The sequence below is a fragment of the Xyrauchen texanus genome, chromosome 35 (assembly GCF_025860055.1).
Source record: "Xyrauchen texanus isolate HMW12.3.18 chromosome 35, RBS_HiC_50CHRs, whole genome shotgun sequence".
Taxonomy (NCBI): domain Eukaryota; kingdom Metazoa; phylum Chordata; class Actinopteri; order Cypriniformes; family Catostomidae; genus Xyrauchen; species Xyrauchen texanus.
The window spans coordinates 33934878-34072566 of NC_068310.1; the positions used below are offsets into that span (position 1 = coordinate 33934878).

Here is a 137689-nt window from a genome sequence, read left to right on the forward strand (position 1 = left end):
GACACAGAACATCACTGTGGCAATATGTTGAAAATCACTCAGAACACCATAGCAACCACATAGCAATGGCTGGGCAACCACCCAGAGCACCTTAGTTACACAAGGCAATGTGCAGAAAACCACTCAGAACACCATTGCAACTGCATAGCAATGCCTGGGCAACCACTCATAACACTATAGCAACGCCTGGGCAACCACTCATAACACTATAGCAACGCCTAGGCAACCACCCAGAACACCTTAGCAACCACATAGCGATGTGCTGAAAACTGCCTAGAATACCATAGCAACTACATAGCAATGCCCAGGGAATCGCCAATAATACTTTAGCAACCACAAAGCAATTCAGAACACCATAGCTATAACTGCAAAGCAATGTCTGGGTAACCACCCAGAACACCAGAACAATGCTCAATCAACCACCCAGAACACCTTAGCAACTGCATAGCAATGGGCTGAAAACCACTCAGAACTCCATAGCAATGACGGGAAACCACCCAGTGTAACCGCAAGACAATGTGCTGAAAATCAGTCAGAACACTATAACAACTGTATTGCAAGGCCTGAGCAACCACCTACAACATCATAACAACTGCATAGCAACTTGTTAAAACCACTCAGAACACTAAAATAGCTGCATAGCCATGCCCGAGGAACCCCTATAACACCTTAGCAATCGCTTGGCAACTTGATGAAAACCACTCAGAACACCTTAGTAACTGCATACCAACATGCTGAAAACCCAGTTGTGTTACTGTTATTAATACACAATTAACATTGTGGGTATCTTGCATGTGTAACGGGAGCCAGCTGGTGCGTGATAGCTGTGCAGTGTGTAAACTTCAGTCCCCTGGCCTCAAGAGGCGCACTATCGAATGATGCAAGGGGCTATAGCCTTTAGCCTCCTTGTTAGCGCTCCTGCCTCCCATGCCGGCTGACGCTGATTCGAATCCCACTTGGAACAGGTTGAGCAGGACCAGTTACAGTGGTGCGGTGACCCTAGTGGGAGTGAAGTTTAGGGGGATGAGTGTGACGGGCACCTGTTGGTACATGATAGCTGTGTGGTATGTGTAAACCTCACTCCCCTGGCCTCAAGAGGTGCACTAGCGACTGATGCTAGGGGCTGTAGCCTTTAGCCTCCTCGTTAGGACGCCCGGCTTCCATGCCAGCTAACGCCGGTTTGAATCCTACTCTGAGCGGGTCGAGCAGGACCGGTTACACATGCTCCAAATAAAGCCAGTACTGGTCAACTGTTTATATTATTTCTATTTTTATTATGAACTTCAACATTCTTAGTTTGGATTATATCACAAGCAACATGCCCACTGTGGAGCCACATTGCCAGTGGTCCTTTGTGTAAAGTATTAAAATGCTTGACTTTTACGATGCTCTCAAAATGTTTCATTGCATTTTCTTTCTCAGACATTGTTCAAGGGGGATTGTAGAAACTATCACTCATAGGTGACAGATATCAATGTCCAATTAAAACACTTAGTCACCACTCCTCTCGGTTACCATGGAAACAAATCCCAAACCTGACAGATGAGTTGTTCGTTAATCCAAAATGGCTGATGGAGACAGGTTTAAGTTTCAGTGCTCCAACTGGAAAATGTAGGAATTCTATACAGTTAGAGGACGATATGCTTTCGGTGTGTCTGAAAATTTGCTCTGACACATGCATGTAGAGTAAAAAAAATCCATCAGCTTTTTTCATTTTTTTTCCAAGTGAAACAATATTTCTTAACAAACCATAAAATTATCCATAGTCACAATCTTTACAAAACACATGTAGCCTGTTTTGTCCTGTAAATACAATTACCATATCAGTGCAACAATCATCATAATAATAATATTTGTCTTTGTAATCTTTCATCAAAATGTATTAATTTGCTCTGTAGTAATTTAATACAGGTTATTATTAATATATTAAAGGTTATGGCACTAATAACAAATAATTTTTTCACATTATGGAAGTAAAATGATCAAGCTCATAGCCCAGAGGTTTCCCTTTTCCGAAACATGCCGACAGTTCTGCGTTGGACTCGATATAAAGTATAATTTCCATATCAAAGTCCCATCCAGTGTCCGAGGCCCAAACATAAATGTTGCAATTGGAAAACTAAAATGCATTAGTGCTCTAACCCAGACAGCGCAAACTGTGTGCTGCTTAACGGTGATGGAAACTGCGGCATGAACTTGGAAAAAGTGTGTTCTTTATGCAAAAAATGGAACTGCATATTCTATCATCTGGAAGGATTTGTTTCCTTTTTCTCCCACTTGTGGTGTATTCATTTACTCATTCATAATTTGGGTTGCATAAGAGTGCTGTAACAGTAAAGGAATGTACATCTGCTAGAAGACACTCTTTCTGGAAGATGATCTCCCCTATAAAACACATGCTTGTTCCTAGTAGCTGTCTCTCTGCTGTAGTCTTCTTTAACACCCTCTTGATTAGCAAAAGTCAAAAAAGTATCTGATGCTCACTGTTTCCTGTGCATCAGGCTGGGTCTGACAATACTAATGGCAGTATTGATCACTTTAGCCCTACAATTTGAAATAAATGCTTTAATGGACTGTAGATATGGAAGATCTATTAAAACAAAAAGGAGGTTCTCAAGGTGCAAGCTACTTCTAATTTAATTGAGTAAAACTACATCAAGCTGTTGTTTTGAAGAAGAAAAAGTTAACGATGTTGAAGCTGCATTAAAGCTATTTAAGTTGTCAGTATCTTTTAAATGTATCACAACCAAATGAAAATATTTACTTTTACCATAAGATATTTTACCATCAATATTTAAGAAAAAATGCTTAATTTTATTGTTTGGCTTTTCCATTGTATTGTGGCTTTTCCATTGTGTTTTGGCTTTTCCATTGTGTTGTGGCTTCATTTTATAGGGTTGTGGCTTCATTTTATTGTGTTGTGGTTTATTTCCATTGTGTTGTGGCTTCATTTCATTGTGTTGTGGTTTATTTCCATTGTGTTGTGGCTTCATTTCATTGTGTTGTGGCTTTTCCATTGGGTTGTGGCTTTTCAATTGTGTTGTGGCTTTTCCATTGTGTTGTGGATATTCCATTGTGTTGTGGCTTCATTTCATTGTGTTGTGGTTTATTTCCATTGGGTTGTGGCTTTTCAATTGGGTTGTGGCTTTTCCATTGGGTTGTGGTTTATCCATTGGGTTGTGGCTTTTCCATTGGGTTGTGGCTTTTCAATTGTGTTGTGGCTTTTCCATTGTGTTGTGGATATTCCACTGTGTTGTGGCTTCATTTCATTGTGTTGTGGTTTATTTCCATTGGGTTGTGGCTCTTCCATTGGGTTGTGGCTTTTCCATTGGGTTGAGGCTTAACCATTGTGTTGTGGCTTATCCATTGTGTTGTGGCTTTTCTATTGTGTTGTGGCTTTTCCATTGGGTTGTGGCATTTCCATTGTGTTGTGGCTTATCCATTGGGTTGTGGCTTTTCCACTGGGTTGTGGCTTTTCCATTGGGTTGTGGCATTTCCATTGTGTAGTGGCGTTTCCATTGGGTTGTGGATTTTCCATTGTGTTGTGGCTTTTCCATTGGGTTGTGGCTTTTCCATTGTGTTGTGGCATTTCCATTGGGTTGTGGCGTTTCCATTGTGTTGTGGCTTTTCCATTGGGTTGTGGCTTTTCCATTGTGTTGTGACTTTTCCATTGGGTTGTGGCTTATCCATTGTGTTGTGGCTTTTCCATTGGGTTGTGGCATTTCCATTGTGTTGTGGCTTTTCCATTGTGTTGTGGCTTATCCATTGGGTTGTGGATTTTCCATTGGGTTGTGGCTTATCCATTGGGTTGTGGCATTTCCATTGTGTTGTGGCTTTTCCATTGTGTTGTGGTGTTTCCATTGGTTTGTGGATTTTCCATTGTGTTGTGGCTTTTCCATTGTGTTGTGGCTTATCCATTGGGTTGTGGTGTTTCCATTGGGTTGTGGCTTTTCCACTGTGTTGTGGCTTTTCCATTGTGTTGTGGCTTTTCCATTGGGTTGTGGCTTATCCATTATGTTGTGGCTTTTCCATTGGGTTATGGCTTTTCTATTGTGTTGTGGCTTTTCCATTGTGTTGTGGCTTTTGCATTGGGTTGTGGCTTTTCCACTGTGTTGTGGCTTTTCCATTGGGTTGTGGCTTTTCCATTTTGTTGTGGCTTTTCCATTGGGTTATGGCTTTTCTATTGTGTTGTGGCTTTTCCATTTTGTTGTGGCTTTTCCATTGGGTTGTGGCTTTTCTATTGTGTTGTGGCTTTTCCATTGTGTTATGGCTTCATTTCATTGTGTTGTGGTTTATTTCCATTGTGTTGTGGCTTCATTTCATTGTGTTGTGGCTTTTCCATTGGGTTGTGGCTTTTCAATTGTGTTGTGGCTTTTCCATTGTGTTGTGGATATTCCATTGTGTTGTGGATTCATTTCATTGTGTTGTGGTTTATTTCCATTGGGTTGTGGCTTTTCAATTGGGTTGTGGCTTTTCCATTGGGTTGTGGTTTATCCATTGGGTTGTGGCTTTTCCATTGGGTTGTGCCTTTTCAATTGTGTTGTGGCTTTTCCATTGTGTTGTGGATATTCCACTGTGTTGTGGCTTCATTTCATTGTGTTGTGGTTTATTTCCATTGTGTTGTGGCTTCATTTCATTGTGTTGTGGTTTATTTCCATTGTGTTGTGGCTTCATTTCATTGTGTTGTGGTTTATTTCCATTGTGTTGTGGCTTCATTTCATTGTGTTGTGGCTTTTCCATTGGGTTGTGGCTTTTCAATTGTGTTGTGGCTTTTCCATTGTGTTGTGGATATTCCATTGTGTTGTGGCTTCATTTCATTGTGTTGTGGTTTATTTCCATTGGGTTGTGGCTTTTCAATTGGGTTGTGGCTTTTCCATTGGGTTGTGGTTTATCCATTGGGTTGTGGCTTTTCCATTGGGTTGTGGCGTTTCCATTGTGTTGTGGCTTTTCCATTGGGTTGTGGCTTTTCCATTGTGTTGTGACTTTTCCATTGGGTTGTGGCTTATCCATTGTGTTGTGGCTTTTCCATTGGGTTGTGGCATTTCCATTGTGTTGTGGCTTTTCCATTGTGTTGTGGCTTATCCATTGGGTTGTGGATTTTCCATTGGGTTGTGGCTTATCCATTGGGTTGTGGCATTTCCATTGTGTTGTGGCTTTTCCATTGTGTTGTGGTGTTTCCATTGGTTTGTGGATTTTCCATTGTGTTGTGGCTTTTCCATTGTGTTGTGGCTTATCCATTGGGTTGTGGTGTTTCCATTGGGTTGTGGCTTTTCCACTGTGTTGTGGCTTTTCCATTGTGTTGTGGCTTTTCCATTGGGTTGTGGCTTATCCATTATGTTGTGGCTTTTCCATTGGGTTATGGCTTTTCTATTGTGTTGTGGCTTTTCCATTGTGTTGTGGCTTTTGCATTGGGTTGTGGCTTTTCCACTGTGTTGTGGCTTTTCCATTGGGTTGTGGCTTTTCCATTTTGTTGTGGCTTTTCCATTGGGTTATGGCTTTTCTATTGTGTTGTGGCTTTTCCATTTTGTTGTGGCTTTTCCATTGGGTTGTGGCTTTTCTATTGTGTTGTGGCTTTTCCATTGTGTTATGGCTTCATTTCATTGTGTTGTGGTTTATTTCCATTGTGTTGTGGCTTCATTTCATTGTGTTGTGGTTTATTTCCATTGTGTTGTGGCTTCATTTCATTGTGTTGTGGCTTTTCCATTGGGTTGTGGCTTTTCAATTGTGTTGTGGCTTTTCCATTGTGTTGTGGATATTCCATTGTGTTGTGGATTCATTTCATTGTGTTGTGGTTTATTTCCATTGGGTTGTGGCTTTTCAATTGGGTTGTGGCTTTTCCATTGGGTTGTGGTTTATCCATTGGGTTGTGGCTTTTCCATTGGGTTGTGCCTTTTCAATTGTGTTGTGGCTTTTCCATTGTGTTGTGGATATTCCACTGTGTTGTGGCTTCATTTCATTGTGTTGTGGTTTATTTCCATTGTGTTGTGGCTTCATTTCATTGTGTTGTGGTTTATTTCCATTGTGTTGTGGCTTCATTTCATTGTGTTGTGGTTTATTTCCATTGTGTTGTGGCTTCATTTCATTGTGTTGTGGCTTTTCCATTGGGTTGTGGCTTTTCAATTGTGTTGTGGCTTTTCCATTGTGTTGTGGATATTCCATTGTGTTGTGGCTTCATTTCATTGTGTTGTGGTTTATTTCCATTGGGTTGTGGCTTTTCAATTGGGTTGTGGCTTTTCCATTGGGTTGTGGTTTATCCATTGGGTTGTGGCTTTTCCATTGGGTTGTGGCTTTTCAATTGTGTTGTGGCTTTTCCATTGTGTTGTGGATATTCCACTGTGTTGTGGCTTCATTTCATTGTGTTGTGGTTTATTTCCATTGGGTTGTGGCTCTTCCATTGGGTTGAGGCTTATCCATTGTGTTGTGGCTTATCCATTGTGTTGTGGCTTTTCTATTGTGTTGTGGCTTTTCCATTGGGTTGTGGCATTTCCATTGTGTTGTGGCTTATCCATTGGGTTGTGGCTTTTCCACTGGGTTGTGGCTTTTCCATTGGGTTGTGGCATTTCCATTGTGTAGTGGCATTTCCATTGGGTTGTGGATTTTCCATTGTGTTGTGGCTTTTCCATTGGGTTGTGGCTTTTCCATTGTGTTGTGGCATTTCCATTGGGTTGTGGCGTTTCCATTGTGTTGTGGCTTTTCCATTGGGTTGTGGCTTTTCCATTGTGTTGTGACTTTTCCATTGGGTTGTGGCTTATCCATTGTGTTGTGGCTTTTCCATTGGGTTGTGGCATTTCCATTGTGTTGTGGCTTTTCCATTGTGTTGTGGCTTATCCATTGGGTTGTGGATTTTCCATTGGGTTGTGGCTTATCCATTGGGTTGTGGCATTTCCATTGTGTTGTGGCTTTTCCATTGTGTTGTGGTGTTTCCATTGGTTTGTGGATTTTCCATTGTGTTGTGGCTTTTCCATTGTGTTGTGGCTTATCCATTGGGTTGTGGTGTTTCCATTGGGTTGTGGCTTTTCCACTGTGTTGTGGCTTTTCCATTGTGTTGTGGCTTTTCCATTGGGTTGTGGCTTATCCATTATGTTGTGGCTTTTCCATTGGGTTATGGCTTTTCTATTGTGTTGTGGCTTTTCCATTGTGTTGTGGCTTTTGCATTGGGTTGTGGCTTTTCCATTGTGTTGTGGCTTTTCCATTGGGTTGTGGCTTTTCCATTTTGTTGTGGCTTTTCCATTGGGTTATGGCTTTTCTATTGTGTTGTGGCTTTTCCATTTTGTTGTGGCTTTTCCATTGGGTTGTGGCTTTTCTATTGTGTTGTGGCTTTTCCATTGTGTTGTGGCTTTTGCATTGGGTTGTGGCTTTTCTATTGTGTTGTGGCTTTTCCATTGTGTTGTGGCTTTTCCATTGGATTGTGGCTTTTCCATTGTGTTGTGGCTTTTCCATTGTGTTGTGGCTTTTGCATTGGGTTGTGGCTTTTCCATTGTGTTGTGGCTTTTCCATTGGGTTGTGGCTTTTCCATTTTGTTGTGGCTTTTCCATTGGGTTATGGCTTTTCTATTGTGTTGTGGCTTTTCCATTTTGTTGTGGCTTTTCTATTGTGTTGTGGCTTATCCATTGTGTTGTGGCTTTTCCATTGGGTTGTGGCGTTTCAATTGTGTTGTGGCTTTTCCATTGTATTTTGGCTTAATTTTCTATTGTTGTGACTTGTTTTTGCTGTGGCTTATTTAAATTGTATGTTTTTTTTATTTTTGTTGTATTTTGGTTTTGTTCCATTGATTTTTCAGCTTTTATGTTCATTGCTTATTTTGTTATGCTGTGCACCCCTGGGCCACCGTATTAATAAACTAATAAAACTCTAAAACATCCTAATATCTAAATTTAGGTTGAAAATATTATGATAAAACACAACACACTATAAAAAAGACCTAAATGACAAGCAGTGTCTTTGAATACATATTCAAAGGAATATATTCATTTTTTTAGGAACGATTCATTTAAATGAATCGTTCAAACAAACCACTTCACTGAAAAAAAGCTGAATTCTCAAAGCTTATTTTGTATGAGCGAGAGAGGACATAGGCTTTAAGCGTGTGTGAAATTATTGCTTCGGTTCACTTGGTTGTTAATGTGACAAAAAGCGATGGATCGTTTTGTCATGCTAAACTGATACTTGCTGGAAAAAATTACACAGCGCTACTGTCTCTCGACTGAAAAAATATTGCATTTGTTACGTCAGTTCTTACTTTAGTTATTTATTGCCAATAGTGTCCACTTCTGATCTTTTCACAAAAGGTTAGTGTAGGATTCAGTGAGACTGGGAGTTCCACTTCATTCATTTGAATGTTTAAACATGTCAGTGTATCATATCACAGAATTTTCCGGCATAAACTTTACAACAGAGTTTAGCCAAACAGGCCTCAATCGACAGCCCTGTGTAGTTTATTTTGGCATTATTTGCCATCCTAGATTCAGCAGCTTTCTCATCTGGGCACTGGAAGAAGTTGTTAATGTGCTATACTAGGTTTTGTGAAACATTTCCTACTTAGGTTTACCGAATTGCACATACTGTATTTGATGTGACTTGGAAGTTCTCAGCATTCCGTGTTTCCTTAACTCATGATCATAAGTGATTAAAGAGCAAATTTGTTGGTTATTCACATTCAAACCATTAGATATTTAAATCTGGCATTATCAGTTTATGATCACATTTAAACACTGACAGACATATTAATCTCTAATAAATAAACCTTACTTTACTATTAAAGGTGTTGGCATTGTAAAGTGAACATGATAGCGTTTACAACTATTTGACTTCATAAATATGACTTATATCTGGGTGGAACCGGATAGGCTATTCTAATTTGCAAGAAAAAAATGAGGACTGGACTTGATTTTATTCATCAGGAATTGATTCGATTGTAAAAATGCAATTAGAATGGAGCCAGTTAGTTGGAGGAAAGAGGATGATTTTGAGAAACTCAATTACAAAGATGTTTTATTTTGTTTGTTTGTTTTATTAAATATATGTTGCACTGATAAATTGTGCACAATAAGACCAGGTACATGCATTAGGAAAGTGAATTGTGTACATTTTGATTTGTTGACTTTAAAAAAAGAAAAAAAAGAATGAATAACATTACCTTTTCAGTAACGCTTGACTGTCAAACATTAAAGGGATAGTTCACCCAAAAATGAACATTTTCTCATGTACGACTTTCTTTTTGCTGCACAACACAAAGATGAAGATTTTTAGAAGAATATTTCAGCTCTGTAGGTCCATACAATGCGAGTGAATGGTGACCAGAATTTTGATTCACCAGCATAAAGGTAATCCATATAACTCTGGTGATATAATCCATGTCTTCGGAAGATATCTGATTTTTTTGGAGAGAATCTACCAAAATGTAACACATTTTTCACTGTGCATCTTGCTGTGCATTTCAGTCTCTAGTTCAAGCTTGATTACACTTCCTTGTGCTTGATGCATGCGCAGAGCGCTATATGGCACTAGAAAGTGTAGTTGAGCATAAAATCGTGATCGCCAAGGAGACTACTGATGTCAAGATTTATAGTGAAAAGCGAGTTATAGTTTGATCTGCTCTCACTCAATACGGATTTGATCACTTCAGAAGACATGGATTAAATTTGAGTCTTATCTATTACTTTTATGCTGCCTTAATGTGCTTTCTGGTCACATTCACTTTCATTTATTGGACCTACAGTACAAAGCTGAGATATTCTTCTAAAAATATTTATTTGTACTGAGCAGAAAAAGAAAGTCATACACGTCTGGGATGGCATTGATTGAGTAAATGATGAGAGAAGTTTCATTTTCATTTTTGGGTGAAATATTTCTTTAAGCATATCAAATAAACTTTGAAACCTTTGGAAGAATTTCAATAGTAGTCCAATATTTGGGATTCAAAGGGGGGGACTTAATAAATAAAACATTCAATATTTTCCATGGTACGTTTTCAAGGTATCTGAGTGTTGTCATTTCAACCAAAACCCTAATACTTGTCCAGTTTTTCTGTATATGACCTTTCTTGGATGTCAGTTGAGTCTTTTGATGAATTTCCATTGGAAAATGGAACCTTAAATCAACTTAATTAGAACCTTAAATCAACTCGTACTGAAAGAGCTACCGTATATTTCGCTGAGCTTGTTCACCTCTGTACTTTATGATTATGATGTACTTAATTCTTTATTATATTACTAATATATACACTCAGTGGCAACTTTATTAGGTTCACATGTACACCTACGTATTCATGCGATTATCTAATCATCTTGTGGCAGCAGTGCAAAGCATGAAATCATTCAGATTCGGGTCAGGAGCTTCAGTTAATGTTCACATCAACCATCAGAATGGAGAAAAATGTGATCTCAGTGATTTCGTCTGTGGCATGATTGTTGGAGCCAGACGGGCTGGTTTGAGTATTTCTGTAACTGCTGATTTCCTGGGATTTTCGTGCACAACAGTCTCTAGAAATTACTCTGAATGGTGTCATAAACAAAAAACATCCATTTGAGCGGCAGTTCTGTGGACGGAATCACCTTGTTGGTGAGAGAGGTCAATGGAAAATGGCCAGACTGGTTCCAGCTAACAGAAAAGCTGCTGTAACTCAGATAACCACCAGGCTGCAGTGGGCCTACCATTTGTGTACTTCAGCAGAACTCAAGATTCATCAGACCAAGCTATGTGTTTCCAGTCTTTAAGTGTCCAATTTTGGTGAGCCTGTGCCCTCTGCAGCTTCAGCTTTCTGTTTTTGGCTGACAGAAGTGGAACCTGGCATAGTCTTCTGCTGTTGTAGCCCATCTGCCTCAAGGTTTGATGTGTTGTGCATTCTGAGATGCTATTCTGCTCACCACAATTGCACAGCATGGTTATCTGAGTTACCATAACCTTTCTGTCAGCTCGAACCAGATGGCCATTCTCCGCTTACCTCAACTGCCACTAAAAGGATGTTTTTAGTTTTTGGCACCATTCGGAGTAAACTCTAAAGACTGTTGTGCATGACAATCCCAGGAGATCAGCAGTAACAGAAATACAAGGGGGACCTATACACAATATTAGGCAGGTGGTTTTAATGTTGTGGTTGATCGGTTTATATATATATGTGCTATAATATACAATGAACACTAAAGACAAACTTAATGTTTGACCAGCATAACCAAGTGGCATCTAAAACAAACCAACTAGTCCATAGATCATTTCAGTGGTTGTAACTAATTTTAAACATTGTTTAAACGAAACTTTTTGTTAAAAGTTTGCTTGACTGTTTTGCTTTCTTTCTATAAAATACTGTATATGCTACTTGGTTTGATATATTGTTATCTAATGCAAAGACATCCATTTATACATTTTCAAATGTTGCTTAAGTGTCCAAATACTTTTAGGACCACTGCATATTACTATATATGTTCTTTAAGGGGCCAAACAAGATTGCAAGCTTTAGTATACTATTTCATAAAGCTGTAGGCTATTTAAACTTAATGAGCCCTGTGCCTTCAAACCCCTGCTGTCACTGTGTGTACCTTGTTTCTTTCATGCATATGCTTAAACATCGCTCCTGTATTCATTTTTCTACCCCCTCCTCCCCTTAAACAGATTTTTTTTTCATGCCCACAATGAAGTTCTTGTGCACCACTGTCTGAGAGAAGCCACAGAAATGCCTTGGCGCAGAGGCTGGAGACGTCATAGATTCCTCAGAGCAAGCTCTGCAGGAAAGCCCTGAGTCTCTGAAATGGAAGCGCTCCAGGTTTCCATGGCAGAGCGCACAAACAGGAGGAAACACTGAGGGAATCCCGTTATTTTACAGCACTGGACCATTATAAACACCCAGAGCCAGGGAAGGAAACCGCTCTTGATACTCAAGTCAGTCCTCAGAGCAGGCAAAGGAGTTCATGCCACACAGAGCTCTACTTAGTCTTTTTTGCACTTATAAAAGGAGTATTTTTTTTTATTTTTTATTCTTATTAATCACCTCTCCATCCAGTTTTTTTCTTCTTTCTTCAATGCACTTTTAAGGAAAAACAATTTTTGATTTTCCAAATGTTTAGAGAGACTTGGAGACTGATGCGCTACCACAACATGAGGTCCATGGATCAAGGTATGGATGGCGCGTGCTGAAGTGTTGTGATTCACTGGTAAACAATTATTTGATTTTCAAAATCTTATCATGCCGAAACAGTTTTGTTAATTTTAGAGCTAAAGCAAAATATTGAATAATGTGTAATGCAATAACTCAATGCGTGAGGGAATAATAGACAGTCAAATTGACAGTATAGTATATTACAGTACAGAAAAGGACACTTACGTCATCAGGGAACTCTCCGTTACAACCTTTATGACATCAGAAGTTGTAATATCAAGTCTTGAAACATTTTTGCTTTTTTGTTAGATGTTTTTAATAAAAGGCTGTCTCATAAAGAAATCTGATAAATGGCAATATATGTTAAATACACTTGTAATTATATGTTCTTATATGGTTTTCACTGATCACATACTTGTACATATATGGAACATATATTTCAAAATACTACACAAAAGGTCTGTTTTCACATATGTGACATATTTTCACAAATACTAGTAGAATATGAAGATACTGTAAACATATGCTCAAACATATGAACTATAATGTAATATCTATATACATATATGGTCATAAATCAGATTTCTATATGAGTTGCTCTGCAAACTGACATTCTCATGCATTTTACAGACTATACCTTTTTCAGAACTTGTGCATATTTATTTGAAGATGCTTTTTAAGTGTGGTTCTTATTTTAATTCTAACAGAGCAAGTATGATTTATTATAAAGGCATTTGGCAAAGGATGTGCCTGCAACTGTATTGGTCAATAGTTGACGTCTTATCAACAACAGAGTTTATTTGTGTTTTATTTGTGTGGGTTATCTTGAATTTCTTCAGAAAGATAATATTAGATTTGTAGGTCCACTTATAGGTGTTCAAAAGCTGCTTAACATGCCTGGAATTTCATTGTCTTTATATTTTATTATTATTAATGTATGTATTTAGTTTGCCATGACTGAGTATTGTGCATCATTAGTTACATAACATTGAAACTCAGTTCCTTTTTCTAGTTCATGCTGCATTGGAAAATTCAGGTAATGTTTAATAACCCTAGATACGGCCACAATATGCAAAAAAAAAAAAAAAAAAAAAAAAAAGGTGAAGCCTGAAATGGGATTTGAAATAAAAAGGAATCACATTTCAAAACTCAAACACAACTGACCATAAGACAAAGTGCCTTTTTATTTGATATATTATACTATAATATTATATAGTATCTGACTGTAGTAGAACAGGAGTATCTTTGATTCATTGTGTATTTATGAACGCCTGGGGGCAGCAGCAATTCTTATAGGATGCACAACTTAATTCTTTAAACTCCCGCCCAGATCATGCAGAATTGTCACACAACTCTCCATTTCTCTTTGTTGTTGCAGTCATAACTGCCAGCTATCAACAGGAGGCGCGTGTCAACAATTTTTAACACCTCTGTCTGAATGACAGGATTGGTTACGTACTACCTGTTGTGCGAAACAAGACAAATCTATTCAAAATGACACAATGCAAGCGAATGACGCTACAAGTGCTACGCGTTCTTGCATTTCGTCTGTGCTATTTTTCAATTGCTGTTCAATGCATGTAGCCTATACTTGCGTCACGCTGACGCATTGACCTTTGCGTCGCATCTCGCGCCATTGAATTTGCGCTTCGCACTTAAAGTTAGGGGACGTTCCGAAGCAAGACGCAGCCTCACGAACGCAGGTGTCTCGATATGCGTTTTAACAGTTGAAGTTCTTTTTAACATGACACGGCGTCAGAAAAACGCAGCACTCCTGCGTTAGACGCTGGGGAAAAAATAGCAAAACGCGACGCAACGGCCAAAGACGTCCGTCTGGCGCTTGTTTACATTGGAAAAGTATTGAAATAAAAATTATAATTAAATAATAAAATTCGGTGTAAACGGCGCCTTAAAAACTCAGCGTGTCTTGAAACAAGTTCTGCTCCTTTCCGTTGCTCTCCGCTGCTTTAACGTGTCCTGTGTGAACGCCCCCCATGTCACCTGATTTGATTATAATGGGAGCGTTCTGATGTTGGCGCGTGTACATGGTGGGGGTGTGAGTGAGTAAAGTTATAGGCGGAAGCTGAAGTTGCGCTCGACTAGTACAATCATCGTTCGCTCGATGTCATTCATGCGTTTGGGTGCGCTCGGACCCCTGCGCGCAAAGACCCCCGCGTACTCTCGACGCGTTTATGAAGTTGCTCCGGTGTGCATTCTAAATCAAATATACCGATGAGCTCTTTTTACGGCGATAAGGCTGCGCTAGGGCTGACTGAGGAGCTGAGTCAAGTGAACTGTCAGGATGAGCTTGAGTTTGACTACCTATTTGAGTATGGATTCCCCACGGGACCTCAAGGTTTGTGTCAGGAAACTTATGTGTGAAAGGTCTTCTGAAAAATATAATACTATAATTTTGAGCCTTTGCAGGGCTTGGGGAGTGGAGAGAAAACGGCATGATATTATTTTACAAATGAAACAAATGATTGCTGCATGTTATAACTATAAATGAAAGGATAGAAGAATATAAATTAATGTTAATTAATTTATGTATCATATGAATAGGCATATTTATTATATAAGTTTTCAATTTCCAAGAACTGCACGCATTTCCCTAAAATCATTATTAGAGTAAATTGCTTTGACCCCAAGGAACACATGTTTCTCTTTATTTGTTGTTTGTCTGTCTGTCTATCAAATGTAGTATTAATATCGTAAATGTAAATGTTTTTGATCTTCCTATATCTGTCCATTTCTGCTTTTAATTAAAAACATAAATATCAGCCTCAATAGTGAAAGTTTCCTTTTCCAGATTAACTAGCATGTAAATCACATTGATCAAGCATAGAAATTTGAAAGTTGTAAAAAACAAATTGTAAGTTTAAAATGGTTGAGACCTTGGCTATGTCTGGAATAATATAATAACATACTACTCCATACTATTCATACAGTGTATATTGTGTATACTGTGCACAGTATGGATTTTTGTTTGCATGGAATACATACCTACTACATTTGTCAAAATGTGCCATATAACATGTGTTAGAATGTTAGACTTGAATTAAGAGTCATGTGACGACAATCTAGCATACTACTGTTTGAAATGTTTAGCGTTGCATACAGCATACTGTTTCACATACTAAAAAACAGTAGGCAGCATATACAGTATACTGTGCAGGATGCAATATGCAGTACTGTACACTAGAATTCCATTCCAAATATAGTTCAATTACCAAACAAAGCCTTTCGGGACTTTTTGGAGTGCTTAACCAGTTTGTTTCTGTATCTGTCGTTTGTCTGCATAGATGAGCCAAGTATCTCCACGCACAAAGACCTCAGCTCTCCTCCCAGCCTCTCCTATCCTCTGGAGGATACTCAACCTTACGGCATCAAGCCTTGTACGTCCTCCTACACAGACGTCAGCACTGAAGGCCTTACGGGGTATGAGCAACTGGAAGCAAAGAACTACCTGGAACACACCAGGCCCAGCAGCCAAGCCCTGAGCCCCAGAATCGAGATCACCCCTTCCCGTGAGCACTATAATCATGGTCGAGACTCCCTCCAGAACCATCTCGTAAACAACAGTCCCAGTCCTGGGCTCACTGTGCCTGGTCACGACCCTTTGGCCTACCGTGAGCCACAGTGCCTGAGTCCCGCCAGCAGTAACTCCTCCACATCTTGGCACTCAGAAAACCTCTCGCCCTGGGCGTCGCCTTGTGTATCGCCAAGCAATAGCCAGGCAGCTGGGGAACTCTGCCCCAGACTCCAGGGGGTCCACACGGGTTCACCCCGTAACAGTCCGGGCACCTCCCCGCATACCAGCCTGGCTGAAGACGGCTGCGTTGGCCCACGCTCTCCTTCCCCGAGGCCCGGTTCACGCTCCACCTCTCCTCTATGCAAACGTACCTACGACATGTACAGGAACCCCAACCTGGTGCCAGGGCCTCGTTCACGCAGCCCATCGCCCCACAGTGGCCACGAAGAGCATCATGATGGCCATTACGGCTCGAACAACATGCCTGCGGTCCAGAATGGGTTTGGTGTCGGGCAAGCTAGTTCCATTCCCACCAAGATTGTGAAGCCCAATCAGCAGGTGTACCCCATCTACGCTGAGAACCACACTGAGAGCTATTTTGTGTCCTGCGACCAGGATATAAAAGCCAAATCTGCCCCTGAACCTTTCTTCGTAATTCCCCCAATCTGGCCTAAACAGTTGGTGCCTGGTATATGCAGGTAATCATTTTTGTTGATATGCACTTTATTCTTAAAGAACCCATGTTAAAGACACCATGAATTTGAGGCAGGATGTAAATAATTTTTTTAAAATAGCCAGTAGCCTTTAGTTTACATTACAGCCAAGGAAAATCATGGTTTTGGTCTTGCTATAGAGAGCATTACTGTAGTTAAAATCTTGGTTAAGGAAGTAAATATCCCAGTCATCTTTTCCATTGGGGAATTGATTTTTAACAATAAATTATAAACCTTCAAAGACAGAACTATCGCAAGCTCTGAGGTTGTTAATTGATGGTATGTGCCTATGTTTTATTTTATTACTTCATACGCAATGCTTCATGGGATTGTAGTTCATTCCCCCATTAAAAACGTCAAGTACACAGTCTTACACCTTTGTCTTTTTGTCCAATTTTCAAATAGTTCTTTGCTTCAAATCAAAGTTTGCCATGTAGTGATTCACCTCGGAGCTGGTTGGTTTGGTTAATGGCTAAGAACTCTTTCATGAAGGATTTTATGTAATCCCTATATAACAAAAATGAATGGGAAAAATACTTTCAGAACCAAGACGAATGAAAATGATAATTCTGATACGAAAATGAAAGGCTTTTAAAATACATATCTAGATAGATATAAATGCAAATACACTTGCATATAAATAACTTAAAAGGAAACAGACATGGACAAAAACATTTACTTCAGATCTGAAAACCTTATATTGGCAATATAAGAATTGCATAATGGCTTTTAAAACATAATGGCCATTTGACTAACAAATGACTATATGGTAAGTTATATCCATATTCACACTTAGAATTTAGCTTAGTAGCAGTCATGCTCTACTGGTCGCACATGTGTCTTAATAGGTACAGGCCTAAGGTGAACCATTACATTTTTGAAGTTGTATTTGACAAAAATCATCGTGTCTTGTGCACGGCATGCTCTTTTTCAATTTACAAATGGCATGTGTGAAGCAAATGAGCTTGACTATCATCTTCCCTCTCTCCCAGCATCCCGGTGACTTCCCTGCCCCTTCTGGAATGGCCCTTACCAAGTCGCACTGATCAATATGAGCTGCATATTGAGGCTCAGCCCAAACCTCACCACAGAGCTCACTATGAGACAGAGGGCAGTCGAGGGGCGGTCAAAGCCCCAACCGGAGGCCACCCGGTGGTTCAGGTGGGAGTTTGTTTTGTCTTGTCTGGCTAGACTTGCGTGTTAAGTTATTTCCTAGTCATTATGCAGCACGAGGTGATTTTGCCTCAGGCCAGGGCTATGAAAATGGTCACCTTTGCTTCTCTGTATATTCTCTGAGCAACACCCTCACACAAAGGAACTGTCTCATTTGTTAGTGGTTCTTGTTAAGGCAAGTATCACTATTGCTATTGCTCATACTTTGTGTTAGGGGTCTATTAAAACTCTGGCACACAACTTGCACTGCCACTTTTTGTGCTATGGACATGAATAACACCTCAAATTGTGTGGCATGTTGAGCAGAGGTGTGCTAGTACTGTTCTAAACAATGCAACTTATGTTTTTTCCTGCCAGACGATAAAATTGGTAAAAATATCTCATAGATTTACACTGAAGGAGGTACCCAAGCCATATGTAAGCACTAGAATATCATAGAGCCTAGACTGTGGATTTGTTTGACTTGGGCTAGTAAGCAACCTCCTAGCAACTACACAGAACAAATAGTAACTGCATAGCAACATATTAAATAACACCCTGAAAACCTTAGCAACCAAATAGCAATGGCCTGTCAACCACCTGCTGTATTAACGCCCTAGTAACCACCCAGAACAACCTTGTAACTGCATAGCAATACACTAAAAACACTCTGAACATCTCAGCATCCATATAGCAATGGCCGGTTATCCCCCTATCACTGCCCTAGCAACCAACCTGAACAATCTTGTAAATGCATTGCAACACCCTTACAACAAAGCAGAACAACTAAGTAACTGCATAGCAACACAGTAAAAACCACACAGAACACCTTAGCAACCACACAGCAATACCCTTGCAACCTCCAATCAATGTCCTAGCAACTAGCCAGAACAACCTAGTAACTGTATAGAAACACCCTAACAACAACCCAGAACACCTTAGCAACCACCTACCAACGCCCTAGCAACCACCTTACAATGTCCTAGCAACCAGTTAGAACAACTTTCTAACTGCATAGCAATGCACTATAAATCACTCAAAACACATTAGCAACCATCTAACAACACACTTGCAACCACCCAGAGAAACCTAGTAACTACTTAGTAACACACTTAAAACAACTCAGAACACCTTTGCAATCACATAGCAATACCCTAGCAACTTCCAATCAATGCCCTAGCAACCAGCTAGAACAACCTAGTAACTGTATAGAAGCACTCTAACAACAACCAAGAACATCTTAGCATGTGCTAACACTTAGCATGTAGAATTAATCTAACAACCACCTAGCAACTCTCTAGCAACCAGTCAGAACAGCCTAATAACTGCATAGCAACACACCACTCGGAACACCTTAGCAAGCACATATAAATACCCTAGTAACCACATAGCAATAACCTGCAAACACCATTCAGAACACCTCTGCAACCACCTAGCAACGCCCTGACAACCACCCAGAACACCCTTGTAACCACATAACACATGTTAAATCCACTCAGAATGCTTTAGCAACTGAACAGCACAAACACCCATTTCATTTTCTTCAGAAAATGTAAAATCAGGTTAAAAACTGTTGTAGTTGTTTGTGAATTTTACTGCCATTTGATTTGCTTTGAGGCTGCTTAAAACTCTTCAGGATGTTGTGTTTACAAAGAGATTTTATGTAATGGCAGCTGTATTCCACAGTCAAATCATATTGCTCTGTTTGTTTACCACTTGAAGTTTGATGTTTCCCGGGTAACAGTTTATGTGAAAGCCATCTTGTTGCTTTTTGCTCTCTCAGAGTAAACTTTCTGTAATGGTCTTGCTAGCAGAACGGCCAGTGTCCTTCCGATGTCAATGTCTCTGCTATAGAATGCAGGCTGCCTTGGCAAAGCCAACATGTTTAATGCTTTCCATTCCCTGTCGCTCGCTGTGGTCAGTGAAGGCCCGTCGCTGGCCAATCACGTGGCGGGAAGTTGCTCAGGACTGTCCCGATCCTTCCTCTACTTTACTTTTCCGAGCTCACGACTGACTCACCATTCGCCAGTTTCCATGGCAACCAGGTTCTCAGATGGCCCATGGAAACAGCCGTGTTTGCTCAGTTCATGAGGCCCCGCTCTCATACCCGACTCACTCTCCTGTATCTTAAAGAGACACTTTTATGTTTAGTTGTTTCATGCAGAAAGACGATATTTATAGCATTTTGCTGTCCGAATCAATTAAACATTGTGATTTTTAAAAAATGTTGTAGTTAATATATTGGCGCTTTAATAGAAAATGTATTTAATTGGTTTGAGATTGTTCTTTCATAGCTCAGTGACCCAAATGAAATACAGAAAGATTATAAAGCATATCAATTCAGGTGGACAGCATATAGATTTTCATGAGAAATGTTTTCGGTTTTTTAGTTCTTTAACAATTCTTTAATTGATTTTAATTAAGAAATATTTGGAATTAAGAATAATTTACTGCCCTTTAGCAGCCTGTTACCAAATAATAATATGATTTCGTACCAACAGATGGTGTGTTAACGCAGACATTTTATTTATTCATTTATGTGTACAAAATGCCACTAATTACAACAAAACTAATTATGTTTATCTTAAATTACAAATTGTCATATCAACGACCTTCCTTCCCGTCTCTTGGTTCTTGATTCGTTAATTTCGAGTTGGACATGACGAAATGAATAACTTGCGGTTCAGTACGTTTTTGATTCACTAAAAACCAACTGATAAGAGTCACTCTTTGGAAGGTAGCGGTGTCAATTTTGGGGTGTAGATTAAAAAACAACAACAACAAAAATTCAAGTCAAGTCAAGTGGTTTTTATTGTCGTTCAACCATATACAGTTATTACAGTACACAGCGAAACGAGACAACGTTCCTCCAGGACCATGGAGCTACATAAAACAACATAGGACAAACACTGAACCCCATGAGACTACACAGACTAAATAACATACCTATATAAAGTGCACATGCAAATGTGTGCAAAAAGTACGGGACAGTACAATAAATTACTAAAAATGAACAGGACAATGGGCACAGAGTGAGACAGTGCAGCATCGACCAGTACACAGTAGTGCAAAAAGATGACAGTTTCTAAAAGTGCCAAATGTAAACATAACATACTATGAGATAGTGTTCTATGCACATAGTATGTTATTGAGGTAGCAGCCTGGTATAAAGTGACAATAATTGAAGTGCAACTCAGGACATGTGTGTGTGTGTGTGTGTGTGTGTGTGTGTGTGTGTAGTCCAGTCTCTGAGTATTGAGGAGTCTGATGGCTTGGGGGAAGAAGCTGTTACACAGTCTGGCCGTGAGGGCCGGAATGCTTCGGTATCTCTTGCCAGATGGCAGGAGTGTGAAGAGTTTGTGTGAGGGGTGTGTGGGGTCATCCACAATGCTGGTTGCTTTGTAGATGCAGTGTTTTTTGTAAATGTCTTTGATGGAGGGAAGAGAGACCCCTATGATCCTCTCAGCTGTCCTCACTATCCTCTACAGGGCTTTGCGGTCCGAAACGGTGCAAGTCCCAAACCAGGCAGTGATGCAGCTGCTCAGGATGCTCTCAATTCTCATTCCTTTGAGAATCAGGCTCCACTGGGCATGCTGTATATTTCACGCTTTATATTCAAAAGAACCGAAGCATAAGAGTCATTTGTTAGGGAATTGGTCTAGACCAGTCGAGCTGTATGTTTCAAGCTGTATATTGAAAAGAACCGATTCGTAAGAGTCATTTGTTTCGGAAAAATCAAACTACACTGGTCATGCTTAAGATTCAAAAGAACCAGCTCATAAGAGTATTCCGTTCCGGAATTGGACCTCACTGTTCACGCTGTATGTTTCGCGCTGCTGATTTATTCAAAAGCGGTCATGCAGTGCCACTGAATAGTAGCACAGGGCAGTTTTTGAGCATGCTCTTCCATGTGCATTGGCGGAAGAATGCACGTTCTAGAACCGTTAATGGACCCGAAAGTTTTTTACTGTTGTTTTAGCATTCTTAGATGCCTATTAAAGATCAATATCAAGACCAATGCTCTGTGCTTACGTATTCAGCTGATATTTCTGATTCAACATTGTGTATTTTTGTTAACACTTGGCCTGATCACTCTGCCTTTGAACTCAAGTGTAAATTTAGCTGCATCTTCATGCTCTGTGGTTTTTGCACACTTCCTTCCGATGTAGAATCTACTTTTTTTTCTTCCTTGAGCACACATGCAATTTGCTAACTTCATTTTGTGTGTCATCGAATACAGGTTGCTGTCAGTTTTCACATGACTCTTGTCTGTGCACTCATGTAATTGTAATTATAAACACTATTTTCTGTGTAGCATCCGCATTTTTTAAAACTTCTCCTTTTGTGTTTTACAGAAGAACAAACTTTTATTTTTACGTTTGGGTGAACTATTGCTTTAAGGATGTAAGCTTTTTCAAAAGTTGCACACTAAGTAAAAATAGTCTGGAGACATTAGAAACGCACAGATTGAAATCCTGTGAGCCCTTAAGCAAGGTACTCAAATTTAGGTAGAGGGACTATCCCTGCAATTAGTTTCTGTTCATTTTTTGAATGAAGTAAAGCTAAATCACTGTGTTACATTCCCTCACATCATATTAAAACTTTAGTCTTCTAACTGAACATAAGTCCCTTATCATTAAATTCACACTTAAATTTCTCTCTCCAAATTCCCTGAACATCTCTTTCATGAATTAAATGAAGATGCGATGGACTAGTCTTATAAACCCTGCATTGTTTTACAGCATCTACCCAATCTACAAAAAAACAAGGCCATAGTCATTTTTCTCATTGGGCATGCCATGCTTTGCATATGAAAATGTGGCCTATTTGCCTCTGTGTCAAACAGGATTTGAAAAAGCTTCTTCATTATTCAGCTTTAGCACAGGAATGCAGACAACAAACTAAGAGGCAATTGTGCAACTTCATATTAAAGTACATATGCACAAACTGTGCAAATCTCGCACTCTTGCAATAAACCACACTTTGTTGATGTGGATGTCCCTATGATTTCCACATGCCACACCAGATTCATCCAGTTTTTAGCTTTCATGATCAATCAGCTTGTTTTGGAAGGTCCCATAGGCCATAAACTCAATGTTTGCAGACTCTTAAGATTGCTGGTCACACCCTTCTGGCTCCCTTTCAAGGTTTCTGGAGATGCTAATTTTTCCAGCAGTGTCTGTGCTTCAAATGCTCAACCAGGAGAGCTAAAAGTGTTGCTCTGGCAGCACACCCTGCAGTCTACAATGACAAAGCTTGTTCTCTATTCAGGGAAGAGGAAAGTCTGACAGACCATCTGTGCATCTGAGATCCTGATGATTTTCAGTTGGTATCGTAGCGAGTCTCCTCTGTTAGCATTCGACGTGAGCTAACTTTTGTTCCAAACTTTCCAAGTTTTGCTCTTTTTATTAAAAATCTACCAGACAAAAAGCTCACACAATAAAGCAGCAATAACAAACTTTGACATTTTCTATAGAAAATATGAGTGGTGCTTGGCCATGCAAAACAATTAACCACAATGCTAGGTTTTTTAGCATGTTGCTATCTTTGATTGCTAGGGGGTTCTGTGTGTTTACTAGTTGCTGTACAATAAATTTGTAATCTAACTTAAAAGTCAATGTTTTGTTTTAAGTGAAATGGACGATATATTGCTCAATGGATTATAAAATATAAATATAAATGTGTGTTTCACAGACTTCAGACACTTTTGGCACAGTGAACATCTAGAAAAGTATCATTAAAACACTTTTTAAAATGGATAATTCACTATTAATAATGTCCAACAATGTATGTACATGCATCACAGGAGCTGTATGTCTTTTTTTCTGAAAGTCATGAACATTCCCACCACAGTGTTATTTACAGCACATTTCAAATTCTGTATTGTGTTTAATAGAATTCTGTAGTAGAAATCACATTGTTTACGTTTTTGTCATAAAATGGCATTGTAACGCAGTTCAATGGAAAGGAGGAGGCAAGAACCGGCTTGATAATATAAATAACAGTTTAATATACAACTTAAACAAAAGACAAACACACACATGACGGACATGTCCGTAAATGATCTCTCTCTCCCGCACCATCCTCCTCAGTCGGCCTTTATCCCTCTCGGAGGCTTGATTAGCCTGATAAGGGATCGGGTGTGTAGAATCACGACCCGGCCCCACCCTCCGCCCTGTCACATTCCTCCCTCGTTCTCTCAGGCTGGGTAGCCCCCGGCATGACGTACACCCCCCCTCTTTCCCTGGGGGAGGGCGTGCCCTAAGCCCCATCCTCCGACAAGTGATCCTCGTCTACCTGGATGAGGGAGGGGACAAGGGGAGGGAAACAGAAATATACAAATTGGGGGGGTACTTCCTGTAACAGTGTAGTACCCCCCAAAAAAAACACTGTAAAATTTAAACGAGAGGGAAAAGGCCAATGCGGAGCGGCAGTGAGAGAGAGCGGAGAGAGAGAGATAAAAAAAAAAAAAAACACTTACCAGTTCTCCGGTACGCCGTAGCTTGTTCCTCGGCCACTCCTCCACCCTCTAACAGACGACAGCCTCGCCTCTCCGGGCAGATCGGAGGCAGTCCTCCAGCCCCTGGCAGACGGAATGCCCCGCCACGTTCTCTGGGAACAGAAGGGGTCTCCCCTGCTCCTGGCAGCAGTTCTCCTGCTCCAGGCGGTTGGCAGCGAGCCCCTCCCCGCTCGCGGTCGGTAGTCTCAGACCCCGCCGTGTTTCAGCGGCTGGTAGAGAACTCCTCCACACCTGGCAGCAGCCCTGACCACTCCAGGTGGTCGGTTAGGAGCCCCTTCTCCCTTCGCGATCGGTGGACGTTCCTCCGCTTCCAGGCGGCCGGGCTCCTCGTCCCCCAGCAGATGGCCGTGGCTGCTCCATTGGGGTGGACGGTAGTGGCGAGAACTCTACTACGGCGTATCCCTCCTCCTTTCCGGATTTCGGCACCAGTGTAAAGCAGTCAATTGAAAGGAGGAGGCGAGAACCGGCTTGATAATATAAATAATAGTTTAATATACAACTTAAACAAAAGACAAACACACACACACATGACGGACATGTCCGTAAATGATCTCTCTCTCCCACACCATCCTCCGCAGTCGGCCTTTATCCCTCTCGGAGGCTCGATTAGCCTGATAAGGGACCGGGTGTGTAGAATCATGACCCGGCCCCGCCCTCCACCCTGTCACAGGCATATCTTGCTAAAGCTAATATCATCACTTACATTTTATGCATCCTAAATACACACAGTTAAATAATATTTTTACAGTTTTTGCATCTCATAATTCATCTCAAGCATGCTCTTCACTGACACTGATGTTTATCATCATAGTTTTAAACATGTAATGATTAGTATTTTTATAATTGATTTTCATAGTTTAATATCAAAAGTCTAGATCTGAGACAAGGCGCTAAAACAAAAAGTACCATTTCAAAAGTACCAAAAATAATGGTTAAAAAGTTTCGAAGTAAGTTTTAATGAGACTTTCATATAACAAAAATAAAAATTTTGAAATCTGTTTGTTTTAACAAAATTCTACCCCTTGTACATGAAATTGCCCGAAGTTGAAGAAACACCCAAATATGAATCTATCAGTTCGATCAAGGTAATCTGTACTAATTACTGTGCAAATGTTGTGCTTTCCTGTGTGCAGTTACGTGGATACAGGGGCAAGGAGCCACTACCTCTGCAGATATTCATTGGTACAGCAGACGAGCGAATCCTGAAGCCTCACGCATTCTACCAGGTCCATCGCATCACTGGCAAAACTGTCACCACCACCAGCTATGAGAAGATCATTAACGGCACCAAAGTCCTGGAAATTCCTCTGGAGCCAAAGAATAACATGAAAGCCATGTGAGTAAACCTTATCGGATGACAGACCTCATTCATGAAATGCAAAAAGAACAAATTTATAAGTAAATTATTTGTAAAACCATTCATGCTTACCTAAATTTTCATTTTAAAATTCGGGGGCGGCTGTGGCTCAAGTGGTAGAGCAGGTCGGCCACCAATCGCAGGGTTGGTGGTTCGATTTCTGGCCCACATGGCTCCACATGCCGAAGTGTCCTTGGGCAAGACATTGAACCCCAAGTTGCTCCCAATGGCAGGCCTTGCATGGCAGCTTTGCCGTTATTGGTGTGTGAATGTGTGTGAATGGGTTATTGGGACAGTGTAAAGCGCTTTGGTAACCTAAGTGCCTAAGAAACCTAAGCTTTGGTAGCTAAGTTTAAAAAAGGCGCTATATAAGTGCAGCCCATTTTGAAAGTGATAACGGTCAAAGACATGTTTCAAGTGATTGTTTAAATGAAAACAAAATTGAAAAACAACAGACCAATGCAAAAAAAAGACCATTCAATTAATGTAAGAATGGTAAAACATTCATTCTTTTGTAAATAGTAGTGTCGAATGGACAATTTACTTGTGAATGGTTTTACAGACAAATTCATTCTGCTCATGTTTCATGAATGAGGCCAGATGATTTTAATTATCTTTCAAATAAATGCATTTAACCTGTTTTTTGGTTTCTAGGAGTTTTGGTGGTAAATATACATGGTAAAATTCTCAAAAAGTTTTTTGCACACTCCTTTACAGAATTGATTGCGCTGGGATTCTCAAGCTCCGGAATGCTGACATCGAGCTTCGGAAAGGAGAGACGGATATTGGTCGGAAAAACACTCGTGTTCGACTGGTATTTCGCGTTCACATCCCCCAGCAAGGAGGCCAACCTTTTTCTCTCCAAGTTGCTTCGCATCCCATTGAGTGTTGTGAGTAAATTGAATTTTCAACATAGAGAAATTTCGATTGTCGTAGATTGCTGTGCCTCTGAAACTTCCATTTTAGGCACCACCAAGCCTTCTGATTTTCAACCACCTGTCACGTAGAGAACAATTTTCACAATACAATCAATTCCAATAAAAAAAATCAAGTTCCAACCCCATTTATTCTCATTATATGGTTTCACTCAGAAATATGTCATATTATGGAAGTAAAACGGGTTTGCGAATGCTGTTTTCATGTTGACTTTAAAAACCTGGACCGTTTTTTGAAGGTTGGTGGCTCAAACACTGAGGTACCAGACAGGTTTCACAACTGGATGTTAAAGTACCTTTGTCTCCTTGTATATTCAAGGATTTGTTGATTAATTAGTGTGAATATTTGTCATGGTTCGTATCAAATATCAACAGTGGATTAGTCTTACATGAAGTTCAGTCCTGTCATGAAATCAGCAGACAGATTAGGAAGATTACAACTTCCCAGCACCTATTTCTGTATTATATGACAAATTCTGCCATCATTTGTTATCATACAAGTTTGACTTTTTCATTTTTTGGGTGAACTGTCCCTTTAAATCTGTTCTTTCGGACTCATTGCTGTATTTACAGACACATCTCACCCTTCCTGACCCTGTCCTCAGGTAGCATGCTGTATTATTTAACATTACTGTTACACTTCATTGACTCCGATTACAGCACACCACACACGTCTTTCCAAAGGTCACTCTTATCTGCCTTAATTACAGTTACTGTAGCGGATATTAAATCACAGATGTTAGGAGATAACTTTCATGCATGTTCTTAGTAACATGACGCCTCTCTTTGTTAAACTGGGTTTAATACTGCTTCAGCCTTAAGTAAATAAAGAGGGTGTTTAATATGTTAAACCTGACTGCCTGTTTGTTTACAGGGCTTAATGTCAATTTGGCTAAAGCAAATGAAATTAAACCAATTCCCTAGTTAAAAGCCCCTTTTATATTAATGCAAATAATATTTTAATTTTGCTCTGAATTTCCTGAGCTAACATACAGTATAATTGCAACATGATATGTTGTATGTCTGTTGTATGCATACTAACTTGAGAGATGTAGGATTATTGGTGTTATCGGACATTAACCACTAAGGTAGACCAGGGGCGCCTGCAGCAATTAATCTGAGGGTATGCACAGAAATCTGCCTATAAACCTTATATCCTTATACCTTATATAAAAAGCAAAACACACCACAACGAATAGAGCAGAACACAGGTATCTCGAGATGCATTTTTATCAGTTGAAGATTTTTTTTTTAACTTGACAGCATTTAAAAATGCAGACGCCCCTGAGCTAGACCGCAAAGTTATCTGATAATATTTTAAATCACATTTATTCATTTAGCTGACACTTTGATCCAAAACGACTTACAATATAATCAAGTTATACATTTTATCAGTATGTGCATTCCCTGGGAATCGAACCCCATGACCTTTGCATTATAAGCGTCATGCCCTTCCAGATAATAAGACCATACGAATGTATTATTATTATTATTATTATTATTATTATTATTATTATTATTATTATTATTATTTTATTTGACTGATAATTTTTTCATCCAAAGTCACTTACTGATTTTAGAGCCTGAATGATGCAATCCAGTTGATCCCCCTACACTTTTAAACTACTTGCTGGTATATATTTGCCATTGAAATTATTCACAGTAGCGCCATCTTTGATTTTTAATGGGAATGAAAATGAGGCTGTGAGGGATAGACTGACCATCTCGTCACTTGCACGCATGGTATAAAGCTGTAAAAAGCTCCTAGATCTGAATTTGACGGATTTTATGTAAACTATGAAAAATGAATGAGAATATACTTCCAGAACCAAGACGGCTGAAAAATTGGACGGTCACTTAGCACACTATAGGAGGCCTGAATAATTCTCAGGTTCATGAATCACCCTCACTAAGGATCATATGTGTGGCATTTGAGTTACCAGCAACCTCATGTTTTATATAAATGTCAAACTAAAATATTTAATATAATTTTTGCACAACCCTCCAACCAAAATCCTATCAATTGAGGCCAATCAATCTTTAGTACAAAAAAGCTACTTATTATTACCAGTAATACAATCTGGACTGACATGATACAACATATATTTGTTTGTTTATAATGTAAAAGTGGTTCTCTGTTTATCGATGCCCCTGTAGCTCAGAGATCAGCCCACGAGCTGCCCATGGTGGAGAAACAGGACATGAACTCTTGTTCAGTTCTTGGAGGTCAGCAGATGATACTCACCGGCCAGAACTTCAGCGCTGATTCAAAAGTGATCTTCACAGAGAAGACTCATGGTAAGTGCTGATTATACTAGATACCAATAAGACAATTTATTTTGTATTTTTTTTTATTGTAAAAAAAAAAATGTGCCTATTGTAAAGGATAAAGCTCATCTTGACCTGAAATAAATACTTCTTTCCCTGCTAATGAGAGTTTTGTGTTGAGTCGTAGAGTTTTGAGAGTTTTGTAAGGAGTCGTAGATGTTTGCTCTCTGCATTAATATTGGTATTTACATTTTTTGAAGTAACAGTTTACCCCAAAATAAAAATTCTGTCATCATATACTCACCCTGTTGCTTTTCCAAGCACATACTGTATGGTGTTCTTTCATTGGGGCAGCTGTGTCTCTGGTGGTAGAGCAGGTTGTCCACTAATCGCAGGGTTGGTGGTTCGAATCAAGCTCTGCCGCCATTGGTGTGTGAGTGTGTGTGTGTGTGTGTGTGTGTGTGTGTGTGTGTGTGTGTGTGAATGGGTGATTGGGACACAGTGTAAAGAGCTTTGGCAACCTCTGAGGTTAGAAAAAAGCGCTATATAAGTGCAGACCGTTTACCAAACTGCCATGTCTTACTATCTTCATGTCATGTTGCACACTTTTTTGTCGCTTCTACTATTTCTCTTATGGCACCTGTTTTTGTGGTTATTGTGTATTTTATATGACTGACACAGAGAGCTGGCAATTTACCCATCAACAATTTGAATTATTATGGAGATAAGATGCAAACATTGTCCTTTTTTTGTTGTTGGTTCTGCCTATGGTTGGTGCTTCTGTTGATGAGTGTGTCACCTTTGTGTTCAGTGAAATACACTTGTATAAAATAATGCATATTGGACGAAAAAGTGAACACATAGTTTTTATTTCCTAATTCAAGAGTCATTGTTTTGTCCTAGACAAACAGAATGAGGTTCTTGGGTTGAGCAACTTCTAAAACTACGTAATTACACAAACTTGGTCTGGGATTGCAACATTGAAAAATTTTTTATGTGAAAATAGTGGCTATTTGTTTATTTGAAGTCTACTTTAAGTAATCAAAATTTGAGTTTGTGGTGTATAGTCCATGTCTGGTAGCTTTAAGACAATCTATATGCCTAAAAGTTGACAAAATTAACTTATAGCATATTTACACAATTAAATTATAGTCTTTATCTTCAAGGAAAATTGGTAAAAACAATATTAATAACATCGTTTCCTGCTCAGAGGGGTGAATACACATTATTGTCCAATAAAATACTCGCTTGAATGAGAATGTCCCTCCACCTAATGCCATCTGAAACGTTTGGTTACGTATGTAACCTCCGTTCCCCGAGGGAGGGAACGACACGTTGTGTCAGAGAAGCGACACTAGGGGTCTCTCTTGAGCTCCGATATTCACCTCTGACCTATTGAAAAGGGCCGCTGCTGAGCTTTTTTGGCAAGGTTTGTTTGCTGCGATTCTCTGATTGGTGGATTTTCTTGTATAAATGTGTTTGAAATGATGTGGATTGATGGCTTCAGAAGAAGCATATACCATTGATTAACAACCTTTGAGCTTATGGTAGGTTTGTTTTTAAAGGTTTATAAGTTAGCGTTAAAAATCAATTCGCCTATGGAGAAGGCTCTAGGTGCATGCACAGGTCTTTTTGTGATTTTCTCCCCTTTTCTCCACAATTTGGAATGCCCAGTTCCCAGTGCATTGTAAATCCTCATGGTGGCATAGTTACTCGCCTCAATCTGGGTGGCAGAGGACGAATCTCAGTTGCCTCCGCGTCTGAGACGTCAATGCGCGCATCTTATCATGTGGCTTGTTGAGCGTGTTACCGCATAGATGAGTGCGTGTGGAGGCTTCAAGCTATTCTCTGCGGCATCCATGCACAACTCACCTCACGCCCCACCGAGAGTGAGAACCACACATTATAGTGACCACGAGGAGGTTACCCCATGTGACTCTACCCTCCCTTGCAACCTGGCCAATTTGGTTGCTTATAGGAGACCTTGCTGGAGTCACTCAGCACACCCTGGATTCGAACTCGCGACTCCAGGGGTGATAGTCAACGTCTTAACTTGTTCAGCTACCCTGGCCCACTATAGGGCAGTTTTTAGATCTAAAATGTCCTTAAAACGTGAAGGTTCTAAGTCATTTATTCGACAGACTTGCAGGAACCATGTTTAGTATGTTAATCAAATGTGTGTTGAGAAGTTTTAGTGTTGTTAGCAGCAGAGCCTGTTGTCTGTTGCCTGCAGGTGTTATGACCCCACTCCCCACACACACACATACACACTGTGATCTTTCATGCATGATAAACAGCAGATTCATTGTGTGTGTGTGCAATGACTACTTGCTCTTATTGACACCATTTTCAGCTTTGGACAGGTGGCAACTGGCAGTTTGGCTTGCAAATAAAATCCTGTCACAGCTGTGAGATTAGAAAGTGGCACTTCAACCATCAAAGACTGTGTTGTTAGTTGTCCTTTATCTCTGTCTTTCTTCCATTGTGTTTGCATATTGTTTGTTTCTGCACTGCTGTTTACAGTCTGCTTTATTGATGTACGTGGTGTGTCGTCTAGGTTTTGTTTGTTTTGGGAAAATGCTAGGTTCTGTTTACTGATCTAAGAGGTGTTTTAAGTGCTGGCCAGGACACACATCCATAAGATGTTTAGTCTATCAGAGTTTAGCTGTGACTCATAGAGTCCACTTTCAGATAACTTTTCTATGTTGATTTACATGAGTTCTTTCAATCTTCCTGACCCTTCAATTTCAAAAGCATTTACTCTTTTCTTCTCAATATAAAATCCACCCCCAAAAAGTATTTGAACACTTAAAGGGATAGTTCACCCAAAGATTATTATTCTCTCATCATTACTCAAACTTGTTTGACTTTCTTTCCTCTGCCTAACTAAAACAAATGTTTTTTGAAGGCGATATGATGTGTATACTGTAAGTGCATACAATGCAAGTCAATGGGGTCTAAAACTTTTAGGCTCTAAAAAGCACATAAAGGCAGCAAAAAATTAAATCCATAAGACTCCAGTGGTTTAATCCATGTCTTCTGAAGTGAAATGTTGATTTGGGTGAGAAACAGACCAAAATATAACTGTTATGCTGGGTAGTGGAAGTAGGAGAAGGCAGACGGGAGTGTGGATCCAAATGTGGGCTTTATTATATAAATAAAAAATAAGAGAACACAAAGAAAAGTCCACAATGGGAAAAACTAACTTAAACACAAAAGAACACAGGGCTGGGAGAACAGAACACGAAGGGCAGGTACAAGGGCAAAGGCATGACAGGAATATAACCCTGTCAATCACGACATATAACCATACATCAAACAACGCTCGACCAGGACTGAACAAGAAACGAGGGTTTAAATACAAGAGGAACAAACAAGGGAATGAGGGACACCTGGAAGAAACAATCAAGGGAACACCAATCATAATAACAAACTACAAAGGACTACAAAAACCAAACAGGAACCAGGAAACAGGGGCTAAACTAAACTTCAACATAAGAGCACAACAACAAAAGACACCAATGAACATGACAGAAACCAAACAGGAAACAGGAACTAAACTAAATTTCAACATAAAAGCACAGAAGCAAAAGACAACAGAGAACATGACAGCATAAGAGAAACTACAAAAGGACTACAAAGACCAAAACAGGAACTAAACAAAACTTCACAATAACAGTACAAAAAACAAAAGACAACAGGGAACATAACATAACCCCCCCTCAAAAGGACCGGATTCCAGACGGTCCTAAAGAAAACAACAAGAACAACAAACACAAATAAATGTCCAAGGGGTGAGGGATTGGAACAGGGGGAAAACAGACAGACCAAAGGGGGTACAGGGACAGTCCAAGGAGGCACAAGGGGTAATTAGGCAGTCCACGGGGGCACAAGGGGCAATCAGACAGGCCACGAGGGCACAAGGGGCAATTAGGCAGTCCATGGGGGCACAAAGGGAAATGAGACAGGCCACGGGGGCACAAGGGGCAATTAGGCAGTCCATGGGGGCACACAGGGACAATTAGGCAGTCCATGGGGGCACACAGGGACAGGTTTGGGTAGTCTGGGAGGTGGCCATCAGACAGGGACAGGTCCAGGAGGCCTAGGAAGCGGCCACAAGACAGGAACAGGTCTGGGGGGGCTGGGAGGTGGCCATCGGACAAGGACAGGTCTAGGAGGCCTGGGAGGTGGCCTCAGGACAGGGGCAGGTCTAGGAGGTCTGGGAGATGGTCGCAGAACAAGGGCCGGCACAGGGGTCCTGGGGAGTGGCTCCGGGACAGGGACAGGTTTAGGTGACCTAGGGGGTGGCCACAGGGCTAGGGCTGGTTCAGGGGGCCTGGGAGGAAGAGTGGCCCCTAGGGGAGCTGCAAGGGGCTCTGGAGATGAAGCTGAGGGAGGCTCTGGAGGCGGAACCGAGGGAGGTGGCGCCATAGGAGGCTCTGGAGGCGGAGGCCTGAAAGGCTCTGGAGGCAGAACCGATGAAGGTGGCGCCGTAGGAGGCTTTAAAGGCAGAGGCCTGGAAGGCTCGAGTGACCTGAGAGGCAGAGGCCTGGAAGGCTCTGGAGGTGGAGCCGAGGGAGGCTCAGGAGGTGGAGCCGAGGAAGGTGGCGCCGTAGGAGGCTTTAGAGGCGGAGGCCTGGAAGACTCTGGAGGTGGAGCCGAGGAAGGCCTAGGAGGCGGAGGCCTGGAAGGCTCTGGAGGTGGAGCCAAGGGAGGCGGTGCCGTAGGAGGTTTCAGAGGTGTGGCCCTAGAAGGCTCTGGAGTCTCTGGGAGCAGAGCCATAGGAGGCTCGGGAGGCGGAGCTGTGAAAGGCTCGGGAGACGGAGCCGTAGGAGGCCCGGGAGTTTCTGGGAGAAGAGCCGTAGAAGGCTCGGGGAGAAGAGCCGCAGGACGCTCCAGAGGCAGAGCCGTAGGAGGCTTGGGGAGAAGGGCCGTGGAAGGCTTGAGAGGCGGAGTCCTGGAAGGCCTGAGAGGCTTGAGAGGCGGAGCCCTGGAAGGCTGGAGAGGCTTGTGGGGTGGAGCCCTGGAAGGCTCGAGAGGCTCGAGAGGCGGAGCCCTGGAAGGCTCGAGTGACCCGAGAGGCTTGAGAGGAGGAGCTCTGGAAAGCTCGAGAGGAGGAGCTCTGGAAAGCTCGGGAAGCTTGAGAGGCGGAGCCCTGGAAGGCTTGAGAGGCTTGAGGGGCGGAGCCCTGGAAGGCTCGAGATGCTTGAGGGGCGGAGCCCTGGAAGACTGGAGAGGCGGAGCCCTGGAAGGCTCGAGAGGCTTGAGGGGCGGAGCCCTGGAAGGCTCGGGAGGCGGAGCTCTGGAAATCTCGGGAGGCGGAGCTCTGGAAAGCTCAGGAAGCTCGGAAGGCGGGGCTCTGGAAAGCCCGGAAGGCGGAGCTCTGGAAAGCTCGGAAGGCGGAGCTCTGGAAAGCTCGGAAGGCGGAGCTCTGGAAAGCTCGGGTAACTCAGAAGGCGGAACTCTGGAAAGCTCAGGTAACTCGGGAGGCGGAGCTCTGGGAAGCTCGGGTAACTCGGAAGGCGGAGCTCTGGGAAGCTCGGGAAACTCGGAAGGCGGAGCTCTGGGAAGCTCGGGAGGAGGAGCCCTAGAAGACTCGCGACTTGAGAGACTTGGGAGGCGGAGCCCTGGAAGACTCGGGAGGAGGAGCCCTGGAAGGCTCGAGAGGCGCTGGCTCTAGGACGGGCACGACCACTGGCGCTGGCTCTTGGACGGTCCTGGCTACTGGCGCTGGCTCTTGGACGGTCATAGCCACTGGCGCTGGCTCTTGGACGGTCACGGCCACTGGCGCTGGCTCTTGGACGGTCACGGCCACTGGCGCTGGCTCAGGGACGGTCGAGGCTACAGGCGCTGGCTCAGGGACGGTCGAGGCTACAGGCGCTGGCTCAGGGACGGTCGAGGCTACAGGCGCTGGCTCAGGGACGGTCGAGGCTACAGGCGCTGGCTCAGGGACGGTCGAGGCTACAGGCGCTGGCTCAGGGACGGTCGAGGCTACAGGCGCTGGCTCAGGGACGGTCGAGGCTACAGGCGCTGGCTCAGGGACCTCTGAGGCTACAGGCACTGGCTCAGGGACCTCTGAGGCTACAGGCACTGGCTGGGTGACCGTAGCTGATGAGGGCTCTGGCTCGCAGACCGGGGCAGGCTCTGGCTCGCTGACCGTAGCTGACGAGGGCCCTGGCTCGCAGACGAGGGCTCTGGCTCGCTGGCCGTAGTTGGCGTGGGCTCTGGCTCGCTGGCCGTGGCAGGCGTGGGCTCTGGCTCGCTGGCCGTGGCAGGCGTGGGCTCTGGCTCGCTGGCCGTGGCAGGCGTGGGCTCTGGCTCGCTGGCCGTGGCAGGCGTGGGCTCTGGCTCGCTGGCCGTGGCAGGCGTGGAGTAGCGAGCAGAAGCTTCTGCCCTCCTCCTCCTTCGGGCTGACGAGGTTGAGCGCGCTGGCGCAGGAGCAGAGGAAGCTGAGCACACCGGCTCTGGAGCGGACCAAACTGGCGACGCTGGTTTGTGGACTAAGGCAGGCGTGGAGGTTGGCTTGCTGGCAGGTGGGGCAGGCGCGAAAGGACGAGCCATGGAAGACCACCACTGGAGTGTCACCACTGCGGGAGGAGAGGCAGGGTCTTCCTCAACAACGCCCACAGTGAGTGACGAGCCGCAGACCAGCAAAGTCTCCTCCACGAATTCCAGGAGAGTCCAGCCGCACGTCGCCGGTGGCAACCGCTCCTTAAGCGAACTGTTCAGATTGCCCCTGAAGAAAGCCACCAGGGAGGAGTCTGGGAAGTCCGCGACACTTGCCAGCTCGAGGAAGTCGCGGATGTGGTCCTCCACAGGACGGTCCTCTTGTTTCAGGCAGAGGAGTCTGAAGTTCGCCTGTTGCAACGCTGGATCCATTGTGGGTCGATCGTTCTGTTATGCTGGGTAGTGGAAGTAGGAGAAGGCAGACGGGAGTGTGGATCCAAATGCGGGCTTTATTATATAAATAACAAATAAGAGAACACAAAGAAAAGTCCACAATGGGAAAAACTAACTTAAACACAAAAGAACACACAGCTGGGAGAACAGAACACGAAGGGCAGGTACAAGGGCAAAGGCATGACAGGAAACCATTCACGACATATAACCATACATCAAACAACGATCGACCAGGACTGAACAAGAAACGAGGGTTTAAATACAAGAGGAACAAACAAGGGAATGAGGGACACCTGGAAGAAATAATCAAGGGAACACCAATCATAATAACAAACTACAAAGGACTACAAAAAACCAAACAGGAACCAGGAAACAGGGGCTAAACTAAATTTCAACATAAGAGCACAACAACAAAAGACACCAATGAACATGACAGAAACCAAACAGGAAACAGGAACTAAACTAAATTTCAACATAAAAGCACAGAAGCAAAAGACAACAGAGAACATGACAGCATAAGGACTACAAAGACCAAAACAGGAACTAAACAAAACTTCACAATAACAGTACAAAAAACAAAAGACAACAGGGAACATAACAATAACTCAATTTTCATTATAAATTTTGACATCTGCAGTTTCCTTGGCATGATCATGATTTGAAGCTCGATTACTCTTACAAGTGCAAGGAAGTGTAACTGCTTACACCCAGTATTACGATGAATTTGGCTGATCTCTTTGAAACGGGATGACAGTAAATCCATACAATGCAAGTCAATGGGGTCTAAAACTTTCAAGCTCCAAAAAGGACATAAAGGCAGCATAAAGATAATCCATACAACTCAAGTGGTTTTATGTCCCTAAAACAAGAGTTTTAAATCTTGCTGGTTACACATGTTTTTGAAAAGACATTTTTTAAAAGCGCTTGCAAATAAATGCAAAAAAATTCACAAAACAAGTTGAAACAAGTATTCTGAGGGCCTATAAGGCTTTGAGCACTGTAATCTGCAACGCCAACTGCCAATAAACATTACAAGAATACATTTCTTGGGATTGAAGGAACAAATCCAGGCACCATTGTACAGTGGGCAATTCAATTAGTTAGTTGTGGGTGTATAACTTTGCCGAACTGCTCACATTTTACTAACAGGTACCTGATCCGTCTAGATGTAGAACATAGGGGAAATATCGAAATATAAAAATGTTATCATCGATATTGAGGATTCTTTATCGGCCAGCAAATCCGAAAGCAAGTAGTCAACAGAGATGCATATTACGAACAGGTATAAACGGTGACGTTTCACCAGTCCACTTGTGATCCGATTGCCCAAAATGCATCTTAATACCAGGTGTAAACAGGGCTTATGTGGTGCTGTCAAAACATTGCTCTATTTTTTGAGCATCCCTACCAGAATGACAAAGCAACATTGGCTCAACTAATATTGTTAGTTTGGAGTAAGACTTCCATTTGGCCGATAAATGGCAAATGGGGGAGTGTTCAGGAAACCTGTTTGAAAATGTTATGTTTGCAATTTCATTTGATGACACTAGTGGCACAGAAATTACGCACTTAAGCTTTAAGCCATACTTTCAAACCAAATATCATTCATTGCAATAAAAGTAGAAATGAATTCATACATTCACTTAAACGTACCTTTACCTCGCAAAAATGGCTACGAAAAATGTAATTAGTTCTGAGAAAACATTTATCATCATACATATTTTGTTATCTAATGCAATGACATTATGTAAAAGTGGTTGAAGTGTCAAAATACTTCTTAGGGCCACTGTATGAGGTTATCGCCTGCATTTCTTCTCCGAATGTGAAACTCAGAAGACCAGAAAGAGATATTGCTTTTGTTTTGGAGTGTTTCCCGAATTTGACTGAATGTTCTGGAGTAGTTTGACAGTGAAATACCTTTGAAATAAGACACAGCTGTCTTTGGCCAGAGTTTAGCTGGCTCTTACTGATTTTGCTCTTGTGTATATGCGCCAAGCTGGGCTACCACAATCAAAGCCTCTATAACTTAATATAAGAAAGAGAAAAAACAAACCCATGGGATCTCGATGGAGGAGCTTTTGGAACAAACTGCAAACAAACAGAACGGCCAAGGAAGAACAACTCATCACCTGTCGTGGGGGAAACAGAGCAGTTTGATCATAAAGCAGTTTTAAAGACGTGGTCCTGGCACTGCTTGTGGAATCCCCCTCACTAGTGCTGACTCATTTGAGCCACATGTGTCTCATTTGAAGGCCAATAAGGGGTTTCCCACATGCTACCAAGATACAGAGCAAAAAAATCACTCCTTGTCTAATCACTAATTTGCTCTGGTTTGAAAATAATGTTAATATTAGATTACTTCTTCAAATTTGTGGTTGTAAGTGCCTCACTGAAATCTGAACTGTTATCCAATAATTGTATAGCTCTATTCTTACTGTAGACCAAAAATGGTCTCATTTGTGTCTATTTTTTATTCCTCAAATGTTTAGGTGATGATGAACACAGATGTCGATTCAGTCTAAACCACTCAGGGATTTTTTATTCCAGCAGAAGTTGCTTTGTCAACTTTGTCTAAAATTCATTTGGAGAATTTAAATGTGAAGTTCATATAGAAATCTCAGATCACCGAATTGGATATCTTGGCAAATCTGAGCACAGTTTGAGACTTTCTGTACATTATTAAGCACTTTAAACATTTGATTTCAGATTTCAGATGGATTAAAACAGTGATTTGTCTTTTTAAAATGTCATGTGAATGCTTTAGTCCAACTGTGGAGACACATGTGGGTCTTTTCTCATAAGACAGTCAAAGGAGACTTAAAGAAAAGTCTCAGTTATTTCCTAAATATCATTGCTGTCTAGAAGAAAATATTGCGATATTAAAGAGCTCTCATTTGTGATTTATATCTCCTACGGGCGCTTCTATAAAACTAGTTTTTAACATTTGATGGGCATGTACCAGTAGTCTGTTTCGACTGCCCTCTCATGAGGTGAGCAGTGATGTTTGAGTAAGTAAGTGTGGGTACAGATGTAATCGTTTTGCACCAGGTGTGATCTATATTATATGGGAACCAGTCAGTAGGCGAGTGATTATGCATGTACCACTATGGCTTACAGTGGCAATGACAGATGAACCCAAAAGTTCTCGCCCACTTTTACCTGTCATAATAGAGCTGTGGAGTTGAGTCATCAAGAACAGGGGAAGAAGCAATGTGTGCCAATGACAAAGGTCAAACCAACACATTTTAAGGAACAACAAAGCCGGCTGCCAAACTTGTTTTTCCCCAAACAACTCATTGAACTTTGAACATGCATGCGTATGTACGAGTACGTGCAAGAGGGTTTGTCTCACACATAGTTTTTTCACTGAAGAAATACATTTGACTAGTTTAAGTGAATTAAGTATATGTTCCGGATTCAACACAAGTTAAACTTAATCAGCAGCATTTGCAGCATAATGCAGATTACCATAAAACATTATTTCAACTTGTCCCACGTTTATTAACAAAAAGGCAAAAGTCGAAGTCACAGGAAGACACTTACAAAGGAAGTGAATGGGGCAAGTCCATAAACGTTAAAATACACACTGTATAGCCACAAGCCAAAATCATTATACATGTTCACATGCTTTAGTGAGATAAAATTGTTTGCTAACTTTATCTGTGTAAAGTTATATCCAGTATTACACAGATATGGTTAAACTAAAATCATGTTATCACTTATAATGTTTTCGTCTTTTGGCTATACTTTTGAAACATTGGGTTTTAACTGCACATTTTTTGCTGGTAAGATACGTAAGGCATAATCTACAGTCAGCCAGTTGTTATCACAAAATAAACCTTGACAGGGTGATCAGGACCCCGATGCTTTGCAAAGTGGACTTGTATCACCCTGAAGGGGTTTATTTTGTGATAACAACCAGCTGACACATTATCCTGCTTATTACAATGCTACTAATTTGCATTGAAATTATGTAATTATGTGATGAAAGAAATCACTGACATCCACCTCCGGTTTGCGTCTGAGTTCTGTTGGTGTTTATTTTATGCAAATGACCGTCTCACTCCTCATTATTCAGCCTATTACAAGACTACTTGCCAAAATCAAATTTGCACTGAAACTTTGTAATTATGTGAGAAGAAATAAATCGCTGAACAGCTGAAATCCACCTTGTGTCAGAGTTCTGTTGGTTTTTATTTTGTAATTAATGAACGTCTGACTGCTCATTATGCATCTTATTGCAAGATTACTTGCCAAATAAACAAATAAATGCACATGAAACATTGATTTTAGTTAAAATTATTTTATTAGCTTACTTGTAGAGAACGCAGAGTGATTTAAGAATCAGGAAAGATGGCTCGCAAATACTGGATGAGCGGTCTGATACGTGGATGTGCGGTTGTTACAGGGAAATATCAGACCGCTTGATGTTGCCATGGACCAATCAGAATAGAGTATTCCAGAGATGTCATTTGTCTTGAAATAAATGTTAATGTTGCTATTTAATTTTGCCTCAATTTGTTATGCTGATAAAATAATGAAATACCAATGTGTTAACAGAATTAAATTTAAAAGAGTTAAAAATATTTATAAAAGTTAACTTCAGCAGCTCTATTTTAATCAATTTAATTAACAAACCTCTTTTTTCTTCCAGATGGCCAACAAATTTGGGAATTGGAAGCCACTGTTGACAAAGACAAAAGTCAAGCAGTAAGTCCAACGGCTGCATTATGTGAATGGTTGAACTACCGGTTAATACTATGTACACTATCTATTGAATCAGTTAACAAAATGATTGTCTCTTTAACAGAGCATGCTGTTCATTGAGGTACCTCCATACAGAGACCCATCCATTTGCCATCCTGCTAAAGTCAACTTCTATGTAGTCAATGGAAAACGGAAGCGTAGTCAACCTCAACATTTCACCTACATACCTCTACCAGGTACACAAGTATATTTGATAAGGCTCTTAAAGGGATTTTTTTCTGTTGAGCAAAAAAGATGTTTGGTTGAATGTTAGCCTCAGTCATAATTCACTTTGATCGCATTTTTCCATACAATAAAAGTGAATGGTGTCTGAGGCTAACATTCTACCTAACATCTCATTTTGTGTTCTACAGAAAAAAAAGGATATCATTCAGGTTTGGAACAAAAGGAGGGTAAGTTAGTAAAGACAGAATTTTATTTTTTGTATTAACTATCCCATTAGGGCTGTTTTTGCTACTGTACCTTTAAGATGTCTTTTAAGTATATAACTTTTTTTTTTGCAGTTTAATTTCCATAAAGTAGTCGGGTAAAATGAGAGCTTTTTCGTTATGAATGTTAAAGAAATATTCTGCATACAATACAAGTTAAGCTCAATAAAAAGCATTTTTGGCATAATGTTGATTACCACAAAAATGTATTTTGACTTGTCCTGTCAAAAGAAAGAAACAGTCTTGGTTACTGTGAGGCACTTACAACGGAAGTGAACGGAGCCAGTGTGTAAACATTAAAATACTCACTGTTTTAAAAGTATAGCCACAAGACGCAAACAATATGTGTGTTAGCATGATGTAACCGGTTCAGGATGGGCAAGGAGGAGGCGGGAACCAGCAGGACAGTCAACATAACTTTAATGACGTAACTGAACTTAAAACAACATAAAACAAATATAAACACACACACAGCGTGGACGCACGTGTCTCTCTCTCTCCTGATCTGGCATCTCCGGCTCCCATTTATCTCTCTCTCCCACTGATTATTTGACTCAGCGCTGGCCATCCACCCTCAGGGCCTGGCCATGCCCTCTTCCTCATCACACTCCTCCCCCGCCCAATTCTTTATGGCAATTAAAACAACTTTACAGCTCAGTTAATATACAAGTTTTTTTTACAACCTCACAAATGCTTTTACAAACTTAAAATGTCTTCCTATATACCCTCCAAAAAATGACCCCATTCACTTTCACTGTAAGTGTCTCACTGTAACCTCTATTTTTGCATTTTTTAAAGAAAAGGAGGGACAGGTGGAAATACGTTTTTATCAATCAACATTATGCTACAAATGCTGTCGATTGAGCTTAACTTTTATTGAACCTGGAATATTCCTTTAACAGTATGTCTACATACAGGTACTACTGCACATTGGGTGTTTTTATTTCAAAATAGTAAGGAAAAACCCATTTCCTATTTTATGGATACTAAGTCCTTCTTCAGAACTTATGAGTTCTCTCATTTTACCTCTTCAGTTCCATCTATAAAGACAGAGCCAGTGGATGACTATGAACCCAGTCAGATGGGTTATTCCATGTCGCAGATTCTCGGGGTGTCTTCTCAGGCATACTATAACCCTCGTGGTGTCATCAACCCTGACAGTGGCCTGATGCCTGGCCTCATACCCTGCCAGGAGCCCCGCCTGGGCATCTCCCCTCCAGACCACCGATTTCAGCAGCAAAGCCCGACAATAATCTACTCCCGTCCGGGAAAGAGCTTGGCAAGCAGCCCCTCTATTTACTCTCAGACAGGAGCCTCTATGATGCCAGATTCTCATCGGTCAGTTCTGGTGCACACAGGTTCTCCAGCCCAGTCTTCTCACCTGGGTGGCCAGCATCCCTCAATCATCCAGTTCTCTCCAACCAACCATCATCTACTTAGAGGTGGAGACCCACCTGCCCCAACACCTCCAGATCATCAGCACATCATTTACTGTGAGGGCTATAACCAGCATGGGGCTCAAACCACAGGGGCAAACCGCTCTCCAGCACCAGCCCAGGCACCCCAGCATCCTCAAAATTACCCCACGGTCATCCAACAGCAGCCCTTTGTCCAGAGAGTGGCCAAAGTCCAGTCACCTCCAGTGCAGGTAGAGCCTCAAAGATGTTCCTCCGCAGAAGAACAGAGAGCCAGCGCTCCTGGACGAGTCACGGTCAAGCAGGAGAACTTGGACCAGGCGTATCTTGATGATGGTGAGTGAAAGAGCTTTCTTTCCAGACTGCTCTCACAGTGATTCGGTGACTGTAAAGCGAAAGTTCTTCAGCTCAAAATGGTCTTTTACCGAAATGAAAGCCATTGCCCCCAGTGGCCGAAGCTAGAAGTGTTGTTGAACAATTGAGCACATGTGAGCTCCAGTTTCCAGGTGAAATGAGTGGCACCAGAAGTGAGATGTAAAGCGTTTAGTTGTAAATTATGTAATACAGTCAACAGGAATGCACATTTTATTAACCATATGGCCCAACCAAAACCTCAACCCTTAACCTCACTACCAGTGGAGGTAAAAAAGTTGTCTTAGAGGGAAAATGCAACCTCAGAATCATTGCTCATCATTGATTATGTTAATGCCATTACTAGAACCTGTGTCTCTGAGGCCACAGAAAAATACATGCATAAAACATAAATAAATGTGCTATAGAATACACCCTTTTAATTAAAAAGTTAAACATTAATATAAATTAGTGCTGGATATTGATACATAGATATGTAGGGGTTGCGCATAGACCAAACGATCGACCTTGGTATTTTAGAATCAATATCAATGCATCAGAAAATCTATATAATATATAATAACTAATATAAATATTTACAAATTACATTAAAATTATGGCATGTAGCCTATGTACTGGCATAGACAAGCAGAACTTTTCTAATTTAATTTAGTACGTCAGGGATCAAAATGGCAATCAAAATGTTCTTTAAAAGTTTTACACATATTGTTTGGGGGAAAAAATCTTCTGGCAAAGTATGTCAGTTCACACTGTTGCTCAAAAGTGTCTGTCAACACATTTGTTTGAATTGACAATGCAGCACTAGGAATCTGTCAAATGTAGCGAAAAGTCATTTTGTCACATTCTTTGTCTGACAATGGGATAATATACCATTAGCAACTTCTCTTGGCACATTTTGTCTGCTTTCAGACAATAGTAGGAAGTGAGCTTGTCAAGTCCTTCTCATTATCTTGTCTTTTCGTTTTACTCTCATTCACTCACAATCCCACATTTATGACCCAACAACACTGAGAGAGGACTCTAGGAAAGATGTATGTTATATCAAGAATGATGAATCAAAGATCTACTCTGTAAGCCTTTGATTTGGTGTTTCTTCTTTCCATTGCTCAGGAAAGAGTGAAAAAGGAATTGATTAGCTGTAATGAACATGGCTACACATTTTCTTACATACACACACCCTCTGTTTAGGTCTAGAAACCAAAGGTAATTGTAATGACTTTGAAAATGTCCAAACCACGATTTTGGCAGAATAATGGCAAGATAAGACACAAGATTCCTGTGTCATTCTGTAAGGCAATCTGAGAGTTCAAGGGATTGCATACAGGTAGTTCCTTTCACCTGTATCTGACAAGGAAATGGGTGCTTTTTCAACTTTTGACGAGAATTTAAAAAAAATTATAATAGGAAAACGAAGCAACTCCAAAACTTCTTGGACATGCTGACACTGTTATGATTCACAGAACAAGTGTGATGGTTACCCATTGTCAAACTGTGAAATCGACTGCCTAGGAGAGCTGGGGATAGCCTCTTTATTTGTTATAATTGGCCAGGGCTTCCCCTTGGACCCATGCCCCCAATACTGTGGGGGAAACCCACGAGAGGATTTTATTTTCCCACATGTCACATCTCTTGCCAATCTGGAATTTAGTACTCCTGTTTGCAGCTGCTGCACTTCTCCAGAAAAACAGCCTGATCCAAACAAGATAATGATTGGGTGGGGGTCCGTAGGAAAGGGAAAGGGCCATGTTGCATGGAAAAACTGAAGCGGATGGGACTGGGAGCTAATGATGGAATTTCTTTTGGATACTCTAATGGGGTTTCCCTGAGTAAACAGCAATGCTGCAACTATAGCCACATTAATAAAGAGTTACTATGGGATGCCTTGGACCTAGAACCTTTGATGTTTTCATAACAAGGTGCTGTTGAGGGAGTCACGTGTTGCCATGCGAGGATCAAGGGCAAGGGCAAGCTTGTCGCGGGGGCTCTCGTAGGTGTGCATGGACTGTTTGAGTTTAGAGGGATGGACCCCAGTGCGTGGGGTTCATGTGCACGTTTTTTCATTTTTCTGTTTGTTTTGTTCTGGGGGATGTTCAGGTTTTGATGGATGCACCAATGTTGGAATGTGGTCTTGTTTTTGACACACAATACATTTTTTATGTCAAAATGTCAAATGTTAATATGAGTGGATTGTCTCTCTCTCCACGTGGAATGTGAATAGGTTGGGGCACCCCATAAAAAGAAGGACGGTTATTTCTCTTCTTTAGTGTAAGAAATATGAAATAGTGTTTCTTCAAGAAATGAATCTTTCTCCGCAGGAAGCTGAACATTTTGGAAAGATATGGGGTAGGCATTGTTTTTATAGTGCTGGCTCCAATAAGAGCAGGGGAGTCATTATGTTGAGAAGTAAACATCTACAATTCAAATGTCTCAAACAGAGTAAAGATTAATTCTCATTATTGAGTCATAATTGTTTTAGCTGAAATCTAGGGACAAAGTCTCATTTTGGCTAATATTTATACACCTAACATGGCTAATATTTATACACCTAACATGGCTAATATTTATGCACCTAATGTTGATGATCAGGGCTATTTTATAGATCTTGAAGGGATGTTGCAAGCCGCTGGCACATCTCATGATATAAAATTGGTTGGATCTGAATTGGTTACAGTCTCTCCCTATAGATATCCCCCTCTCTTATTTCAAGCAATTTGATAGCATAGCAAAGTCCTTCATTTGGGATGGTAAACGTCCCAGATTACATGTCAGTTAGTTGCATAGGCAGATTGACAAAGGTGGGCTAGGCCTTCCAAAGATTTTTTTGTATTATTATGCATTCGGTCTCATGCATTTGGCTCATTGGTCCCTTCCACCTGAGAGAGCCCCTCCCTGTTTTTGTATTGAACAGGAAGTTCTTGCCCCTATTTCGCCATTGCAAAGACTTTATTTCGAACTAAACGGAGAAGTTAAGTTACACTCTGTTATCTCGCATTTGCACACGGTATGGACAAAAGTGTTTGTGTTTAATTCAGACATGTATTTAAATGTTGCTTTGAGCATATGGCTGAACCAAAGTAATGTATTAATAAGTCCCCTTTCTGGACAGAGTTGATTGTGAGGGCCACTCGGTGACCTGTATGATAATGTTGAGATTGTTGAGATCTTTTGAAATTATGGTTCAACATTTTGTTATTCCCAGGTCTCGATTCTTTAGGTATTTACAGCTGCGCCACCTGCTTTGTACAATTTTTGGGAGTAGCATACACCCCCTTAAATTGGAAGATAGGTGGTGATTACTGCTTTTGGAAAAGGTCATGAGGCATCAGTGTATTACTTCTTGCTGATTCAGAATCTGGGAGATGGAGCTTCAACTTCTGTCAAGAGATTATGGGAGAAAGATTTAAACTTGGTATTGGAGGAGGAAGCGTGGATTCTAAAAAACATAAAGTCTACATCTAGAGATGCAAGGGTGCACCTTATGCAATTTAAGATTTTACATCGATTCTATTGGACCCCCTCTAGATTGAATAGTCTTGGTCTTATCTCATCACCTGCTGGCGATGCTAATCAGAAGATGGGGACACAACCCATGTTTTTTGGTGGTGTGTTAAGATCAAAGAATTTTGGTTGAGGGTTCAGAGTTTTATGTGAGGCGTATTGGGCACTAAAATTTTATTTTGCACCAGACTCTGTATTTTAGGTGAAGGGGCTGTCATTAATATAGGGGATAAGTACATAAAAACACAAAATGATTGTGTGTTTTCATGTGCTGTTGGTGTTAATTTGAGTATGGAATCAATAAAAATTGTTAATGACAAATAACAAGGTGCTGTTTTAGGAGCTCTCTAATGAATCTCTGTTGCACCCTTGCCAATATCAAAAACTGCTGGTAGCACCATTTGAGTTTAACACCACTCTAGTAAGCTCATAAATGTGCTGGCGAATTCCCTCATTAAGGCCCCTTAAAGCAAAACAGAAAATGCTGAGATATGTAAACACAACCATGGGCAATAACTGCTCCACACAGAGCACACTGCGCTTAGTTAAGTTTTGGGGTAGTGTGGGTGTCATAAATAAAGCTACGGGCTGGTTACCAAAAGGTTGTTGGTTTGAGTAATTTAAAGTTGATTGTAATGGACAATCTCCATTGAAAATTTGTCAATGCTCATAAACCCAGGCAGGGCCGGCGCTACCTATAGGCGAACTAGGCAGTTGCCTAGGGCCTCGGCCTTGGAGGCGGGGCCTCCAAAACATATTTTATTGTTTACCTTAATTAAAGTTACATTAATATGCACATTTAAGTAAAAATATAAAAATACTGATAACAGGTTTTGTATAAATAAAATGGTTAGGAATCATATTTGTTTTCAAGTCTTTTTTATTAAATGATGTTTTATTAACAAAGTTCGGGTGGAGCACATTCAGATAATCAACGAGATAAGAGGTATATATACTGCAGACTTACCTCTGTTCATTGACAGTTTATCAGCATCCCTCCACCGCCCCCATCTCCTCACTTTGAATTTTAATAATCTCTTATTGGATGTAAACAACACAATCCAAAATACAATGCAATCCAATGTAATACTGTGTAAATCTGGCCAAAATTCAGAGCCTGGAGCCCTCCCCTGGACAGCATGCCAAATACGCATGATCTTTACTCTATTTAATTTGATGTAAGTGTGAACTCGTGAATTCTGAAAGGTGGAGGGGAGGAGGGCATGGCGGGGGGCCTCCAACATACATTTTGCCTAGGGCCTCCAAATGTCTAGAACCGGCTCTGAACCCAGGGGCCAGATTCATAGACTTAAGAATACAATTCTTCTTAACTACTATTTTCTGCTTAATTTATAACTTTTAGAAAAAGTTAAAAACATTTTGTGTTCCCAAAAAATGTCTTAAGAAAGTTATGATCTTTTTTATAAAATTTTTCACTGTCTATACTAGACACGAGCAGCGTGCAGTGTCAATATCAAATCGCAAATTCAGATTGGATGTTTAGCATTATTATTAAGCTAAATTGTTAGAATGTATATATATATATATATATATATATATATATATATATATATATATATATATATATATATATATATTATATTGTGTTAATTTTGAATCAGGACAATCAATACGTTTTTTCAGGGATATGACATCTGACCTTAAAACAAATGTGCCTATTCATAACAAAATATCTGTTTTATGGTTTTTGTCAACATAAACATCAGAATAGCCACCTAAGTTAGTTAAACATTATAACTTTGATTTGGTGGACTAACATTTTTCAAATATTAATCATGTTTTAAAACACGATTGTTTCACTGCCTATTTTTAAGAAATATTAATAAAAGATTATACTGCGATACTCATACTCATTGAAACTTCGAATCCCAAAATCAATTGTGATTATTTAAATGCCTTTACTAGCCCAGTTTTTGTTAATAAAAAGTTTGAAAACAAACAGCTCATCATTACACAGCTTTGAATATTGTCTTGGAGAGTGGGAGGCCTTGGAGTATATGCCATTAGTCGGAACATTCTTTAGAAATTACATCTGTAGCCACACAAAAGATGTTGGAGTGCAGACGAGGTCCAGGTCACAGAGAACAGGAAGGATGACGACCTCAAAAAGTCCCGGTGTAGAGGTGTCAAGGTGTAGCGATCCACCCACAAACATCTCATCGTTTGATGTCCTCCAAGAGCTTGACACACAACCAGTTGAAATATGACTCATGCAGTTAAATCAATGTTGCTCAGAATTTTGATGGTGGCTTATGAAGGGGCTATCAGGGTTTCTGTGGTTGGCTTTCTGTTCAGAAACTGTACCATCACCCATTTCGCTTTGAGCATGCAGTTTTGCATTTCTCAATCACAAGAAACTTGCCAAGGAAGCCAATTACATATACATTTTTCATAACTGCCAACTTTCAGACAGGAATTGAAGATCTTTTCTTGGGTGTGCTGGTGTCTCTAAAAGGCTTTGTAACAAGCTTAACCAACAAGGCTTAATTGGTCAACCACCTTCAATAAGTTTTGACAATGCTGGTCCACCAGTTAGACTAGCACCAAACATTTACTAACTGGCCTGGACCAACATGGAAACTCATACAGGGCAGTCTTGTTCTTAAACACACAACTTTCCCTCAGTTTTGCGCCTTTGAATTTGGGTCATCTTCTCTCTGGCTTAAACCAACTGTTGCCCTTGAGATAAACAGCCAAACTGGCCTGGATTTTTGAGGGCACAAAGTTGGCTAATCTTCCAGTGCTCAACTGGCTTAGCTTTGACCAGCTTCCCAGGCTGGAACCGAAGCCTCGGGCAACAGAGTTGAAGTTCTTCCAGTTGGAGAGAGCTGGAGGAATAATTTAGATAGAGCACGTAAGCCATGCACATTAGTTTCAGATCACTTGCATCCAGTTTTGGTGTGTGTGTGTGTGTGTGTGTGTGTGCGCCAAGCCGTTGGATTTCTGGCTGTGAAACCTATCCTTATGAGACGCAGCCTTGTTCTTTGAAAGCTGTGTTCAAAATAAGCTGCATCTGTAAAGACTAGAGCTGAATACAGTATTGGAAGGCAGAGTTAAGTGGTAAGGACATCTCTGGAGGGTGACGTTTGGTTTTGCTCTTCTACGCTGGACTACAAGTTTCTGTTTCAAAGGTCAAAGCAGTCAGACAAGTGGTGTAGACTATTCCTGTCTGTCCCATATGCTAACACTGTGGATTTATAATTATCTCAGTGCCAGCCATTACCCTACAGACACACACACATACTGACATACCACATCCACACACCTGTAGATCATGTGCACTCACTGTCTTGTGCTCCTTGACATTTCTAAATATATACCCAAACAAGTCCAACCCCCACCATATTCCATTTCATATTGTTGTTATATGCCACTAAATAAGAGATAATGCACAATAAGCTGGATCTTATCACATGAACATGGGGTTTATTTTACAATAATGCTGGCTGAATGTACATTAGCCTGCATATTAAATGGATACTAAATATATTGACATGAAATATTGATTTTAATTTAAATTTTATTAGTAAGTTAAAAATAAGTATATGTAAGCTAAGTACACACACTTAACACTATGCCCTAATCAAGCACATACGATATCACATGTTCATTATATACAGCTAATTATACACCCTAACCATACCATTAATAAATCTTTTTAATAACAGTATCTAGCTCACTTCTGGGCACAGTTTTGTTTTTGATTAGCCTATCATTAATATAGACTTACACTAACCCTACATCCTGGAGGTTTCGTTGTTGGTGCGGCTATCATTATTAGGATTCTCCATAAACATAATGATTTCTATACTGTACAAACTATAGATTCTATCCCCTAACCCTACCCCTAAACCTAACCCTCACAAAAAACTTTCTGCATTTTTACATTTTCAATAAAACATCGTTTAGTAAGTTTTTTTGAAGCTATTGAAATTATGGGGACAGTAGAAATTTCCTCATAAACCACATTTATAGCATAATACTCTTGTAATTACCAGTAACCTAAAAAAAGTACTTGTAAACCAGTTAAACCTGCCCACACACACATACCCACACACACTCTGTCTGTACAGTGGTGGTGCAGACTGAGTCAGCTTCTATGCTGTCTTTCTCTCTACCATTGCTTTGTAAACAAACACTCTGATTAAGCAAGGCCTCTCCAGCCAGACACTTACCTATTATACAGGCCAGTCTGTGCACTTCCTTTACAACCTCTTAACTGGCAGTGTGTGCCAACCCTTCATTACTTTCACTGTAGCCCCTTTGTCCAGTGCATTGACAGGCTATCTATGTGTACAGTAGTTGTCACATTACCAATTTTTCTTTCAGTTTCTTTTTCTTGTGCTTGCCAAGGCAAAGCTCACTCTTATTGCTCATACATAGAGTTAATGCTGTTTCAAAACCTTTTGACCCCAAGTATAAAATGTTGGCATGTAATGCTTCCACACCATTTGTGCTACAGATGTGAGAGATGCATCAGATCAAGAGGTTTGTTGAGAAGAGGTGTTATTACTTTGCTAAGCAATCAAACTTAAATCCAATTTAACTTTAGACTTACTTTGAAGGAGTGACACGAGCCATATCTAGAGACCAGAATATTATGGAGAAAGTAGGGATGCACCGTTACCACTTTTTCCGATATCGGAAATCTCAGTATCGGACGATACCGATCCCAAGCCAATACCAGTGTTGTTGATTTTTTTGCTTAATCAGATTAGAATATTTTTACATTATTGTGTGGAACTAATTGGGAATACTCTTTAATATGTAAAGAAACCAAACTGCTAACTACACATTATTTTATTATAAATTCATAGCTTATGAAAAACTTTATTGTTAACTAGTATACTGGATAATGTAGCAGGAAAATTAACAGTAATTCCAGTCTTCAAGTCTTCAGTAGAAAAGAAACCAGTGTTTTATTTTTGCCTTTTTTTTTCTCCAAAAAAAATGTTTCAACGTGTATCTGGACTTTAAAGGATTCAGATGTCTTTTTTGTTCAATTTAGTTGTAAGACATCAGTCCAATTTTCATTCACGCAGTTATTTTTTGGAATCCATTCAACTTAAATATTGTTATAAATTGTAAACAAATACTAATGATGACAATAATAATATTAATACATTTTTATTAATATAATTTTTATTGACTTTTAATTTGAATTTTAAATACAACAGTTATATATTTATCTGGTGCACTTTTTAAACCCTCACACTTTTATTTTGACATTTGGAACTCCCCAGGATGTCCTGTAAGAATGTCTGTTTGTAGAAAAGTTCACAGTAGTTTAATCTGCTTCTTATTCAAATTCTGGTAAAATGCACCTCCAGTGGCCGTTCTAAATGCATATTATAAGTGAACCGAACTATTGAGCATCTACATCTGAGATGCTGTTCTTGAGTAGCCCTCAAATATTACACGCTGCTGTGAAGCTAAAAATAGCCGTGAGTGCATCACCACGTTCATGAGTTTGTGTCAACAGAGCAGCACCATTCACTAACGAGCTGGCGCTGCACATACTATATATTAACTTACTAAACACAGCCTTTTGTGATTCAAAGTGCTATCGGAAGTCTTAAAGTGGCTTTGAATAAAATGCACGAGTCATATGAACTGCTTTAATGGTGTTTTTATGGTTCTTTTATGTAATTTTTGGAGCTAGACAGTAACAAGCATGACTAACACACAGTATTGGATTTGGATCGGGTTCATCGGACCGATACCTGATCAGTCTAAAAGCTTCAGTATCGGAGCCGATATCGATCCAGGTATCGGATCGGTGCATCCCTAGTGAAAAGTCTCAGAAAGTCCAGTTTTCCTTCTGTTGAGATTAAAGTTATTCTAAGCTGTTTGGTGTAAAATGGATTACTTGAATAACTGTAAGGAGATTTTCAGTCTGCGAGGACTATGGGGCAGTGGTGGCTCAGTGGTTGAGGCTCAGGGTTACTGACCAGAAGGTTGGGGGTTCAAGCCCCAGAACCACCAAGATGCCACTGTTGGGCCCTTGAGCAAGGCACTTAACTCCAGGTTGCTCCGGGGGGATTGTCCCTGTAATAAGTGCACTGTAAGTCGCTTTGGATAAAAAGCGCCTGCCAAATGCATAAATGTACTACAGGGCCTCATATTGAGCATTTTACTTGCTGATAAAGCACCTCAGGATCCTGCTGCTACCGGTTTATTTCTCTCTCTCATCTGTTCTTCATTAGTCTCTGAGGGAAAAACAGATGTTATCCACGTAGAGCTCCCATAGTTAGTGCTGAATGATTAATGATTAAAACTGCATGGCTTTCCTGATTATAGATTCTACTGAAAATGTAAAACATGAATAAACTATAAAATGTTAATTACAGTCTGATCACAGTAATAACATTTTTACAGAATAATGCATTTAGGATCAAATGTCTGACTTGTTATACTAAGGATACATATAGTAAAATGTATCAATTTAACACTAACTACTTATATTTATATTAAGGAAATAAGCATTAGTTGTTCAGTAATTGTTGCATATGTACTATATTTGAGAAAAATGGGGGATCTCATATTTAGTGGCACATATACAGTCGAAGTCAGAAGTTTACATACACCTTAGACAAATACACTTAAACTCAGTTTTTCGTGAATTAGGATCACTACTGTGAAATGTCAGAATAATAGTAAAGATAATTTTTTACTTCAGCTTTTATTTCTTTCATCACATTCCCAGTGGGTCAGAAGTTTACCTACACTTTGTTAGTATATGGTAGCATTGCCTTTAAATTGCTTAACTTGTGTAAAACATTTTGGATATCCTTTCACAAGCTTCTCACAATAAGTTGCTGAAATTTTGGCCCATTCCTCCAGACAGAACTGACGTAACTGATTCAAGTTTGTAGGCCTCCTTGCTCGCACATGCTTTTTCAGTTCTGCCAACAAATATTATATTGGACTGAGGTCCGGGCTTTGTGATGGCTCTCCAATACCTTGACTTTGTTGTCCTTAAGCCATTTTCCCACAACTTTAGAGGTATGCTTGGGGTCATTGTCCAATTGGAAGACCCATTTGCGACCGAGCTTTAACTTCTTGGCTGATGTCTTGAGATGTTGATTCAATATATGGACATAATGTTCCTTCCTTATGATTTCATCTTTTTGTGAAATGCACCAGTCTGTCCTGCAGCAAAGCACCACCACAATATGATACTGCCACCCCCATGCTTCACGGTTGGGAAGGTGTTCTTCGGCTCAAGCCTCACCCTTTTTCCTCCAAACATAACGATGGTCATTATGGCCATATTCGATAGTTACATTTTTGTTTCATCAGACCAGAGGACATTTCTCAAAAAAGGAAGTGCTTTTTTAGGTTGGTTTTGGAGCAGTGGCTCCTTTCTTTCTGAGCATCCTTTTCAGGTAATCTCGATACAGGACTCGTTTTACTGTGGATATAGATACTTGTCTATTTGTTTCATCCAGCATCTTCACAAGGTCCTTTACAAACAACGTTCATCTCTAGGAGACAGAATGCTTCTGCTTCCTGAGCGGTATGATGGCTGTGTGGTCCCATGGTGTTTTTACTATTGTTTGTACAGATGAATGTGGTACCTTCAGGCATTTGGAAATTGCTGCCAAGGATGAACCAGACTTGTGGAGATCTTGGCTGATTTCTTTAGATTTTTCCATGATGTCAAGCAAAGAGGCACTTAGTTTGAAGATTGGCCTTAAAATAAAGCCACAGATACACCTCCAATTTACTCCAATTAGCCAATAATCAGAAGCTAATACGCGAATTGCCTAAAGGCTTGACATAATTTTCTGTAATTTTCCAAGCTGCTTATAGGCACAGTTAACTAAGTGTATGTAAACTTCTGACCAACTGGAATTGTGATAGTTAAAAGTGAAACAATCTGTCGGTAAACAGTTGTTGGAAAAATTACTCATGTCGTGCACAAAGTAGATGTCCTAAAAGACCAAAGAAACATAATTAAATAATTAAAGCGCAAGGAATTATGGTTTTTCCTCATAGCCTTAATTTTGTACTCAACCTTTTGTGTTATTACATTTAACATCTTATGGCTATAGATATTTAAGATAAATAAGTTCAATGAACATACTGTAGATGTTTGAGTTATGAGCCGAAAACATTGCAAGTAATGCTTAATTAAGACAATCTGATTTTTCCAGTAATGACAACATTAGGGTTTAAAGTGCAGTTTGGGTTATTGGGTTTCACTTCCACATGGACACTTTAAAAGGTGTATTCTTATAATTTTTTGTTTTACGTATACAAAATATTCAGACTGACCATCGATAATTCAGTCAGTCCTGTGTCTAAAACTTGTCATTGCCACCTTGATAACAGTTTATTTTCTTAAGCACTTTAGAGAATCTACACAGTTTTATTCTGGCATGGCGATCATAACAAACACAGAGTATTGTGTGGTTGCGCTGGCTTGTGGGGTTTCAAGGACTGAGTGTTTCGTGCTAATAAATTAGTGACACTGATGCTTTAGGCATGTGGCCTATCAGGTCAGACCACATTATCTTCATGGTTTTTAACACTAAGTGCAGCCTGCTTAAAGGTATTGTGCAGTTCAGTGGAGTGTAACTATTTGCAAGAACCGGCTAGGCAATATAAATAATAGTTTAATGAAAAACTGAACCAAAAACACACAAACATAAACACACAGAGCAGCTGCATGTAATTCTCTCTCTCTCTCGAACCGTTGTCACCGGCGGCATTTATCCCTTGCACGCCCCCATCAGGCTGATTGGATTGTTCCAGCCCGGCCCCGCCCTCCTACGCTCTACACTCCTCCTGGCATTTCCTCAGGCCGGGGAGCCCCCGACATTATGTACACCCCCTTCTCCGGGGGTGGCGTGCATTGCATCATCCCTGCCTTGCTCGACCTGGGAGGAGGCAGGAGGGTAAAAACAAAACAAAATTGGCGAGGGATAAAGGCCAACAAGGAGTGACAGAGAGAGAGAGAGAGAGAGAGAGATGGGAGAGAGGGGAAAAAAAACTCACTCACCGGTTCTCTGATGCGCCGTCACGTGGTCCCCAATCACTCCTCCACTCTCTCAGGCAGACACCAGCCGCTCCTCCCTGGGCGGACCGGAGTCAGTCCGACCCCCAGCAGACAGAACGCTCCTCCGTGTTCTCGGCGACCCGTGGGGACTCTCCTCCGCCCCTGGCAGCGGCCCTACTTCTCCAGGCGGTCAGGGAGTCGCTACCCTCCTCCCCTCGTGGACAGCGGTCCTCTCAACCCCTCCGCGTTTCTGGGGACGGCAGGGCACTCCTCCGCCCCTGGCAGTGGCTCCTTCGCTCCAGGCAGTCGGGGAGTCCAGTCCCCACTCGCTGCGTGGACGGCGGCCGTTCTCCGCATCTGGGCGGTCAGGCTAATACTGTATAAGGGAGACCAGGGCTTTTTACGCCAGTGAGTATTTCAAGTTTCAGTAAGTCAGTACTTTCAAAGTCTTTGTTACAAAAAAAGCTTTGAACATTTTCACAATTTTTGCCCAGAAACAAAGATATAGTTCACTGAACACATGTTGACTCTATAGCAGGGTATGCTGTCAGAATACAGTCAGAATACATGAGGTAAGTTGTCACAATGGAACCAGCAAATTCATCATCATTTTAATTAACACTTATCTCAAACACAATAAATTAAACAATATTTATAATACAGCATTGCTGGTATTTTCCCACATCATAATGATCTGAGCTAACCTTTGATGTTCCCCTCTGAGTTGTGGCTAGACTAACGTTTGGGTGGTATTGTGATTTTGTTGTGTTAAGAGCCCCACATGCCCTGCTGCTATTCTTAGAGTGAAGAGGCAGTAAAAGTTTCCATGTATGTCCCTCTGTAAAAACAGTTAAAACAACAGGAAGTGCTGGCCAATGCAAGAGCTTTGCTGAGTCTCTGTCAATGTAAAGATGTTTCCCTTCATCCTAGTGGATGCTGGGTGTCACTGAAGCGTCACTTGACATTTTAAATATGGGAAACTGATTATACATTTACATTCATATGAATTATATAAATCAGATTTTTAATCCTAAATTACATGAAAATTAGGAAAAATAAAAATGCATTTAATAGTATCATAATACTAATATATTAACAGTAATATATTAGTATAATATTAGTCATTAAACAACATGAATATAATAAAATCAAATAAATTATAATTAATGATTTATACATTTTATTTTTATATAACTTATAAAAATATATGGTTTTATATATGTATGTACACTGGCAGCCAAAAATGTGGCATAATGTACAGATTTTGCCCTTATGGAAAGAAAATGGTACTTTTATTCACATAAAAGTGTCATTCGACTGATCACAATGTATAGTCAGGACATTAATAACGTGGAAAATTTCTATTCCGATTTAAAAAAAAAAAAAAAAAAGAGGACTTCTTAAACTACTTCAAAGAGTTCTCATCAAAAAATCCTCCACGTGCAGCAATGACAGATTTGCAGATCCTTGGCATTCTAGCTGTCAGTTTGTCCAGATACTCAGGTGACATTTCACCCCACACTTCCTGTAGCACTTGCCATAGATGTGACCGTCTTATCGGGCACTTCTCACGCACCTTACAGTCTAGCTGATCCCACAAAAGCTCAATGGGGTTAAGATCCGTAACACACTTTTCCAATTATCTGTTGTCCAATGTCTGTTTCTTTGCCCACTCTAACCTTTTATTTTAATTTTTCTGTTTCAAAAGTGGCTTTTTCTTTGCAATTCTTCCCATAAGACCTGCACCCCTGAGTCTTCTCTTTATATTGTACATGAAACTGGTGTTTAGCGGGTAGAATTCAATGAAGCTGTCAGCGGAGGACATGTGAGGCGTCTATTTCTCAAACTAGAGACTCTGATGTACTTATCCTCTTGTTTAGTTGCACATCTGGTCTTCCACATCTCTTTCTGTCCTTGTTAGAGACAGTTGTCCTTTGTCTTTGAAGACTGTAGTTACACCTTTGTATGAAATCTTCAGTTTTTTGGCAATTTCAAGCATTGTATAGCTTTCATTCCTCAAAACAATGATTGACTGACGAGTTTCTAGAGAAATAATTAATGTGAATTAAATATATATATATATATAGACTGACATGTCTTATATATATATATTTAATTAATAAAATTACATTATTTATCATTACAAAATTATAAATATAAAATAACATTACTATTATTTATAATTTATATATATTTACAGAAATCATATAGTAAATTATATAAATTATAATATACATTTATACAGTAATAATAAATATTAATGTATAAATGTATATTATAATTTATATAATTTACTATATGATTTCTGTAAATATATATAAATTATAAATAATAGTAATGTTATTTTATATTTATAATTTTGTAATGATAAATAATGTAATTTAGATCAATTATAATTCATGGATACATTTATATTTATTATACATATAAAACTGTGTTTATTATTATTAAATCCATAAATGTATAAATAATACATATAATTTCTAGATAATTTATACTATAATTGATCATACATTCATTATATTCATACTGTGTAATGACTAATATTATACTAATATATTACATATATTATATTTTTATATGAAATATTATTATTAAATGTGTTTTTATTTTTCCTTATTTGCTTGTCATTTAGAATAAAAGCATCTGTTTAAAAATGTATTTAAATGTACATTTATTATAAATTATATAATATACATTCAGTTATATTATATTCATATTGTATGATATTGAGAATGCAGGCATTTTATCAACAAAAAACTGGCTGAAAGAAATTCTAGTCTCGAGTTATAAAACTAGTTATATAAAACTATAAATCTAGACTATAAACTCAACCCATATGTTCTGTTTTATTTTTTACATGTTATCTTAGTGAATTTTACATTGCATTACCTTGTGTTAATAGATTCACATACATTTGTTACATTTTCACGTACATAAATAACAAAAACGGATTAATACTTAATAAATATAGAGTTAAGGCTCTAACCTCAATCCATTGTTTTCTATTTATAAAAAGAAAAAGAAAAAAACAAGAAGATATTTAGCATTTTTAAAAGGACAGTACAGCCTATTATACACAAAACATATGAGTTATTGCAAATGTGGCTCAGAAAAGTAATTTGTGTTGTAGTGTAGTGAAAATCAGCCCTGCCACTTTAAGGATCTGCCACCAAACCTAAACCTGAAAAGGTACAATGGCTCTTGTTAAAGAGCACATGGTGAGGTGTCGCAGGTGTGGGATGCAGTTGTTTGCAGTGCTGGTGCATGGAGAATGTTTGCCATTGTGTACATGTGATGTGAGTAACAGGAATGTCATCAGAGGAGTGAGGACTAAACAAAGAGGGACTGATAAACAGCAGTGAGCACCACAAAGTGTAGCCAGGATTATTGGCAGGACAAAGCTACCAGACTGACAACTTGAGTTTTGTGTGGAGAGGCGTTAGATCGTTCAATTGCTCTACGACCAAGTTTAAATGGAGCCAAGCATCTGAAGTTGAGGTCTTCTGACCTGCCCAGACTCCCTTGTTTCACTCTCCCTCTGCTGTCCTGCAGCAGTGCCACACAAACATCAAAGTGCATGCAGACATACTTCTGACCCAGCAGCACACACTCATTCTCTTACCCCAAGAACACCTGAACTCTCTCCCTTACATCCACATACACCCAACACACAAACATATACCCATGTGTTAAGGCGGTTTTGGTTTCTTGTTGTTTGACGTTTAATATGGTAATTTGAGACAATTTGTGTTTTGTTTTGATTTAATAGATTGTTTACTTTTTTGAATTGAATTGGTTAAATGTGATGTATACATTTGAGACATTATTTTGCTGTGATCGGTGGCATTAAAGAGCTATCCTGGGTTTAAGATCATTTCGACACGCTTAAACATGTCTGGTGCCCGAATTCAATAATTAAATTATTATTATTTAATTGAATTATTTATTTACATTTATTCTGGGGGCTGGCACCGTTACAGTGTGCAGTTACCATCATGACACTTGGTTTAATGTTTTGTTATCTAATGCAATCAGGGCTGGACTGGTAATCTGGCATACCGGGCATTTTCCCGGTGGGCCGATGCACTTTGGGGTCGATCAGGGGCGGACTGGCCTTGGGGAGAACCAAGCAGGCCCGGTGGATCGGCCATGAAACGGGCCGAATGGGCCTTGATAAGCTCAAATGAGCCGCCGCGGTATGCAGAACGGACCACGAAACGGCGCCACGATATGCAGAAAAAGACGGCAGTCCAGCCCTGAATGCAATGACATTGTGCCATTTTTAGGTGTGACTTAAGTGTCTAAAGCACTTTTCTAAATCAGTGAGTTTCTTTTTCTAAGCATCATTTCTATTTTGTTTCTTTCTGCAGTGAACGAGATCATAAGGAAGGATCTGACAGGAGTGCATGGCAGGGGTCAAACATAGAGGAAATGTCAAATCAGGAGGCTTTCAGGACCTCTGGAGTGTCTGCTGTGCCTCGGTGTATTGCAGAAAGCACCACACACAAAATCAGCAATGCTTCTGACTCGGTCAAATATCAATGCTTATCTCAGTGCCCTCTGGATTCCTGATGCAAACTGGAGCACAGACCACATTTAACCAAACATCCATCACAGTCAGTTTGTTGATGTGTAAATGGTATTGAATTTCCAAACTATTATGACTTTTGAAACCTTTCCAATGTTGATCTCATACGTCAGAGTTGTCAGAGACTTGATCCTTCATCAACAGTTTGGATTGGACAGGTGGAGTAAAGTCAGTTATTTCTTTCTTGTAGTCTTTTATTCCATTGCCTTTAGACTCACATAAATGACCTAAGATTAGTGTATTTGGAGCAATAACCTCATCATCTATGAGGCTAAATCTAAACCTAAACCATTGCTGTCTGTCATATTCTCCAAAACAAGCAGTTTGCATATACTTCCAAAGGGACAGTGGATACTTAGACTGCACCACTGCTAATGTTTGATGTCATTGCCTAAGAATAGGTTCATCTGTCGTTGTTTTTGTAGTCAAAATTATATTTTAAAATAAAAGCCTTATAATTAATATTAAATAGATAAAAGCACTGTTCTTGAAAGGATTTCTTAAAAACAGAGTATGCACTTCTTTTTAGTAAACTATTTGCCTTGTGTAAAGTTGTGCATCAAGATTTTGTTTATTTATTTTGTTTTAATTTTTTTGTGTGCAATCTTATCATGTAGATGGTGAGCAATTACAGCCAAGAAAAGCCAAAGAAGTGACATAATCTTTTTTTTTATGTAAATAGAAACATTTGAACATGTGTCATCATATGTGCCTTTGCTTTCAAAATTCAGTAATACTACCAAAACTGAACACAGAACCAGCATGCCAATAATGAACTGAAATACATAAATATTGTGTTAAGCTTCACTATATTTAGATTCTATACTCTTTGCCTTACCAATTTCAAGTTAAATCTATTTTCCATATGCACTCAAATAATAATAACAATAATAATTGTAAGATTTGCACATTCAAATTTCATAACAAAAGCCCATCGAATTGAACATATTAATCTGATTAGAATTGTAAAAATTAACATTTTAAGTTGTATTAATTTAATTTAAAATGTACATAAATTACAAAATTATTTATGTTGTGAAATTAAAATGTGTAAATCTTACAAACAGACAAAAATATTTGTTGAGTGTGTGTACAAGGGCAATAAACAAGAGTTATTTTGGTTTTTATTATGTCCCATAAAATGTTTTTTAGATCAGGTGCATAACATAACAGTCCTATATCATCTTGTGCTAATTGTTTTTTTTAACCATAACAGCTTTGCTTTTATGATATGCATAAATTGTATGAGTGTGTGTGTGTGTGTGTGTGTGTATATATATTTTATACAACAGACAAAATATATAAGTTGGCTGTGTATTTATGAGTAGATACACTCTGTATGCCTTTACAGCTACATACAATGTGTTTTGTTAGTTTTTGCATATTGAATGCACATTGACAAAAAAAAAAGAAAATGAATTTATGAAAGTAAACAAATTTGATAATCTAAAAAGCATCACCTTTAAAATAAACTCTGTGTAGAATGCAATTGTTCCTGCCCACATTTTAAAAAATGCATACGTAATTACGCAGAGTATATTTTTATATGTCTTATCAATTTTGGCTGAATAATTAAGAGTGGCGCAAATTAATAATTAATCATTTGTAAGTATTATCTCAAATACACATTGTAGAAAGAGTGATGCTTTTGTTTCCATGCAGCTATTCTTTTAGAGAACAGTGGGCATAAAAAAAATAACAGTGAGATTCACAATGTAAACCTTTATCTTTGCTGTAAATAGAGTGCCTTAAAAGTGTATAGAATGTTTCTATTTTGTTCTATAGAATCTTATAATAGTTGTAATTGTTAGAGAATATTTATATGAACTGAATCAGTTGTTCTCTTGCCATTTAATATCATCAATTATTATATTATAAGCAAGCCTCTGGGAATATATGAACTACCAAAGCATTTGCTGCCTGTAGACATTTTGCATTGTTTAATATTAATATAAGTTTGTCAATTCCAAAAGAGAGACCAATTATATTTTTATTTCTTAGCATGTTTTTGTTTTGAGCATGTCTACCCTAACATGTCTAGACATGTCCATGTTGTTTTTCAAATAAAGTGGGCCTAATAGCTGAGGACTTGAGCAATAAAACTGAAAGCTTTAAAGAGATTATTTCTGTTTTTGAGACTATTTTTATGATACGCTGTATTCTCTCACTGTTAGCTGCTCCCTCATATTCAAGACTTTCTCAATGTAGATTTTATTTTTCATATACAAATATAAAGACAATAAATAGAATAAGTCAACCTATTACAAAGATGGATGATGTTCAATTATAACATATATATAAATTATAACTTGCTTTAGGCTGCTATTGTTCATACTCGTTTTTCCATACTCGTACACATTTTTCAACCCCTGACAAACAATACAATGTTGCATTTTTCCAGACAATATTTCAGCAATTGTCAATTTGCCACACTTTACCTCCCCCCAGCCTGGGCAGATGGTGGTCTCCACGGGGTCTTTTCCCACTGAAAGAATAGGAGTTGGAAAAGAACGCCTTCCCCGATGTGTTTTATGGTGTTAAATGGTCCTAGCCGCTTTAACTCTATGCGAGAAACATAGAGAGAGAAATGGTGAGGCTGGCGAGGCCTTGGCATGTCACTTTGTTCCCCCTTTCGGGATGTCGTGAACCTAACAAGTTAATGATGATTTTTATGGGGCGTTGGGGAAGGGTAGATGCAGTCTCACATACATGGTTCAACGCATGGCGTGATTGAATAGGGACCCCTAGTTTCACTCCATTCGGCACAATGTCGACGTGAGCGTCAGACGTGGAACGTCTAGGAGGGAACGAGATGTTGCCCCCACCGGCCACGACGCTGAACCAAACCACTGTAATAGCCAAACCTTATTCTCAGTGCAAAACCTGAATGAATAGATGTACGATTCCCTCCTTTTATGCAGATTCTGTCTGCCAAATTCTCATTGGCCTATTCTCAAGTTCAGAGGTAACCGAGGCCTTCAAGAAAGTCCCCTAGTGTTGCTTCATTCGACAAAATGTCTCGTTCCCTGAGTTACAACAGTAACCTAGACGTTTTCTGTGATGGTTAATGCTTCTCTATGGAACAACTGTCCTCTTTATATCTCCAAACTAAACAGAATTACAGCAGTAATCATCCAGATATAGTACATCATTATAAGGCATTATAAGGCTTTTTATCCTCAGATTTGAAAAAAAATTAACAGAACTTAGGGCCTTTGATGGTATCGGGCCATATGGCCCTTGGTGACTTCACAACACTTTGCCCTCAGACAAATAAGCAGCTAATAGCTTTTCCTCATTTGCTAGGCAACAGCTTGTTTGGGCCCTAACTGGGGGTGAATGGTGTGAATGAACCCAGTGTTCAGGAAGTCGGTTGGAATGACATCACCAGCTTTGAGCAAAATAAATAAATAAAACAGCACGTGGGGCGTGACAGAGCACATATACCCCCCCACCCCCCACACACACATTTTTTGCTATTGCAGATATGCTATGAGTCATATGACCTTTATCTATGATTAGATAATCAAATACGATCTCATGCACAATGACCATGAAGGACCAGAGAACAAATAACAGGAATGTTTTCACTGGATGGGAATTTCATTCAACATAGTGTTTCAAACAATTCTTTCAACCCGGTTTTTCCTTGACATGTTTGAGTAAGATTGTGAACGATTGGAAAAGGGCCCAGTGAATGACTTAATCATACTAAGTGTGGAGAGTGTTTGATCTACAACACATCATGCAGTTTTGTACTGACATCATAATACAATAATTGGCGAAGAAGGTCAATTTTAATAAGTTCCTTATATTGAAACAATGAAGGACAGCTAATTATGATGACTTCAGATTGTGCTTGATGCCAAAACGTGACATGGATATTGTGCATAATAGATCTGGAAACATATTTCACTGTAATCTTGCTTTCAGGTGACTTTTCATGAATGCCAGTACATGTTAGCTCAGTGGTTCTCAACTGGTTTGGCTTCAGGACCCAGATTTGACATTGGAATTCAAGTGGCTACACAACAAATTGTGGCATTTTTGTGGTTGCATGTTCTTGGCAGCCTGTACAAAGCATATTGTGGTGGGGAAAAACAATGTTTATCCTTGTTGCATGTAAATAACTTGTATTTAATGTAGTATGAATCATATTGTCTTTACTTTGCATAGTTTTGTTCATGTTTTTGAGGATGAGAGCATGTCACAAGACATCTACATATTGGCATGCATAAACAATTATTTTGACTTTACACAGAAAAGATTAGTAAGTGATTTGATCCCACTAAAATCATGTTAACACTCATTATGTTTAAGTCTTATGAATAAACTTTTAAAACAGTGAATATTTTAACATTTTTAGATTGGCTCCCATTCACTTCCATTGTAAGTGCCAGATTCCATTGTAACCCAGATTTCTTGAGAAAAAAGAAAAGGAGAGACAGGTCAAAATAAATTTTTGTGGTAATCAAAATGATGCCACAAATGCTGTCAAATGAGTTGAACTTGAATTGAACCCGGAATATTTCTTTTATTTGACTAGATCTTACCAATTGACAGTTGATTTTGTGCCAAAATACCAGATTTGAATTGGATGCACAGCCCTTGACATCAACAAAGGAGGGTTTTCTCCTCTCTTTTGAAAGTTGATCATCTTATTTATCCATGAAATGTCCACCGTTTATTCTGTGTTCTGTGGTGTGGCAGTCTGCTTGCGTGGCAGTAATCACTGCAGACTTGCAGCTCGTGTAAAGAAGGCTTTATTTGAATAGAAATAACATCACCCCTGACTTACAGTAAATACTTGTTTTGATTGAATAAGGCAGCGTTTGTATGGTAGCAGGGACTACTTCATCATAGAGCATGAGACGTTAGTCACTTTCCCGGGGTTCAAGTATACCACTTATTACCTCATCAAAAAGCTAAAAACATTTATTAACACCGTCAAACTGAGAAAGACTCATCAGTGGCAGTTTACTATTGCTAATAGAGCTAGTAAACAACATGGTTCTTTAATTTGTCTTCCATTGGATTGTTATTTTTATTTTATTTTTTCTGGGCACATTTAAAATGCTTTTGTTACATTACAATAAATATGAAATTACAATGAAGGCCTGAAGAACAAAAAATCTATTCAACGATTCTAATTCAACCTATCCCATCATTATAATTGCATTCCTATATATACCCTATATAAAGAAAGGATCTAAAGGATATATATATATATATATATATATATATATATATATATATATATATATATATATATATATATATACTGTATATGTTCAATAATGATGAATGTGATTGTTTTGTGCTTTCGCCCCCTGGTGGCATAAAAGCAATGCTGCTTGACTGAGTCTTTAGATAATAATTGATAAAACAGTGACTGCAGCTACTACTGTTCTCCCTGTCTCTCCTTCACTACCTAGAAATTCTCATTTTGAGAAACGAATGACAAATTACTGCTTAGATTTATCCGTTAAAGGGATAGTTCACCCCAAAATAAAAATTCTCTCATCATTCACTCACCTGCACTCAATCCCAGATGTGTATTACTTTTTTTCCTCTGCAGAACACAAATGAAGATTTTTAGAAGAATATTTCAGCTCTGTTGGTCCATTTAATGCAAGTGAATGGTGATCAGAACTCAGATGGTCCAAAAATGACATAAAGGAGGCATAAAAGTAATCCACATGACTCCAGTGGTTAAATCCATGTCTTCAGAAGCAATATAATAGGTGTGGGTGAGAAACAGATCAAAACTTATGTCCTTATTATCAGTCACCACCATTGACCAGCCCCAAACCAGAATGTGGATTAATGTGAAAGTGAAAGTCACTTCAACACCAGCATGTGGAAGTGAAAATGTAGATTTACAGTTAAAGAAGGATCTGTTTCTCACCCACACCTTTCACCTCGCTTCAGAAGATATGGATTTACTTTTACTTGTATATTGCCTTTTCTGCCTTTTGAGTTCTGGTCACCATTCACTTGCATTGTGAGGACCAACAGAGCTGAAATATTCACAGTGTAGTGGTCTAAGCACATAACTGGTAATCTGATAATCAGAAGGTCGCTGGTTCGAGCCCCACAGCCTCCACCATTGTGTCCTTGAGCAAGGCACTTAACTCCAGGTTGCTCCGGGGGGGATTGTCCCTGTAATAAGTGCACTGTAAGTCGCTTTGGATAAAAGCGTCTACCAAATGCATAAATGTAAATGTAACTTGGCAATAAAGCTGATTCTGATCTGGAACGGGACGAGGGTGAGTAAACTTTTTTTTTAGGTGAACTGTTCCTTTAAGGATAGTTTTGTCCGATCTTAAGTCTCTAATTGTAATGTACAGGCAAAGATCCATTACTTTCTTTGAAACAGTAAAGGATGTGAATAACAATTGTCGATGCACTGAATTATAACAAGAGGATCCAATGCTATTCTCCATCTAAAACTGTTTTAAACAACATTTTTCTAATTCTTGTACAATGGTTTGTCAACTATTATTTATTCCTTAGATGCTTTTGACCTTTAAGTAGTTTACGAATGAATAAAAATAAAAATCATTGAACATACTATGAAATAAAATACTAATACAATATAATTTTAATGCATTGTATAAAAATACATTATATGGAATATTAATAAATATTATAATAGTAATACAATAAATATAATATTAATAGTAATATATATATATATACTGTATGTATTAGGCTTAAATATGAATTCATATTAATACAGTAAATATCACATTAATAGTAATCTAAACATATTATTGTATGGAATATTATTAAATATGATACTATTAATACAAATACCATACCAATGGTAACACATTAAAACGTTAATTGTATTGAATATTATTAAATATGATAATATTGATAAAATAATTATGATACTAAGGGTAAGATAAAAATGTGATTGTATGAAATATTATTCAATATGATAGTATTAATAAAATAAATATAGAAAAAACATTAATTACATGGAAGAAAAGTTTCAATGAAAGTGAATGGTGAGCGAAGACATATGGATTTGAAACCACATGAGGGTGATTAAATAATGACAGAATTTCCATTTTGGGGGGAACTATAAATTGAATACAGTTAACCTGTTATAATAATATTAAAAAAAATAGGTTAAATAATAATTGTAAATAATAAAAAAAGAAAAATGTAAAAAAATTATAAATTAAAATAGGTGTTTTTACATACTTTTTTTTTTTTTGGTCAACTGCCCATCAAGAATGGCAACATAAAAACATCTGTCATCGGGACATTTATTATTAATACTTATTCCAAATGCAACAAGTGATGAATGTTGTAATGAGTTGTGAATGTTCCACTCACAGCCTGTAGAGGGATGTCCAGTCATAGAGATAAAGCAACAAATGATGTGCCTGTCCATATGGAATAAGGGATATTTTCATGCAGGATAATATATCATTTATTTTAAATAACATTTACATAATTGGGAAAGCCTGGGTGTTACATATTATCAAAAGATCCTTCTGATGTACCTCTAAAACATATGCCTATTAATTGAGATCCACTTATAACCTGCAGGCCTGCATGACCAGAGCATCCAAAAAACTCCTCAAAGCAGCCTGATGAAAGTGAAAGACAATCATTTCATTTCAAGCTATTTCTCTGCCCTCTTTGTGCCCTCTGCGGGTCATTATTTTCACCACTAAGCATAGCTTTGAAGCAGTTCTCTAACACTGCGCTCATTATCGACATGCCGAACACCCACTGCACATGCGCCCTCCGCCCACCTGCATGTTCACTTCTCTCCAGCCTGTTTACTTTACATAATGTTTATCTGCACAGTCCATGCATGTGAATATATGAATTAAAGCGTGCCCTGCATTGGAACTGGAACTGTTGGATTATCTTGTGTTTCAAAAAACAGCCGTTTATATAAGTGGTGAACAAGTCACTCTTTAGACTTCTTGCATCAGTTTGCATCCTTTTACATTTATAACAGAAACATTTTTATTTTTTTGTGAACAATTAATGGAAATATACAAGTAGCACTGTGCATTATACATGTAGGAGAGACTGGGCTAGTTGCCTCATGGGGAAGCTGTCATAAGCACGGCTATATCTTATAGCTGGACAAGTGCATTTTGTCTCTCGCAGTGGTTTTGCACATTGGTTTCAACTACCTTAAAATTGCAAGGTGTAAAATAGAGTTTTTATGAATTATATCGTCCAAATTAAAATTAGAATATCATATTTTTGTAATACTGCAGCTCTTGGGTAAAACAGAGAGGTGAAAACACTGAAATGGTATTAGCAAGGGTCAACTGTATCATGAATGTTGACTTTGACTGGATGGGTTGAACTGTGTTCTCAGAACAAAATATTTTTCATTAATGTCAGGTCCGTGAAAGGTTGTCACATCTTTATCGGGTCAAGTTGTCACCTGTATTTTATATGGTGTCATTGTATACAATGGTATGCTAACTTTTACATTTCTGGTACTTTGTAAATTTGTTGTACTGTTTAAATTTCAATCATAAGCCATTAAACAGAATATGATACGCCATTGGGTCGCTCTACTTCAAATCATTGATGGAGCCCAGGGGGTCCAAGCTCCACCCAATTGGCCACTCCTCTCGCAATTGCTGTTTTAGTCCTTTTTTTGGTCATATTTTGGCACAATTTAGTTCTATAGAGGTGACAAATGTACAAACTTAACATGTGCGTACACCAAGGTCAGTTGTATCCACTCACCCCCTATTTTGACAAGAAATAATGTGTTAAAATAATTAACGCAATTAATCGCACTGCCTCTGGACCATAATAAAGAAGATTCCTGAGAAATGCCAGCTTGTAGTACCACCTGTTTGCTCCAGAGGGCAGTAAGAGAAATTTCAGCTGTATGAGCAACACACAGTTTATACAGTGAAGAAAACACTTCAGTAGGCAGAACAACACAAACATATGTTACGTTCTTGCGTTCAAAACACTCAAAGGAGCGCAAATGCAAACTAAGGGATCTCAAGATGTGTTTAAAGATTGAGTATTAAACTATATTTAACTTGACACAGTGACCTAAACATTTTAAGTTTATGATGCAACACACCAGAGAAACGCTAAGCACAAGCATGTCTGATGCAGGTGTAGATTGACGGGCTCTTAAACAAGCCCTCACAATAAATCTCCAACTGATTGATAAATTCACTTGTGTAATGGATTGCTGTGAACTGTGTGCCAATGATTGACTTATGATCAATAATATGATAGTAAACAATACATTGTATTCTAAAGCCGCTTTTTGTATTGTCTTATCAATGATTAACTCTTCTTCTACAGGAATTTAATGCATTTTTATTATCTGAATATTTTTATAAATATATATATATATATATATATATATATATATATATATATATATATATATATATATATATATATATATATATATACTTTTAAATATTTAAAGATTACTATGTATAATTATATATTGATATAAAAATGTATAATCATTATATATTTAGTTATTGTTATATGAAGGGCTTTCTCAGCAAATATTTGTATATGTGATTAATCGCGATTAATTAATCGGGACACCATGTAATTAATTCGATTATAAATTTGATTGACAGCCTTACTAAAATCATGAACTCAAATGTTGAAAGAATATTTCAGCTTTGTAGGTCCAAACAATGCAAGTAAATGGGTGCCAACATTTTAAAGCTCCAAAATCCACATAAGGGCAAAATAAAAGAACTCCAGATAACTCCAGTGGTTAAATCAATGTCTTCTGAAGTGATAGGATAGGTGTAGGTGAGAAAAAGGTTAATATAAAAGTCCATTTTTAAAATCATTATAAATTCTCCTCCCTGCTCAGTCAATCTCCATTTCAGATTCACTTTCATATTCTTCTTCTTATGTTTTTGGTGATTGACAGTCTTAATGCACATCGCCCCCTATTGGGTAGAAAGCAGAATTTATGATAAAATTGAATTAGATATTGGCATGTTTCTCACCCACACCTGTCATACGGTGTCTGAACACATGGATGTAACCACTGAAGTCGTATGAATGCCAGGAGGGTGAGTCAATCATAAGATTATTTTCATTTTTGGGTGAACATTTTGGGTGAACTGAAGATTCTAGTTCAGAACAAACTTCCCTTTTTGTATGCTAATCTTTAAAAACTCTACATGGTTAAATCCCAGAGATATGGGGCTCTCAACATGGCTTTTATATGAAAATGGTTCAATTGTAGGCTACCCTTTTTCAAATTTCGAAATCAAATGCGAGTCACATGGTATGAAGCTATTTATTTTCATCCTACAAAACAAAGACTGAAGTACAAATAATACTGAAACTATAAATGTACCTTCATTAATCCACATAAAAAGAATAATGTAAAAATGTAGAGAATCCAAAAATAAACTATTATTAAGAATAAGCGACACATGTGAATCTCAAGTTAGTGTAAGACCTGTTACTAGTTTTTGGGTTTCAGAAATGCACATCTACATACTGTGGAAATGTTCAATAGATTTTTCTGTAGATTTAACTTTAAAGTCTGTGTCTGTAGAGAAGTAGACTATTAAAAATAAACCCCTGAGAAATATTCACTGGGGTAAAATATGTGACAACTAGCCCCCTGGTCTCCTGAATATGTACTTTGCCTTATTATGAGTGTTGAGATGTAGTTCTAATCCAGTTCACTGTCTGCTAGTTAGATCCCCCCTTGGTGTCAGAAATGTATGTAGACAGAAATGTCCAATTAGACCCAGTGTGAGAGAAAGAAGACAAAGGCATGTAACTGCCTTCATCAGTGCAGCCTGCCATATCTGTACAGACTCCAGCTGAGTGATTCATGTTATGGTCTTTTCAATGCCTCGGTTGCTAGAGTAGCCAGTGTGTAATAGTGAGCTGTGCATTGATTTTTACATTTGCTCTGATCTGTCCACTTTCTTTGACTTCAACTGGCTATCTACAGTATGTAGACCGGCCTGCTTTGTGTTCCTGAAATACACTGATTTGGTCAGTACAGCAAAGGAAACCAAGGATGTGGCATAGACAAGATAGCATGGTATAGTAATTCTGAAAAGACCAGCTAAAATTGTTCCTCTCAATTGACCGCAATGACATTAAATGGAGGACAAATGAAACTTTTGCATTAGTCTCCTGTTTAGATTTTTCTCCTGAGAAAAATGTCCTCTAAAGTTTCAAAAGAGATCTCAAAAATATTTAAACTGTGCTCAGTTTTGCCAAGATACCAAAGTCAAACATTAGAGATTTCATTTTAATATGAATGTTTCTCATCAAATTCATCCAAAACCCAATTGTCTGAGCCTTGCAATCCACATTTGTTTTATTTTCTTATCTATTTTTATGTCTCCTAAGGAAACATCTGAGACAAAGTTGACACTTTGTCACAAAGTTCATATTATGGGTCCAATACAAGTTCAGCTGACAGTATTTGTGGCATTGTAACATGGTAGCTGGCAATGGCAATGATGAAGAAGATGTGCCCTGCCACATTCCTCCCTCGTTCTCTCAGGCTGGGGAGCCCCCGGCCTGACGTACACCCCTTTTCCCTGGGGGAGGGCGTGCTTTAAGCCCGGTCTGCCGGCAGGTCATCCCCATCTACCTGGATGAGGGAAGGGACAAGGGGAGGGAAACAGAAATAATAAAAATGGGGGGGGTACTTCCTGCAACAGTGTAGTACCCCCCCAAAAAAACATGAGAAATTTAACGAGAGGGAAAAGGCCAACGCAGAGCGGCAGTGAGAGAGAGAGGGAAAAAAAAGCCTACTCGCCGGTTCGCCGATACACCGTCGCATGGTCCTTGATCACTTCTCCACCCTCTCAGGCGGACGACAGCCACTTCTCCCTGAGCGGACCGGAGTCAGACTCATGACCCCTGGTGGTCAGAATGCCCCTACGCGTTTTCGGCGACTCGTGGGGACACTCCTCTGCCCCTGGCAGCGGCCCTACCGCTCCAGGCGGTCGGGGAGACACTTCCCTACTCCCCTCGTGGACGGCGGTCTTCCTTCAACCCCTCCGCGTTTCTGGGGGATGGCAGGGCTCTCCTCCACCCCTGGCAGGGAGTCCAGTCCCCACTCGCCTCGCGGACGGTGGCCGTTCACCACGTCCGGGCGGTCGGTCTACTCCCTCCCCCAGTGGATGGCAGCGGTGCTCCCCTGGGTGGACAGCAGTGTCGAGGACTCCGCGACGTGCATCCCTCCTCCTTCCCGGGCTTCGGCACCAGTGTAACATAGTTCGATGGAAAGGAGGAGGCGAGAACCAGCTTGTCAATATAAATTATATTTTAATTATAAACTTAAACAAAAGACACACACACACACGCACACACACGCACGCACACACACGCACGCACACACACACACGCACGCACACGCACACACACACACACACACACACACACACACACACACACACACACACACACACATGACGGCCATGTCCGTAAAAGATCTCTCTCTCTCGTCGCACCACCGTCTGCCATCGGCCTTTATCCCTCTCGGAGGCTTAATTAGCCTGATAAGGGACCGGGTGTGTATAATCACAACCCGGCCCCGCCCTCCGCCCTGCCACAATAAGCCAATGAACAAACAGTACTCTAAAGAATATAACAAGACAATAAACTAAAACCAATGACACACCAGAACTGATAACAAAGTAATCAAACAATGAACCAATGAAAACAAGACACATGAACATGGAGGGAAACAGGAAGATCACATGACAAGGAAACAGGAACAAAACATGATATGACATGAACTGTTCAAAATAAGAGACATGAAAAACAGGAACCAACAGAATAAACAGGCATAATGTAAATTTTCGACTTGTCACTCCTTTAAAAACGTGCAAATCAAGGTTACAGTGGGGCACTTACAGTGAATGGGGCCAATCTTTGCAGGTAGAAATGTGAAGCTTATAATCATATAAAAGCACTTACATTAGTACTTCTGTTAAAACTTGTGTATTATTTAAGCTGTTGCTTATATTGCCATTTTTATGGTCGTTACAGCATTACGTCACCATGGCAACAAAGTTGTAAACTTTATATATATATAAAGGAAAGGAGGTTCAAAATAAATTTTTGTGGTAATCAACATTATGCTACAAATCATGTAGATTGAGCTAAACTTGTATTGTGCTTGCAATATTTCTTTAAATGAAACGTAACTAAGAACGCCCCCTTTACAATTCAGAAAGAACCTTTAACAGATCTTGACTAAATCCCCCAGAATACAGACTCCCTGAGTTATACACCACAGTGTAAACAGTTTCGACATTTGCAGGGAAAGTCTGGCAGATCTCTACACATTTCAGTGTTCTGCTGTGCCAGAGCCATCTGTGATGCCATCAGGATCTCTGTGCCATTCACACTTAGAGTCTTACACACCTAACACAGCCACAACTGATCATCCATAATGAGACCAATCAATATTTTTAAGTTTTAAAAATCTGACTAGTTTTCTATTGCATACAAATGAAATGCTATAATAAATGCAACAATCACACACCATTACAGCACATAAAGGTAATCCATACGACTCCAGTGGTTAAATCCATTTATTCAGATGGGATTTGATAGGTGTGGGTGAGAAACAGATCAATATTGAAATCATTTTTTTAACTACAAATCTCCACTTTCACTTTCACATTCTTCTTCTTTTGTTTTTGGCAATTTGCATTCTTCGTGCATATCACCACCACCATTTCCTGTTCTGTTCTGGATGCATTATTATAAATGTTCCTTGGAGATTTGGGTGCCATCAACAGAGCATGCAGCTGCACGGTGATGAATCTGCCAAGTCCAAATCACATGTTTTCTGACGGTTCAAATCAACTTCTGTTGCATCCGTCAGGACTCCTGACACATACACACTCACATTCCCATTAAAGTAAAGTGAAGAGAGTGGGAAGCTTAATTATGCAGGCTTTCTGTTTTTTAGCACAGCCTTTTAATGTGTGTAATTAGTGGCATCCCAAATCATTTAGATCAAACAGCTGTCCCTCCAACAGCATAATGTCATTAAGCCCTCAAAAAGAAAAGAGACTCATGCAATTGTGTAAATACTGCGAAAAATGCATTTCGAAAATTGTATGAACAAATAATACTGCTATCGCTGTAGCTAACTTTAAAACTAGCGGGTCACGTGTCGAAAATGAAGTGACGCTTGTAGTGACAATTCTCTTTGACCAATTAGTGATCTGCAGGGTTTTGACATCTGTAGCAACGTTGCAGGAAGGATGGTCAAGGAGGACACAGGAAACGGGGTTCAAATCACTGAAGGTAGGCTTTTTAATTGCTGTCTTACAAATAGCACAGACTCAAACATATGGCACACTGAGTTGCTTTTTGGGCTCTCTCTCTCGACTGGAGGCTCGGAGTCTGCTTTTATGCCGCTCTCCTCGTGCTCACTGGAATTAGAGACAGGTGTTAGGCATAATTTAGCTCAGGTGTAAGCGCCCTTATCGCTTTCCTCTCCCGGACGGGTGCTTGACCACGCCCCCGCTGCCACAACATCACATTTAGCATTGGCTTGGCTCGCTTGGAACCTCGACCGAGGTAGTACTAAAAAAAGTACCAGGTACTAGGTACTATCCACAGTGGAAAACCCCCAAAAAGCAAGCAGAGTCGAGACAAGTCGAGTTGAACCGTGCAGTGGAAAAGCCCCATATGAGAGCCCCCAGCCCTCTTATAGGACCCTTTTGCCTTCCTGTTTCTAATAAAAAAAATTTGAGCAACTCTTTAACCTTATAAAGCTGCACATATTTGTATCATATTTGATACATGACTTTATACATGACTTTGACCTCTACAACATCATCACGATATGTATGAAATGTCTATTGTCTCCTGGTGAAAGTTTTTATGCTGTACTGGAAGTAGAAGACCTTACTATATAATTTTCCAAACTAGTGTAACTGGTCCTGCTCGATCCACTAGTCAGTGTCTCCAACATGCGAGGGCATGCTAACAAGGAGGCTAAAGGCTACAGCCTCTTGCATCAGTCGCTAGTGCGCCTCTTGAGGTCAAGAGAGTGAGGTTTACACACGGCACAGCTACCCACCAGCTGGTTCCTGTTACACTCACCCGCTAAACCTCACTCCCATCCGGGTCACGGCACCACTGTAACCGGTCCTGCTCAACCCGCTCTGAGCGGGATTTGAACCGGCATCTCCAGTGTGGGAGGTAGGCATGCTAACAAGGAGGCTAAAGGCTACAGCTACCTACCAGCTGACTACCATTACACTAGCAACCATTATGTTTTGTTGCACTCATCTTTTTTAAGTGAAATCTTTTCTGATTTTTGAAGTAAAATTAATAATGATGCTTATTTTGCTACTGATATTTCAAAATGAGTATTTATTGGATTCAAGCAACATGTACTTAATTTCATTATTTTGTAGAAAAATAGGTTTAAACGTGTTAAAATAAAAAAATAAATAAAATACATTTGGCCCCGGGGCTCTTGCTATTCATAATCCACCCCTGTACTATTTCATATGAGATGATACTTTGAAAATTCATACATGATTCGTACAAATTCACATGTCAGAGTGCATAGGGTAAGTGCATTTGAGACACAGCTGGACAGTACAGTAGTTCACATGACTAAATCATGCATAATCTCATTGGTAAGAGGAGGTGATGCATTTAATGTAATGCAGATGGACCACTGTGGGTTCTTATGTGGGCCGAAGACATCCAATATGCCTCAGAACTTCAGTGCTCCGTGTAATGTTTCCCCCAGGGCCGTGACCTTTTTCCCTCATCTTTGTGAATCATTCTGCCAAGTCTGTCTTGTAGTGGCCATATTGTTTGTGATTGCGACTTTATTAGAACGAAGAGACCATCCATCTGCCCAAGCTAGCTGAGCCATGAAGGGCTTTCACTTTTCCAAGTCTTCTAAAAAGGACGCAATGAGCCTGATAGGCTTGAAAGAAAGACAGAATGAAATAGTACGAGTAACCTTGGGCACGACGACAAAAAAGCAACTTTTAATTACAAGCTTCATGCTGATTTCTTCCTTTTTGTAGCATCTGTGTTGATGTCCATCACCACAAAAAACAGGCCAGTGTAGCTTATTTGTTCTGAAGGAGAAATGACATGGATTGACTTTATTGCCCAGTGCTCTGTTATCATGACTTGTAATGGTGGCAGGTCATGTTGCGTTGTCTATGCATGCATATTGCCTAAGAATTTGGTCATTCACATTTAGCTGGCACTAATGGAAAGCAAGGCATTAGTGAGAATGAAATCTTGGATCTGAGCGCTGTCTGGATTCTGGACCAAATAATTAAAATAATTTGTCTCCATCTCTCTCTTTCTGTCTGTCAGTCTAGCAGAGAGCATGTCATTTTTGAGAAATCAATATTGTCTGCTCATAAAACACCTAAAAAGCTTCAATGGCCCTGATTTTGTTGTTCAAGTGAATATGTTGAACTTTTGAGTTTCTTTTTCTTCTCTTCATTATTTTCTCTGATATCTCAGATTTTTCAGTATTACAGTAAAAATGACTGTTAACATTTTACGAGAAGGTTGTATTAATCTACATTAGTTAATGCATTATTACATGAACAATCAATGAAAAATAGGATTTTTATCAATTAACAGTAACCAAGATGAATAAATGCAACTAATTTTGACAAATATAATTTTTTTACTGTACATCAACACATAGATGTGTATTCAAACTAGGAGCATTGTGACGTGAGAACCAACAGCGTCTGGCATCATTGACGTAAAACCTTACGCGGCAATTTCATGTGTTCATTTTGAATATGCACGAGAGCAAACGGGAATTGAGAACTATATCGGAGGGAAAGATTTCAATCTGTTCCTCACACAAAGCTAGCATATACTGCTTAAGGAAAGTTTGAATTTAGCACATGGGTTGCATGGATTGCTCTTATATAATTTGATGGTGCTTTTTTGTCCTTCTTTTTGTCTTCTTGAAACTATTCCATACCAATCAGATTATATTAACATATTTTCAAGCAAGAGTGAAAAATAAGACAGCAAACTAAACATCCAGTATATACACAATGAGGAAAATTAAGGCCCCAATGACAAAAAACAAAAAAACAAACAGATATATTTCAAACCCATTACACTGCCTGCCACAATAACGTGATTTGTGCTGTAGAGCTTCTGAACTGTTTCAGGGAAACGTTGACTATCTAATAGCTTCTAAATAAGAAATGTTACAATACAATGTAATCTAATGTAACAATATGTGTATGATGTCATAATGGATATGCTGACGGCCATATCACTTTCCAGACTGTAGACTGTGCGACAGAGACAAGTTACTTGGATTTTGACATGGTTTTGATGACTACATTTAACAACAAGCAAACCATTATTGAACAGCAGTGCAAATCATGAATCTACAAAAAAGAAATAGCAGTGAAATTAAATTAAATCAATCATAAATTAAAGTCACAAAATGCAAAACTATGCTTTGCACGAGCCGGTCCTAGCCTTTTGGGGGTCCTAAGAAAAAAACGTGTGTGGGGGCTCCCTTCAGTATATTCATAACACTACTTATATTGTCCTTGAAAGCAGGGACTAAAAACAAAATGTTTTTCATTTCGGATTCTATGAGCAAGAACTTTATTTTTCTGTTCCGTTTCAGTTCCGCAACCAAATTGGAAACAAAATCGGAACAAAATGAACCGGTTATAACCAGTTACCAGCTTTTAAAAATCATGTTTTCAATATACAATTGAAAATCACTTTGTTCTGGTTTTCAAATACATTCTGCTAAAAATGTCATTCATTTTTGGTTTTCGTTTTTTAGTCCCTGCTTGAAAGTGACGGGAGCCCCTGGCGGATTGATTAGTTTGCCTACAGTATAGGGAGGACTGGCACCAAGTTGCACCTGTGCATTTTTAATTACATTTACATTTATGCATTTGGCAGATGCTTTTATCCAAAGCGACTTACAGAGCAATTATTACAGGGACAATCCCCTGGAGCAACCTGGAGTTAAGTGCCTTGCTCAAAGACATAATGGTGGTGGCTGTGGGGCTCAAACCAGCGTCCTTCTGATTACCAGATTACCACCATTACATTGTAAGCATTACATTGCTTAGACCACTACACCACCACACTTAATCTAAGGACGTAATCTAAGAATCTTGGACTACCTTTATTTAGGAATGCAGTTTTCCCAATGAAAACGTAAACTTCTTGCTCAGAAATTGTTTATTTGCCTCTTTATTGATTTCAAGACACAACGACTGGCAAAACAACATTTAGAATCTCAAAATATCTCTATCAAAGCGTTTCTGATAATTTCTGAGTTTGATTGACAGGATGTTCCAACACTACTGTATACTTTACTATACGTGCTTTCTAACATACTGCACATACTGTAGAACACAGATTCAGATATACATTCTACTTTGAATATCACGTCACATATTTGTTTTTTTTATCCTTGTTGTCACATAGCAACGATGCTGTCTCCATAGAAACAGTGTTAAACTTAAAACAAAATGTATTTCTATCTCTTTTTTTTCCCTCAGTAAAGCAAAACAAGACTTTTTTTTTCCCTGTAACACCTGAACCTGCCTTCTATTTTTAACTGAACAGGTGAGAGACACAGTTGGGAGAAGCATATCTGACTTGCATATATGCATTGATCTCCAACTCATGTATAACACTGATTAAATAATGAAAATAAGTCTTAAATGTGATTATGTAGTATATTATGTATATTATGTAGTGTAATTATTTTACATAAAATCAATTTCCAAAATGAATGTAAAAAAAATAAAATAATACTAATTAAGTATAGACTAATGTTAAAAAAGGTTTACACCAGGTCAGTTGACTTTTATATGACATTATATCAGATATGACAAAATAAATTAAACTTAAAAGGTGCTTGATGTGGTAACATCGATTTATTAAAGTCCAAAAATATGATCTAATATGATTACATCAACCCAGTGGATGCATAAGTTTTGTTGATTAGGTTAAGTGTCAGATCAGGTATAGAAATAGCTCCATAACAGTGGCATGTTTTCATATTAACTTCTTCAGAATTGTCACATTATTGAAAAGCAATCATATTATTTATGATCTCAAAATCTGCATTTAAATGATGTCCCATTTCAGTGTCAGAGAGGAAATTTAGTTTAGGTTTTACACAAAGCCCTACTTGCAAATATATGTGTGTGTGTGTGTGTGTGTGTGTGTGTGTGTGTGTGTGTGTGTATGTGTGTGTGTGTGTGTGTGTGTGTGTGTGTGTGTATTTATCACTTTGTGGGGACCAAATGTCCCCATAAGGATAGTAAAACCCGAAATTTTTGACCTTGTGGGGACATTTTGTCGGTCCCCATGAGGAAAACAGCTTATAAATCATACTAAATTATGTTTTTTGAAAATGTAAAAATGCAGAAAGTTTTCTGTGAGGGTTAGGTTTAGGGGTAGGGTTAGGTTTAGGGGATAGAATATAAAGTTTGTACAGTATAAAAACCATTATGTCTATGGAAAGTCCCCATAAAACATGGAAACACAACATGTGTGTGTGTGTGTGTGTGTGTGTGTGTGTGTGTGTGTGTGTGTGTGTGTGCGTGTATTTATCACTTTGTGGGGACCAAATGTCCCCATAAGGATAGTAAAACCCGAAATTTTTGACCTTGTGGGGACATTTTGTCGGTCCCCATGAGGAAAACAGCTTATAAATCATACTAAATTATGTTTTTTGAAAATTTAAAAATGCAGAAAGTTTTCTGTGAGGGTTAGGTTTAGGGGTAGGGTTAGGTTTAGGGGATAGAATATAAAGTTTGTACAGTATAAAAACCATTATGTCTATGGAAAGTCCCCATAAAACATGGAAACACTACGTATGTGTGTGTGTGTGTGTGTGTGTGTGTGTGTGTGTGTGTGTGTGTGAACATGACAATTAATCCTCTTCCTTAATTGGACTGTTATTTAGTTGTCTCAATCACTGAAAACCTGCACGGCAAATCATGCAGGTGTCTCTCCTGAAATTACAAACCTTTATCATTGTAACTCCATTAATTATACTAGGGTATCGAAATTGCATTTGCATTGCAAATTGAGAGTCTGTTTTCTTCATTTCGGAGGGGTATATTGCCTTGGATTTCTTGGGAATTGATACAATGCCAAAGTGAGTCACAAGTCAGTAATATTTCCTCTTTACCAGTAGGTCATCGGTGGAATTGCATTTTTGACGAATTACATTGACTCATTGATCATTCTTTAGTCTAAAAAAATCATGAGGGGTGGTTTGATCAATTAGTATTTTTGTCCCTGAATACTTACCCTTTAATAAAGTAATTTGTGACTCACACACTTGATTATTAGTCATTCAATGACATCTAATACGGTATACATCCATGTCGCATTTTGAGTCCTAAGAGCTTTTTCAATCTGGCCACATAGAATCACATTACTATACCTACATTTTTGCACAATTATTTTTGCATGCATAATTGTATGTATCGTGGAAGTTTCCTGGTGAATTGAACACTAGATGTGCTACAGCAAAGACTTTTATTCCGTTTCACACAAATCATGCGTAAAAGGGCATATTATCAGCTCATAAACACTTACTTTTCACCCTGTTCCACACAATGCTGTTTTATGACATCTAAACATTTTCACTATAGTGCATGACTTGTTAGGCAATACATATGAATGTTTACATTACATAAACAACTATATTTACAAGTTTGCGTGATCAAACAGTTTTTTTAGGACACTATCAGTTATGTTTAGGTCAGGACTGGACTGGACTGTATTCTGGCATACCTGGCATTTTCCTGGTGGGCCGATGTACTTTTGTGCTGATCAGGTGCGGAATGTCCTTCACGAGAACCGAGTGGGCCGATGGTTGCGGAATGTACCGAATGGGCCACGATAAGCATTAATGAGCCGCTGCGTTATGCAGAACAGACCACAACAGGGCGTCGCGATATGCAGAATAGGACAGGTGCTCCTGCGTGGGATGATGCACAATGGTCAAACACGTCCATCTAGCACATTTATAAAGAAAAACAACTGAAAACAGTCCTAACCAAAATTCTTACATTTTAGGGGCCGTTTACATGACAACGTTTCAACTAAAAACTGAAAACTTTTTATGAGTTTTGGCTGTTTATTTACATGACAATGCCATTTTGGGGCCTGAAAAACGGGTTTCAAAATGCACGTTTTTGAAAACGATGCCGTTATCGTCTCCGTGTTAACATACAAAAACACAAATTTGTGAAAAGGATGACGTCATGTGTCGAGAACTTCGAGAACTTTGTCCTAACATCCAGGGGAACAGACCAACATGAGATCACCAGTTGGAGTCCTTAAAAAGGTGGTGTGCTTTATAGTCCAGGGTCACTTGAAGCAATAAAGCAACCTCATCGTCCATCCAGACAAAATTGCTTGATGCTTTCGCCATCTTCATTGTTTGTATTCACCGCTCTGTGGAAGAATGCTTATGTGCGCAGGCACGTAGTGTTTCTTTACAAAGTGACATCGCCAACTACTGGCCTGGCATGCATAATACAGCGTTTTTAGTCGTTTTTGCGGATCCGTGTGAATGCGGATCGTTTTGACAATGTTGTTGTCTATAAACGAAACTTTTTGTCATTTTTAGTACATCGTTGTTGTGTAAACGTTCCCTTAGTTAGAAAATATTAAGCGCCAGTGTTCAACCATTCATTATGTGGGAATGGCCCCTAACTGGTATACAAGAATCAAGTCATTGCACAAATTTCATACTGAACCCTGAGTGGTCAAATGTGCATTTAACTGACATTTTTCACCCTTTTGTTTTTCTTTGTTTATGAATTCATGTCATTCTCTTCGGCTTGAGTGATAGCGCATATTAACACACTTCTGTTGGCATGGCATGACGTTTATACATTGTTTAATCAAAATTTCCATTTGCTGACAGCGTCTCAATCACAGAGCATTCCCTGTGGTGTAATCAGCCTCAATGATGAGACGTTCACACCAGGTACAAGCTCAGAATCACAAATGCGTTCTCGCATTGTCTGCTTCACCTTTTGAAGCCCAAAGCAGCACGTCACGGCTTCCTCTTCAGAGGGCTTTGCCTCAATTCTCACCATTTTGCTCCTGTCGGTCACAGGACAACAAAGCCTTTAATATCCCCCTGTGCCATGTGGAAACAGCCCTCCTTTAGAAGGTGAAGTGCTACTTTCGGTGGAAGAAAAAGGTCATGACCCTGAGTCAACATCACCTGGATGAAAAAGCGCCTCGGGGGCAGAGTGCGCTCTGTGAATCTTTATCTACACCTGAGTCTGCTTTATGCCATCACAGAGGCTAAAACCTGCACTGTGTGTTCATAATGTGCACTTGTGTGTTGTTGTTGTAAACTCGTAGCCTCCGGGTGTTCTCAGGAAAACAGACCTTACGATTGATTTATTGTCCTGCAGTACTTTTTAGTAAACTGTTCTTATCGATCAAAAATCAAGAGGGTTTTTTCCTTAGAAATACATGAAAATGTTTGGCCTATAAATGGGTCATTCCGGTACGCAGTTCCTCTTCAATCCTGTTCCTTTTAAAAATATAGGCTACTTATGTTGTTATTTAAGGAAGTATTTAAAGGGGGTAGCCTATACCAGACTTATATGCGCTAGTCAAGCTCTTACACTTTTAATTATAACTTTTGTCATTTATTTGTTTCAAATATTGTTTAAATTATTAATTTAATTGGTTACAATTAGTTATAATTTAAATTATATTTAATTAATTGTACATGAAATGGTAACCCTTAATAAGGTTCCATTTGTTAACATTAGTTAACATGAACTAACAATGAACAATACTTATTAATCTTAATAATGTTAAGTTCAACATATACTAACACTTTTTTTAAATCAAAAGTTGTATGTGTTAACATGAATGCCGTTCATGAACCAAGAAACACGTTTTGTTTGAAACATTTTGATAACAGAAAGGGAAATAATGTAGAAACACATGGACTATTTCTTTATATTTCTTTCTGAAAATAATTGCCAGATTTTGACAAAAATGGCTCAAAAGTAGAGAAATTATCTAAAATTCACTCTTATGTTTACTTCATTATGTAGGCTTCACAAAGGCTACATACACACGATAATTTGTTTTCATTTAAAAATGTAGTTTTCAGTTTCCCATCTTTATCGTTTTCAAACCATGAGGTAATGGAGAGCGTTTTCTAAATGTTCCATTTTTGGTGAAGGATGAGAGATGGAAAAGTTAGAGTGGACGTTGCCAAAGCCAACATACTTTTATAAACACTTGGTTCAGTTTTTTTTTTAAATCACTAAACCAAGACCAATACATATGATTGTAACCCATTCTAGAGCTTTCAAGCTACATCAACCAAACTTGGCACAAACCTTCAGCCTTTCCTGACTCAGGTTGCTGTAACTTTTCTAACTGGTTGGACGTACAGTCCCATAGTGAACATTCAAAGTGGCCAATATTCCCATAGACTTACATTGACGGAATGTTCAGATGAACCAAGACTCCAGAATGTTCGTGGATTCAATGTCCAACTGTCAAAAAAATGAAACGTAAACAAACATTCACACCGCCTTTTATCCATCCATCCATCCATCCATCCATCCATCCATCCATCTATTGTGAGATTAGTATTTTAACCAATATATTCAGACATGGGCATGGAAATGTACAGCGCAATTAGAATGACACAGGTAACAATTGATTGATAAAACAAAATGAATGAGGCTCTTTGTAGCTCAAGTTTGCATGCTGGGGGTGACAATAATGCTTGTGTGATTTTCTTTGTTGACGCAATTTTGTACCATTCTTGCACAATAACTTTTCTAAGTACTTTATTTAAGACAGATTTTAGTACATTTTGCCACTGTAAAAGAACAAAATATATCTAAGCCAACATTGGTATGAGATAGCTTGTGTAAAAATTTTGTTTTGTGGGGGCAGGGTGCTATCAGCATAACAGTTTGCTAATATTAGTACACTAGCTGTGAGGAACAGAGTAGCAGGGTCAACATGCTGTTATGTCTCCAGAGATGAAGAGGAGGACAGCAGCCGCACATCCAACAGTAATGACACAATTAACAAGTCTGGGCCGAAAACAGGATTAGCTCTATCTACCTCTCATAGGTTCTTTTGTGTCAGTCTGCAAACCCAACAAGATATATTTGAAAGGGAGATATCCAGCAAAACAGGATATTTCTTGCTTTAAGTGAAGTACAAGCTACAAGTAAATTGATTGTACAATTCTGGGTGAATTATACCATTAAATAAAAAACTCAATAGTGGTAAATAATAAACTGTGATGTCAGGCATTTCACATTCTGTTTAATTTTAATGCGTAATCAAGTCACTTAAAATCCAGCTGTCTTTCATAACTGTGTGAGGTGGATTATCAAACCCACCATTCATATTGTCAAATCGCAGATCCTTTAGGAGCCTTTTGTTTGATATGTTCTAAGAAGTGGTGAAAAACATCCTGTCAGACATACCGTCGACTGGCTTCTATCTGCAATTACACAGATCAATCTTTCTTGAAAAGAAAGAGTGCCAGCCAAGAGCAGGTTATAATTATGACCCTCCAGCCTGTGATCTCCTCCAAGCGATAATTGATTTTGACAACCCATTTTGTTCTTTTAAAATCTGCACTAACTATCAAACACACTCCACACTTTTGTTGCCATAAACTTTTTAATCTTGCTGCAAGTACCAGGTTTTTAAATTTTTTTTTCCCCTTTTCTCCCCAATTTGGCATGCCCAATTCACAATGCGCTCTAAGTCCTCGTGGTGGCATAGTGATTTGCCTCTGGGGGGTGGAGGATGAATCTCAGCTGCCTCTGCGTCTGAGACCGTCAATCTGCGCATCATATCACGTGGCTTGTAGAGCGTGTTACCACAGAGAACAGGAACGTGTGGAGGCTCAAGCCATTCTCCGCAGCATCCACGCACAACTCACAACGCACCCCACTGAGAGCAAGAACCACATTATAGCGACCACGAGGAGGTTAACCCAACGTGACTCTATCCACCCTAGCAACCAGAACAATTGGTTGCTTAGGAAGCTTGACCGGAGTCACTCAGCACACCCTGGATTCGAACTCACGACTCCAGGTGTGGTAGTCAATGTCTTTACTTGCTGAGCTACCCAGGCCCCCAAGTACTACTTTTTAACACCAGATGAAAATAGTGAATGGAAAGTGGAAACAAATGTGTAAACGCATTGGGTTAATTTGGGCAGTTTCAAGAAGTTGCACTTCTTTAATTTTTTTTTTCCAATTACAAATGCATGGTGCCGGTAACTTCACTAAGTTCACACTTATGATTAGATCACGTCTCTGAGGCATGCGATCAAACTGGTGTGTGTGTGATCTACATTTGCGCTCGCCAAAATAACCTTTAACAATTTGCAATTAAAAGAGCATTAATAATTGTGATTTAGGGCCTATTCTGACCCATAGCTTGCTTGATTTGTTCCGATACAGGCACTAAAATAGATTCAGAGTTGCATTTTATTCATGGTTTGGTTCTCTTTCACGTAGTTATACTTTAAAATGTACCAAAACTGTCAAATTTCCATTGTGGTTCATTTTATCCATCAAAAGTTGTTTTTGTATTATTTCTGCATTGAAAAGTACCTGTTTATCATGGTCACAGAGCTCTTTCTCTCTCCCTCTCACGCCCACACACTTGCACATACAAACACTCAGAAAGAGTGAATCCATATTTGTATCTGTCAAAAAGTTGCTGATGCTGTCCTACCTGTGTCTGTTCTGTTGCTATCCAAAAGAGAGAAGCGAGTTGTGGAGTCAGGTTTCAGTTAGTAAAGAAATTAAGTGGAATAAAAACAGACTGTTGTGGTTCTGCTTTCTGATGTCATTTTAGTATAAAAAATGCAGGAAAAACGCTTGGTGACAAGATCACTTTCAGTTACAATCAGCATTTGTGATGATATGCAGCTGATTGAGATGAAAATATTCAGATCAGCTTGACTTCTTGTTAGTTCTTCAGTAAAAGAAGCTCACTGATCACTTGATGAGAATACAAGACCCCGCCTCGGCAACTGAAAGATTTTTTTCAAGCAAGCCGGATGTGTATTTTTTTGGGCTTTTGAAGCCATTAACTCAGCAGGGAGTCCTAACTGTCAAGTGATTAATGACATCCCACTGACAGATGCTAATGAACGATTTGTCTCCATCCGCCTGGCTGGCGATTATTTGAATGAAACCCACTGAAAACCAATCTGAGGAAATATGCTAGAGTGGTGCCGGCTTTACACTCTCAAACTACTTGTATATTATATATTTGAATATTTCGATATATGGATTATTTATCAACATCTTTAAATCAATTCAATCAATCAAATCATTTTTAATTCAGTTATGTCACTCACAATGCTTCATGGGTTTGTAGTTCATTCCCTCATTAAGTAACTTTGTCTTACTTTTACTTTTTGCTTCAAATAAAATGTTGTAATCTAGTAATTTACCTCAGAGCTGGTTGGTTGGTTCATGGCTTAGTACACTTTTATGAAGACTTTTTTTGAAAACCCTATAGGAAAAATAATGAAAGGGAAAAAACGTCCGGAACCCAGACAAGTGAGCTCAAAATGTAAGCGCAGCGTAGTTCTATCAGGAAGACTAGCAGCTGTACATCATTGCACCATTAGCGGGGTAATTCCCAGCCAATCACATGTACTCTGTTGCTTTATAAGTCTGCTCACAATCTATCACATTGCTGTTTCAGTGCGCTAACACAGCAACCTCCACCACCCAACCACCACCAGTTGAGTCCCGTCCTGCACAGGGGTAGGCTCCTCGCCCCTGCATCCTATCTCTTGCAGGATATGACGGTTCCGAGTACAACTTCTTCGGACCACCAGAAGGGGCCTACGCCAAAGAGAGACATTACATTTCTGTTTTATATTCATCAAATAAATGTCATCTTAAATTTTCACAAAATTTCCCGATAGAACTGTTTTGCTCTGATTTATCAAGTCCAGTTAATGCATTTCTATGAAAGATTTATAAAGTTAAATGCTGTTAGCCTGCAATGTGTCAAATGCATGTAGGTATAGGCCATCAATGTTGGCAGCACATTTGTATTGTTTTTTCTCCCCCCAGCTTTCAGCAACCTTTTCAGAACAGGCAATTTTGGGTTGAGAACCACTGTTTAGAGGCCATTCTTAAAATTGGCACCAACGACGACAGCATACAATTAGCCTGGCAGTTGAATGTGTCACTATTCTGAGTTCTCGCTATAAGCCATCATTGCCTGGGAGCACAATGTGGTAGCCTGATGGTCTACGCATTCTTCAGTGGTGTAAGTGCCAAAAACACTTTTCGATCTCAATTTCGCTGCAATTGTATTTAGAGGTGAACCACATGTAAGTGCTGTCCAGACGAACATGGTGTTTATGGGTAGTACTCTTGATAGAATGGCTCTTCAGTTGTGAAGCAGGAAGTGTAGGGCCATGTCCTCTTAAAGCATTAGTTTACCAAACAATCACCAGTCACTTTCAATATGTAAAATTGGAGCTTGGATATTTTGCTTTAAATAACTTGTCTTGTGTTCTACTGAAGAAAGAATGTCATATGGCTTTCATAAGACACGAGGGTGAGTAATTGATGATAGAATTGTCCTGTTTGGTGTACTATCCCTTTTAAGATGCGCATTCTTATCTATGACCCCAGTGACTTCGCTATTCTCTACTTCTAGAGTTACCCAAACCCAAACCTATGATTGTAATAGGAAAATAACTGTTGTGTTATTATGAAAGAAAAAAAATCGGGGTTTGGATTGAGCCAAGGGAAGCTGTTACAGGTTTTAGACATACATCAGTCATTTGTATTGCATTCATAAATATTTAATGAGTAACCAAATTTATTGGCAGATATTTTCTTTCTAAATTAAAGTGTCAAATTGGAGTCTAGCTAAAATGTGATGCCTACATTGAATCGGGTTGAATTTGTTTTTGTTGTTCGGCCTCTATGGTCTCTAAGTCTTACGATATCTTACAATTTTGCCATCTCGGATGAATTTTCGTAAGACTCTGTTAGCTAAAACACATCATTTATTTTGCCTTGGCACTGAGATTTAGTAGCAGAGCAGTACAAAACACTATCAGAGTATTTTCAGAGTATTCAAGAATGCAAACGTTCTTAAAGAACCGGTAAAGGAACGTAACGTCATGAAAATGATTTTGTTTCAGTTTTTTGTGTCACATCCTGGCACTGTACCCCCATTAGTTTAAATGTATTACTGTATGGTAAATAAATAAAAATGATAGTTCTGTGAAGTCCCATTAGACCCGTTTCAGTTGACTAACCCAAATTCTGAGCTCTCTAGTCAATGAAGGCTTCTAGCAGTTCAGGTCTCACTGGGGTTAATGTGTTGTCACACGGGAAACCTCAACTTATTCACACAATATGGCCTGAATATTATGAGGATATTATGGTCTATAAAGCATGCAGGGCATCCGAATGGGTAACATGCTGATTCTTCTGAAAGTATTGCTTCTCAATGGCTTCTTGCAAACATAGCCATTAGCAACACTGGGAAATGACCCTGCGGCAAACACCAGCAAATGCAGCTTGCTCTATTGGAGTGTCACAAAAGTATTTTAAGATGATTGGAATGTAAACACATGTATAAAAGGCCTGTTTGAGAAAAGCCAAATGTAGTGCTAATGCCAAGCCCTGGGAATTGATACTGGGAAACCTTTTGCTTAGTAGTGATATACACAAGTAACCTGTGGCGTTCTTGACCATGTATTTTTATAACAGGTGTTTTAACAACTATGTACAGTTATTGGCAGAGTTTATAGTTCTCCTGAAACTGTGAGCTCAATATTTGTTTTTTGTTTCCATAAGAAAAATGTGACCAAGTCAGTATAGCTATCTTTCACCATAATCACGCACACAGGCTTGTTTGTTGTCGGGTTTTTCTTCAACTTTGGTCAATTTCATCTCCTAGGTGTTGATGTCGATTTTCATTTAAATGAACAGATTTGAACTTTTTCCATTTTGTTATATGAAGGTCATATTAAAGCTGACTTGCTAACTTTTTACCAGGCTTTTATCATTTATAATTAGTTTTTAAATGCCTTTTATGTACAGATTTGACTGTTTTAGCCTTGTCTCAGATCAATACAGAAGATGTGGTGGAAATGTGGAGGAAATGACACTGTTGTGGGGATTTTAAGACAAAAATATCCTGTTTTGCATGTACATATGCTGTTCAGTCTTATTTGTAGACAAATTATAAAAAAAATTGTGAGAGTTTGAAATTTTCTTTATCAAGACTTCACTTTCTAGAAGTCCACACAGTGTTCAATTGCCATTCACATGTGTGTTTTATGCCTGTAATAAGTCTTGTAGAAAAATATATTGGGCTACTTTGTAACAATACTATAAAAAACTATAGGATAATATTAAAGGCCAAACAAAATTCAGTGTTTGTCATTTCTGTGCCACTTGTGTCACCAAACGGAATTCCACAAATGATCGTTTTTAGACAGGTTTCTTGAACACTTCCCCTGTTTTTCATTGGTCACACAAACAGATTGCCCCACCCAAAACTCACGGCATTGGTTGAGCCAATGTTGCTGTGTCGGGCTGTATGGTCCGCAAACCTACAAATACTTTTCCCAATTGCCTTTGTAAAATGTTTAACTTGCAAATGCAGATCAGACTATTTCAAAGTGACTTATCCTATCTCGACAGTGGTCTTTTTTTTTAATTGACAGACTTTTGTGCTTTCCAGATTCTGGTCACACACTAGCAATGGCACTTCTACAGGAATTATGTTATGATAAATCTGTGGTGCCAGCTTGTATGACTCAGAAATGCAATTTTGATTGGTTTTGGTCTTTGGCTTCTCCAACACCAATCAGTTCAGTCTGAACAAGTGCTTAGACGTGGTGTTCATTGTACCATGCATATAATGCATAATTATGATGACAATAGACTTACATTCTGGCAGTCCTTGGCTCTCTATAGAGTTGCATTGTGTTCGAGTTGCCATGAAATTAACTGCACAGGGTAAATCCGACATCCAAATTGACAATCATCTACATAACATCCATATCTATGAGTGCAAACAGACCACAACTCAACGTAATAAGCAAACACAGGCCCTACTTTATACACTAATGATGAAAGTGTTTTGTATATTACCACAGTCAGTGACTAGATTAATGTTCAAGTTGTTTAATACTCAGTACTTCCTGTACTCATTTCATTGGTGGTTTCTGCTAAGAAAGAACTGGCAGGGAATAAAGTGCCTACCAACTTTTTCAGCTGTATTGGTTCCGGAAGTTTTTTCCCGTTCATTTCATCCATAGGGATTTCATAAAAGAGTTCTAAGTCATGAACCAAACCAACATGCTACGACGTGAACTCACATGAAAGGTGTGTACTGTATTTGTGGTCCATTTCTCTCAGTTTGTTAAACTTTCTCAGCAGTTTGGGTGAGAGACGCTAAAATACGTTACAAACGGTGTCCCATATGGATTTCATACGGAACACAATTTTGTTTTTTTAAATACGGGACAATTCCGTAATATACGGGACAATTACATAATATACGGGATGGCTGGCAACCCTATTTATGATCAAAGAACATTTTTCAAATCAGTATTAAAATCTCACAACAATGGCATCATAAAATGTGCTGCTTTAGCACAGATCACGCTAAAGAAGTTGTAACTTATTTTAATGTCAAAATCCGTTCTACTATCCCAGTTTATTGTTCATTGACTACAATAAGTAAGCCAATCATGGGTCTACCTCCCTCAAAAGTTTAAACAATTAGCCTCCCAGGCACTATCAAAACATTGATGTTTATATTTTGAGCTGCCCGCTCAGCTCCACCCATCCAGTTCTAGCTCTACCTATAGCATGAGTTTGGGGCGTGGCTACTTGTTTCAGCCAGGGGAATATGAACAACCATGGCAGACATGTACAGAGGAAAATAAACAGCTTTGGCAAAATTCAAAGACCTGCTAAAAGTCACAGAGAATGGACTAAAACCAGAGTGAACATTGGTGTTGCATTGACAAGGTGGAGGACACACAAACACACACACACACATACACACACACACACACATGCACAACACCACAAATGATGAGATTGCTCTGGCAAACAAGAGCATCAATAACGAGATTGCCCTGCAAGTTGCTAATACACCGCCACCTCCACCCATCAACAACAGCGATCTCGCCTAAGGCGCCAAAATGGTCAGAAACGTACACCTGTTGTACAAAGGTGCCTCAGTTTGTTCCTGGGAGGCAGCAGTGCATGTTATGGCACCTTTAACCCATGGCGAGAAATTACACACTTCACCTTTAACTGACGATATCTGTATCTAAAAGGTGATTGGCTCATTTATATTTAAGGCGGGACTTCCTTTTCTACAGCCACCATATTGGGTGTATAATTGGTCTGTCTCGGCAAAACTGTAAATGCCCTAGTCCAGATGATTGCCATCATGTTATCACCCTATTTAGCTAGCTGTGGTTTGCTTATTATAACTAACTAATGGTCGGCTGAGCTCGGAATACTAGCATACTTCCCATACTACTCTCACTACTTTCACTACTGCCATATCAGTTGATGTCAGAAATAGTAAGAGTAGTATGGTACTATGCCAATTTGAACTCGGCCATAATAGCTAATGTTAACATTACTGCTATCTGTCAGGGGAACGTTGCAACGTTTGCTAAATTATCTGTATAAATGAACTGCATATCGTGCTGAGTGTAAGAAAAACCCATTGTAATCTAGTAAAGGAAAGATTGTCTAGACATACTTTGGGTGTTGGACTGACAAAGCCTTGCATGAAATTTTAAAACTGTTTGCAGGGTAGTTGATTAATGAAGTTTGCATAGGCATTGAGTACGTTGGATACTTTGCTAGTTCAGTGTACAATTCTAGCATTGTACAGTAGTTTCACTATTTAAGTCATTTAGGAGAGAAGTTTGAAGGGATGTAGGCCTTGCTAGGAGGTTTCTAAGGTGTTCTGAGTGATTCCTATGCAGTTGCTAGGGTATTCTGCTTGGTTGCGAGTCAGTTGCTTAGGTGTTTTTGGACTAGGAGGCTCTAGAAGTAAGCTCCACTGTACTCGCTTAGAAGGGATAGAGTAAGAAAGGAATTAGGGATTTTGAAGATACCCTAACCTAAGTCTGTACAGTTTATACAAGCATATAGGGGAGACTGGGGCTAGTTGTCTCAGGGGCTTTAAACTGTAGGGCTGGGTATTGATACAGATTGGATTGAGATTCACAAGATCTTGATTCGATTTTGATTGTTTCAGTTTTATATATTTTTATTCCATGTCATTTTGATTACATATGAATGAAATGAAGAGCTTTTGGGGCTCTTGGTGTAGGGAAATCAACCATCAAATCTTGGGATTTTCCTCTTGATTTACAACAACAGGTGTGAAATGGGAAAGACGGGGGAAATTACTTGGAGGTGTGATGCTATAACTAGATTCCAAGCTCTTCTGTGCGTCCCTTCACGATTTTGGACGCCAAAGCTCATTTTGTAGACAGGCTGGATGAGGAATTCTAATACGAGTTATCACTGGAGGATGCCGCTCTCGCTCCTTTTGGAATTGGCAGTCACATTCCACTCTAAGATGCCAATCTTTTCCCTGCAGACGGTGTTCCGAGCCACTGCTGTTTATGTGGAATCGTCATGGAGCTCCATATCGCCTGCTAATCGTGTCATTAATACCGCAGTTAAGAGCAGACAGAAACTAGGGGACAAATAAATCACAATCTCTGCTTTGTATTACACCGTTCCTGTAATGAGTTTGGCATTTTCAATCTCATTTTATGAGTGGAGCATATGGTTCGAGACAGCACGAGTATTTGCCAAGTTTTTGCGATACGAACTGCATACAATGTGCTGGTGTTTCTTTATTAATTAATCTTTTTCAAATTTCTAATGCTCTTGATTTTTAGACCTCAATGTGCATCAGCACAATAGCCAAGGTAAACATGACAATAACTTATCTATCATCATTTATTCAATGTTTTTTTTGCTTTTCACCGAAAATATAAATTTCATATTCAAAATATTATTACACAGCTCTATGGTAAACTTTATTATGAGCTTGTTCAATCGATACATTCATAGCCATGCTTTCACTCACTGCTGTTGCTGCTTCACTGTTGTCCGAGCATTCCCAGATATCGATCATAATGTCCATGAAATGATACTCAACCACAGCCACAGTGTGGTCAGAGCTCATTAGAATTGCAAAATCCCACTCAATGTAATAAAACTCCTAAATGCTTCAATTATGGCAAAGGTCATTTTTTGTGAGTTGATTTCCAAACAGTTCATTGGATTTTGTTGTTAAGGTCATGAGAACAAAATTATTTAGAAAAAAAAATGGATCCTGTGTTTCTATCAGGAAGGCTGAACTGAAATTGAAGATGACATTTATTTGATGGAAATAAAACAGAAAAGTAATGTCTCTCTTTGGCGTAGGCCCCGTCTGGCAGTCCGAAGTTGTAGTACTCGGAACCATCATATCCTGCAAGAGATAGGATGCAGGGGCGAGGAGCCTACCCCAGTGCAGGACGGGACTCAACTGCTGGTGGTGGGGTGGTGGAGGTTGAAGCGTTAGCGCACTGAAACAGCAATGTGATAAATTGTGAGCAGACTTATAAAGCAACGGCTTACATGTGATTGGTTGGGAATTACCCAGCTAATGGTGCAATGATGTACAGCTGCTAGTCTTCCCGCTAGAACTACGCTGCTCTTACATATACTGTAATTATCTAAAATGTTGGAACTCTGTTAGTTAAAATATTATTTTAAAGTAAGTTATGAAGCATGAATTGCTGACTAAAACAAGTTGATGTATCCAGAGGTGCATAATAACAAAGTACAAGACTTTCATTACAGTACTTATGTACAGTTTTTGAATATTTTTTGCTTTATTCAAGTAGAAATAATTCAATTGATTTTCACGTTTACTTCCTTAGATTTCAAAGACTCTTTAAAACTTTTAATTGCTCTAGACCCTTTAGTTGCTTTTCCTATTGAACACCACAAAAAAATAAGACATGTAAAATGCATGCCGTTGTGTTGTCAGATTTCACTTCATGGCCACCGTATTATAGTGATGTCAGAAATATTGAATTTTTTTGTTTGTTGAGTCTTTAGATACATAATTTTTTTTAAACGGTTAAATCAATTCAATAATCAGATTGAACAATTTGTTTAGTAAACTAATTTGCAAATCTGAATCAAAACCATGAGTGTAACCCAAGACAAACAAATTGCACAGTGAAATAGGAAACAGTAGATTGACATTTCTTTAGCTTTTAAATTGGCCTGTGCTGACTGAAATTTAAAACACTGCCCCCAGTGGCTAAAGCGGTTAGTGTTGTTGGGCGCATGGGTATGTGTGAGCTTCATTTTCTGGGTGTAATCTCCATGGAGGGGCACCAAAAGTATGTTTTGAAGCAACTTGTTTTAAGCTATACATGCAGTAATACATTGAAGATGAATGTGTGTTTTATATACTGACACCCCAAGCCTAAACATAAGCATCAGTGGAGTAAAAATGTAATGTTAGTGGGATAAATGCAACCCACGAATTGCGCTCGTCACTGATTATGCAAACGCAATTACTTTCTGGTTTCAACACAGTATCCGAACCCGGGTCTCCATCACTGCGTATGTGACACGCATCCGGTCGTGAAAGAGGGGAAGGTATACATGCTGGAGCTGATTCAAACATGTTGTCGGAGGGCGGGGCCGGGTCGTGATCCTACGCACCTGGTTCCGTATTAGGCTAATCAAGCCTCCGAGGTATAAAGGTCGACTGCAGGGTGTCGTGCGGGAGAGAGAGATCGTTAGCGGACATGTCCGTCATGTGTGTGTTTATGTTGTCTTTTAAGTTTCTCATTAAAATATTATTTATATTGAAAAGCCGGTTCACGCCTCCTCCTTTCCATTGAAGACCGTTCCACATGTCTAATAGGAGATGCCACTTGTCAGTAGATCGGCATTATGTGGCCGATACTAGGGTATCGGACAACACATTCTCACACCCCAACTCGTCACATACGGACGCTCGGGCAGGACCCCTTGGCGTCGCTTATTGACGCGCCGGGTGTACCTTTGGCGTCATTTTACGACGCGTCCGGTTTCAAAACATAAAAAACCAGTTGGAGGGCCATTGTAGCCTATCTCGACTCTCGACCCGTTCACGGCGCGTGTGATCATGTTGGGGCAATGTGTGTTGTGTAAATTTTGTTTTTGGGCTATAACGTTACCATTAGCATTGATATGTTTTTGTCTTAAGCATTATGAACATTGTCAAATACTGATGTTGTCGAAAGCTGTTCATATGTGTAATATTTAGCAGTGCATATGTTTATAAAACGGCTATTTACATTTAACTACGCTACCATGTTTATGAACCTATAAAGAGCAGATGTGCTCATGAAAATAATATTATAGTAACATTTGCAAAACTTATATAACCTGGAACAATAAAACTAACTTAAAGCCATTTTCTTATACTTTTGATTATTAAGTACATTTTATATCAGCAACTTTAATACAGCTAGGCTACTGAGCACATTTTCATTAAGATATCTTGTACTTAAAGGGATAGTCCACCCAAAAATCTAAATTCTCTCATCATTTACTCACCCTCATGCCATCCCAGATGTGTATGACTTTCTTTCTTCTGCAGAACACAAATTAATAGTTTTAAAAGAATATATCAGCTCTGTTGGTCCTCACAAAGCAAGTGTATGGTGACCAGAATTCAAAAGGTCCAAAGAGGACATAAAGGCAGCATAAAAGTAATCAGACGGATGGATAAATCCATATCTTCTGAAGCAGTATAGTGTGGGATTGAAACAGATCAATATTTAAGTCCTTTTTACTATCAATCTCCACCTTGGACCAGCCCCAACCAGTAGGTGGCTAAATGTGTAAGTGAAAGTCACTTCAACACCAGAACGTGGAAGAGGGAAAATGTAGATTTATAGCAAAAAATGCTTAAATATCAATCTGTTTCTCTCTCAGACCTATCATATCGCTTCTGAAGATGTGAAGTTAACCACTGGAGTCGCATGGATGTACATTTTAAGTAAAATTACTAAAGTAAAGTAAAATTACTTTTATACTGCCTTTATGTCCTTTTTGGACCTTCTGAGTTCTGGTCGCCATTCACTTGCATTGTGAGGACCAACAGAGCTTAGATATTCTTTTAAAACTCTTTATTTGTGTTCTGCAGAAGAAAGACTGTCAGACTCATCTGGGAAGGCATGAACTATCCCTTAACAGTGGATGTTTCACCCATGACTAATGAGAGTGCTAATGAAAACCAGCTTTAAACACAATTCATTTTAAATGGCTATAGGAGATCTTTTTGTTGCAGCTTGCATTTGTGGACATTCGAGGATGTTTGCACTGTTCAGTAATGTTTACGTAAAACTGTGATCAATTCAGCAGTAGCTAAAACAGCTCAAGAGTATTGTTTCCGAAAGTAAAAATTCCTTTTAAAATCTCAATAGAGAATCGTTTTTATTGTTAAAGCATCTCATGCTTCTGTGGTTTTCATTACCTCTGCTCAAAGTGTCCTGTTAATTATCTGATTGAGTTGCTTCCTTTTCACTGGTATTAGGAATCCTTTGTTTCAATTATTTCGTTTCATTCAAACAATTCACTGCAGTTCAAAAGACTAATCGATCAAGCAGGAAGCTGAGGTCTTCATGGGCCACCGTACTATTCAAAGTCTTGCACATTTCATTGTACAGATTGAACTGGCCTTTCTGTATCCCTTCAGAATGGATGTACAGAAAGGACATTCCCATTACACCCATATGATATTTTTGGGTGAACTATCCTTTTCAAGCTTTGCCACAGTTGCAGAAGTGACCGTCTTTGTTCACCTTGTTTATTTGCAGCGATTATAACTGCAAACCGCTTTGCTAAACCACAGGAACGTTATAGTGAGGCTCAAGTGACGCATTAGTAGCCCAGAGTGTATTCATCTCAATGATAGCTTGCAATGACTTGACCTGTCACCTCTTTTATTGCCTCTGTCTCAGCAATCTTTGGAAGCTTCACTCACTGGTGGCTCAAGGCGGCCAAACAAGTCTCTGATTATTCTGAACATGGATAATTCATCCTATGGTATTGATTCAATACTCTTCAGTGCTGTCGCAGGAAATAAGCATCGTTTACTCCTCTCTCTTGTTCATGATGGGATATTATTATTTCTTAGTGGTTTGCACGAAAGCGAGGATCACTATCACTATTGCTCTTACTTGGGTTTGGGTTTGGGTTTGTCCAATTCCCTAACCCGAAGTATTAAACTTTAGCATGCAACTCGTCCTTTACTGTTTGTGCTACAGACATGAATGATACCTCATGCCTGATCTCATGAAATTATGTGACAACCATGTCATTTTCCGGTGCTTCTATGACACTTTTAGCTCTCGGATCAGCTCACGTGCTCTTCAGGACTCGTTCCCTGGTCCTTTGCATCGCAAGTGCAATGCTGTCTCAGATGAGCAATTTGATTACACTTGAACAGGCTTCTAAATGTTGTTGGTTATGTAATGCAAATGTTAAAATGTATCGCCTTACAAGTCATGATCTGTATACTGTAGTAAAATTGTTTAGGTGTCATAAGATATCATTGTGTGAGGAACAGGTTTAAAAGTAAGTGTTTATTAACTGATAATCTGCAGTTTTACTCGTGATTTGTTTGAAAGTGAATAAAAGATGCTGTTGTGGTGCCTGAAACTGCCACAAAACGTAACAAAATCAACGTTAAAGTCATTGTGCAAAAATGTAGGTATAGTTATGTGATTCTATAAGACCAGGTTGAATACCTCAATACCTCAAATCAAGCGGCTTGTTGTAAAGAGCTTTGTTGCTGGTTTTCGAAGCGATCCGACTTAAGATTTTCACCTGTCAGACTAAATAAAAATCTTGTGGATTTACATTGAAAGAAGGAACTGAGACTATGGGGAGACCACATTTCTTTCAGAAAATGCAAAAAATCGACTTTGTTTATATTTGTCCTCAAATGCCATTATGGATGAGGGGAAATCAAATACAAATCCATTTAAAAAGTTCTAGCTCCACATGTGCTTTTTGAACTGTCACCAAAAGACTTATTACCCATGATCAGAGAGTAATTGGTGGCTGCTGATTTTCTCTGTCGGCTGCCATACAGATATGGTTCAAGGCAGGTGGATCAATAAGAAATGAAGTCTGCTAACACAGGCAGCGTTTCAGAGATAATGCCTTGTGGCAAATCGCCGTACGTGCCGAGCATGCCCAAGATTGTTAGTTCAGTTTTTTGAGGATTTGTCAGGTGTATAATCAGATGCTCTGTTTGCAGATGGCGAGCGTTTAATAGCATTTATAATCTCACGACACAACTGCTTTATGACATCTTGTATTTGTAAATAAAAGGGTTTCTAAAGGAACAGAATATATTGAAGTTGCATGGACATTAGGGCATGTTTAATAGTCTGAATAACAGTTTTGCATAATGATGTAGTTGGCAGTGAAAACAATAAATTTTTTCATTCTGTTTTGTTTTTTAAAATGGCACTTAAATCGTAATTATTGTGGGATTATTATCCCAGTTAATTCGGCATGGGCGCATGCCAGATCGAATAGATGCAGGACAGGTCATAGCTGGGGAAATGATATTTTCTACAGTTTTATATAGGTATTGTAAAGGGGAACATAAAAGAAAGTTCTTTAGAGAATTTTGGGGGAGGGAGTGTGCTCAGTATGGAAGCTGCATATAGACACATAAAGAGAAAGCTAATAAAGCTATTGTTCTAATAAGTTCATGCTTATTGGTCTAACTGTGCATTTACTGACTGAACAATGCACATACTGACTTTTTATTTTTCATTAGTTTTGAATCATTTTTATTATTTATTTTATTACTTTTAATTCATCCATCCATCCATCCATCTTCAACCGCTTATCCGAAGTCGGGTCGCGGGGGCAGCTTCTCCAGCAGGGGGCCCCAAACTTCCCTCTCCCGAGCCACATTAACCAGCTCTGACTGGGGGACCCCGAGGCCTTCCCAGGCCAGTGTGGAGATGTAATCTCTCCACCTAATCCTGGGTCTTCCCCGAGGCCTCCTCCCAGCTGGACGTGCCTGAAACACCTCCCTATGGAGGCGGCCAGGGGGCATCCTTACCAGATGCCCAAACCACCTCAACTGACTGCTTTCGACGCAAAGGAGCAGCGGCTCTACTCCAAGCTCCTCACGGATGACTGAGCTCCTCACCCTCTCTCTAAGGGAGAAGCCCACCACTCTTCTGAGGAAGCCCATTACGGCCGCTTGTACTCGTGACCTAGTTCTTTCAGTCATGACCCAGCCTTCATGACCATAGGTGAGGGTAGGAACAAAAATTGACCGGTAGATCGAGAGCTTTGCCTTCCGGCTCAGCTCTCTTTTCGTGACAACGGTGCGATAGAGCGAGTGCAATACCGCCCCCGCTGCCCCGATTCTCCAGCCAACCTCCCGCTCCATTGTCCCCTCACTCGTGAACAAGACCCCGAGGTACTTCAACTCCTTCACTTGGGGCAATACTTTTAATTGTTAATTCTTATTCTTAATTGGTTTGAAAATGAATTATTTTTAATATATCTTGTAGTTTCTTTATATTTTTTATGCAAAGCACTTTGAATTGCCATTGTGTATGAAATGTGCAATTTAAATAAACTTTCCATGTCTTGCCTTAAAACTGTGTTCGCAGCCCATTTTACTTATAGAGAAACAGACTATTATATACACAATAAGACCAGAAATATTAAAGGAATATTCCGGGTTCAGCTCAACTGACAGAATTTGTGTCATTATGTTAATTACCACAAAACACAATTTTATCTCGTCCCTCCTTCTCTTCAAAAATCAAGTCAAAGTTACATTGAGGCATTTACAATGGAAGTGAATGGGGCCAATTTTGAGATGGTTTAAAGGCATTAATGTGAAGCTTAAAAGTTTATAAAAGCACTTAGATTCATTTATCTGTTAAAACTTGTGTATTATTTGAGCTGTACAGTTTTTACTGTAGTTTCAGGGTTAATGGCGTCACGTCAACATGGTAACGAAGTTGTAAAATTAGTTTTAAATTTGCACAGTAAAGGTTAGTAAGCCAATTCACACTAAAATTGACCCCATTCACTTCAATATTAAGTGCCTCACTTTTTTCATTTTTAAATAAACGATGGTTGAATTGAAGTTATTTTTGTAGTAAACAACATTAAGCCACAAATGCTGTAAATTCAGCTTAACTTGTATTGAACGTGGAGTATTCTTTCAAGAAGCAACCGATATTTAGTTTAGCATGGACTATTTCTCTCCTGTTGCCTCCATTAACATCAGTTCTACACATCTATATCATGTGCACAGCCAGCAATGAACACCATTATGTACCAGATGTTGAGGAACTAGATCCGATGAAGAGCAAAAGAGCAATTTGAATGATAAAGACACCATAGAGGCTCTCAAACACAGCGCTGAAGGGTTATGTACCCGTCAATTCAAAGACATTCCTGTTGGAAAGATGGAAACCTTCCTCAGTTGGTTGGTTGCTATGGATATCTTTCAAAAAGCTCTTAGAAAAATGGCACATCCCACCTCTGATGTCAGAGCTGTTGATGTGTGTAAAGAGGGAGGGAACTGTAGCCTGTTGCTCATGTTCTTCAAATGTACCGCTTACACTCTAGAAGCCCAGAGCGTCCACAGACCGGTGAAAGAATCTTGGTCTTTGATTTCTCACCACCACGAACACTCTCAACTGCAGATGAACTGAATCACAACTAAGGCAAGTAACTCCAACTGATGTTTTTTTGCAGATGACATTTTTTTGGATAAAAAATAATGGATTGAATACAGGTTTCTGATAAAAAAAGATATGAAACAAAACAAATAATCTGATTCATGAGAAGGGTTACTGTGTGTTTAAATATGCTGTAAATGTGTATTTAATGTTTGTCCTGTGAGTCAGTTTGTATTGTGCTAGTACGGGCTGGCCAAATCAGATCAGGGCTGCTTCACTGTTCAGATTGCAGTGTTTGTGGACTGAGATTGGAAGAGTTTGAGGAAGAATTATTATCCCGGCTTAAAATTATCCACATTGCTGAATATTTTTGCAGTGCAATGCTTTTCATAATACCTTCCTGTGTACTATATAATTAAATAGTGTGAAAAGTATTCTGGTTTTAAAATGTGTTTTTCTCATTTTATAAATTTTCGTTACCAATTTTATTAGCAATTATATTTGTGCAAAACATGATGAACATTTTATCTAGCATGTTTTGAGAATGTTTCAAAGAGCGTCTGGGGGATTCTCATGAAACCTGTCAAGAAAATGTTCTTTTAATTAGTTCATTTTATACAAAAATGACCCCCAAAAAAGGACAAATGAATGATATTATGCATGTATAATATAATAATATTTTTCATGTAAAAAATTAAGCCTATTTTTAAGGTCATTGAGATTTTTTACATTGTGACATTACAGTATTTTAATGACAGTTACACGTGTTGACCCCCCCCCACCCCTCACCCCCATTGTCATTACCGCAATGCAAAAAATATGGTCATTATATATGATTATTCTGGCAATATGAAAACACATTTCTTATATTTATTAGTCTAAATACACTAGGGTTGTACTCCCTTGGTACTGCCTTCTAGTTCAGCTGATTTTAATGTTAAAAATCACTCAACAAAAGCATCTTTTTTTTACTGTAAATTAGTGTAAAAAAACTAAAATAAAAAGACCAATCATAGTAATGAGAATCATTATTGAAAATGGAAATAGTCAAAGTAAAACATCCATTATGTTAATGAGAATTGGGGGGTAAAATCCTGAAAATAATGGCACAAAAATGCAAAAAAAAAAAAAAAGGACCTAAATTTAGACTTTTTTTAATTAGATTTATTTTCTTAGATTTTATTTTTAATGCAAATATTTATTTAATAGATCTGAGGTTAAATATGACCAGAAGATTTTATTGACAGGTTTCGTTAGAAATTTTAGTGCAGAATCTTAAAAATGTATTCTTCATTTTATGTCAGAACATTTCTTAGTTTTTAAGTTATCAAAATACAAAAATGTTCATTATTTATATATATATATATATTTATATACACACAGTATGTATATATGTATTTATACAGTACATATACACTTTATATTCAGTTTGTTAGATAAATCATACAATGATCTAGACACAGATTAATAACCTTTTTATACATTTCATATGAGTTACACATTGTGAAATCCCTATTACAGCAATGTAATGCTCTCTCTCTCTCTCTCTCTCTCTCTCTCTATATATATATATATATATATATATATATATATATATATATATTTATTTTTATTTATTTTTTTCATTTCAAGTGTAAATGGTGTGTATAGCTAATGTGATAGTGTTTGCAATAGTCAGTGGTTTGCATTTATTCTCATCTAATTACTATGGATTCATGTCCATTCTTACACTTGTTTTTCCTAAAAACGGGCACATTTTCAATGCAAGGCATTCAAGTCCAGTCAAATTGCATTTTATTGGAGAGTAAAGATTCACGCCTGCACAATGGATGATGAGCGTACAGTGTGGCAAAGTCAATCCCCCAAAAAGGATCCAATTAAGTGACAGCAGTCCGGATGCATTTTCCAGATAAATCAACCAAATCTGTCAAATTTAACAACATCCAGCATTTACAAATGCAATATATAATATACAAGCTTTCTGGAATTTTCAAGAAATCCCTACATGTCCAAACAAAATGTTATTTTGGGGTGAATAGTTTTTTTTTGGCAGGTAGGAATTAGGGGATCCTGAGTTCTTTTGAAAGATTGTTTGTTATGTTGATCATTAACAATCAGTGTCTGGTTTTCGACTGGTGCCACCTGCCGATACATGTCATTTTATTTTGGTATGTACATTCATTTAATATCAGGATCTCATATTTATGCCTTTATTGGTCGTTTTTTATTATCCAAATGAAAATAGATGTGCACTGGGGTCCAAAAGTCTGAAATGACTTTGAAAGCTGGGGGGGATTTTCTTTAAACCTGGAAATAAACAAAACCTTTTATGATTTGAAATATGTAAAACAGGGAAAACTTACAGGGGGACATACAAAATACTAAGAAATTCTGAAACGCATGCACATTTTTACTGAATTTGTTCTGCTGAAAAAATGTGTCCAATAAAAGACATTTTCACTTGTGGTCTCAGACTTTTGGACCCCACTGTTGATTAAGTAGACTGTATCACCACACCCAGCGTTAGAGAGAAAGCTCACTGTAAGTGGTTTGCAAGAGTTGGAGATGACACTGAAGTACACTTATCTGAATGTGTCATGTGCAGTTTCTTGCTTGATGAATGCAGTTTTAAGTTGGAACATCTCCAGTAGTCGTGAGTGGGTACAAACAGACATTATTTTCCCTAGGTAGGAATGTGAAGTGTTGTGGTAACCCTGATGGGTAGCTTGAGGTTAAGAATGATTCACATTTGCATGTTATGAATTTCAAATATGAAAAAATAATTACTGACATAAAAATGAGTCCATTCATTCAAACGAGGCAATTATTCATTGCATGTATAAAGTCTGTGGAAACTTTCTCTGTGGAGTTATTTGCACGATGAGAAATGGACTTTCTCTCCAAGATTATTGAGAAGAGAATAACCAAAACACGTTTTGCATAATCCTGTATAAGTTCACATTGATTTATGGGTTTGTCAACTACTAGGAACAACAGGTTCATGGCCATACAACTAGATCTTCTTGCTGTTATTTTGGATCTAAACGTGTTTGCAGGCCTGGAAAAGTCATGTAATGTTTTATAGTCAAGTGACATTTTTCTAGTTATTTATATATTGCATTGTACAGTAAAACTTGCTTGTAAGACGTAGTAGTAATGTACATTTTTTAAGCGAATCAATATTTTATTTAAGTTATTTTTAGCATTCATTAACAAATACATTTGAAGGAATACATTTTTTTTTTTTTTAAATACATTAATAATATCCATTAATATTATTTAAAAAAAATAATAATAATCTGTCGAACTAGTTCACAAATTGGTCAATGTTTCATTAGAAATTTAATTTTTATAAAACAATATTTTAAAAAAATCTAATAATACAGTATACATTAATTCAAAACCTTTACAAATTGGTCTGGGCTGCATTTCACAAAAGCATCAAATGCGATGTAGATCATAGAAACCATTGATGACGGTGGTTTCGATCAACTTAAGCTTGCAACGCTTGATTCAAACCGAATGATTCATTACAAACAGATTTGAATGAAAAATCATTTAAAAAAAATCCAATATATACAATAATATAATTTTCTAAAGATAAATCGGTTGAAATGGTTAAAAAATTGGCCTGAAAGATTCATTAGTAAATCAATATAATTGGAAAAAAAAAAAAGAAGTAATATAAAAAAAATGAATCAGTCAAACTGGTTCACAAATTGGTCTGAATGATTAATTGGCAAAACTATTTGAATTAATAGTTATATATATATATATATATATATATATATATATATATATATATATATACATACATATATAATAATTTATTTCCAATATTAATAATTTCTAATATATATGTATGCGTGCGTGTGTGTGTGTGTGTGTGTGTGTGTGTGTGTGAGCGTGTATTTATCACTTTGTGGGGACCAAATGTCCCCATAAGGATAGTAAAACCCGAAATTTTTGACCTTGTGGGGCCATTTTGTCGGTCCCCATGAGGAAAACAGCTTATAAATCATACTAAATTATGTTTTTTGAAAATGTAAACATGCAGAAAGTTTTCTGTGAGGGTTAGGTTTAGGGGTAGGGTTAGGTTTAGGGGATAGAATATAAAGTTTGTACAGTATAAAAACCATTATGTCTATGGAAAGTCCCCATAAAACATGGAGACACAACGTGTGTGTGTGTGTGTGTGTGTGTGTGTGTGTGTGTGCGTGTATTTATCACTTTGTGGGGACCAAATGTCCCCATAAGGATAGTAAAACCCGAAATGTTTGACCTTGTGGGGACATTTTGTCGGTCCCCATGAGGAAAACAGCTTATAAATCATACTAAATTATGTTTTTTGAAAATGTAAAAATGCAGAATGTTTTCTGTGAGGGTTAGGTTTAGGGGTAGGGTTAGGTTTAAGGGATAGAATATAAAGTTTGTACAGTATAAAAACCATTATGTCTATGGAAAGTCCCCATAAAACATGGAAACACAACATGTGTGTGTGTGTGTGTGTGTGTGTGTGTGTGTGTGTGTGTGTGTGTGTGTGAGTGTGTAAATCCAAGTGTCCAATAATGTTTGTTTTTTTTCATCCAATAATCACACATGACTGATAAGGTCATTGAAGTTTGTTGGTCAAATGTTTTTTTATTTTTGCCCTTGCTTTGCAGTTTAGTTAGTGATTTAGTATAACAAAAGGCATCAACAACTTCCGAGTTCTTGTCAAAAAAACCTGGTATTAATGAGCACTGTAACTGTCTTTATGTACCTTTATGTGCAGTGCTTAAGATAAGGGGTCTTCACATACTATTAAGTAAGGGTACTGACCTACAGTCAAAGCATGTTTAATTATAGAACAACGGCGAGTAGGCAGATTTGCTGACCAACTCACGCGGGACTGAGCAACCACATTATTTGTGAAGTGCAGCCAAAGTGCTTTATATGCTGAGGCAGTAGCCACTTTGCCTTTGGTGTTCTTAGTGACAGCAAAACAATTTTTGCATGATTTTAGTTTCGAGGGGGTCAATACCGTGGGTTAGTTTGTCCGATTCACCCCCCAAAATTATATGTTTTGTCATTAGTTACATCACAAATGCCTTCGTATTGTTCTAAACCCCTGCTGTTTTTTATTTGTTTTGTTTTTGTGGAACACAAAAGGAGATATTTTCTCATAGTGACCATGTCTGTCAAGCTCCAAAAAGGACAAAAAAAACCACCACATCCAAAATATCTCATTTGGTGTTCAGTGACCTGTGAAGTCATACAGGTTTGAAATGACATAAGGGTGAGGAAATAATGACAAAATTTTACATTTAGAGGACGGACTATCCCTTTAAGAACTGCATTTGAGAGATGTCTGAGCAGGAGTTTATCTTGCAGAGTTTTGTCATTCTTATCCACACTGGGTTGTTTTTTCCCCATCATCAGTCTATAAATCATGGTCGAGTACATTTATTTTGAAGCCTGCTCTGCAGGACATTAGTTTATCATAGACAGGATGTGAAGAGATCACTGAAGGGTTTATAAGGTCTCCACTGACCCCAGGAGGCCACGAATTCATTATCTTCTGCTCTAGTATCCAACATTTGAAGTTTGATAAGAGTCCAGGCCATTTCAATCCATCTCATCAGCATCCAATAACACTTAATGTTGTTTTTTCAAACTAATTTTCAACTCCAGCCTTTTTCTTCTTCTTATACCACGAGAACTAGAGCTGTGTATCCCTAAAGACTTCCAGATTTAATTAGATTCCAAATCACAAGCTCTTGATGTGATTTGATTCCGATTAATTTGGGTGTTTTCCAGCTAGGATTTCAGAAATGTCCATTTTGTTAATATATGAAAGCAATTTGACGATCGATGGCAATTACGATACCACAACTTGAGTGAACGTTGTTTCAAGTAAACAGTCAGTAATAAGAACAAAGAAATAAATGACAAGCAAAAGCTGCTGTAGGGACTCTGCTTTGCTTGCGCTCTGAGCTTTGAGGCCAGCCGTGCTGCAGCTAATGGAAATGTCTTCTCAAACACTCTGTCTTCTGCAGTGACACTATTCAGGCTGACACCCGCGTCTTCCGTTACAGGCTGCTGCGGTCTGTTCCTAGAAGTGCTTAGAGATAATGGAGATTACTCATTGAGGCTGGCCTATTGGTGGCACACTGGAGATGGAAAATGTGTGGTAATGCACACCATCGCTGGACAAATTCTTATGTAATGATTATGTAATTTATGTTGAAGTTTGTCCAAGTATAATCCTACAATCTACAGTACAGAAAACAATAATAATATAGACAGGACAGAGACACCAAAAGGTATATCAAACTTAGCAAATATTCTGCTGTTTTTGTCATAGGTTTCCATATTTGAATTGCCATGCTGGCCTCAGTCCATTTGACTGAAGTTGTGTGATTGTCTGGCAGATTAAATTGTTAATCATATTCTAGGTAGGCTATGCAAGGATCAAACATTTGTTCCTTTTGGCGTCAATATTTTGGATTATTAAAGTTTTTGAAGATGTGCAAATAAAATGTTTTTTTAGTCACTTTATTATGCATAGAGAACATTCAGCATATATATAGACCAAACACTTCAGATAACTGGAGATCAGTCTTTCACAATGTTGTGCTGGAATTTGTGGTGTCCCACTGTTCTTTGCAAAACTACTTTAGTTCCGACATTGGAGGATTTTCGAGCATGAACTGCCAGTTTAAGGTCCTGCCACTGCATCACAATTGGGTTCAAGTCAGGACTTTGACTAGGCCACTCCAAAACATTAATTTTTAATTGCTTCTTTTGAGCCATTTAGAGGTGGATTTACTCCTATACTTTGGATCATTGTCTTGTTGCATAATCCAGTTGCGCTTGAGCTTCAACTCACAGACTGATGACCGAACGTTCGCCTTTAGGATTTTCTGGTAGAGATCAGAATGTTTCCCTCAATTATTGCAAGTCGCTCTGAAGCAGTAAAGCATCCTCACACCATCACACTAGCACCAACATGCTTGACTGTAGGTATGATTATCTATTTGTGGAATTCTGTGTTTGGTTTGAGCCAGATGTAACGGGACCCCTGTCTTCGAAACAGTTCCACTTTCGACTCTTTAGTCCACAGAACATTCTCCCAAAAGGTTTGAGGATCATCAAGGTGTGTTTTGGAAAAATTCAGATGAGCCTTAATGTTCTTCTGGGTTAGCAGTGGCTTTCGCCTCGCCACTCTTCCATGAATGGCATTTTAGGTCAGTGTCTTTCTGATAGTGGAGTCATGAACGGTGACCTTTATTGATGCAAGAGAGGTCTGCAGTTCTTTGGAAGTTGTCCTTGGCTTTTTTGTGACTTCCTGGATGAGTCGTCGCTGTGCTCTTGGAGGAATTTTGGAAGGTCGGCCACTTCTGGGAAGGTTCACTACTGTGCCAAGATTTCTCCATTTGGAGATAATGGCTCTCACTGGGGTTCTTTGGAGTCCCAGAGCCTTTGAAATAGCTTTGTTACTCTTCCTAGACTGATGTATTTAAATCACCTTTAATGGAATCACCTTTTTCCTCATCATTTCTGGAATTTCTTTTGACCTTGGAATAGTTTGCTACTGGGTGAGACCTTTCAGCCAACTTCATGCTGCTGAAAAGGTTATATTTAGGTGTTGATTAAATTGAACAGGGCTGACAGTAATCAGGCTTGAGTGAGTCTAGTCCAGCAGAACCCCATTATGAATACAGTTTCATAGATTTGGGGATTAAGTAACAAAGGGTATAATATATATAAAGGGATAGAAGGGTTACTTTTGAAATGTATACCTGTTATGTATACCCTGTCTTGTTTCACTGTTGTCCTTTTGTTTGCCATTTTTGTCACTTTTGCATTTCTTAGTTTTCACTTTAGTCCCTTATGTAACTCCATAGTCCCCTTGTTAGCGTTCGTGTTTTCTGTCATTGTTTTCACCTGCCCTCATTAGTTTGCCTTTTGCTTCTGTTAATCACCTTGTTATCTTGTTTGAGTTCTGTTCGTTTATTGGCCCCTTTTTCCCATGTTATGTATTTATACCCTGTTTCTTTGTTCAGTCCTTGTCTATCGTTGTTTGATGTTAGCCTGGTGTGTGTTTCCTTCCCGAGTCCTCTGTTTGTTTACGTCGTGTTTAGTTTACAGTTTTTATGTTTTATTTCCCCATTGTGGGTTGTTCCTTTGTGTTTGCTTATTAAATAAAGTTTAAACTGCGTTTGGATCCGCATCTCCTCGTCTGCCTCGTTGCTCAAGCGTTACAATACCACTACAGATTACAGAATACAAAAATGATTATCAAGAATATGATTTTTATTATCAAAGGTCTTTCTAGAAAAAAGAAATTATGATCCAACGTCAATTTTCTTGATAAAAAAATATGATTGTGTCTGGTAACGTGCATGTAAAATGGCTAGAAATAGCATTTTAGCTTAGCGTAAAGCTAACAATTTACACATTGTTTATTTCTATTTCTTCTGCTCCAAACTTACTTCAAACGTGCTTCTCTGTCTGCTCGTATGAATGTAACGCATCATAAGAAAGTGTTATATATCTACCGGTCAAAAGTTTTGAAACACTTGACTGAAATGTTTCTCATTATCTTAAAAATCTTTTGATCTGAAGGCATATGTTTAAATGTTTGAAATAAATTCTGTAGACAAAAATATAATTGTGCCACCATATTAATTTATTTCATTACAAAACTAAAATTTAATAGTTTTTGAAACTGATGACTTGGACCAAATAATAAAGAAAAGAAGCCAATAAGTGCGCAACATAGATGGGAACTCCTTCAATACTGTTTAAAAAGCATCCCAGGGTGATTCCTCAAGAAATAAGTTGAGAAAAGGTCAAGAGTTCATGTCTGCAAATTCTAGGCAAAGTGTGGCTACCTAGAAGATGCTAAAATAAAACACAGTTTTGATTTATTTTGGATTTTGTTTAGTCACAACATAAATCCCAGAGTACCATTTATGTTATTCCATATTTTTGATGACTTTACTATTATTCTAAAATGTGAAAAACAAATTATAATAAAGAATGAGTAAGTGTAGTGTGTGTGTGTGTGTGTGTGTGTGTGTATGTGTGTGTGTATATATATATATATATATATATATATATTATAATGAAATAAATACAAATATAATTAATTGTCCAAGAAGGTTTTATTTTATTTAATATTTAATTTATTATTATTTTTTAAATAATAATATACTTACATTAAATATACTGTAATTTATATTTTACATATTAATTAATATTATTTAAATATATCTATTTTTTTTTATCATTTCATATTTACTTTCTTTTGATGTGGGGTGAAATATAATCCAGACATGTGTTGTAATTTTTGTTGTAAAAGTGATGTTAATCTCTGAAAATTATTATTATTATTTTTTTTTGCATGTTTAAAATGTACACCTGCAACAATGCAATAATAAATGGAACCATTAGTGCACAAATGGCATTCAGGATGAAATGGAATTTAAATGAAAACATAAACTCTTGAACTGGGTAATGCACAGAGGTTTGGGAACATCAGAATGCACCGTGCATCAGCCTTTCTTTGCCAGCGATTCTCTGAAAATCAGCCAGGAATAGAAGCACTGTCATGGCAAAGGTTAAGTACAGTGAGAAAAGAGCTTTGCCGAACCAAACCGTAGTTCAGAGACTCAGGACCATGAGAGCAATGGAAGGCAATTATAGCCCCGAAGATGTTTCTTTTTTTCAATATATTCAGCAATTTATTAAATCCACCCACTAATGTAAAAAAAAAGCTTTCTCTACAATTCCTTTTGGAGTTGATGTAAGCAGATGTCTTACGATTTGAGCATAGCTGCAGGCACAGTTGAACTTAAATTGCCTGATGTTGGACACTCATATTGAGCTTGTGTACTAAAATGTATTTATACTGCGTCTCTGCAGATCTGTTGCAGAATATATCCCTTGCTGCAAGCTACAAGTGTCAAAGTTACAAATGAGTTGAGCCAAATATTATTCAGTGCCATTATGTGTTGTGGAGATTAAATTAATGTGGTTTTGGTCCTTCTTACTGTGTCACTTTGGTAAACGATGATTATTCATGCTGAGAGTGATGGGTTTTCCAGATGGTGTACATGTAAGAATAACTCAGCAGATGATTTTGTGCATTTTGCTGTGACTAAGTCTGAGTCACTCAATGAATAAAAATAATTAGGTATAATCTTTGAGACTAATACTTCTGTTCTTTTTATGTTGATAAATCGATATCCATAACACTTTTAAATGTCTTGTATGTCCATGAGGTCATGTGGTGTGAAGGTTACTCATTATAATATAGAAACTGACCCGGTTTACTTTGTTAATTTATGTTTGTGGTCTTATTGCAACCCGGTCTCATGACAAGTCATATTTCTTGAAGGACGAACCATAATTTTAATTAAAGTAAATTTTGGACACCAGAAGAAAAAAACATCTGGGTTTGGAATGAGATGAGGGAAGTGTATTACGGGTTATTGGCATACATCTTTCATTTGTATTGCATGGATTGAGTAACCAAATTTTTAAAACAAAGTGTTGGATTGGAAGCTAGTTAAAATTCGATGCCTGCATTGTATCGATTTGAAATTCTGTTTGTTAATTTTGTTCCATTTCCACCCCAAACTTTGTGGGGCATCTTCAATGGCAAAACTCAACAGATGAAGTTGAATGTAGCAGTCAACCTTCTGAAGTCAAAATAACTACCATTGTTATTTTTTGAAGAAAGTCACTCTTGTGCATGATCTGGCCAAAAGTGGATCAGTTTAAGGGTAAGGGGAATGGTGTGGCCTAGTGACAAGGGAGCAGAAGTCCTAAAGACATATAGTTTTAGGAAGCAGACTGGAGGCACCAGAAGATAGCATGAGATGCGTCGAAGGGGATGGGCGCCGTTTGCCAAGCGATCTCACCAGGTGACAGTGGAAGATGGTTAAGTCATCACAAAGAAATATTCGGAATTTTCCAGTTCAATCATGACAAGCAAACACTGAGGATTTGGATGTGGTTTTAAGCCTTATCTTACCCCAATTCACTATGGTAAGCCTATAAACAATTTATCATTTTGAGCTGTCGGGTTCGATTTGGCACGAAATCACTGACTTATTGTGTCCATCATTGCACCATTACGTCATATCCGCACAAACAGGAAAATAAGTCTCATGTTCCGGCTGGAGAAACTGTTCAGCTCAGTTCAGTAACACTCGCACAGTTCAGGACAGCATTGATGCAGTCTAGATGGATATTTATCTGTTATCCATTTTGTGAAATTGTTTACCTGCTTTAATGCTTGGATATGTTTTCTGGTTGGTTCGTTGAAGCTAATATTGCTTGTCATGCTTTTATGATTCGAACATTACTCGTGTGTTAACCGATCAAGATGTATCTGTGTTGTCCGGTGAAGTCACTGTGACATGTTTAATATGTATGACTTCTGAAATTGACTTCTTGTAATTGTTATTTAGCATTTTTATGATTATTATTTTTACCTTTAATAAAGTATATTTTATCCCCATCGTTACGGCCCCTAACCACATCCTCCACAGTTTTAGCAATAAATTTGTTGAGTTAATATCCATTATTAATAAAAAATTGTATATCCTTTCTTATATGCTAAAATGAGAACTTTCCTAACCCATGACTTAATGGCATGACATGGTTAATTTGTTTGATTATTTGTCATCTTCATCTTATTTATGAATACACATTGGAAGGTTTATACATATTTTTAAAAAGTTTTCAAATTTGTATTTATGTTGATTATTGTATTCCTAAAACCTGAACTTGTCTTTATGATTGTATTCATACATTGTTTGATCTTATTGAACATTAATATGGAAAAATTACCACCATTTGTGGACTTTTCAGATGGTCCCTTACACACCATAGGCAAATTTTCCAAATTATATTAATGTAAAATTGCCGATCTGGAACGATTTCACCGTGATGCCATCTGACCAACTTAAATATGGGATAAATCACGTCCTGTATTAATTCAATATGGGACGCATCATTTTATATTTAAATACGGGACGATCCTGTATTTTACTGGTCCAGTGGCAACCCTAGACTGCACAATTTGATTGCAATTTGATCTAACACGCTTGTAAATTTAGTTGTTTATGTAATAAATCCGTTAGAATGTATTGCCTTACAATTAATACGCTATATAGTAAAACTGTTTTGATATCATAAGATAGCATTGTGTGAGGAACAGGGCAAACAGTAAGTCCTTACGAAATTATAATCTGCCCTTTTACTCCTGATTTGAGTTAAAGAGAATAAAAGTTGTTGTTGTAGCGCCACTAGTGTTCATTTCACCAGGAAACTGTCACAATATGTATAAAGAGCCACATACACATCCTTTTTGCAAAAGTGTAGGTATAGTAATCTGATTCTATGGGAGCAGATTGGCAAATTGGCCATCAGAATGTTTTAGCAGCTGTTTGGTTGTGGACAGTGTTGTGGAGTGGGTGTTTAAACAGAGATAATGTTGTACCCGGAGAAAAGCTTTAATTATTATGTTTGATATGCAAATAATTATCAGCCATAGATAATTTGATAAGACTCACACAGATCAGCCAGAACTTATTTCCCATGATATACATCATTTTGACAAGGTGCATGAAATAATAACGCTGATATTCTGATTATTGTGGCATTAAGCACACACACGCACGGACATGCAAACCCAGTCAACATAAGTTTGTACTGATGGTCAACAGACACATTAGAATTTCTGGTAACACTTTAGAATTCTGTTCCTTCATTAATAGGTAACTATGCAGGATTTAAGCAGGACAAATGAGTAGTACTACATTAACACTTAAGTCACTACAATGAACTAATATGGAGACATGATTTAACTAATCAGTAACAATTAAGTCACTACAATTAACTAATATGGAGACATGATTAACTAATCAGTAAGTAACACTTAAGTCACTACAATGAACTAATATGGAGACATGATTTAACTAATCAGTAACAATTAAGTCACTACAATGGACTAATATGGAGACATGATTAACTAATCAGTAAGTAACACTTAAGTCACTACAATTAACTAATATGGAGACATGATTAACTAATCAGTAAGTAATTACAAACTGATGATTGTGGTAGTTTACATTAGCTAATCAATAATACTGAATTTTATTTGCCTCATTGAGAACTAATAACTATGGCTAAATTAAAATAACTATCTCTTAATTTCTCATCACCACATTAACTCCTCAAAATACAATGTATTTTATAAAATAAAATACAAAATACAATACAAAAAAGAAGTGTCTGGTATCTGTATATGGGTCAGTGGACAAATAAGGATGTCAGAAAATTTATAAAGAAACATCTTTTAAAAATCTGGTTTAAAGGTTTCAATCATGATTTTTAAGGAAAAAGTATTTTTACAATTCATTTTTGAGTCATAGAATATGTTTGAATATGTTTATCATAAAGTAAGTGTTTTCAAGTCATTTTTATATTTAGCAGTTTTATGTATTTTTCAATAACTTAATAAATCTATGTGGCAGGGCGGGGCCGGGTCGTGATCCTACACACCCGGTCCCGTATTAGGCTAATTAAGCCTCCGAGGGATAAAGGTTGACTGCAGAGGATTGTGCGGAGAGAGAGATCGTTTACGGACATGTCCGTCGTGTGTGTGTTTGTGTCTTCTTTTAAGTTTATCATTAAACCATTATTTATATCGTCAAGCCGGTTCTTGCCTCCTCCTTTCCATTGATCACTTCACAATCTAGTTGAATAGAATAATCAAAATCATAAAAAATACACATCTATGAAATCTATAATCCAATCAGCATTCGTGATACTGGATGCTGGAGCTGAGAAGGTGGGGCAGAAGCGAGGAGAAGATCATGGTTTTTCTGTGTTGATCTGAGCCAGGGGTGGGGCCAGAAGTGTAGCCCAACTGTTCAAGATGTTTAGTAATTCCTTCAGAAGGATGTGGTTACACATGAGGCATTACTAGCAGGTTACCGTGATCTTCCCTTTAGAATACCATTCCAAATGTTTCGTAATTCCTTCAGAAGGATGTGGTTACACTTGAGTCATTACTAGCGGGTTACCGTGATCTTCACTTTAGAATACCGTTCCAAATGTTTAGGCAAGGCAAGTTTATTTACATAGCACAATTCATACACAATGGTAATTCAAAGTGCTTTACATAGAAGAGATTAAAATAAGAATAAATAAAAATAAGAATAATTGAAACAGTTTAGAATATAAAATAAAATAAAATACAGTACAAACAGTCGGACACACAGTGGCACAGTGCTCATTCAGTAAATGCACAGCTAAACAGATGTGTTTAGTAATTCCTTCAGAAGGATGTGGTTACACTTGAGTCATTACTAGCGGGTTACTGTGATCTTCACTTTAGAATACTGTTCCAAATGTTTAGTAATTCCTTCAGAAGGATGTGTAACACTTGAGTCATTACTAGCGGGTTACCGTGATCTTCACATTAGAATACTGTTCCAAATGTTTAGTAATTCCTTCAGAAGGATGTGTAACACTTGAGTCATTACTAGCGGGTTACCGTGATCTTCACTTTAGAATACTGTTCCAAATGTTTAGTAATTCCTTCAGAAGGATGTGTAACACTTGAGTCATTACTAGCGGGTTACCGTGATCTTCACTTTAGAATACTGTTACAAATGTTTAGTAATTCCTTCAGAAGGATGTGGTAACACTTGAGGCATTACAAGCGGGTTACCGTGATCTTCACTTTAGAATACTGTTCCAAAAGTTTAGTAATTCCTTCAGAAGGATGTGGTAACACTTGAGTCATTACTTGCGGGTTACCGTGATCTTCACTTTAGAATACTGTTCCAAATATTTAGTAATTCCTTCAGAAGGATGTGGTAACACTTGAGTCATTACTAGCGGGTTACCATGTTCTTCACTTTAGAATACTGTTCCAAATGTTTAGTAATTCCTTCAGAAGGATGTGGTAACACTTGAGGCATTACTAGCGGGTTACCGTGATCTTCACTTTAGAATACTGTTCCAAATGTTTAGTAATTCCTTCAGAAGGATGTGGTAACACTTAAGGCATTACTAGCGGGTTACCGTGATCTTCAATTTAGAATACTGTTCCAAATGTTTAGTAATTCCTTCAGAAGGATGTGTAACACTTGAGTCATTACTAGCAGGTTACCGTGATCTTCAATTTAGAATACTGTTCCAAATGTTTAGTAATTCCTTCAGAAGGATGTGGTAACACTTGAGGCATTACTAGCGGGTTACCGTGATCTTCAATTTAGAATACTGTTCCAAATGTTTAGTAATTCCTTCAGAAGGATGTGTAACACTTGAGTCATTACTAGCGGGTTACCGTGATCTTCACTTTAGAATACTGTTCCAAATGTTTAGTAATTCCTTCAGAAGGATGTGTAACACTTGAGTCATTACTAGCAGGTTACCGTGATCTTCAATTTAGAATACTGTTCCAAATGTTTAGTAATTCCTTCAGAAGGATGTGGTAACACTTGAGGCATTACTAGCGGGTTACCATGATCTTCAATTTAGAATACTGTTCCAAATGTTTAGTAGTTCCTTCAGAAGGATGTGGTAACAGTAAAGTCTTCACTGGGGTTTACCATGATTTTCAAAGTAGTTATTAATAGAAATCTAACCCCAAAACATACAGTAACATACAATCGTAGGCGGCTGTGACTCAGGTGGTAGAGTGGGTTGTCCACTAATCGCAGGGTTGGTGGTCGATTCCTGGCCCACATGACTCAACATGCCGAAGTGTCCTTGGGCAAAACACTGAACCCCAAGTTGCTCCCAATGGCAGGCTAGCTCTGCCGTCATTGGTGTGTGAATGTGTGTGTAAATGGGTGAATGAGACACAGTGTAAAGCACTTACCACTAAGGTTAAAATGTTGCTATATAAGTGCAGACCGTTTAACAGCGTACACGTTTGTAATGGTTAAGAGAGATATCCAAAAGAACCATACATTTCTGTGAGGTAAGTTGGCTAGTAATGACAATCTACCAGGCATTGTAGTAATTTAGAGGGGTTATTCCTTCATTTCTGGTTAAAGAGCACAAAAAGGACACTGTCCTGCTTCTGTAAAGATGTACTTTATTTATGTCACTAAACAGAATCTAATCGTTTAAATTTAGTCATTCCAGTGCTGGAACTGGTGACATCATAGACTCTGCCCCCACTCCCTGAAGGAAAAAATACAAACATCTTACAATAAAGCACTGTAGGCTACGATTTATATGTAATTTGTGGTAATGTTGGCTGGTGAGTCCTTTTGGTCCAGTATTCCTCCTTGACCCTCCAGTGATTACACCAAGTGCTGACCAAGGCTATGTTATCTTTATTAAATTTACAGTATGTCGAAATAATAATAATCAACAGGGCCATGACCTGTTTATTGACAGTTAATTACTTCACAATTTCACATGTCATTAAATTATATCTGTATATATAGACTCGTCTTGAGCTCTGATGTATATAATATGACCCATTAATACATAGTTCCCTATAGGAGGCATAACAACATTTACTTGTTATGAATAGCTAACCCCAATCATAAGTCTGCTATTACTTATTGATTAGGTAAACAATCTAGTGTATTAGTTAAAAGTAGTGATTAATATGTTAATGTAACACTAATTATTTGCCCTGCATTAGTTCTTGATTAGCTTAGCATTAATTATGAAACGGTGTATATATACTGTGTTTTTCATAACTCCTTGACAACTACTAAATAACTATAGTTATTTATAGTTATATGCGTGGAGTGGTGGTGGCGTAGTGGGCTAAAGCACATAACTGTTAATCAGAAGGTCGCTGGTTTGATCCCCACAGCCACCACCATTGTGTCCTTGAGCAAGGCACTTAATCCAGGTTGCTCTGGGGGGATTGTCCCTGTAATAAGTGCTCTGTAAGTCGCTTTGGATAAAAGTGTCTGCCAAATGCATAAATGTAAATGTAAATGTAGTAGTTGTCCAGGAGTTATGAAAAACATAGTAGATATTGATTAGTTCATCCTGAACTACTGCAGATGTGTGCTATTACTTACTAATTAGTTAATCATAGTTTCTTGTTAGTTAATAGTAGTAACTACAATGTTAATGTTGTGCTAATCATTTGTTCCTGTGTAGTTACCATTAACGAAGGAAGAGTATTCTAAAGTGTTACCGAATTTCGTACACACTGTATAGTTCAGATCTGGAGTTATATCAAACAAATACATTTTGCCAGCACATACTTGTAGATTTAATATGAATTATTTATTTTTCATGTAACATGTAATGTATTTTAAGCTTGTCTGATTTTGCCTGACATCAAAAGCCTCTGTTTTTAAAATTATACCGGAAGCGGTGCAGAGGCTGTTATCGTTATATTTTGCATGACTTCACCGAGTGTATTAAACACACTAGCAATTTTCTCATAGAGCAATTTTCTCATTGAATTTCGCTTCCCTGTCACAGTATGTTTGCCCCTGCCTTTCAACAGCAACAAAATCCAGAAATGTAAATAAATGATGTCTGTAATCTTCCTGTGCTTCGCATACTAAATATCATATTACCAGAGGTTTATACAATCCCTCTTATTCCACTCGAGTTGCTCATCATTCATGACAGAAAACAGAGAATCCTGCTATTATTATTTTTTGAAAACAGCACTTTAAGTAATGTGTTGTGCAGATCAATTGCTGTAACCTCTGAATCTTTGCTGTTTTGTTTCCACAAACGATGAAGGCCTGCGTTGTTAGGTTTGACAGTATGCTCAGCATGTTACCGGCAGAATCACAGTCCTGTGACTCAGAGGCAATCTGGAGAAAAAGCCCAAGGAGCAATGCTGTGATCTCGCTGCGTCAGAGAGAGAAGGAAAGAGAAATACATGCTTGATGCACTGGGTTACCAAAACGGCAGTTCAAAGATTGTCTCTTATCTATTTCTTCTAAAGATATTTCGTACTATCCATCCATATTTGTGTTTCTGTAGATTAGTAGTATACCAAAGAATTGTTCACACACAAATTTAAATTCTATCATCATTTATCCTTCAGCTGGTGTCTGTCCAAACTCATATGATTTCTGTAAAATTTGAAGGTTGTTCATACTGCTCATTCTCAACAAATAAAAAGAAAGTTTGACCAGGGTCTGTCAAGCTTAAAAATGGACAAAAAAGTTCAGTAAAAGTAGTCCGTACGGCTCTTCCGAGGCTATGCAGTAACTGTGCATGATAAACAACAGATCGAAATTTTGTTATTCACAGAATATCTTGCCCACAACATGGCATGAATAATGCAACCTGGTCTAATAGCATCGTACTACTATACCTCCATTTTAGCAAAATGATTGTTAAGTAACTTGTTGTACGTATTGCGTCAGTTTCCTGGTTAAATGAACATTAGAGGCTCTACAACAACAACTTTTATACCCTTTCACACGAGCATAACCACATACTTTTCACCCTGTTCCTCACACAATGCGATCTTATGATATCAAAACACTTTTACAATCTAGCAATATACTTGTAAGGCATGCATTTGAACTTTTGCAGTATATAATCAACTACATTTACAAGCATGTTCAAACATGATCAGATTAAACTGTAGTTCGACTGAGTGCTGCACTACGATCTAATGTGCCGAATGTGTCATAAAAGCACCACAAAATGTGGTTGCTTCAGCAATTGTTTATTTAATCTCTAATTTGCTTTTTATGCCAGTATCGGTTAGATTTAATTTGTACGGTAGTGATTTAAAACACCCTATTTGGGTGAAAATTTGGCTTATAGTGTGACAGAGTTGGCGTTTCGCCTTGGAACTGCCATGATACGTGTAAGAAACTATAGCATCTAATTCTGCTTAAATGTCACCAGAGTCACATCATTTTTTATGAGATCAGGCTGGAATAATGGCATAAATGCAGCCAATTCCTCATACAATGCTCTTTAATGGCTTCAGAAGACTTTCAATAATGCATTGGTCGTACGGGTTAATTTTATGGTGGTTTCTGTCCTTTTTGGAGCTTGACAGCCCCTTGTCACACAGTGTGCTTTCGTTGTATGGAAAACAGCAGAAAGCAAGCAGTCATTTTTGCTTGGAATGACACGAGGGTGAGTTAATAATGACAGAATTTTAATTTTGGGGAGCTATCCCTCTTAGTGGCTAGCAAGGCACCAGTTGACATTTTCCAAAGACAACCATTCCCCTTCTCAACCTCATCTTCCTATTGATGTGGTGAATTTACCCATAACCCACCCGTCCTTTCTCACTCAAGCCTCCTTAAGATGGAGGCCAGCACGAGTTGAAGATAAAGGCTGTGAACGGTCCTCGGCAGCCCAGTGATTGGCGTGTGCTTAATTTGACAGCTCAGAAACATAAGGCCAAGTATAATCATTATCGTATGGCGGGTGACAGTGCAGGTGCCTAATAAGCATTCAATGACGCACACACTTCCTGATTTTAGCAGCACAAAGGCCCCTATCACGGCCCCTGATTGGTGCCTGAACACCCGGGGCCGAAGACACTAATTTGTGACTTGTGAACTCACTACAGCTTAATCATGGTAATTGATATGATTAGTTTGGACACTGGCTATGGAGGCTCTGAAGCATCTGGGGGGAGAATGTTTCTCTCCGTTGATGGTGAGATGTTCAGCCAGCGCATGGACCCATAAATCTATTTTGTGTCGGAATTTGGATGATGAGCCATTGTGCTGTTGAAAGTGAGGTGTCTGGGTTTAAAATACTCCACTTGCTAATAAAACAGCATTCTCCTGTAGTGTAGGTGGCTGTTTGAGAGGACTTTGGAAAAAAAAGGTGTTGGAATCACTGAAGTTATTCATTTTTCACACTATGGCAGACTATCACAGGCTGTTGCATGCCAAGATATTCTGTGTTCAGTTGTTTTGCAAGAAGTCATTCACTGGCAAATCCCAAAGAAAGCCAAAGTTTTTTATCTGAAGTTCTAGATGCTCCTACACTCAAATAAAATCAAATATTTGTTAATTAATTACTTAGTATTGCATTACACCCAACACTGTACAGTATACAGCAGGGGTACTCAATTAAAATTCCAAGAGGTCCGGTCTCTACATTTCCTTCCCAGCAAAGGTCCGGAGAGTATGTAGCTTACATGGTGTCAGTAGTTATATGGCTAGGAAATTATGTATATTTAAAAAAAATATATATATAAAAATCCTGATGAGGACATTGGGGGCCCAGAGACAGCTAGTGGGGTCTGAGAGATCTTTTCTACCAAAAGATTAAAATATTTCATCAAGACTTCATCAGTCGAGGGCACTTGGATGTGAATATTAATCAATTAGAACAGTTTGTTTTGAAGCTGAATGACAGCAGTCCAGTTTTACTGTAATATTTGTACATTCAGAATCTATACCTATGTATGGGACATAGGAGTACTTTTGACAGATAAAATTTAAAATTTTCCTTAAAGTGGGAATCTACTAACAACAAGCAAACAATTTACATAATAGTGAAGCGTTAAATATCTGTTTGATTCATTTAAGGATAAATAGACTTTCCTTGCCATGATGACATCGCTGCTTAATTTTTGTTTTCTGCACTTTGTTTAAGTGAAAGATGTATCTGTAGCGGTGTCTCCGCTACTGTTGTTAAAATAACTGCACCTGCAACTCCTGCGTACAGTAAATTATGCTTTATGCGGCACCTCATGTCTATAGTTGGGAAAGAGGCAATGCATGCGGAGCAGGAATAAAGTGAGTAGCGCTGAACGTGCTTTATTCCCGCTCCACGGGCGAATACACATATGCTTACATAATCACTTAGCCAGATGTCAGATAACTAGCACAAAGCTTCAGAGCTCGGTCCGGATTTAATTGTCCTTCAGTCCGGATCCTGACCGGAGTCTGTCTATTGAGTACCCCTGGTATACAGTATATACATTTATATTTATTTTATTCATCCACTCCTTATTGTAACTTTTTATTTGCTCAGTATATATGCACTCTCTTTAGATTATTCTAATTGTACTGTTTTTCTCTCAATATAGTTCATATTTCTTGTGTTGTGGTGAACAGACGGACCAGATGACATTCCAGGAGCTGGTTTATGGCAGAGCACTTCCTTAACTGTCAAGGCAAAGAAGAGTGGCTCCATTTTGATTGGATCGTGGTAGAAACAACAAAAACAAATGCCAAGCGCAGCCATCAGATAATCTGCTCGGACAACTGCCAGACACACCCCTCAAAAGGCAGGAAAGATCTTCCAATACATTGGAAATGACTTCTCGTTGGTACATGAGTGGTTTCTTAGCAACATCTTAAACCCCCATCCTAAAGTTTTACCTAAGACCAGAGTTGAGGACCATAGAAATTCTTCAATACCTCTTGAAGCAGCATTAACTTACCATGTGGCAAAAGATTAAACAAAGAAGCTACAAAGACAAATCTTTGATTCTGTTTAATGTAAACTGCAGTTGTTCTATTAGCAAAATAGTTCACACAAATTGAACTATGGTGGTTTAATTGAATGCATGTGTAATATTTAATCTGTCAATATCATGTTTAGTATCTATGTCCTCAGAAAAATGCCAAAAGTATGTTTAAAGAGGTTTGGAAAGGAAACAATGCATAGATAAAACTTTAAAGGCACTGTTCTTACTATGTACTTTAAAATGTGCAAATGCTCCATACAGAGAAGGAAGGATGGGCCAGACTGTGAGTTCATTTTCTCATCTTAACACCCAATCATATCCCTCAAACAGGAAGGTGCCAAACTGAAATCTCCTCCTCATCAGGAAGGTAAAACTATCCCTCGGATGACCACAACTTTGTTCTGAGTTCCCGGCTGTCAGAGTTCGGGAGCAATAACAGAATTATAATCAACATTCTGAATCTCCGGCCAGAGTGGTAGAAGATGTAACAGAATACCTGAGTCCCAGTCCAGAGGGTCGTTAACATACTGGTCTCACTCCTTGATGGAGAGGATAACAGATCCTCCAATGTTCTTAGTCTCCATCTAAGAGACAGTAGAAAATCGACTAATCGAGTACCACTTCACTACAAGAGACTATTGCAATGCCAAGTTCAGAATCCCTATACCAGGGAGATAACTACAGCAACAAGGTATAGCTCTGGCGAGTAAACCTTCTCTTCAAGTTCCGTGCATCTGCGTGTTCCAGATAAAGAAACATGCAATGACATAAGGGCTGTTCCAGATTGCAAGAACCCTCTCGGTGCTTCCAGCATTCCTCAGCTCCTTCGTGCCCAAGGCTGTTAAAATGGAATCCAGCTCATTTCCCACTGTAACGTGGCCCTGAGCCCCAGTGGAAGATGTCAACATCACCGAACCCATCGCTCGATCAAGCATAACGTAAATATATCCCTATCCAAACTTCTCTCCAGAGACCTTGGCATTAGTGTATACTATCAGTTTATGATTTTCTATTGTTCTTTAGATTACATAACCTGTGTATCAAATGTCTAGAAAATAATCTTTGAGTTTTTTGTTTAAGCAGAAAAAAGGTTTTCACCTTATTATTTAACAGAGAAATAGCTATTTATCTTTTATAAGCTAATAATCATACTTTGCCATTGCTACATCCAATTAAACCACTTACATCTTTCCATTCTATGCGCTTTATTTACCTATTCATCTTTTAGCATATTAGTACCACTTTGTAGTTTTTGTTAGTTATTCTTGTTTACCTTTTTGTAAATAAAACTCATTTTATAACAACTGTGTTTCTTGTGTTGATTATACAGAAGAGCTCTAAAGGGTTAGGGCGAATTTTACAATTCCTTCAGATTATTCAGATGACCTATCCCTCCAATTTACATAATTTTAATGTATTGAATGGTCCATTTGGATCATTATTTTACTGTAAAGGTGAAACTCCTTAGCTGGTGGCACGAGGATGGAAGGTGGGGCTGCATAAATATCAATAATCAACCACACATACACCTTGATTGAAGGGTGATCAAAAATCACCACATATTTTGGTGTCTTGTGTGAGGTCCAGTTCATTTCAATTGGTGCCAGGGTGATTCTCACTAGAGTAGTCCTGACTAAAGTATTTATTTTGTATTGCATTGTGTTGTATTTGTTGTTCATTGTAATTTGTCAAGTTGTTTACGATAATTACATCACATACCAATACATTTTCTAAATTAAATGTTGCATGTGTTAGCTGTTAATGCATTATGGACTAATATGAACAATGGTATTTTCCAAATGTAATTTTAACCAAGCTTAAAGGGATAGTTCATCCCAAAATGAAAATTCTCTCATCATTTATGCCATCTCACCCTCATGCCATCCCAGGTGTGTTTGACTTTCTTTCTTCTGCAGATTGCAAATGAAGATTTTTAGAAGAATATTTCAGCTCTGTAGGTCCATACAATGTGAAAGTGAATGTGTGCCAAAATTTGTAAGCTTCATAAAGCACATAATGGCAGCATAAAAGTAATCTATACAACTCCAGTGGTTAAATCCATATTTTCCGATGTGATATGATAGGTGTGGGTGAGAAAAAGATCAATATTTATGTATACTTTTGCTAGAAATTCTTCTCCCTGCCCAGTAGGGGGCGATATGAACGAAGAATGTGAATCACCAAAAACACAAGAAGAATGTGAAAGTTAAAAGGGAGATTCAATGAGCAGGGAGGAGAATTTATAGTATAAATGGACTTTAAAATGTTTCTGTTTCTCACCCAGACCGGTCATATCACATCGGAAGATATGGATTTAACCACTAGAGTCGTATGGATTACTTTTATGCTGACTTATGATTTTTTTGGAGCTTCAAAATTTTGGCACCCATTCACTTGCATTTTATGGACCAAAAGAGTTGACATATTCTTCTAAAAATCTTCAGTTGTGTTCTGCTGTAGAAAGAAAGTCATAAACATCTGGGATGGGGTGAGTAAATTATTAGAGAATTTATTTTCTGTTCATTTTTGGGTGAACTATTCCTTTAATAAAACACTGTTAAACAATATTTTTCATTATTTGTTCATAAAATCCTATCCTGTCCTAACCTATCCTCCTTGTTGTGTAGGTTACTCTTTGAGAGGAACCACTGGACTACAGGCATGTTAGAGCAGCTGGGGTAGAGGTGGCCAGGTGAAAGATGACTTTACTGGCAGGGGATGGTTCCGATTATGACTACAGTGCTCTGAGTTGCACATCTGACACCTCTCTGAACCCTCCACCATTCCAGGAGAAAGAGGCCCTAAAGGGTGTCTATTATAAAAGGGCACAACGACTCCCTCCAACTGACCCCAATACTAGCACTGATGCAGTTTATTCCACCGAAGATGCCAACCTGCCGTCAGGTGCCCAGCGGCTGCATGTCATTATCAATGTTGGTGGCCTCCGTTACCAGCTTCCCTGGACCACACTGGAGGACTTCCCTCTCTCACGGCTGGGCCAGTTGTGCCTGTGCAGCAGCTTTGATGAGATCATGCGGGTATGCGACGACTATGATGTCGTCCACAATGAGTTCTTCTTTGATCGCAGTCCCTGCGCGTTTCGGACCATCCTTACCTTCCTGCGTGCTGGGAAGCTACGTTCCCTGCGTGAGATGTGCGCTTTGTCATTCCAAGAGGAGCTGCTCTACTGGGGCGTTCCGGAAGAAAGCTTGGAATGGTGTTGCCGTCGACGACTTCTGCAGCGCGTGGAGGAGTGCGATGAGCTAGAGCGGGAGGAAGAAGAGGAGGAGGAGGATGAAGATGACAGTAAAACTGGCTTAGCCAGGGAATCCCAGCTCAGCCACTGTATGGAAAAACTAAGAGACATGGTGGAGAAGCCTCACTCTGGCTTGCCAGGAAAGATCTTCGCCTGCTTGTCAGTCCTGTTTGTCACTATAACGGCTATCAACCTGTCCATAAGCACCATGCCTGCTATGAGAGAGGAAGAGGAGACCGTAAGTATTTGTCCATTAGAACATGTTATGCACAAGTTTTGGAAATACGCTTTGCAAGTCTTTAAAACATCGTCGCGTTTATGATTTTTGTGTAAAAGGCAATTGTAGTTGACTGGTGTTCCCTATTTCTATGAGACATGTACAGTACATCCAAGACACCCAAATAAGCAAATATTCTGGGTTCAATACAAGTTAAGCTCAATCGACAGCATTTCTGGCATAATATTGATTACAACAAAAGTTAATTTGGTCCCAACTTTTCTTTAAAAAAGCTCAAATCTGGGTTACACTGAGGCACTTACAATGGAAGTGAATAGGGCCAATCCGTAAACATTAAAATACTCATTGTTTCAAAAGTACAGCCATCAGATGTAAACATTATACAAGTGCTTTTATACAATTACAAGCATCACATTTGTGCTTTAAACCCTCCAAAAATAGTTCAGTTAATGTAACCTCAACTTTTGACAATTGACTACTTTACGGCACATAGTTCTCCCACATATGATTCTTCTGCCATTATTTACTCACCTTTATGTTGTTCCAAATCCCATATGACTTTCTTGGTTCCGTGGAAGAATGACAATCTCCATTCACTTTTATTGTATTGAACAAAGATGAAATTAAAGTGAATAGTGAGTGAGACTAATGTACTATCTACAGCTCCATTTGTGTTCCACTAAGGAAAGAAAGCCAGATTTGGAACAACATTGGAACAACATTGGAACAACATGAATTTTCCAACCCGGTCTCGAGTAAAAAACTAATGTTATTACAGTTTTTCTTAAGTTTAACTCTTAACCCAAACCTAAACCTAACCATGATCTTTTAAATGAAAATAACTTTTGAGTGACACAAAAGAAAGACAAAACATTCGGGTTTGGAACAAGACTTGAAAATGCATATTACAGGTTGTTGACATACATCAATCATTTGTGTTGCATAAATAAATATGGAACGAGTAACCAAATTTGTTCACTGATCTTTCCTTTCTTATAATAAAGTGATGGAGATTAGGCCAACTCAAATTTGATGCCTGTATTAAAAAGTCTCTATGAGAATAAGTCATATTTTATATATACATTTTTTCAAATGAGCCAAGTCATACGATATCTTACGAGTATTTACGAGTTGTCATGACACTATTTTTGGAATTTTTGGGTGAACAATCCCTTCAAATCCCAAACAAAGGATTTATTCTTGCAGTTTTAAAAATATTTCAATTCAGGGGTCCTCGGTTGTGCTCCTGGAGATCCATTTTCCTGCAGACTTCAGTTCCAACTCTAATCAAACACACGTGAGCCAGCTAATCAAGGTCTCTGGGTTCACTTGAAAATAACCGGCAGGTGTCTTAAAGCAGGGCTGGATGCTGCCTTCAAGTCCTCCCGAAATCTCCTTTCTACGAGCGGGGAAGTCGTAATTATGATGTGATGTGCGTTCAAGTGATTTTGGTTGGAATTAAATAGATGTGTATTTCATGCATTCATTTCTTTACCTGACAAAGACAGGAAGCTGTACTGAATGAAAAATTAAAAGGATGTCATTTATGTTTTATCCTTCCGCAGAGAATAATGGGAAATGTAGTTTTTTTGTTGTTATTGCGCATAAACTAGACAAATGAGTGGTGTTTTCTGGCTAGCTGTAGCCTATAGCTATTCTTTACCAACAGTACATAAAATACGCACACACTAAATTCAGACAGTCAACTTTCACTCTTAAAATGTAATTATGAGAATTAGCTTCTACCGTGATTCTTTATCTGAAACGAAAAATAAAATCCAAGTTTCAAAAGTGAATTTTGCTACATTGGTGGCATTCGTATATCTCATCTCAAAAAAACTTTTTGAACGTGTGATTCACATCACATGATGTAGCAATAAAATCCAACAGAATGAACACCCCAACTTCAATTCGTCGAGCTCAATCGAGCCCCGGTCAAAACCTTTTTGCCTAACAACGGGTAATCTGTTCAAGCTGACGGTTGCTACAAGAAAGGTCATCTTTTTCGAGAAATAATTTGTCGTGATTAGACTGACTCGCAAATTAAACAAGCTCTTTCACTAATTGAATTAAGACACCATTGTCTTGGCTGACATCAGTCACTGGAATAATTAAAATTCCCTCAGTACAGTGAAAACCGAGCATAGAGAATTTAATTAAGCACTAAAGCAACATAATGTTGCACTGGCATAACAGAGGCTCCATCCATCTTCATGCATTATATCCAATGTGCATGTCACAGGCTATTTATAATGTTCTGAGTAAAAAGACATTTGTCCTAGACTCTGTAGGAATGTTTCCTCATTATATGTCTAATATTATTCCATTTGATCATACTGCTAAATGTATTCATCACAAATCCAAATAATATTGTCAGTTTATCTATTAATAATTCTGCTAATCATGTCCTAGCAACATTTGAATGAGAGATTTATATTTGCTCTTCATAATCAAAAAAAGATTGAAATTAGTCATCATTTACTCAACCTCATTTTGTTCCAATCGCATATGACTTTATTTGTATTTTTTCCGCTTGGACCACAAAATGAGACGTTAGTCAGAATGTTGGCCTCCAATGAAAAAATAGGCAATCAAAGTGAATGGTTACATAACAGTATTATTCTGCCTAATGGGTTTGGAACAACATGAAGGAGAGTAAATAATGACAGAATTTTCTTTTTTGGGTGAACTGTCTCTTTAAGATAATTATTATGAATAGCTAATTAAAAATCTCTCTTCCAAATGTTGCCCAGAAGTGATTAGAAGAATTATAAATAGATAACATAATTTGTAGACAATACTTTTCTAGAACTGACCGTACTTTTTTAAGGATTTATACATTTTGGTGGTATTCACACATTTAGTCTGATATGAGGTTGATTTCTAAGGCTGTTTTTATGGATGCAGGGAATTGACAGGTGCAGGTAAGTTACGCTCCACCAACAATGTGTTACCTTAAATTTTGTTAAATATTAGGGCATGTAATCAAGATTTATACTCATCTTTTGTTTCATTGCGCTTAGTCACTGCCCCCATTTTCGCAGAATTAATTGAGACGAGGTGATTTCTTAATAGGTGGGAAAATTCTGAAAACACATTTCTCATGTGTCTGAGAAGATGATTTTGAGAGCTGTGGCAATGTGTTTCATTTGTCACCGGCTTCCTCTAGTGTTCTATTAGCAGTATTGCAACTAGGAGAGGATCAGAGTTGCAGATGATGGATTTTTAACACATAATTGGAGAGGATGATTTGTCATTTAGCTGACGCTCTTAAATAATGTCATCATTTACTCACCTTCATATCACATTTTTCACATAAATAATGATGTCTTGAGTACAAAGCAACATGAAATATATTAAAACTGTCAAATTTTATGACAAGTTATTGAATGTCTCAAAATATTTTTGTATTCATATTCAACTTATCCCTTGAGTAGACTTAAAGGTCACTTGTAAATTAGTCAAATGTTAGTTATTAATGGTAAAACTAATTGTGACTGTTGAATTGTGATTTAAAGAGCCGGGTTAATTTGATCCTGTGAGATCAACAATTGGACCATTCAAGGGTTAATTTTTCTGAAAATCCATAGACCACAGTTGTTATTAGTAGCCTAAATTCTCTAAGAACACCTTAAGATCTATAAACAAGTTATCTTATTACTTATAATATTAGTATATTACTTATAAGGAGTTATATTGTATTTCTGTATATATATACAGTAATACATTATAACTTCTGCAGATAAAATTAAACGTTGCTTGTGATATAATGCATTATACTCTAATGTATAACAATGAATAGGTAAGTATTATAATGTATTATTGTAATGATTAAAAGATGGCAGAGGAAGCTGGGACCGGCTTGACAATCCAGTGGGATTTTAATTACACAAATACACTTTTCAGTGTCACAGACATTCAACAAACTTCCTGGCCTCGCTCTGCCCAGACTGTGGTTACAATTATAACATAAGGTGTATTATGAGAAATACTAATGCATTATAATGCCTTTACAATGCATTATAAATATGGGTTTCATAGAAAGTGTTACCAAAATTGTACTATATTTAAAAAACTTTCCTTTTATGGACAATGGTGGAAGAACACTTCATTTCCAAGAATGCTCTAATTTGCTCAATATATCTAATAACCAATAGATTCAAATTGTATATCTAAAAAAATAAAAGAATAAAAAAGATAAAATATAAAAAATTATCTGAAAACAATGTGGCAGACCATTTCTGGTGCAAAATCTAATTGATGGCTAAGTTAATTTAATTTAAACAATTAATTATTTAGAGAAAGACAACTGTTATGTCTATAAGTTACAACATTTTATTCTACCAATTAGGGGATAAACAGGCATACTTGGTGAAAATAATAATGTAATTATCTGTCACAAAAATGTGTCTTGGGACAAATGAAATTGAATAGACCATTTCAAGAATGTAAACAAAAACGGTCCAAACGTATTTCCGGACCAGTTCAACAAATTCTCTCTTTTTTTTATTAAGCAAACATCAAAAATATTAACAAACAAACAGGCATTCAAATTACAATCAACTTAACATGTGCTGACACATAAAAATATAATAAAAGTCACTAGGGTACTAAAAAAATAAATAAACATTTTATAACAAATTATATTCTTCAATTGTATCTATCAAAATCACAGCTTTTTTTTTTTTTACTTTTTGACAGGGTTTTTAGGTATTGAACCAGATCATTCTTGAAAACTACAAAGTTCTTGCATGCTTTTTGAATTTACAAGTGAAAAAAATGGGATCAGTATTCTCTGCAAATCAAATTCTCTTTTTCAAGGCAAGTCAATCCACTCGGCGGCCATCTTTGGAACGCTCTTCATTGGCTTCAGGTGAGCTCCGTCACGCACCGCCAAACGTGAAAAAGTCACCGTGAGAATGACTTACCGGTGTATAAATAATTGTGCGAACATAAAAAACGCAATTTTACCGTTTTGTATAGCTAATGCGCATGCACGTTCTCGCGTTGATTGTCAGGCGAATTCTGTATCTAAAAGGTGCTTGGCTAGTTTACCTGTAAGGCCGTTGGGCGTTCAAATTTCTCCCATTCATTTGAATATAAGTGGCCCATCTCATCTAAATATTCTCTGTTTTAACAAGCAGGAAATGTCCATGAAACATTGACGTCACCCACGAACAGTCCATGAAATGGTCTACAGTGTGACTGTTTTGAATATGTGTTGAAAGGGAGTACATTCTGAAATTCAGAATTTTTGCTTGAAATGCACATAGTCCCAACTTATTTGTTTTTCCATTTCTCAATTTCAGGGAAAATGCTCTCAGATGTGCTACAACATCTTCATAGTGGAGACAGTTTGTGTGGCCTGGTTCTCGCTGGAGTTCACTCTGCGCTTCATCCAAGACCGCAGCAAGCTGGCCTTCCTCCGGCAGCCGCTCAACCTGATCGATGTCATCGCCATTCTGCCCTACTACATTACGCTGGTGGTGGACAGCACCTCCACTGGGGAGAAACGGCTGGGCTCGGGAAGCAGTTACCTGGACAAAGTAGGCCTCGTGCTTCGCATACTGCGTGCGCTGCGCATCCTGTACGTAATGCGCCTCGCGCGGCATTCTCTCGGACTCCAGACGCTAGGTTTGACCGCGCGCAGGTGTACACGCGAGTTCGGCTTGCTGCTTCTCTTCCTTTGCGTTGCCATAGCGCTTTTCTCACCTCTCCTCTACCTGATTGAAAACGAGGCTGCGGACACGCGAGAGTTCAGTAGCATACCTGCAACGTATTGGTGGGCTGTCATCACCATGACAACGGTTGGTTACGGGGACATGGTGCCGCGGAGCATTCCCGGACAGGTGGTTGCTCTCAGCAGCATCCTCAGCGGGATTTTACTCATGGCGTTCCCCGTCACCTCCATCTTCCACACGTTCTCACGATCCTACGTGGAGCTCAAACAGGAACAACAGCGACTGCTGCAGCGGAGAACTCACTTTCTATTGCGCAGCCGCATTGCGGGTCTCGGCAGCAACCTGTCGTTGGAGAGTGACGTGCTCTTCCCGAGCGTCTCGTCTGACCACAGAAACCGAGAGGAATAATAAAGTAACAGCGTTGTTCACAAAACTATGTACCAGATCCACGAAGAATGCCAATGGAAACAGAATAATAAGCAGCTGTTTTGATATCTTTAATGTTTGTTTACATATTGTTCATCAACAGTCCATTTGGACGACTTCAATTTATTGCTTAACTCCTGGTGAACAAGCTTCCAGCAGATTATTGCAAGCCCTTTTGACGTTAAATCATGCTCAGGATATGATTTATACATATTTACAATACATTTTTCACTAGTCAAAATGCTAATTCTCGATATCAGTATGTTGGCTTGACGAAGCCAACATACTGTTATTCGACAGTCTTTGTGGTTTTTCCAAAATCCCTAATCCAAGACCAGAATTATCAATTGTACTTTGTACCTTTCAGACTACATCCAATAATCTTGGCACAGAGCCACAGATCTTCAGACTGTTCTGGCTTGCGTTGCTCAATTTCTTTTCGAACAGACCAACAGAATTACGGTTTTCACACAGTTGGCGTTCAAAAATCAGAAGAATCCCATGGACTTACATTGATAGAATGTTCAAACAGGCCAGCGGAATGTTCGGTAATTCAAACTCGGTCCAAAAATTCAAATGTCGATAAACACACACAATGGATAGATATTGTATCGTATCATGGTATGTATCATGGCTTTAGGATACAATACAATATTTGTCTATCTCTCCATCTTTCTGTCTTTTGAAACTCGACTAATTTAACTAATCTAGTTCATTTTACACTTGTAAAAATGTCAATTCTTGACATCAAAAATGACATTGTTACTCGCGGAAATACCCATTCTTGAAATAAAAAATGGAATTTCAACTAGTTAAAACTATTACTGATATCTGTTAATGCATTTCACTAGAATTTCACAACGATATGACTTTCACTCCTGTTCAAAACGCAGTTACAGATATACATGTATATAATTAAAAGGGCCATGATGTTCTCTTTGTAATTGTATTATCTTCTTAGCACCAATACAGTCATAATTTGATCATTTTCAACCCTGCCTCTGGCCCTCTGTCTTAAAGACTCAGTTTTAAGCTCTCTGGCCCTTTAAGACTTCAACGTAAACACCCATGACTGGTTAACGTCTGTGCAGCCCTTCCAATACAGCCATATTTGAAAAGCAATCTGAAGAAAACTCCACAAGACCACAACATTTATTTAACTACATTTCAGGATTAACATATAACCAGGGTTGGGAGGGTTACTTTGAAATGTATTCCATTACAGAATACATGCTGTAAAATGTAATTTGTAACATATTCCGTTAGATTACTCAAGGTCAGTATTCTAAATACTTTGGATTACTTCTTCAGCACTGGTAGATTTTTTTCACTTGTTTTGACTATAACATCTTTGCCAGTACAGTAAGACAAAATACACATGTTAAAAATACATTCTCTGAAAAACCGAAATATCACCTAAAAACCAGGTAACCCGCTAAACCCCTGGGGATTGCAACTATTATCCATCAACGAGGAATTCTCAGTAAGCGCAAGTCATAAGCTCACGTTGATTAAGTCCCTGTCCTTTGTACTATCGCTACTACCGATTGGATACTGGATAGTGAGGTCCTCGGATCGGCCCCGCCGGGTCTCCTTGCGGGCCTTGGCGGAGCACCGAAAAGACTATCAAACTTGACTATCTAGAGGAAGCAAAAGTCGTAACAATGTTACCGCTGTACTCCCGATTTACAATTTCTCCCGATAAACTTGCGATTTTCTGCATCCATACTTTGCTCATGAGAATGTATTAGACCTCAAAGTATAGGGTTGCCATCCATCCTGTAAAATACATAATTGTCCTTCATTTAAATCTGAAAGGATGCATCCCGTATCAACTCAATACAGGATGCGATTTGTCCCGTAAATTGGTCCATCGTATCAGGGACGGATTATGACTTGCAAATGCCCCGGGGCCAATTATCTCTAAGGGCCCCCCTCCAAAAGTTGTTGAGTTCGTTTTCATTTTTGAGGGGTTTTTGAGCGGGAGGATTGCCAAACTGGATCATGCAACCTTAAAGCCTAGGGCCCCCCCTGGTAGTCAAGGGCCCCTGGGCACTGGCCCCATTGTCCCGGCCATTAATCCATCCCTGCATCGTATTAACATTGATATAAGTTATACATTTTTCATACAGTGTGTAAGGGGTCATCTGAAAAGTCCACACATTGTGCTGAAACAGTGAATTTGTATTTATTGTAAAACAGAAGGGTCCATATTAATGTTCAATAAAATGTGCAAAATTAAATAGATCCAACAATGTATGAATATTGCTGAGTCATAAAGACAAGAAGTACAGGTGAGGGAAATAAATAAATAATTAAAATGAAATTGTAAAAATACGTATAGACCATCACATATGTATACATAAATTAGATAAAGAAGATAAATAATCGAAGAAATAAAATCATATTTTTTTATGAGTCATGGGTCAGGAAAGTTCTCAGCATATAAGAAGGGATATACACTTTTGAATATTAATAACTAAAAAATTATTTATTGCTAGAACTGTACAGAATGTGGTAAGGTACCATCTAAATACATTTCTTGGATTGTTCATCTTCATTTTAGTATTTCTGACCAGAACGGCCGCTCCCTATATATGGGTATTTCTCAGAATAGAGGCAGAAATGGGTTGCTCGAATTTTGTGTCGTCATTACCCGTAATTGCTATCACAAGCTGTGATGTGCTTGTGATGACATAATTTTTGCAAAAAAATTAAATAGCCACATTGATAACAAGCAAGTCCCGTCCCGTCCCCCACCCCCCAAATAAAAAAATACCCCTATTTTTCATAATCCGTTGTTGGCTGGTATGCCCACATCCAGCACACTTTATCTGAACATATTAAACTGTTCACTCCAGAAGTGCCATAAACTAACAAATAGTCATGGCATATGAATATTCATGAATGAAACTGTTTACTTGCAGTTTTGCAGTCCAATAGTGTTTAACTGCTCCATCTTTCAATAACAGTTCTTTGCAAAACTTGAATCATATTATGACTGGTTCACAAGCAATCCACGCTGAAATGCTGTGAATACGCAAACGTAACACAATCCATAGTGATGCTGGGGTGCTTATAACCGGCTTCAACTGGCCAAAGCATAGCAATAGTATCCAGCTGCAGACCCGCAGCACCACCAGTTTCAGAACCCCAGCGCCAGAACCTGAAGTGAGGGGCGGAGCTTACATTCTAAACCGAGTAGCGCCACCTAACGTTTTGGAGAGTACTTTGCTTTTATTACAAACGAAACATCATACTTTATACGTATGTTATAATGATTCTTTAAGGTACAGTACAATAAGCATTTTAAAACATTGATCTTGTGTAATATAATTGTATATAGTTATCCGTTTCATTGTATTATGAGAGTTACTTCCTGATCATGATGGTGAAAAAAAAATGCTTGAAACTTATGGGCATTTTATATAAAATATACTTTATTTCGCAAGAACATGTGCAGCATGCATTTTTCTTTATGTAAAATAAAACATGTCAAAAAACTAAAAAAGAGAGAAAATTCAGCATAATTTTAAAAGAAACAATAAAAATATATACAACAAATGACCAATTCACCCCTAGGCCCATTTTATCATGACAATCCTGTATAAATTAAACTTAAAATGTATCAAATGAGGAATTCACTCTCAGGCCCATTTTGTCCTTACATTCTTGCTAAAATAACTCAACGGTTGGTTACGGGGACATGTACTCCATGTCATCCCTGAACACAAAAACTCCATGTCATCCCTGAACACAAAATGAAATAGATAGGGCTCTCTGGAAGCTTCTGACTGTTCCAGGAGATTGTTGCGGGCCTTTTCCTTTTCGTCTTCATTCATTCGAAATGTCTCTACAAGAGATGAAAGCACCACACAATAATCTCAACGTAAAAAAAAACCCTCAACTATAAGGTAACATTAACTCACAAACCATGCATATAACAGAGGAACGTGGAACAAACACTTTAACACCTTCACAAGATGTCTTCAAAACGTCACCGCAAGGCTCATTTACAACACGCAAAAATGTATCGAGCCATCCGTAGAATTTTTTTTTTAATACAGTAAAGTATGACAACATATTCAAGCTTCATTAAGATGATAAAGTTATGCACAAATTAAATATTTAGCAGATAAATGCTGAACTTAATATATGCGATAATTTTTCACAACATGATGTCAAAAACGTACACAACTCACCATGATCTCCGCCATGCTTGTCTCATTGTCAATAACTCCGCCCCTCACTTCAGGTTCTGGCGCTGGGGTTCTGAAACTGGGGTTCTGAAACTGGTGGTGCTGCGGGTCTGCAGCTGGATATGTCTCAAGCATAGACACTGGTCTTCACATCTCACATATTCCGTGTTTGTTTACGCACAGAATGACATGTGTTTCTCCCAGTCAGTGGCAGCACTTGCACCGTTTTTTTAAAATGTGTCTCGCATTGGTCAAAGCCATTCATCTAGGGTAGAAAAACATTAAAATCCTGATAGGCACATAAAGGTGTCCTGTGTAAGACCCCTTTGGATGAATCTCCTATGACAAGCCCTCTCTCTTCTACACCTGTGACTGACCGAGCACCAGTGGGTGGAGCAAAGGGTGTAATGATGCAAAATAGCTGTTAATGTCTTGCTGAAGAGGCAGCGTAATACAGATGTATTTAAAGGTGCTGTAAGCGATTTTTCTTATGTAAAGGTATGCAAAAAATGTTCCTACTCCTTTAAAGATATTAATGAATTAAGTGTCCTGAAACATCTCACCAGTCTCTGTGACAGCTGTAGATTTTGTAAATAGGAAACACAAATGTGTCCGTGTACAGGGGACATTGACGTTTTTCACCTGTCAATCATTTTGCTTGTTCTCATAGTGTTGTATTTGAAGCGGGTCATTGAGGCTATGATTCAAAATGTTTGTCAGCTGAGGGCGCTATTGAGCCACTTTTGAATTTGACAGCCACAGGAACAAATAATGCTGCTCTTTTGCTCGGTTTAGGTCTCAAAATTATCTTTGGAGGGCGGGGTTTTGGAATGAGGGGCGTGGCTAATTCAATGGCTCAGTCATATGAAAGCTTCAGAATGCTAAAATTACTTACAGCACCTTTAAGAAGGAAGCTTTCAGTTCTGAAACTTACAGCGTTTTTATATATATATATCAAGAGTAATAATTTTTACTATTTTTACTGCATTTTAACTTGTGAAAATTGAATTGAAAATTTGAATTGTAGAAATCTATCAATATCCTGCTCGTGATTAAATGTCAAAAGGGCTTGCAATAGCAGAGTATACTTCCAAATGTAATCAAACATACCTGACCCTATCTGACCAAGCTAATCAAGGTCTTCAGGTTCACTTGAAAATAGCAGGAATGTAAGAGCAGGGCTGGAACTCTGATCATCAAGCTCAAATCATTTATTTTCTGTTCATCAACATCAAATTAGCTTTGAGCAGATGGCCAGTCGTTTTATAACCAGTTTGTTGTATATTCAGTACTCTATTGCATGAGTGTCTCTTTGTGTATTTTATTTGAAACACAGAAAAATCACATCACACACTCACATTTTATTCGACTGATTTTTTTTAAACAACAGGCTTGTGTACATGTTTGTGTAACGGGTAAGCTCTGAATTGTATCAAATCTGCTGGTATCACTACTGTAATTCTGTACCAATGGTCATCTTAATTGCTGAGAAATTATCTGCCATGAACATACATCAGTGTCTCCCTGTTTTGGTAATGCACTCACAAGTGTGTTGTCACATTATAATATATATATATATATATATATATATATATATATATATATATATATATATATATATATATATATATATATATATATATATAAATTATATATAAATTATATATATAATAATGATGATAATAATAATAATAAAAGAAATCACACATAAATGTAATAAACCTTATTTGAATTGTCTTGCAGTCCAAACATTTTGTTGAGTCCTTTTTTTATGTATTTTTTATTTTTACAATTTATCAATGTTGAATACATTGTTTCAGATTGATTATTAGAAATAAATATATTTTGATTTCGATTATGTTGTTTAACACTAATTTCAGTCTGGAATAAAAAGTCTTGACTCAAGTTCCTGGTAAACTAAGCATTTACTACCACTAGAGGGCAGCAGTGCCAGGTTTTTAATGACAATAAAGATGGGCTCCAATTTACAGTAAAACAAACTGAATGTTGCAGTTTAGTCAGGGGAAAGCAGGAATTGGCCTCAGGGTATACTCTTTGGTGTGTGTGTATGTGTGTGGGTTAATGTACCCA

At 38.5% G+C, this 137689-nt stretch overlaps 2 protein-coding genes across 4 annotated transcripts; both read left to right on the plus strand.

Annotated features, from left to right (window-relative positions):
- Positions 1–11875: 11875 nt before the first annotated feature.
- On the plus strand, positions 11876–61887 carry LOC127629256 (nuclear factor of activated T-cells, cytoplasmic 2-like). Of its 2 annotated transcripts, none has more exons than XM_052106404.1 (10): positions 11876–12109; positions 15394–16321; positions 17329–17497; positions 25142–25344; positions 26083–26255; positions 28458–28598; positions 40123–40178; positions 40279–40411; positions 41698–42414; positions 59347–61887. In XM_052106404.1, the coding sequence occupies exons 1-10, from the start codon at positions 12052–12054 to the stop codon at positions 59400–59402; spliced, it is 2634 nt and encodes an 877-aa protein (XP_051962364.1). In that variant the 5' UTR covers positions 11876–12051; the 3' UTR covers positions 59403–61887. The 2 variants fall into 2 exon arrangements, with proteins under 2 accessions (XP_051962364.1, XP_051962363.1); XM_052106403.1 differs by lacking the exon at positions 11876–12109 and adding an exon at positions 13926–14447.
- Positions 61888–124497: 62610 nt separating this feature from the next.
- Positions 124498–132263, plus strand: LOC127629259 (potassium voltage-gated channel subfamily G member 1-like). 2 transcript variants are annotated; one of them, XM_052106410.1, is made up of 3 exons: positions 124498–124668; positions 124711–125292; positions 130602–132263. In XM_052106410.1, exons 1-3 carry the CDS (start codon positions 124498–124500, stop codon positions 131379–131381), a joined length of 1533 nt encoding a protein of 510 aa, XP_051962370.1. In that variant the 3' UTR covers positions 131382–132263. The 2 variants fall into 2 exon arrangements, with proteins under 2 accessions (XP_051962370.1, XP_051962369.1); XM_052106409.1 differs by having other exon boundaries at positions 124498–125292.
- The last annotated feature ends 5426 nt before the right edge of the window (positions 132264–137689 follow it).

Excerpts from the sequence above, each read along its gene's own strand:
- LOC127629259 (XM_052106409.1), top strand. The coding sequence starts at position 124,498 with ATGACTTTACTGGCAGGGGATGGTTCCGATTATGACTACAGTGCTCTG. Across the intron at positions 125,293-130,601 it reads TGAGAGAGGAAGAGGAGACC|GGAAAATGCTCTCAGATGTG; the intron begins GTAAGTATTTGT and ends TCTCAATTTCAG.
- LOC127629256 (XM_052106403.1), top strand. The coding sequence starts at position 14,324 with ATGAGCTCTTTTTACGGCGATAAGGCTGCGCTAGGGCTGACTGAGGAG. Across the intron at positions 17,498-25,141 it reads GAGGCCACCCGGTGGTTCAG|TTACGTGGATACAGGGGCAA; the intron begins GTGGGAGTTTGT and ends TCCTGTGTGCAG. Across the intron at positions 42,415-59,346 it reads CCAGGCGTATCTTGATGATG|TGAACGAGATCATAAGGAAG; the intron begins GTGAGTGAAAGA and ends TTCTTTCTGCAG.